At 41.7% G+C, this 144,179-nt stretch overlaps 1 protein-coding gene across 1 annotated transcript; it reads left to right on the forward strand.

The window, feature by feature from the left end:
* Nucleotides 1-6,117: 6,117 nt before the first annotated feature.
* On the forward strand, nt 6,118-58,196 carry RAB38 (RAB38, member RAS oncogene family). Its single transcript, XM_080640823.1, has 3 exons — nt 6,118-6,348; nt 28,588-28,868; nt 57,289-58,196. Exons 1-3 carry the CDS (start codon nt 6,147-6,149, stop codon nt 57,439-57,441), a joined length of 636 nt encoding a protein of 211 aa, XP_080496949.1. The 5' UTR covers nt 6,118-6,146; the 3' UTR covers nt 57,442-58,196.
* Nucleotides 58,197-144,179: the final 85,983 nt, after the last annotated feature.

Consider the following 144,179-nt stretch of genomic DNA (forward strand, 5'->3'; position numbering starts at 1 on the left):
AGCAGTGGGCAGAGAAGGGAAGGGAGAGTGAAGGGATCTCTTAGGAGGGGGAGGGGGAGGGGGGATATATATACATGCTGACGGACTCTGTAACAAGAATGCAAACATTTTGATGGTAGGGGCTCATCTCTTACACATTCTTGTACATAAATCTGAGACCCCACTCCTGAAAAAAAAATTCTGTCAGAGTGCTTTGCACATAAATGTGTCTTGATTGGTGCCCTGAATGGTCTGTCAGTAATTTTCTTAAGTTATCCTCTAAGCTAGACCTGTCCCTGTATCCCACCTGTCATGGACGAGGGGCTCATTCACAGGAGCGCCTCAGTATTATTCAGCTGTTGCCTTCTCAGGGAGCAGCAGAGGTGGGCCCCTTGGTTTATGCTCTCTGCATATGTGGGCAAGGTCACTCCCACAGAAGAAGTGCATGCTGCTTTTCCTTTGTTGCCTTTTTGCCTGAGTTGTTGAGTGAGTGTGGTATATACCCCTTTTATCTTTGAATCATAGATTTTTGTTTTCCTCTTTTATTGGATGTTTCCATACATACTTAGGACTTTGTAAAATAGAATCAGAATCAAGCCTTTTTCATTACAGCCTGAATATGTAGTAGTGTCACAGAAATAATGCTGCACTTGGATTTTACATGCTAAAGGAGTGTGGTAGAGAGGGCAAAGCATGCAGTTAGGAATTAGAATTATAGTGTTTGTTCTGTCACTTCGGGCAAATTATTTAAATTGTTTGAGCCTCATTTTCCTCCTTATAAAAATAAGGGGTACCTACTAACAGGGTGGTTATGAGGGTTAAATAAATTAACCAAGATAAAGGGCATGGCCCATTGTGGGCATCCAATACAAGGAATTTGAAACTCTGAGTTCATATAGAATCATGTTGCTTCAATGCTTTTCTCAAATGCTTGTCTTTTGACCGTTTGGTAGCTAGCTCATTTGTACTCATCCCTGAGGGTGGGTTAGGAGGAAAATGAGTCCTAACTCAGCCATGTCGATTTAATGCAAGTCTAATGTGTGCAGCTATGGCACATAATTTTAATTGGTAATAAATCTGCCAAAAAATGTTTAGGGCATAATCTAATTTTCTTGGTCCAGACTAACAGTGGGTTTAGAAACTCACCTGCATGATAATCAGTAAATATCCTATTATAGTTTCTCTTTCTGTGGGGAAAAATCCAATGTCAAAATTTTTGTGGACTGAAATGTGTTCATTTCAAGCACTTCCCATACAGAAGCTACCTTGGCCTCACTCAAAATAATATAAAAATTGTTGCCTACTTCCAGACGCCTGCTGCAGTTCTGAATTAATACTGCATGTAACTCCCATTGCAAGTTAGCACAGGCTTCAGACAAGCCTGCCAGATAAAAGGAGAACTCTTTGAAGACAACAGAGAAGTGAGCCGCAGCCTGAACTTGGCAGACCTATTTATTAAATAGGTGATTTAGGAGATTTTTCAAATGCCACTCTTAGTTGTAGATCTCATTGGAGAGGTCTGTCTGCTTTAGGAATAAACATCCTGTAGAAGCGCTGGCTTGTTCCTGTGGCTTGGTGTAATTATTAATAGAGCCCCCTTTCACTCTCAAGAGTCCCTGTTGGTCTGATAAATGCTGTGGTCATTCCTTACAGGCCCTTTTCAGAGCAAAGCCCATCTCTTTGAAGATATAGTCTTTGCCTTGATCTAAGAAAAATGACCTTAGTTTCCTACAACAGACTCTTTGGCGCCCTATCTTATAGCCATTAAAGTATATCTTCAGAGCAATAATTAAGAGCCATCTAAGTTAATGACGTTCTCCCTATGGTGCTCTTATTGGTGAAAGCAAGTGAGGTAGTCATAGGGACTCATCTGATACAGCAGCCCTAGGAAGGAAACATGAGGGTTTCATGTTTATGTTTACAAAGCAATTCCCAGTCATTAGTACGTGCAAGAATATGTGCCCACATTGGACAGTGAGGAATGAAGACGCAGAGAGATCTGACTGTTCCTTCCGGAATGCCATTCCACGCTTGAAGTCTGAGCACTTCGTGGTCTTACACACTTTTTGCAGACTCCAGTCATCTGCATGCCTCTTCTTCAGGAGAAGGTGTGCTGTGGTGTATCAATTTGGGGGCCCAAAGATTGTCAAAACATCATCAGAGATTCTCTGAGAGTTCCTGTGGTAACAGCAGTGTGGCTGCTGGGAGGAGAAGCCACATGGCAGGACCCCAGCCATTCACTAAGGAAGGAGGGAGGGCGGCTTGTCAGGGTAGAGCCAGGCATCCACCTGAAGAGTCTGAAGCAGACGGTTTCACAGGCTGGGACAGGTGGCTTCTTGGAGGGGAGGCGGTGGCGAGGGGGAGGGGGCGGGGGCGGGGGGCGGGGGCGGGGGTAGAGGGAGGAAGGAGGAAAGATGATCTACCTGTTTGCTAATGTCCTTTAGTCTCAACAGCTCCGGCCTGAATCTAGTTCAGCCTTGGGCAAACTACGGCCCCGCGGGCCGGATCCGGCTGTTCTATCCGGTTCTCTTGCTCTCCCCTCCGCTCCTTTACTTTGAATTTATATTAGTTCACACAAACACTCCATCCATGCTTTTGTTCCGGCCCTCCGGTCCAGTTTAAGAACCCATTGTGGCCCTCGAGTCAAAAAGTTTGCCCACCCCTGATAGTTTCTATTCTGACCCCAGCTGTGCGGCTTCCTAGCTGCAGCCCAATTCTGAGAGAAGGAAAGAAGGTCAAAGCAAGGCAATGGAGCACAGAAAGGTTTGCCCTCTGGGGGGAAAAACCTGCTTGGAGAGCCCTTCTCCCGGGGAAAAGGTGCACCAGCTGAGGAGAGCACAGATCCGTGGGACCAGAAGAGAACGATGGTACGATGTTCGCTTCAAAATGGTCCTTTTGCAGCCTTTCTCCCAAGTCTCCCCAGGGGGCAGGTGGAGCTCAGACAGAAAGTTTCACCTCGTGGGTAATGGTGCCATGGAGGGGGGTGATTAGAACAAGTGGGGTGTCTCTCCTTACAGAGGGTGTCTAGAAGAGCCAGAATTCTGACATCCTAGTTGAAAATACTCCCCAGAGATCTTGTGACCCAGTTCCCTCATTTTACCTGAGGACTTTCAGGTTCAGAGATCTTGAGTGACCTTTACCAAGATTTCACTGAACGGCTAACCTGGGTGCTCACCAAGCCATGGAAGTCTAAAAGATTTTAAAAGTACAAACCGAGAGTAATTTCTTCCCACTGTGAAGAATTGTCATGAGACCTAAATGCATGACTCTGGAAACAAACTGCACAGACTTCCTGCTGGCCAGGGAACTTGCTCACCAGGGGCGCCCCTGCTGCCCCTGACCGGGATCTCCTGTCCCCAGGGAAGCAGTGAGCTGAAACTTCAGGAACCATTTCTTCATTTTTGTATTCTTTTAAAAAGTTTATTGATGAGAGAGAGAGAGAGAGAGAGAGAGAGAGAGAGAGAGAGAGAGAGAGAGAGAGAGAGAGAAAGAAGAGAAGAGAAGAGAAGAGAAGAGAAGAGAAGAGAAGAGAAGAGAAGAGAAGAGAAGAGAAGAGAAGAGAAGAGAAGAGAAGAGAAGAGATGCCCTGACCGGGGATCGAACCCAAAAACTTGGCATATGGGGACAGTGCTCTAACCAACTGAGCTACCTGGCCAGTGCAATCTTGTATTCTTTTGCTAAAAGAGTCTCCTTCCCCCTAATTTTATAAACTTCAGGTCCCAGAAAACCTGAATCTTGGCCTGCCTGTCCCACATAATAAATTTAAACATCTGATGCTCCAACATTCTCCTGATCAGAAGAGATCAGGTGAGCATGAAGATGACTCAGCCGAGGCCACTGGGCCGAGGCCGCTGGGAAAACAGGCTGCAGCCTGAGAAAAAGTTGAGTCAGGCATAACATTTGAGGGCTGGCTCAATGTCTCAAACTTTCACCCCCTCCTTGTTTCTATCACCATTCCTTCCTTGCCCAGTCCAGACTTGTCTTTCAGATCTACAGAACTGGGATTTTGGATCTGGCAAGAGTCTTATTTTGTCATCATCCCTAATTTTGTAGGCTCTGAGAATGGCTAAAGCACCTCAGGTTTGTGAATTCCCCTCCCTGCAACGCAAAGCTACCATGTTGGCCAATACATCAGCAGGCAGGAAGAATACCTGGCTCACTTGTTAGATATAATCTGCCTGGTGTGTCCCTGTGTGGGTGGAAACCAAGGAGTGATGACTACCTATCTCAGTATCAATAGACACAAAACACTGCAACTCTATACACCTTCACTGAGTGTCCATTATGAACCAAGCTTCCGAGTTACCCTCTGAGAAGACAGATGATAAGATACAGTGCCTGTCCACAGTGCGTATGTCAGAGAACATGGTATAAAAAGCTTGTCCCTCATTTGATATGAATAGCTACCAACTATTCAGCACCTACCATAGGCTCCACATTGTATTATATTTTCTCTAGTCTTCTCAACAACTTGCTAAGGCAGATATTAGCCTCATTTTGTTGACATGGAAACTGAGGCTCAAAGAGGTAATGTGATTTGTGCAGGTCAGGCATCTAGGGCAGACCTCAGCTTTTGGAGGCTAAATGTCAGAGGAAGACAGAAGGCAAAGGTGTTGCAAACCTTCCATTCTTGGTTTCACACAGGCCTGGGTTGAAATCCCAGTTCTAGCACTTGCAGGGCCTTGGGAAAGCTGCTCCCTGTCTTGGCTTCTTCATCTATAGACTGAACAAAAGACTCCACTTCATAAGACAACTGGAAAGATGAAATGAGATAATGTGGGCATTGCTCATTTCCCCAGAGCGTTCAGGCACAAAGTGACTCATTTTGGTAGAGCATGCTCATCCCCTTGGTCCCGGTGCCACTTCCTCACCAACTTCAGGTTTTTACTGAACTGTCACCTTCTCAGTGAGACCTTCCCTGGCCTCCCTGTCGAAAAGGCTAACCCCATCCCAACTCTCCTTATCCCCTTCCCTACTTTATCACCAACTAATATATTAAAAATTGCACTTATTTATTTTTGTCTGTCTTGTCTGTCTCCACCCACAGAAGGTGAAGTTTTTGAGACTTGGAATCTGTATTATTTCTGTATCATCCCAAGCACAAATATAGATTGGTTAAAAGAATGAATGAAAACAAAACTAAACAAAAACCCTAAAACTTTTTGACACCAAAAGAATTTGGCTTTTTGAGTTTGACTTTTCCTCACTACCTCTTTTCCTCGGGAACATTACTTAAAAAGCCTTGGTTTCCTCATTTGTAAAATAATGGTTTCTATTTTTAAGGCTGCTGGGATGATTAAGTGACAAATGTATACAAATTGGCACATAGCAAGTGCCTGCTATTATCACTCAAAATAATCTGACCAGTTGTTTAATGAAACTCAATGAAACAGTCTATCAATGAAACTCAGATCTGAAGTGTCCAGCCTCAGTGTTTCAGCCCAATTGTACTCCGGGTTGGACTATAAACAGTTGAATAGGTGTGACATTGCTCCGTGTTCACAATCCAAGGCGGCTGTTAGGTGTGCTTCACCATTACCATCTTACTACAGAAGGAGGCTGGGGCAGCTCAAATGACTTGCCCAAGGTCACTGCCTCAAAAGCCAGGGCATGCAGGACCTGCACAAATCCTGCCTCTTGAAAGTGTATAATACACTGTCTCTTCTTCCAGGTTCTCTCTACAATGTGGGAGGGTGGCTCCAGTCTTCAGCCAGGCTTGTCACTATCATCTCCTGCCATTCACATAACTTTTTTGACACCCAGTTTTCTGGCTCGCATACATGGAAAATAAAATCCACCCCTCACAGCTTTATGGCCAGGAGCACAGGCGCGAAAAACTCTTTGGAAACTGTGCAGCGCTGTATGCATTACCCCTGCAAGAGGCATTAACACGGAACCCCCAACTTTCCAGTCCCAGAGCCGCTCCTGCATGCACTCCTAAGGCGGCACAGCGCGGAGGAGAAAGGAGAATTAACCCCTGAGTTGGTCTGGGCGTTTCTCCAGGAGGCCGGGAGTAGTTCCGCCCCCGCCCCCGCCCCCGCCCTCTCCCCCTCCCCGCCGCCTCCCCTCCCTGAGCTCGCACTGGCGCTCCACGAGTCTCTCTCCCGCCCAGGCCCCGCTGCGCTCCCGGCCAGGCAGGCTCGGCACTACACGGGCGGGCAGCCAGGATGCAGGCAGCGAACAAGGAGCACCTGTACAAGCTGCTGGTAATCGGCGACCTGGGCGTGGGCAAGACCAGCATCATTAAGCGCTACGTGCACCAGAACTTCTCCTCGCACTACCGGGCCACCATCGGCGTGGACTTCGCGCTCAAAGTGCTTCACTGGGACCCGGACACAGTGGTGCGCCTGCAGCTCTGGGACATCGCAGGTGAGAACCCGGGAAGGAGGTCCCGGGCGGGGGCGCCTCGCAGCCTGTTCCCAGCCCCCAGCAGAAGGGTGGCGGCCAAGGGGGAGAGCCAGGTGGAGATTCCGAGGGCGCTGCGCCGAAAGAGACTTTTCCTGGTGGGTTGGAAACTTGGTTGCAAAGAAAACAAAAAAGTTTTCTCGCTCTCGCTGAAACTTGCAGCGCGTTCTCTGGCGCGTGGAGCGGTTGCTGTAACTACCTCCCACACCCTTTCCTGGGAGCCTTCTGCCCTGCGCGGGCCGCTCCGGGACGCAGAGGGAGACTCTCTGGAGCTGCATTCAGTTCTTGGCCTCCAGCTCATTTTCCGGGCTTTGGGCTCCCGCAGTCGTGCTGGTGACGCGACCCTGAGTGTCCTGCCCGCCTTCCTTGCGCAGGCCAACCGAGGGGAAGGCCCTAGACGGGTTCACAGCGGGAACCCAGGGAGTTCCTGGCTAGAGGAGCTTACCAATTCCTGTCTTCAGTCTCTCACTTTATTCCATCTTTCTTCTCCTCGTTTCTCCCCTCAGTCAAGCGAGTCTGAGGTTGTCTGCTTTGAGTAAGCCAAAGACTTACAGAGTTAAAGTACTATTTCTCTCCTCTGCACCTACACTCCATCTCTATCTCTTTGTCATCTATCAAAAGGAGATTGTGTATATATTTTAGGGGCACTTTTGTCCAAGGGTTTATGACATTAACCATACGACTTCTTGATTTGGTCCTAAATTGTCATTGAGAAACCTAGAAAATGAGAAGTTTCTTTATAGTGTTTGAAATCAGAATTTGATTCCAAGAGTTTGTACCAGGAGTTAGGCACAGGGGAGTGTGAAGATGCAAAGTGTGTACTCCAAGAGTGAGTGCCTGGACTGAGGATGTTTGCAACCTGGCCCTGTACAGCCCCTCATTACCCGTCCTGGCTCTACCACTCAGTAACTTCAGACAAGTCCCTGCAGTTCAGTGCATCCCTGCTCAATGGGAAGGGGTTGGACAATGACAGACAGCTCAGGAATCTTCCTGCTCAGAAGTTTTTTTAAAAAAATTGATTAATTCATTCTTTATTGTTGAAAGTATTACAGATGCCCCCTTTTCTCCTCCATTGACCTCCTCCAGCCCGGTCCCCTGCTCCAGGCCCTTACCACCCCATATATGCATGGCCTCATCTGTGTCCATAGGGCATGCATATATGCATACAAGGTCCCTGGTTGATTACCTCCCACCCACCTACCCTCCCCCAACTTCCCTCTGATATACTGCACTCTGTTCTATGCTTCCATGTCTCTGGATCCACTCCGTTCATCAGTTTATTTTGTTACTTAGATCCCACATGTGGTGCTCAGAAGTTTTAAGGTCCTCTGGGATTCTGGGGTGAATCTCTTCAATGCCACTTCATCTCTGACGGTTTTACTTCAAACAGTCCCACTTCACCTCTGACTGTTTTATGGTCTGTGGCACCAAGAACCTCTTGAGGTGCTTGGACAGAACTAGCTGCTTCTCTTTCAGAAAACAGGTTCATTTTAGCTGGTGCATTCGACTGGAAACACTTTATCATGGCTTGGAGCAAGAACAAATGTGGAACGTTTTTGAAAAGGCCTTTCTGATTCTGGGGCCTTTAGTGCCTCTTTAATCATCAGCTGCCAGGTCTTATGATAAATTCTTATGAAACACTCTTGGCATGGAGACAGATGCGTGCATTTAGAGTCATCTTGAGCAGCTTTCATGGCACAGGGGTTATCAGAGACCGGAAGATGTCATCAGCCACTATCTGATCGGGCTTTTCATCCAGAAAATCCACTATTCGTCTGAGCACTTTGTTGTTGCATTTCAGTGTCTGAAACTCTTTTGGATGAGTTGGAAGTCTCCAGGGTTCAGGTTTAGAATTAGCTTCCTGTTTGAAAGAAACTGTAGCCATAATTACTTAGTGTAAGTAAGAATGTGACCCCAGCATGTTATAGAATGCCCATGGGTCTTAGTGTCCTCCCCTGACAGGGAAGAAAGAAGGTCACAGTGATTAAGAGCCTAAATTGCAGAGTCAAGCTCCCTCTGTCTGAATCCCTGTTTTATCCCATATGTTGTGGGTGATTTTAGGTGAGTTCTCTAACCTATTGGTCTGTTTCCTTAAATAGGCAAAATACTTTCTCCCAACAAATGAGAGGTGAGCAACTAAGGAATGCTAGCTAAAGATGATAGATAGTACCTTCTATCTAGGAGAACTACAAGGATTATTGTTACAGTAGTTGCTTTTTTATTTTTATTGATTTCAAAGAGAAAGGGAGAGGGAGAGATAGGAACATCAATGATGAGAATCATTGATCAGCTGCCTCCTGCACGCCCCCTACTGGGGATCGAGCCCACAATCCTGGGGATGTGCCCTGACCAGGAATGGAACCATGACCTCCTGATTCATAGGTTGATGTTCAACCACTGAGCCATAATGGCCGGGCATTTTTTTTAAACATGTATATGAATGCTAGGCAAGAAACACATGATATAAATGTGCTGATTAAATTATAATAATTTATGTTCCTGTATTATAGTCCATATAATCTGTTTCAAAATACCCAGCACCATGTTCAGCTTTGCCATTTTACAACATATTATCATGAGCAGTTCAACTGCCAAGCTTAGAAATGCCTCCCCAAGCCTTGGTTCTGGACTAAGGTTGTGTAGAGACTATAGTCACAGAAGCTGGGGTAGATGAGAAATCTGAGAAGCCTTGGAAAGTCACTGCTACAGATACGGTGGTGTGCATGCAGCATCTCAGTAGGCAAGCTTCTTGTCCCAAAGCTGAGGTTCTACAGGAACCTGTTCTTGGCAGCCTCCATCTCTAAGGCCCTGTAGGCTGAGTCAGAAGTTGGGCAGCAGGCAAAGCTGGTTGGGGGAAATTGGGCCATTGTGGGAAAGAATGTCTGGAGCATAGTACTAACATGTTTTAGGCTGCATAGGTAGCCCTGTGAGGGATGAATTCATGAAATACAGCCTCAGCTGCTCACCCAGACTCCAGTTAGCTAAATATACTTTATAGTACCTTCAAATCACAGCCTCACTCTTCAAACATAGCAACGCTTCTCTTCCTCCTTTGGCCTCAACTCTGGTGTGTACCTGGAAAGAACAGGTAGTGGGCCTTGCTTAGAGAGGGTTGTGGGTGTGGATGAGAGAGAGACCTGTCCTGTCCTGATGGGATGTCAAGTCAACCTGCTATAGAGGGAATCTTGGCTCAGTTACACTCTTGATATTCATTTGGTTCAATGCCAACTGGGGTCCTATTTGTCCAACACATTCCCACAGTATCTCCCTTGTGGCCACTTAGACTGGCCAGTCTGATCCTGAAAGACTCCAGGAACTACCTTTCAGGGCGTGTGAACTTGGCCTTGAAACCAATGGGATAAATCCCACAAACCCTACAGGAGACTCCCACTGATTCCACCCTAGAGGAGCGGCTGGGCCAGCTATGGGTTCAGAAGCTCTTGCTAGAGAGAAAAATTGAGTCACTGTGCCCAAGGCTACATGGATCATAAGTGGAGAGCTGGAGTTGACCCAGTTCTGTCTGTCTTGGAATCAAGCCCTGCTGTTTATGGCCATAGGCCTGTGAGTGCCTGGTGTACAGGTGGGCCACAGGGGTTATGCCCTCTTCCCCTCTGAAGGCCTTGCTTCTTTGGTTAGCTCTCCTTTTGCCTCCTATTTCTAATGGGCTTCTGGATATTATTCAGTCCCCTGTGCAGACAGTGGGAGGAAATGGAATGGAAATGTATTTATGAAGATTTGATTCTTAATTTTAGGTTTTATTCTTTTTAGAGATTTATCAGAAAAACAGTAAACAAAAAGTTCACACTTGAACTCTTTCTTTCCTCCTCTTCTCCAAATCTTAATGCTATTAGCACTTTCAAAGAGAACTGTACAATTTTCTCTAGAGCTCTTGACATGCTTTGGGACCTAGCTGTAGGGATTGGGGCAGAGGAATAGCTAACATTACTTAAGCATTTATTCTTACAGTTGTCCACACATGTTTAATTTTTAACTTCCCAGGAAAATAGCTCTTTAAATGGTCATGCTGGAATTTAAAAACTTGTCATTGAATCCAGCACGCAGGTTCCTAACTGCTTTGCTCTACTTTCCACAACTTAAAAAAGGAATACTTATACATGTTCTAAATTATAGATATTCTAAATATATAATACTTGACATTGGGTAAGCCATGGAATATGGCTGGACCTGAGTTGCCACATCTATAAAATGGCAATTGTTTGATTTTTCTGTGATATCATATTTGTACTATCTCTGGCCATCTGTATCAGTTTTAATATATTCTACTATGTTCAGGTAGTGTGTGGTCACTTATTCCAACTCCTTATTCCAAGTAACTCGTGCAAGTTACTTGGCTTCTATGTCTTGGTTTCCTGACTGTTAACTGGGGACAATAGCAAAATCTGCATCTTAGATTTGTTAAAGAAATGAAATGAATTAATTCATGTGAAGCTGTGCCTGACACAAAATAAATGCTGAATAAATGTTAGCCATTACTCTTATTGTAATTATAATTACAAACCAGTTTCACATACATTTTCCAGCTTGTTCTTCCCAGCATCCCTGAGGGTGCAGGCAGAGTAGGTGGTGTTAAATCTGTTTTGTATTAGAGAAGATTAAGAGTCAGAAAGGCAAAGGACTTGCCCAAGGTCACAAGAGCTAGCAAGTGTCCAAGAAGAACAGGAACAGCAGAAAACCCAATTGTAGATTTAACCAGTGTTGTGGAAAATGAATTAAGTGGGTAGATTATTTAGAACACAATTCTTCACTATGTAAACATTTCACCAAGGCTCAATAATCAAGGCCTTTATGTATTTAAAACAAGATCCAACTTATAAGAAAAATCTTTTCCTGCGGGGCACCTCTGTACTAACTTCCCCAGCCTAGGCCGGGTGACGAGAAGCTTTGGAGGACATTACCTGTCCACCAGGCAGAGTGAATGAGGGAGGCAGCCTGGACCTAGAGCTGGGAGCCTTGGGACACGGACTCCCCACACCGGAGGCTATGGGATTCTGTGGGTCAGAGTGGTGTGTTGTTTTAGATGTTATAACGTGCTTCCATGTGAGTTTGGGCTTGACCATCTTTTCAGTATCTATTTCAAAATACTGTGATTCTCCAAGGAGTTTTAGAAAAAGGATCTGAAATATCAATATAACCTAGAAATGTAGAAAGAGCTACAGTTGGAACCACTGTGTCAAACACACACACACACACACACACACACACACACACACACACACACACGCATATCTAATTGGGGCTGCTCTCTGCTGGGCAGTTTACTGCCTGGCTAGTTGTAGATTTTCTAATTACCGTGTAGACTAAAATGCTCTGTGCTTACAGGTGGATAATATGTACACTGAGCAAAAGGGTGAACTTTCAAAGTAGGGGGAGGGATGTGTGTGAAAGCACCGCAGGGCTTCTTGCAGGACAGTCATTAGAACACATGAGCATTAGGCACGTGGGACTTGTCCCCTCAGCTAGAACTAGTTCAGGCAGGAGAGCACATAGCAGACTGACCAAGGAAAGCTAAGTCCTTTGAGGGAAGGAGGGGATGGAGAGGAGCAACTCTTATGTGTGTGGTTGTTTTCTCCAGCAGATTTGTATATTAAATGCCTGGTTATGTGTTAAGCACTGTGCTGGGTGAGGGAAAAACAAAGTAGGATAAAGAATTGAACAAGACTTGATTCCTGGCTTCAAAAAGTTCACAGTTTTAGTGGCCATGATGGCACAAAGCAAGGCACTGTAATTGTGAGTGAAAGGTATCAATATAGGTAACTCCAAAATACTCTGGTGGCACAGAGAGGGTTCTGGCCACACCACACCCAGCCAAGTCTCTGAGATTAAACCTGAGCAGGCAGGACGAGCTCTAGCTAGTCTGATATTTCCTGTGCTTGTACCTAGCACCGGTTACTCCCTGTGACTGACTTCAGGCTGGACAGCTTGAGACAGAAGTTTATTCTCTGGCCCTGTTTAATTCTGTCTCCTTCTCTTGAGGATCTCATGCATTCTCATGACTTTAAACACTATGCTGATAGCTCCAGAACTGTGCATCTGACCTTGCCTTCTCATAAGCTCCAGACATACAGTTCTGTCTTCCTGTCGGGCATCTCGTTTTTATGATATCTCATTTATCTTGCAAGATCAATATGTCAATAGCAAGGTTGCATTAAAAAACAGGATTTGAGTTCTATTAATAAAGTAATATATGCTCAACATAGCAAAATTGGAGAGTACAAAAGGAATTGGAGAGCAACAACAAGGGAATATAAATAGACAATATCCACAATCACCCCCTCTTAAGGATAAATAATAAAGGGTGCTATTTGTAAGTCTAAACTATACATTTTTTCACACACTCTGGACTTTCTAGTTTGTGTTAACTATACTTTTTTCTCCCACTCACTAGGCTTGAAACCTCTGCCATCTTTTCTCCTTCTTCTTTGACCTGTACACACCATCAATCTCCAAATCAGATAGTGATTATGCCTCTTCCACCACTCACTGCCCTGGCCTGGGGACAGTACTAGCAATTATTTAACTGTTCTGCTATCATACCACCTGGCTCCTGCTAGTCTTCTTTTCCTCCAATTCTTTTTTTTTTTTAATTTTTATTTTATTTTTATTTTTAATTTTTTTTAAATTTAATAAATCTTTATTGTTCAGATTACTACAGTTGTTCCTCATCCCTCCCCCCCCCCCCATAGCTCCCCTCCACCCGGTTCCCACCCCACCCTCTGCCCTTACCTCCCCCACACTGTCCTCATCCATAGGTGTATGATTTTTGTCCAGTCTCTTCCCGCCCCCCCCCCACACCCCTTTCCCCTCCGAGAATTGTCAGTCCACTTCCTTTCTATGCCCCTGATTCTATTATTCACCAGTTTATTCTGTTCATCCGATTTTTTATTCACTTGATTTTTAGATTCACTTGTTGATAGATATGTATTTGTTGTTCATAATTTTTATCTTTACCTTCTTCTTCTTCCTCTTCGTAAAGAATACCTTTCAGCATTTCATATAATACTGGTTTGGTGGTGATGAACTCCTTTAGCTTTTTCTTATCTGTGACGCTCTTTATCTGACTTTCAATTCTTAATGATAGCTTTGCTGGGTAGAATAATCTTGATTGTAGGTTCTTGCTATTCATCACTTTGAATATTTCTTGCCACTCCCGTCTGGCCTGCATAGTTTCTGTTGAGAAATCAGCTGACAATCTGATGGGTTCTCCCTTGTAGGTAATTAACTGTTTTTCTCTTGCTGCTTTTAATATTCTCTCTTTGTCTTTTGCTCTTGGCATTTTAATTATGATGTGTCTTGGTGTGGTCCTCTTTGGATTCCTTTTGTTTGGGGTTCTGTGCGCTTCCTGGACTTGTAAGTCTATTTCTTTCACCAGGTGGGGAAAGTTTTCGGTCATTATTTCTTCAAATAGGTTTACAGTATTTTGCTCTCTCTCTTCTTCTGGCACCCCCATAATTCGGATGTTGGTACACTTGAGGTTGTCCCAGAAGCTCCTTACACTATCTTCAGATTTTTGGATTCTTTTTTCTTTTTGCTTTTCCGGTTGAGTATTTTTTGCTTCTTTGTATTTCAAATCTTTGATTTGATTCTTGAGGTCCTCTAGTCTGCTGTTAGGACTTTGTATAATATTTTTTATTTCAGTCAGTGTATGTTTAATTTCTAGTTGGTCCTTTTTCATATCTTTGAGGGTCTCGCCAAATTTATCGGCCTTTTCTAGGAAATTCTTGAAAAACCTTATAACCATGGTTTTGAACTCTATATCCAGTCGTTTGCTTTTCTCCATTTCTTTCATTTGTGATGTTTCTTTGTCTCTGCATTTTTGCTGCTTCCCTGAGTTGGTAGAGTAGCTTTGTGTGTTAGGTGTCCTATAGGGCCCAGTGGCTCAGCCTCCCCAGTTATCTGAGGTGGACACTCTTGGTGCACCCCTTTGTGGACTGTGTGCACAGCCTTGTTGTAGTTAAGTCTTGATTGTTGTTGGTATCACTGGGAGGAATTATCCTCCAGGCCAATTGGCTGTGAGGATCAGCTCTGTCTATGCTGGGAGAACTTCTGTGCTGGAGACACCCTTATGGGACAAGACTTGCAAAATTGCAAAAGCCTCTGTGCTCAGCTTGGATGGGGTGGAGTCTCAGGGTGGAGCAGACATCCTTGGCTTCCTGTCAGCCCTGCACTATGAGGCCCCTGAGTCTCAGTGTCCCTCAGTAATTGCTGCAAGCACATCTGAGAGAAAGCCACCCTCGAGTTTTGCCCACTGCCAGACAGTCCAGTTTCTCCCCGAATGAGTCTGGGTTCCCAGAGTCTCACCTGGAACTGGAGTTCAGCACAGTCAGGAGCTTCTGTCTCCCTCCCGCTTGAGAAAGCCAGCCATGCACTCAGCCGCCAGTCCTCTCCATGCTCACGTCTCTCTACCTCTGCCTTCTGTAGCTCCTCTGAGTCTCAGTGTGCTTTTCTCTTTCCTTCTAGTTGTAGAATTTCCACTCAGCCAGCCTTCCTGTGGTTCTGGATGATGTCCGTTTTGTCTTTTAGTTGTAGTTTTGAAATTGTTGTGCGAGGCAGCAGTTTAGGTTTACCTATGCCGCCATCTTGGTTTCTCCTTCCTCCAATTCTTATATGTACCAAGGTTAAGTGTATCTTCCCAGGACATCACTGTGGTGGCTATGCATTGCCTATAGATTATATAAATCATGATGAGAAGAATTAAAGTGGTGGGGATGAGGTGCTGGGAGGGCTGGAGACTAGAAGGAGCACAGATTCTAAGTCATGGAGCTATTGAGGGAGGAGTGTGTGGGGTGCTAGCAAGTAAGAGGTGACTGGAGTCCTTGAGGCCTGACCTCAACAAAAGGAAACCCAGTATCTGTCTCACTCTGGCCGTGTTGACAGAAACACAGTTACTCTCAGGACAGGCAAAGTGGCACTGAAATAATTTTTTGTTTTCTGTTTTACTGCATTTTATTAAAATAGTAGTTTTAAAACTTGAGGATTTGAGAGGTATACAGTCCTGCCTGAGAAAACGTTTTCATTCACTTGAAAAGCAGAGGAATTTAGAGGGGGGGATGAAATGGATAAGTCTTTGCTTTTATGGAATCTGTGTCTGATGGGGCATAAAGATATTATAAGATAATCATGGAGATGATTACTTAATCACTGTTTTTGATGAGTGCTCTGAACGGGAAGTATCAGCTGTTAAAAAGAAAGCAAAAAATGGGGCTTACCCTAGGCATGGTGTGGAAGTGAGGAGACACAGTGAGGACTGTGGGTAAGCTGGCATCGCTACAGATTACAACGTGTGAGGAGGGAGGTGGTGAGATGGAAACAGCAAATTAGGAAAGAAGGTGTATGCTAAACTAAAGGTAAAGAGAGATAACTCCTTGCATTTATCAATTTGCCATAGCAATCTTCCCAGTTTTAACGCCACAAGTATGCTGGAAACTAGGTCTTACTATTTCCAGTTTTATTGGTGAGGAAACTGGGCCAAGTGTAAGTAGAACATGATGCCTGATCTATAGTAGTTGCTCAATAAAAAGCGGTTTGGTATTAAGCAATTACTGGGGTTGACATTAGAGCAGCTGTGGGCAAACTATGGCCCGCGGGCCGGATCCGGCCTGTTCAGCTGTTCTATCCGGCCCACGGAGCCGAAAGAGCAGAGGGTTCTCTTGCTCTCCCCTCCGCTCCTTTACTTTGAATTTATATTAGTTCACACAAACACTCCATCCATGCTTTTGTTCCGGCCCTCCGGTCCAGTTTAAGAACCCATTGTGGCCCTCGAGTCAAAAAGTTTGCCCACCCCTGCATTAGAGTCATCACTTGCCTGAAAGCATTCTTTGAGGCTAGTTGTTCTGTGGTAGGCTTAGAGCCCTTTCCCCCCCTTTTCTGATGATTAGCTTTGGAGATCCTGCAAAGCTTTCCAACTACAGAGAACCCTTTTTATTTCTTTCACTCTGTTTGACTCTGAGATGAACATTCTCAGAGGAATATGGTGGCCCCAGTGCTCCTGGGGTAGAAATCAGGTTCATTATGTCAAGGGAGGATTCTCATCTACGTGGGTGTACTAAAGTAGTCTTCCTCAACTTGACAGGGTCATGTTGTGACACTAGCCTGGGGTTCCAAATTACTAAGTTCCACTAATTTTTTTCAGCTGTTTAAGAATTTGGTTAAACGATTATATGATCATACATTACTCTTTAATATAGACAATAGTGTGGTGAAGGTCTGGGAGGGGTGGATGCGGAGTGGAGGGGGTCAATGGGAAAAAACACATGAAGGGGCCATCTGTAATACTTTCAACAATAAAGATACATTAAAAAAATAAATTGCTCTTTGAAAATAACTCAGGTTTTAACTTCCCCCTTTCCTCACTCCCTTTCATTTCCAACTGTCAAATTCTGTCTTTTCTATATTGAAAAATAATTCTTGTTCCTCCTTTCAGTAGTCATGTCTTCTTCACAACCCACCTGAACTACTGTAGCAGCTTCCTAATAGCCATCCCTTTCTCAAGCTTCCCACCCATCAGTCTGTAATCCACAGAGGAAGAGAGGAGAGAGTGATAGAAACATCAATGATGAGAGAGAATCATTGATGGGCTGCTTCCTGCATGTCCCCTACTGGGGATCAAGCCCACAACCCAGGCATGTGTTCTGACCAGGAATTGAACCATGACCTCCTGGTTCATAGGTGGATGCTCAACCACTGAACCACACTAGCTGGGCTAAAGACCCATTCTTAAAAACTGTGCTTCCTCATTTGACAAAGTCTTCATGATTTGAAGTGAAATGTGATTCATTTGGAGGTAAAATGACAAAACTTGATTTTTGGAGACAGTAGGTGAAGTAATGACTTCATGAAAGATCATTTTCACAGAGTTAAAATCTTGAGGGCCCATCAAACCAAATCCTTTATTTTATAGCTGAGGAAGCTATGATTTGAAAGGGCAGGAGTCACATTAGTTTCTCAGGCTCATAGAGAGAGAGTTAATGGTAGGATGGGAACCAGTATGTAGGCTCCTGTGATTTATTAATGATGAGATTTGAATGATTAAAAACTATTTTTTAATGCCAGACGTTTTGGTGTTTTAAGTACTGGGGCACACAAATAATTGAATTTGGTAGGTACCCGCCCTATAGGAGTTCATGCAGTGAAGAAGATAGGATGATGGTATGGCATTGAGGTCACCCAGAGGCATCCACAGTCTGGCTACACAGGACATTCCTAATATAATTTCCTCCCACCCTCCATCAGGAGGCTTAACATCTGGCCATTTGAACTCCTTGCTATTCCTTATTCACACCCCATGGTATTGTCTCTGTGCCTTTGCTCCTGATCTTCTTGCTGGTTCACATGTAAGCCCCTCACTTTATTTCCATATATCTAAATCCTACCTGATGTTTAAGACAATTCTGAAAGGGCAACTCCTCTAAAGACACTTCCCTAATTTCCTCATTCCAGTGGTAACTTCCTCCTCCCCTGAGACACATGCAACTTTTTAAATTCCCTTCTAGCCCTTCTCCCTTTAGCAATCAACATATTACATTATTTTGTACTTCTCTAAATAGCTTTCTTTTTTAGCAGACCTCATTATAGAACTTAATGGATGACTGTGGAGTCAGCAAAGAAGAAAAAGAGAAAACACCATGTAGGCGGAGACCAAGCAAGGGCAGGTTTTGAAAGCGAAAGGAAAACTGTATAAGAAGAGGATAGTCCTGGCTGGGTGGCTTAGTTGGAGCATTGTCCCATACACCAAAAGGTTGCGGGTTTGATTCTCAGTCAGGGTCCATACCTGGGTTTTGGGTTCAATCCCTGGTTGTGGAGACAACTGATCAATGTTTTTGTCTCTCTTTTCCTCTTTCTCTAAAAATAAATAAATAACATATCCTCCAGTGAGGCTTAAAGAAAAAGAGAGAAGAGGATAGTCAATCATTTCAAATGTCTGAGGGAAATCAGAATGATTACTTTCTGCTCTGTCTCTTCTTTGTGCAGTCTGTGTTATCCTGATACATTATTTAACCTTTCTTCTCCATCAGTCTTGTCTAAATCTGCTCTCTCATGATGAGGGGTGAGAAACTTCGCTTTTTGTGTAGAAGCTCAGCTTCACTTTCTGAAAATGTTTACATTAGCTCCCCAGTTTAATGGTGGCAAAGGAATTATCTACAGTGTCAGGGATTCAAACAAATTTCGACCTAATGTGTAAGGTGAAATTTAGAACAAATTAATTTAAATCACTTGTTGGGAGAACTGTTCTTCCTTCCATATATAGTAATGGCATTAATAGCCACCATGTATTGAGTGTCAGGCATGGTGCTATGCATTTTTATGTATTATTTCATTTATTATGCACAAGGAACTTGTCATAGAGACAAGAGAACTGGGCTTAGACATACTAGATTAGAAAACACATAAACAAGCAAAAAAATGCATAAAACTTTAAAAAGTCACAGTAAGTGACAATGCTGGGATATAAACTGAGACTTGTCTATTTATAAATCCCATTTGCTGCCCTAGCCAGTTTGGCTCAGTGTATAGAGCGTTGGCCTGCGGACTGAAGGTCAAGGTCACGTACCTAGGTTTCAGGCTTGATCCCTGGCCCTGGTTGGGGAACGTGCAGGAGGCAACCAATCGATGTGTCTCTCTCACATCTCCCTCCCTTCCACTCTAAAAATCAATGTTGAATAGAGGTAAGATGTGCCTATGAGGGATGGTAGCCAATAGTAAGATGAAATGAGAACCATTGTTCATGGGGGAACTAAAGAAATTGCATAAAGAGCTTGGGTGGTTCTAAATTGGGGACAGATTTTTTTTTTTCAGAGTGGATCTTAAGAAGGAGCAAGTAAGGCATAGAAAGTAAATGAGTTGGATCAGAGATCTTGCTTTATTCAATTTACTCCTCTCCCTGCTGGGGTTCCTTCTCCCAAAAAAATAATCAATATTAAAAATTGTTGCTTCATTCTGTAAAGAGTACTTATATTACCAGTTCCATTCTATTGTGCAAGTCCTTCATGAGCATAGACTAAGAGCCTCTCAGAATGTGTGTGCTATGGAGACTTAAGGAGACAATGATTGAGTAATGCATTGTGGGTTCAAGGAGTCTGCAGTGGAACTGGAGACACAGGATGCAGAGGCTTACAGCACATCAGAAACAGTGCAAGACAGGGTGAGCAGGTGATCCATGGCAGAGCCGTATGTGTACAGATGAGGAAAGAGTTGAGTGTGGGGCCAAGTAATCAGGACAGGCTGCCAGAATGTAGGGTTTGGTACAACCTTGAAGAAGAGGTAGAATTTAGGTAGAGAATAAGGGAGAGTGTATGTTCCAATGGGCATAGGGGTGCCATGGAATGAGTGGGCATGAAATCAGGAAGCAGAACTTAACAGAGCCTAGCAAAGCATAGTTTTGGGCAGTATCCTGATCTTAGTCTGAGGAGTATCCTTGACCTTGTAGATCAAGGTGTGTAACCTTGAAAATTCCATAGGAATCCAGAGGGTAAAATAAAGCAACCATTTCTCTACTTGGCAAATGCTTACTTATTTTCTTTTCAAAAGCTTCTGTTCTCAATACTGGACCCAAATTCTGTTCCCATTTTGTTCCTCCACAAAATTCTACATACAGCTGGATGGATGTACTGGAACAAGGCCAAGTGTGTTAAGGAGTGTTTTGATGCACAGAAACAAACATGGGATTCTAGGTAACCCTTTATAATAGCCTTACAATAAGAAAAATTAATCCACATACATAATATACATTTCATTGAATTCGAAATACTTTTTGTTAGACTTATTTTTCTAAAGTTGATATACAAACACAAACTTAAGGCAGTGTTTTTATGGTACATAACAAGAGAAAACGAATAGCATCTCAGCACATTTTTTTTCTTTATTTGTTACTGACCAGATCAAATGAACTAATACCCAAAGATTAGTCATATGATGTAGACCCTGCATTTCTGAATGTACTGAGTTTTCAAGATGTTGCAATATCTGTTTTAGTAGAGGTCTCCCAATTTATAACTGTTGGGAAATAGTCCAAATTGCTTTAGATCTTGTGTGGGTCATATATGTTAGCAGCCCAGCCTTTGATTTTTGGCATCAGCTGGAGGCAGGAGTGTATCCCTAAAAGTGTTTAATTAAGGAAATGATAGGGTGAAAACGGGGCTTTGAAAGGTGAAAGAGGCAGAGGTGTACAGATATTAAAGTACAAGTTAAATTTCAGCCCTGACCACTCCTGGAACTTCAGCCTGGAATATACAACTGCCTATTCAACATACCTGCCAACAGACATCTCCTATTAACATGTCAGAATCCCAAAGAACTTCCTCAAAACCTTCACCTCCACAAGTCAGCGAATGACAACTCCATACTTTCAATAATTCAGGCCAACAGTCTGAGAATCATGCTTGAATTCTATTACAATCTGCATTCCATTTGTCATCTCTATTTCCAAATATATCTAGAAACAACCCATCTTTACCACCTTTACCACTACCACCTTCCATTGACCCCTAACTGCCCTTCCCTGCAGGCCTGATTGCCCCCAACTGCCCTCCCTTTCAGGCCTGGTCACCCTTAACTGCCCTCCCCTCCGAGCGGTTGGAATGGATAATCACAATGGAAGTGGATTATCATCTCCCCACTTCCAGCCTTGACCCCAGTAAATCATTCCTCAGTGCAGCGCTTGCCAACCAGTGGTCCGGGGACCATTGGTGGTCCGTGAGATCTGAAAGGTTGGCTACTGCTGCCTCAATGCAGCAGCATCCTAAACCATGTTCTTCTATTATTTCATGTTTCTCATCTACTCACAATCCTTCAGTGCCTTCCTCTTTCATCCAGAATAAAAGGCTGCATCTGCACAAAGTCCCTAACTGTTTGCACTCTGGTCCCTATAATCTGCCTCATGGCACACCAGCTGACAGTCTCCTCCCTGTTCTCCAAATACTTGCCAGAACATTTGTGTCTCTGCATCTTTGTGTTGCTGTTCCCTCGGTCTAAAACCCTCTTCTCCTAAATATCTTTATGGCTGGTTCCTTTACCTCTTTTTGGTTTTTACTCAGATGATACTTCTCAGTGAGTCATCACTATCCATGCAGCTTAACATTGCCCTCCCACCTTTCTCTTTTCCTGGTTAATTCCTCTCCATGGTACTTTTCACCAGAGAATGGAGTATAAATGTATTTTACTTAGTTTTGTGTTTATCTTTTCACTAGGATGTAAGCTTCATAAGGGCAAAGATTTTCAATTGTTTTTTCTAGTTGCTAGAACAGTGCTTGGAAAATAATAAGCATTCAAGATTTGTTGTTAAGTGAAGGAATGAGATGCGACAATCCTAACTGAAGTGATTTCAGTGGGAGTGGAAAGAAAGTGATGAATGCAAGAGACATGACACAGAATGACTCTTACAGACTTGTTAAACCTGCCAGTATCCATGGGGAGGGGTCCAGAATTACAGGTTATTTCTTCACTCAGCAGGGAGGCTGAATTGATCTCTTCCTCTATACAGAGGCAGTGTTTGTCATGGGGGCTATAGAAAGTTGGTTCTGGCTAGGGGGCAGCAAGTAATGTTGTAGGGAAAGATCACACAAGGTTCATTTCAGGATATAACCTTAGGTGACTTGGATAAATTGCGATTGATTGACATTTTTCTGTCAATGGATTGGTGGAGCCAAGAAGTGAAGAAAGAAGATGAAAGAGTTTCAGAACCATTGCCAGAGAGTCAGACAGGCTCTTAAAAATGAGAAAACCTTGCTCACCAGGATGTCGGCTGACTCTTATTCTTGTCTGTGGGGTTCTCTGAGCCTTCAAAACCAGTTGAAGCCATTATACATTGTCACCATTTGACAATTCTATCAATCGGGTAGTTTGTTTCCCCTCCCAGATCCTTGTGCAAAGTCCATATTTACTTTTGCTTTTATGTTCCTGCTTTTCATATTATTACTCCCTAGAAATAAAGACCATCTCTGTGGCACTTTTAGTTTTATTGATTGTGTCATGACCCTCAAAATCTATCCTATATAATAAAGAGGTAATATGCAAATTGACCATCACTCCAACATACAAGATGGCCACCCCCATGTGGTCAAAGATGGCCGCCCCCATGTGTACACAAGATGGCTGCCACAAGATGGCCGGCAGGGGAGGGAAGTTGTGGGTGATAAGGCTTGCAGGGGAGGGCAGTTGTGGGCGATTAGGCCTGCAGGGGAGGGCAGTTGGGGGCAACCAGGCCTTTAGAGGAGGGTAGTTAGGGGTGACCAGGCCTGCAGGGTAGGGAAGTTGGGGGCAACCAGGCCATCAGGGGAGAGCAGTTAGGGGCGACGGGGCCAGCAGGGGAGGACAGTTGGGGGGAACCAGGCAAGCAGGGGAGGGCAGTTAGGGGTGACGGGGCCAGCAGGGGAGGGCAGTTGGGGGGAGCCAGGCCTGCAAGGAAGGGCAATTAGGGATGACCAGGCCGGCAGAGGAGGGCAGTTAGGGGTGACCAGGCCGGCAGGGGAGGGAAGTTGGGGCAATCAGTCTGGCAGGGGAGCAGTTAGGCATCAATCAGGCTGGCAAGGGAGTGGTTAGGGTGTGATCAGGCAGGCAGGCAGGTGAGTGGTTGGGAGCCAGTAGTCCTGGATTGTGAGAGGGAATGTCCCAGATTGGAGAGAGTGCAGGCTGGGCTGAGGGACAGCCCCCCCCCCATGCATGAATTTCGTGCACCGGGCCTCTAGTATTCTTTATAATATAGTTAATTGATTCCAAGGAATTATTTCTTAAGATGATAATGATTATGAAAACATGACATTCTGGTCTGAAACTTGTTGCAACAGATATGCACCAACCCTGTAAGAATAATGTTAATTTTCTCCATCTATTGATTACGTACCAGAAATTCATGTGGAATATAGAGTAAATGCATTCATATGCAGCACTAATTCATGAATACATGATAAATGTTGTATGCTAGAAGAAGAAGGAATATTAATTTCTGTTAATTTCTATCTTAGTATCTTGAGCTCTTACTATATCCAAAAAGTGAAGAACTAGCCTTGGATTTACAACATTAAAACTGATCCACCTGCTATTCAGGTTTTTACAGTGTTGGAGACAGAAGCATGAATACAGAGCATGATAAATGCAAATGGTATCAGATAAAGAAAATGCTGTGGAGGTCTGAGAAAGGGGACACTGGTTCCAGCAGGCAGAACAGGAGAGTTGCAGAAATGTGTGGCATTTCAGGGCACAGTTGTACAGAGTGAGAGGAGAGAAGGGGACGGAATTTAGGCTTTGGGAACAGAGAGGCAAAACAAACAAACAAACAAACAAAAAAAACACATAAGACATCCAGGGAGTGATGCAGGATGTGAAGTAATAGTCCAGTGTGGTTTGGCCTTGGAGCACTTTGAAGGAAGTGGCAGGAGAAGAGTTTGAAAAGGTGGTTGGAGCCAGTGTCAAAAAAGGTGTCTGTTTTTTTTTTTTTTTAATATATTTTATTGATTTTTTACAGAGAGGAAGGAAGAGGGATAGAGAGTTAGAAACATCGATGAGAGAGAAACATCGATCAGCTGCCTCTTGCACACCTCCTACTGGGGATGTGCCCACAACCAAGTTACGTGCCCTTGACCGGAATCGAACCTGGGACCCTTCAGTCCGCAGGCTGACGCTCTATCCACTGAGCCAAACCGGTTTCGGCAAGGTGTCTGTTTTTGAAGCATGAGAGAGCCATTGAAGAGCTATCATAGCAGAATGCAATGATGATATTTGTATTTTGAAAGTAGATTCTGGTAGAAATAGAGTTTTAAGACTTCCCCCAGGGAGTACTTAAAAAACAGAGATTTCTGGACCACACACAAAGTCAACATAGTAAGAGGGTGGCCCAGGAATGGGTGTTCTATAAATATCTCAGATGATTTCCTTTTTGAAAAATATATTTTTATTGTTTTGAGAGAGAGAAAGAGAGAGGAAGGGAGAGCTAGTAACACTGAGAGAAACATCATATATTGCTGCCTCCTGCATGCTCCCAGTGAGCCCACAACCCGTGCCTGTGCCCCAACTGAGACTCCAACTGTGACCTCTTGGTTCCTAGGTTGATGCTCAGCCACTGAACCATACCAGCTAGGTGATGATTTCCCTTTTTTTCCAGCTTTATTGAGATATAATTGACATATAAAATTGTGTAAATTTAGGGTCTACAATGTGATGGTTTGACATACTTATATGTTGTGAAATGATTGAAATGATTACCACAGTCTACAATGTGATGGCTTGATATACTTATATGTTGTGAAATAATTACCTCCATTACCTCACATACTTACCATATTTTTTGGTATGTGTGGTGAGAGCATTTAAGATTTAACCTCTTACCAACTTTCAAGTTTATAATTAATTGTTAACTATAGTCATCTTGCTGTATCTTAGATCCCCAAAACTTATTCATCTTATAACTGGAAGTTTATACCATTTGACCAACATCTCCTTATTTCCCCACCCTCAGCACCAGAAAAACACCTTTCTAGTCTGTTTCTATGAGTTTGGTTTTTTTAGGTTCCCCATATAAGAGATCATACAGCATTTTTCTTTCTCTGTCTGACTTATTTTCCTAGCATAATGCTCTCTATTCTGGTGTGTGTGTGTGTGTGTGTGTGTGTGTGTGTGTATACCCTCCACCTTCTTTATCCATTCATCTTTTGATGGGTGTGCAGATATCTCTTCAAGGTAGTGGTTTCATTTCCTTTGGCTGTACACCCATCAGGTGATTTCTTCTGCTGCATGGCAACTGTGTGAAACCTGCTTTTGTCTTTTATTTATTTATTTATTAAAAATATTTTTATTGATTTCAGAGAGGAAGGGAGAGGGAGAGAGAGATAGAAACATCAGTAATGAGAGAGAATCGTCGACTGGCTGCCTCCTGCATGCCCCACACTGGGGATCAAGCCTTCAACCCGGGCCCGTGCCCTGACCAGGAATTGAACTCGTCAACCTCTTGACGCATGGGTTGATGCTTAACTACCGGGCCACACTTGCCGGACAAGGGTGATTTTTGAACCATGGTCTTTTTTTTTTTTTTTAGCAGTAAATTACCTAGACAGTGGTTGGCAAACCGCGGCTCGTGAGCCACATGTGGCTCTTTGGCCCCTTGAGTGTGGCTCTTCCACAAAATACCACGGCCTGGGCGAGTCTATTTTGAAGAAGTGGCGTTAGAAGAAGTTTAAGTTGAAGAAATTTGGTTCTCAAAAGAAATTTCAATAGTTGTACTATTGATATTTGGCTCTGTTGACTAATGAATTTGCCAACCACTGACCTATGATAAATTCATCGGGTCTCTACTTTGCCCATATGTAGGCACTCACTAGAAATCACATGGTTCTCATTCTTTTAATAAGAAACAGCAGAAAGGGCTGTCAGCTGACAGGATAGGCAGGATAAAATGTGTGTCAGAAATGCCCTGGTCTGAATGTGACCTCTTGCTGGAATGTCAAAAATACAAATGTTCCAAGTCTATTGGCCCAGTGACCTTGATAAACAAAGGCTTTTTCTTTTTAGAAACATACTTTTTTATTTCTTGTTTCTCATCACACACACACACACACACACACACACACACACACACTCACAAACTCAAACATAAACACATTTTCTTTTTGGAATTCCCATGAATGTGCTAAACCTATGTGTGTTGCTTTTATGCACAGTCTTGAAAATTACCTTTTGCCACATATTTGAAATGTAAAATCTTTCTTTTGGAGGGTGGCCTTCTTCTGCTATGAAAACCTCTGGACAAGTAGATTATTGAATAACCCATGACTTTGCCCTTCATCTGAATTGTTCCCTGAAAGGGATCATAAGACATCCTTCCGAAGCCTAGAGGCCTTCCGAGCCCTGAGTGATCACAGAGGGTTTTCTTCCCCCTGGATCCCTGAAAGGTCACGGCCACCCTGAATGGTATCAAAGGAAATCACTCTTTTGCATCAGAAACCAAAAAAAGAAAAAAGAAATGTAAAACTCATTTGGGGAAATGGAACGTTTACCTGTGAGTTGTGTGTCATATGAAGAGTATTATACCCCTCTCTTTCATTGACTGGATGACTGTGGAAATACCATTAAAACTGCTTCTGTGGTATAACCCCTGTAAGAAATGTTTTAGGGTAATCGTGTTTGGCTCTGACAAATGCTCTGAGCACACAGGCTTCCACACCAGCATGGGAACCATTGACCTTCATCCATTTCCACTAAGTGCTTGTGGTTTATGGATCATTTTCCCTTACAATCCGCAGTGCAAGTGCCAATATGAACATAGCAACCTACAAGAGAGTGTGGTAACTTGAGTTCAAACTCATCATCACAAAATCTGGAACTCCAAGTTCAATGTAAAGTGTTCTCAGAGGTGTGCTGACCTGTATGCTTTTAGACACATGCCAGTTTCAGCATTTTCTTCTAAGATGAGTTGGCTTATTGAATACACACCTACCTTTGTTTTAATTTATTTAACTTTGTAAGACTCTGAAAATAAATTCTCAAGACAGAATAAAAGGCCTTTGTCTGATCATATACTTCTGGGATTTTTTGGTTCAGAAAATATAAACCCAATTTTCATTAGCTGTCTTTAGCAACTACTAGTGGACAGAGTGACAACCAGTAGGCTTTTGTCCTCTTTTGTTAATCAGCTGAAATACCTGTAACTTTTTGTTATAAGCGCTGGTCTGCAACTATGATTTTACTACCCATATTATATTGTCTTTCATAATTTTTAACATGCTGGAGAAAGGGAAGGAAAACTGAAGTGCCAGCTAGTTCTAAGATACTGTGCTGGATGCTTTACACATGTTAATTCATTTCATCCTTATGACAACGTTTTGAGCTGCATATTCTTGTTGCCATTTTGCCAATGAGGAAGGCTAAACTTAGAGTGTTTAATAATCTTGCAAGTATTCATTAGAAAAGTAAGAATCAGAGCAAAATTGATTCTAGCTGATTGATCTAAAAAAGACCAGTCATCTTTTCCTCCCTTCCCTCTTTCCTTCCTTCCTTCCTTCCTTCCTTCCTTCCTTCCTTCCTTCCTTCCTTCCCTCTTTCTTCCTTCCCTCTTTCCTTCTTTCTCCCCTCCCTTCCTTCCTTCCTTCCTTCCTTCCTTCCTTCCTTCCTTCCTTCCTTCCTTCCTTCCTTCCTTTTTCTCTCTTTGTTTCAGAGGGCTTTTCTTATCCAATAGATTGTAGACTACTTACGGTAGAGATCATCTAGTTTGTGTTGCATCCTAGCATGTTGTCCAGAGACTGCCATAGACACATACATATCTGTTATCTGTTCCCTTGAGTCGGACGGGACAACTCCTGGTATGTAAACCTGGAGGAGAGCTAGTACAGACTATTAGTTGAGAACATTCAGTGCTCCTAAATAACTATGGGCTCTGGATTAAAAAGGCTTAGATTTGAATTCCGACCTCCCAAGTTCATTAATTTGTTCAATTTCAACAAATTACTTAGCCTCACCAAGTCTCAATTTTCTCATTTTAAAATGGGGGTAATAATTGTACCTTCATGATCATTTCTGTAAGTTATGTTTCTGATGGTTAGTAACCATACAGTAAATGCTAGTTATTACTATTATCCTTAATTAGAGTTCACTGTGGGTACTTTTTAAACATACTACATTATTTATTATATTTATCATTATAATGTATCATCCTGCTAAAATGTAATCTCCATGATGGCAGGGATACTTGTGTTTTAATCATTGTATCCCATGTATTGAGGACAGCATGTTAAATAGACATTCCATGATAATAGAAATGTTCTGCATTGGAGTTGTGTAATACTGTAGCCACTAGCCACTGTGGTTGTTGAACACTTAAAATTTACTAGATAGTGTGACTGAGGAACTGGGTTTTAAATTATAATTAGTTCTAATTACTTTAAACTTAAGTAGCCATATGTGGTAGTGGGATACTGTATTAGCACAGTTCTAGAATATTACATGGTTACACAGAAGTTTCAATAAATACTTGTTAAATGAATGAATCCTTTCTAGACTCAAAGATAAAAAACAAAGTGGCATGATTGCGTATTTAGCTTATTCCTTAAAGATAAACAATGAAGCACTTTACTGAGTGATCAGCTCATACCAGAGGCCTCATAAGGTTGCTATATATATATATATATATATATATATATATATATATATATATATATTTATAATTGCAATATGTTTTTGATTTCTATTTCTTTTTGGTAATAGGTCAAGAAAGATTTGGAAACATGACAAGGGTCTATTACCGAGAAGCCATGGGTGCATTCATTGTCTTCGATGTCACCAGGCCAGCTACGTTTGAAGCAGTGACCAAATGGAAAAATGATTTGGACTCCAAGTTAAGTCTCCCTAATGGCAAACCAGTTTCAGTGGTTTTATTGGCCAACAAATGTGACCAGGGCAAGGATATGCTCCTGAACAATGGCCTCAAGATGGACCAGTTCTGCAAGGAGCACGGTTTCGTAGGATGGTTTGAAACCTCAGCAAAGGTAACGTGATCTTAAATGATAAACTTATTGTAGGTAAGATTCACAAAGAAAATGGCATGTAATCATCGTTGTTATCATCATCATCATGATAATAATATGTGTTTGAAAAAAAATATTATGTGTTTGCCCGTGATTTATAGTTCCCAAACTGCTTTAAGCACTTTCTCACCTCAAGGGGTGAGAAGGGAAGGGCAGGAACTATTATCTGCAATTTAAGATGATTGTGGCTAAGGGAGCAAAGCATCTTGTATATCATCCTGTCAATAATAGTTAATAAATGTTTTCGTTTTTTTGAGTGCTTATGTGTCAGGCATGTCTTACAAGCATTTTCTCATTAGTCCTCACAGCAACCCTATTAGGTAGGTAGGTTTTTATAATAAATGAAAGAAGTGGGCCACACATTCAGTGTTTCTGCCTTATTCGTGTATTAATTAATTTACTCCATCAACATACAATGTTCTTTTGTATCAGGAATTGTGCTTTGCCCTCAAAATGAAAAGATGGCAGGGACACAGACTGTGGCATTGGGCATACTAGGAGAGTGGAGTGAGAGTAGACAACAAGTATATATGTGAAGGCCATAGTGTGGCTTGGCACTGTTCACTGTGCTAGGTGGCCGAGAGGGAGCAGGAAGTGGGGCAGGGGCAGGGATGGAAGATGAAGAATTAGGTGTAGGTGATAAGGGTGCTATACCTACCATTATACCCCACACTGCTATCTGATTTGTCAGGTACATGATTCTTTCTCTACTCCCTTTTGTTTTTGTGTATATTTTTGTATCTTACTATCAAAGAGAGAGTGAGAGAAAGAGAGAGAGAGAGAGAGAGAGAGAGAGAGAGAGAGAGAGAGAGAGAATTTTAACAGTAATTTTGAAAGTTAAAATGTGCATAAATGATATAAATAAATGTTTTGCTCTATTTTTTGGACATTTTTTGTATGCATATATGTGTGTGTGTGTTACATTATTAGGATTGCATCCCACAGTTTTACATCATGATTTTCCACTTTTATTTATTTGTGGAACAGGAATTACATACTTGTGGAGCATTGGCACTGAGCTAGTTGTTAGAGGTTCAACTGTCAATAAGACAGGCATAGTATCTGTACAGTTAACTATGGAATTCACACTTAGGTCTCGTTGTGAACATTTGTGCACATCCCTGGAGAATGGTCTGAAAATACATCTTGACGGGCATCATTCTAATAGGCTCAGGGGCAGCGTCTGGCAGACTTTACGCTGGGCACTAGGGAAAGATAGGTTCCAGGGAGGTCATCCTGGAGACAGAGTGACTTGGTCATTGCATTCCTACGGGAAGATGACAAGCCATTGAACTAAGCGAATGGCTTTAGGGATTGAAAGGAAAACCTGATTTGAAAATATCACTGAAGTGGAAACACCAGCAGGATTAAGCAGCTGCTTGGATTGGGAGATGATGGAGAAGAGGGTGTTGGGGACACTTTCTGTCCTGGTTGGGATTAGTTTTGTTTCCATTTCATGGGGAGTCTCAATTCCTACCTTCTCTCTGTGCCGTCTCTAAGCTGGCCTTACGTTAACAAGTGGTTACTTCTCAGTTCCTTCTTGGAGTCTCAGTGTACTCTTCCCCTTCCCCCCCTTTCTTCCCTGCTAAAACTCCTTGTTCCATCGATTTCTTAAGATGCTTCCTTTTATTTAAGTCACAACATCTATCATTTTCTACTTATGGGTTGTCACTGGACCTTTTTGGTTTGCTTGTTTTAAGAATTTATTGTTGTAAAGAGAGACACCTAGAGCAAACTCACAGGTGTGATAAATTTCAGAAATTTAAGAAATATTACATTTTTATAGTCTGATTCTTGGATGATAGTCTGGCTTTTTAAAAAATTCTCCTGTCTGTTAACCCCACCCTCAGTTTTACTCCCCTGCCTCAAAACTCCTTCCTTTCAATAGAGTCCCTTTCAGCCTGGAATTAGGATTTGGAGGACTCTTCTTCTCAATTGGTTACTTTATATCTGAAGGGAAAACTCAATGAATGACTTACATTTCTGTGGGGGGGCGGATTTATTTTCCACCATTTATTCATTCAACAAGTATTATTGAGCACTTGTTATGCAGCAGGCGCTAGGAACAGAGGCATTTACAAAACAGAACCCTGACTTCATGTACAGCAGTAGTAATAACAAAATATAAGTAAAATATATGGGATGTTGGATAGTGAATAATCGCTAGCAGAAAAAAAAAAAAAAGAAAGGAAGGAAGAAGCCTGTGAATTTGTGGGGAGAGTTGAAACTGCTTGTGGGACAAAGGCCCTTCTAGACGTCTTTTCACCCACCCTGACGTGCCTGCTCCACCATGGCCGTCCTGAACTCTGCTTAGGGGCATGATGTTCATTAACTTAAGGCCTGGCTGACCTTTTTCACTGATTTATATAATCCTCTAAATCCCTGCAAATGTAAACTTTGATGAGAAGCTTTGAACAGAGCGAGGGTGGAGGGAGTTTCACAAGCCTAAAGTGCACTCAACCAAGAGGGTACAAGGCCTCACTGTAAAAGGTAGAACCAATATTCAACATTTCTGTTCTCCCCAAACATAGGGCTATTGAAATCGCCCTTCTGAATATCTTACTAGTGAAAATGGCTTCCCGGTGCCAGGTTGGTCTTCAAAGTCAACCCCTGGGAGTTCAGGAATAATAAATGCTGCAACGTTGGCCTGCTGGCATGTCAGACTGTTCAAACAGTCTCTTTTAAAGCATCTGAGAAAGCCCTGCCTGCTTTCTGAGGATAGTATTAGGCCCAGATCACACTGGCAGCCGGAAGCTAAGATGGCAGCCTTTGGAGACAGCTACCGATTCATTCTTTGCTACATTGGGGATCAGGAACATTCCCCTTAGAGGCCTTTCTCTTAGAAAGTGAATCTGCTAACAATGAGCATCCTCTGGAGTGACGTCATAAACCAGTCTGATGATAAACATCTGATTTCCTTTTTTCTGTCTCTGAAACTTCTAATGCACCGAAGGCAGAAATCCTGTGGGTATCACAATCAGCGTGGCCGTCTCTGGGCTGGAATTAACAGGGAGTTAGCAGAGTTTGTCATGGAGACCAGCCCCCATCTTGCCACTGACCAGGCAAATTGACCCTCTTGGTCCTTCGTCTTGGGGAGTAACTTTTTATGAGTTTGCATGCCCCATGCTGTTACTGGAACAATCATCCTTAGCTTCTGGCTAGGAGTTAAGAGAGAAGAAATGAAAATTAAAATATATGCTGGCATCTCTGATATTTTTTTTAATGTCATCTCTTAGAATATTAAAACCAAAGGAAAGAGCAGAAATAGTCTCTCCTAAGTCACGTTTTCAACCACTTTCTTCCCCTTTATTGGTCATGTTTACTTGAATTCTACCTATGGATTCACTAGGGCTAGGTGATGTTTAATTGGGGGAATCCTATGTCCCATTTTCCTGGAATATTCTTAGTTTATGCCTGTTGTCCTAGCATAATTATTAATAAGATTCCCATTCCTGCTTTGTAATTAAAATTTACGTGATCAGCCATGGCTGGGCGGTTCAGGTGGTTGGAGCATTGTCCTATACACCAAAAGGTTGTGGGTTTGATTCCAGGTCAGGGCTCATACCTGGGTTGCAGATTCAATTCCCAGTCGGTGCATGCAGGAGGCAACCAACTGAAGTTTCTCTCTTCTCTCTCTCTCTCTCTCTCTCTCTCTCTCTCTCCCTCAATCAGTCAATAAAAACATCCTCAAGTGAGGATTTTTTAAAAATTTACATGGTCACTCTATAGATCAGGAGCTCCAATACATTACACTATCCACATCACACCTGAGTTCCACTAATGACTATGTTATGCATTCCTGTGCCCAAGCCCCGTCCTTACAATATGCTTTGGTAGATTGTCTCCTTAGAATGAGAGCTCTGGCCTGCCTTTGTTAGTGCAGTCCCAAAGTTGTGATTCCTGTCTTCTGGGCCCATCTCAGTGGTGACAGGGCTCGGCCCTCTGCTGACCCATTTACCTGCTGCATTCTTGGTGCCCATTGCTTCTTTTAGATTCACTCTTTGATCATAGGCACCTGCCTTCTAGAGTTGCTGTGAGCAAGAAATGATATATGGGGTCACTGGATCACACACACCACATGGATGTGTTATGTCTGATCATGCTCCCCCCCTCTACCCCCCCACACAGACACATATAATCAACATCCCTATGATCTGTCTGTTCCCACAGCCCATCCACTGGTCTGGGTGTCAGCATCTGTGTGTGGCTAACAGCAGTTGCACTTGGCACAAGGTCTATTTCTATATCTTAGCCTTTTCCAAGTTGCTCCTACCTGCTCTTATGGTATAAGTGTGTTTTGTATATGGTGTGTTCAGAAACAGGACACCAGGAAAACACCCGTATAGATGGAACAACAAATTCTATCTGTTCACTAGTAGGGACAGGAACCAAATTCACAGAAAGAACTTCAGTGTCCTTTCTCCTGGGCCCTCCTCATTGGCCCTCCTCCTGGCAGATTTCCTTGGCTATTTCTGTCCTACTTGAACTGACCAGTTAGGCCCACCCTCACCTCAGAATGTGCTATGATCTATGGGTGCCCTAGGAAGAAGCTTTCTTACATTAAACTCCACCCAATTTGAGTCTTCCCTGATGCTAAAAAGTGTCGATGTGCATCCTGCAGAGAGAAGGAATATGTACATCCAATACTGTTCTCTATAGGAAGTTAGTTCCCAGGGGGAAGCATAGGCGTTTCACAGTGTAGTGGAATCTTGCATGCGTTAGGCTTTCCAGCAACTATGAAACACATTTGCTGTCTTTGGGGGAACATCTAGCCATGGGAGGCTCACCTGCCCAGGAAGAACCCATAAAACTTTCTTCCTGTGCTTTCTTTGCAGCTAGGGCACGGGTACGTGGCCTAGATTCCACCAATCATACTGATTCAGAAGTGAGCAACTAGAGAAACAAGGGGCAATGCAGAATCCATGTTTTCTGGGCAGGGTGGTGGCAGATCAGGCCCCCGTCATGGATAGACAAGCAGAGTTTTCAGAGTCTTGTGCTTGACACAGTTACAGGATCACCGCTGGCCCCAGGGACAGTCGTATTCAGGTGAGTTTCTGGGAGATTCACAGATAATAGGACCTACTCATGCTCAGTGGTGGCTGCAGCCGTGTCCTCATCAGGCCTGTTCCACGTGGGGTTTGAGTTTCTGGAAGCTTCAGGTTGAGCCTGTTTCTCTACACAACCAAATAATTCTGCAAGCTCCCCAACATCCTTGAATGAACTATTTTCATCCTCACCTTCTGTATCTTACAACTGAGAAACTGGATTCGTATACATGGTCAAATACTTTTGAGGAAACCAACTTAGACACATGCTTCCCTTGCTGCAGGACTTCTTAGGACTTTGATATTCGAAATCATTCCAAATCTTCAGTGATTAACAGCGCCTCTGTTTCTTCCTGCTTGCTATGTGGTAGCTTTGTGCAAAGATTTTTATGTGCATGAGCTCATTCAATCCTTAGCAGGATCCTGTAAAGTAGGCATTATTATCATTACTATTTTAAAAGGAAAAAAAAGTTGAGATTTAGATGACGTCCCTAAAGCTATATTATGTTACTACCTATTTCTTTGATTCTTTTTTAAAAAATACGTTTTTATTGATTTTTAGAAAGAGAGGAAGGGAGAGGGATAGACAGACAGAAACATCATCAAATGGCTGCCTCCTGCACGCCCCCTACTGGGGGTCTGAGCCTGCGATTCAGGCATGTGCCCTGAACTGGAATTGAACCGGTGACCCCTTGTTTCCTGGGCCAATGCTCAACCACGGAGCCACACCGGCCAGGCTATTTCTTTGATTCTAACATATACTTTTTGCTCTTTCATATGTTAACATTTTAAAAATCAGGATATGTCCTATGTCAGTGTGGATTTTGAAAATGATGGTGTGTCATACACATAACGGCTTTTTTACGGCCTCTTCCAAAAGAGGACTTCACCATGCAGCAGTTCCTAAATGTTTTTGGCCACATAGAACACTTAGCAAAACAGTGGAACACATTTAGGGCATGCTGGCCTGGGATTTTCATGTGGAGGAAAAATTTTCTGTGTTTTATTGTGTTTAGTGAGCTTTTATTATTATTATCATTATTTTTAAATTGCTCTGCAAGCTGAAAAATGCCACAATTAAGAAGTGGCTAGTTTTCTGAAAGCTGCTTGAAGAGAAGTATCACACATCATTTCTTTTTATAGGCTTCCAGAAAATGTGCACTTAGAAACATAATGTATTTATACCAACTGGAAATGCATAGATAATTACACTTGGGTATGGGTAGATAGTTATTCTAATTAATTTTTAATGGGTTGAGGATAGAACATTATTTTTAAAAAATCTTCATTATCTTTAAGTTGGGTAGTAGATGATCTCTGATTATTCCCATTTTTCAAATGCCAAACCATGAAAAATTCTTGACAGTCGCTGATGGATTCATTGATTCGACACAATTTGTACCGAATGACTGACTGTCTAGATCAGTGCTCTGAACCATGTATATTGAGCCCCTGCTGAGTTCAGAGCATGCTATTAGGTGTCACTTCTTATTCTTAAAATGTCTTATTGTTAAAACTCCCGATGGGAAGTAGATATTCCAGGTTTTAGGTACCCATCTCCGAAGAATTTAGATGAGGTTGTATGCTGTGCTTCCACTGATTTAATTGGTCACAGCACATTTAAGCCTGCATTTTTAGCTGATCTGATGAGAGCTGGTTGAACTTAGGGTCATAAAATAAAGAGCCCAGCAAAGTTAGGAGGCAGCGTTTAAAGGAAATGTTTAATAGTCATGATCGTGTACTAGGCTGTAGTACAACCATCTGAATCATTGCTCTGGCAGATCCTTAATGCCCTACATGAAAAATGCAATAGTTTCTTGAAGTTGAGAGTAGCTTAAGTACAAGAGGCTCAAACTCAAGCTACCCATTTGCCTAGGAGTCAGTAAAAATTAATAACAACATTTAAATTTTTATCTTTAGTAAACTAGTTCTCCAGAGGTTATCTAGATCTATGTGTATAATTTATTGGATAATATGAAATCCAGCTACAACTAAGGCATTGTAGGGAAATAGAAATGGACTCTCAGAGAATATAACCATAGCTAGGTATGTAGGAGGGAAGGTGTTGCATGTCACTCTCTTCTAGCTCCCCATTATATTTATTTCTGTAAAAATCTTTTAAGGAAAAATACCTATGTGCCTGTCTCTATAAATTTCAAGGAGGAAGGATGCTCCTGAGGCTCTGTTCTACCTTGAGCTTCATCTGAGGCAGAGGTGAGCTCTGTGGAAAGTGTAGGTGATGGAAGAAGGAAAAAGCAGGTAGAGTGCTGTATCCTTTGGGAACGAAAACATTGCCTGGGTGCAGCTGGGTGCCGACCGTGACTCAAATGGTCCCTGGTCTTGACTAGTAAACCATGGCTCCTGGTCTCAGACATGGTTTACTAGTGAAGAATGATTACAACCAGGTTCTGCGTCTGGAGCCAGCCTTCCTCCTGGATGTCTGTCTCTAGCCATGACTACTTTCTCAAACTTCAGACTTCCATATTTCCTGGAACTCTACCAGGACATCACCCAGACAACTCTTCAAACCCAACATGTCTGAAACGGACCTCCCATCAGTTTTGCTGCACATCAGATCATCTGGTTTGGAGATGTCACATCCACCCAGACATCCACGCCTTGCACCCTTATCCACAGTTACTCATCCTTCACAAGCTCCTTGTTCCTGACCATAGAAATTCCCATAGTGAGGCTGTCCTCTGCCTTCCAGGCCTGTCTCTGGCTACTTTGTCCTTCCATTTATCCTCCAGTGACTCTACCCTGTTCACATCTTGGTCTTCTCCCTGCCTGGAACATGCTTCCTTCAGTTATTCACCTGCCTCTAACTCTTCCTTTATGACTGGGCTGAAGCATCATCTGTCACTGACTGTCAGGTGGGCATCCTCTCCTGTATCTTACCACATTACATTAAACGTCTTTCTTTTGGAGCCTGATCCCTGCAACATCCTCCTTGTCTTCTACGAGTAAGGTGGCTTGCACAGGGAGGGTGATCTTAGTCAGTGTTTATTGGATGGAACAGAATTGTTTGTTTCATTGCTTCTCATGGATTCTTTCAGAAGTTTTTTTTACTGTATTATTCTTTTCCCTACCCTTTGAGGGAGCATTTCCACCATAAAAGAACTGTGTAGAAGCAGAAAAATTAATTCACTGCTGTGTTTCCCAAGAGGACTCCACATTATGTAACTCCTCTCATCCAGAAATCTCTCTAGACACTTTGCACAGCAGGGAGATTTTAGTGCTGCACAGCATGCAGGGGGAAGTAGAGAAGAAAAATGAAGAAGAGGGAACAGCCACCCTTAATTCCTTGGGCCCTAGACTGGGAACTCTGAATTCTTTTCTTGGTAATGGTGTATAGCATCCTGCAGGGCTCTACCATTAGCCTGTGGATCTTATCATCTCACTTATTTTGAAATCTGAAAAAGACCCCAGAACCAGAATTTAGCAGTTTTCTCCTCATTGAAATTCTCATAATATTGTTTTACATGTATCTCTTATTTGTTTCAGCTACTGTTATTTGAGCCACACACAATGACTAGCATACTAGTATTTACCTTTTTTACTAATAATGAACTGGAGTTCCAAAGAGCCTTTTACTGACCCGTATTGGAGAAACCAGGCCTAGACTTCAGAGCTAGACCAGAGCTCTGTCCAATGACTCATTCTTGAACAGAGTTGTGTATCAGCAGCACCTGGGGAGCTTGTTAGTATTTTAGACTCCTCAGCCCTACTTGTAGAGATGTCTAGAGGGGCAGAGAATGTATGTTTTTGGAAAACAGTTTTTAGTGATTTTCATAAGCACATTGGTGAAGATGCATTGTGCTACACTTTGTTAATTTGTTCATTCATTTGTTCATTCATTCGTTCATGAACTATTCCTTGAATAACTACTGTTATTCGTTTAGCCACTTTGCTAAGCTCCAGTCTCTAGGAAGAAAACTGACATAACTGAGTAATCCTATATAATAAAAGCCTAATATGCAAATCGACCAAACAGCGGAACGACCGGTGGAACAATTGGTCACTATGATGGGTACTGACCACCAAGGGGGCAGACACTCAACGCAGGAACTTCCCCCAGCCCACAGGCCCCAGGCCAGCCAAGGCGGGTGCCAGCAGGGGCCTCCTGATCGCCCCACCAGTCGCCCCACAGATGGGCTCTGATCACCGGAGAGGCCTAGGGACCCTACCTGTGCACGAATTTCATGCACCGGGCCTCTAGTTATAGTATGAAGTTCCATTAAAAACTGCTGGCCTCTATGAGAAATGCGAGAGCACTCAAAGGAGAAGCTGTTACCTCTACCTGAGAGTATGGCAGCTTTGTAATGTTTGATCATCTCTTGACCCCTAATAACCTGAAGTTCCACAATACTCTGCTATTGTGAAACTTTGTTCATTAACTGTGCTTGGCCCTCTGTGAGCTTTTTCAGCTTATGTTCTAAGAAATATTATTCCTCTTCTCCTATTTATTTATTTATTTATTTATTTATTTTTGGTTCTTTCTTTATGGAAACCTCCTGTTTGGTGTAAACTCCTGAATTAAGTCTGTGCACCTACTATGCTCTTTCCCCTCTCATATGTTCAGCACTTTGTAATTTTTATTTCATTTTCTACATTTTTGAGTTATTTTCTAATTGTTTGTTATAATTTTTAATTCCAGCAATCATAGTTTTAATTCTGAAGAGCTTTCCTGTTCACATTATTCTTTTTCATAGCATCTGTTCTTAGTTAAGAACATAATTATTTTATAAGATGTTCTTTTTATACATCTGACGTTCATTTTTAGGAACTAGACCATCAGAAGCAGGTACTAAGCTCTGTGTGTATAGTAGGCTTTTTGGTTAGGGGCTGTGTTGCTTGTTGATTAGTAGATTTCACTTTAGGTGGGTAGTCACTGAGGACTCCCAAATGTCAGCTATTGGAAGTCTTTTTTTTCCTAAAGAAGTCTTCTCTCCTGGTAGGGGTGAAGATGCCAGTGTTCTGTGAGGGGGAAGTGGTAGTCCAGCTGCCATATTGGCAGGCTTTTAGTTGACACATTTTTCAGTCCCACAGCACCTACATAGGAAAATTTTTGGTGTCTCTTGAGTTTCAAGTTTCTTTTCTTTGGTTTACTCAGATGATAAACTAGTGTTTGCCTAGGGGTATAGATGCCTAGTGCTGGTATTCTACAAGAAGAAGGGGGGAAAGTGTGCGGCTGACATTCCCCATTCTGAACTTGAAGCAGTCCCCCTGACTTCAGCCACTCTCAGTACATTAGTCTTGGATTCTGTGGGAATTACCGAGCTCTCTTATTGTCCATATCTCCCTTTACACACCTTTAAAACATACTGTGTACATGCTGGTAAATCCACTACTATTCTCCATTGCTTTCAGATTTCAAAAAATGTGTTGAAATCTCTTGAATTCTGATGCACATTTTTCATTATTTTTATTCTTGAGATTCTATTTGAAATATTTAGTTTCTGACTCAATCTTAGTTATTATATAGTTTATTATGGCTTCTTTTAAAAGTAGAGTTATTTTATCCTCATTTTATAATATGGAATCCAAAGAATAGTGGGATATAAATAACTTACTCAAAGTCACAATGAGTAAGTGTCAGAACTAGGATTTTAAACTCAGGTCTGATTGATTCTGGATCTACCTGGTGCTTTCTATGTCAGCTTCTATTTGTATTTTATTTCATTATTATTTTTAAAATCCTCTCCCAAGGACATGTGTTTCTTTTTATTAAAGAGAGAGGAGAGAGAGAGAGAGAGAGAGAGAGAGAGAGAGAGAGAGAGAGAGAGAGAGAGAGAGAAAGAAATTGAGAGAGAAATGTTGATCTTTTGTCTCCTGTATGTGCCTCAACTGGGGATTGAACCCACAACCTAGGTATATGCCCTGACTGGGAATGAACTGGCTGACACCCTTTTAGTGTACAGAACAACGCTCTAACCAACTGAGCCACTTGGCCAGAGCTCAGCTTCTACTTTTAAAAGAAAAACAAATAGGCAAGGTTCATCTGTTATTGACCACTGTCAGAACCTTCTAGGAAGGGTTGCTTCCTTGTTTCAGGAGGGGGTTTGTTACTAAGACATGTTTGACTTCTACCTCCCCATGTTACTTCATATTTTTCAGTATTGATTTTGTTTGTCCCTGGCTTTGTGGTCTGTTACCTACTTTAATGTGTCTTGTTTGCCATCTCTGAAGCACCCTTAGATTTGTGGGTGACAGCCCTGCTCTCCCAAGGCCTTCTGTTCCATCTCTGTCTACTCTGCTGACTAGTGAGGTATTGATTCCTTGGGGGAGCCTGCAGGGATTGGGGGGAAATCAATATCTCATTAGACATGAGTGAGAAGCAGCAGCAACAACTCTTGAGCAGCTTCTTCCCTGACGTAATAAAAAATTATTGTTTATAATTTTTATTTTATTTTAGAACAAGAGAGGGAGAGAGAGAGATATCAATAAAAGAGAAACACCATTTGGCTGCCTCCTGCATGCCCCCTTTTGGGGATCAAGTCCACAACCTGGGCATGTACCCTCACCAGGAATTGAGTCAAGGACCTCTCAGTGCACAGGGATGATGCCCAACAAACTGAGCCACACTGGCCAGGGCAAGGTGCACTGGTTAAAAATGAGGTTAGCCTGACGTGTCCAAGGATATTCTGAAGTGATTAGATTGTCCTAGGAATACCTTAGAAAAAGCCAATGACAGAAAAATCAAGAGTTGTATTTCCATTTCCTTGAACTAAATGAAGCAAAGTCCTCTTTTGAGAATAATTTTGCCCATCAAAAATAGCTCCAGAGGAAAGAAGTTCTCTGATGATAATTTGTGTAACTTTTGGTCACTGAATTTTCTAGTGCAGGCACAATCAGTTGAGATCCACAGGGCAAGACTTTTAGCTTCCATGTTTTTCAGGGTTCCCAAAATAAAGAGAGATTATCAGCAGTGGGTGCCTACCATTATCCATGTAATATGTTTCTGAAACCTTGTGTTTCCCAAATGTTTTTGCTACCTCACAGTGCTTATTATGGCAGCTGTCCCCAGATGAGTCCCTTTGAAAGAGAAGAGTTCTTTTGGAAAAAGAATTACCATTTTCTCATTCATCTGGTTATAAGTTTTCGTGTTTCAGAGTTTTGTAAAGAAGGGTAGGCATGAGGAGAAAAGTCAAATTATCAAAGTCTAAAGAGGTCTAGTTTTGCCATAGTAATAGAAACCCATACATACTTAACCCCTGAATTATCATGCTATAATGTCTTCTTTCACCATTGCATAGAAACACATGACAGGTATATATGGATAGCACTTCAAAATCATTTTATGATCGAACTACACATTTTATAGTTTCATTCACCTCTATGTGACAGGCACTGGGACTATCCCAGTTGACAAAACAGATAAAATCCCTGCTTCTTGGAGCTTGTATCGCAGTGGATGAGATAGGTAATAGAAAGATAAATCCATGCAATATAATCGTTTGTCAGATGAGCTAAGTGCTAGGGAGAAAAATTAAATAAAATAAGGGAAGAAGTCTAGAACTGGTGTGGCATATATGGATGGGATGCAGGGGACAGTTCAAAAAGAGGAAAGCAATTTTAGACAAGTGACCAGGCAAGGTTCCAGGGTGAAGGTGTTTTATTTTTTAAATTAAAGCTTTGAAGGAGGGACAACATTGAGCCATATGGATTCCTGAGAAGGGAATGGTCCAGGGAGAGGATGTAGCATATGCAGAGGCACTATGGCAGGAACTGACAGCTGGGCTTTAATAGAATGATAAAGATGAGGTCAGGGAAGTGATGGGGTCATGTTGAGTCTTTAGAGCATTGTAACAACTTTAGGTTTTGCCCTGAGTGAGATGGGAAGACATTGGGTCTGATCAGAGATGTGATACAGTTGGATTTAAATAATCATGCTGGGAGTTGTGTCGAGCCTGGATTATATTGGGGAAGGTTGGAAACAGATCAGCTAAGACTCTATTGCGCTATATAAGAAAGAGGAATTGTGGGACATAGTCAAACTCTACAATGAACAATAGCAGAGAGGATTTCCTTACAGTTTGGATGAACATAATGAGAGAAAGATAGGATTTGGGGATGGCTCCACAGTTTCTGGCCTGAGTAACTGGAACAGTAGAGTTGACGTTTTCTGAAAGGAGTCAATGGAGAGGCAGCCAACACTCAGTTTTGTATACAGCAATCTTCCCCTATCCGCAGAGGATGTATTTCAAGATCCCTATTGGATACCTGAAACTAGTATACTGAACCCTATAGATACGATCTTTTTTCCTACACTACATACCTATGATAGTTTATAGTTTAATTTATAAATCAGTCATAGTAAGATATTAACAACAATAACCAGTAATAAAATAGAACAACTGTAGCAATATACTTTAATAAAAGTTATGTGAATGTGGTCCATCTCTCTCAATCATATTATACTGTGCTGACTCTTCTTGTGCTGATAGGAGATGATGCAATGCCTACCGGAGAAGCTGAAGTGAGGGGAGTGACGAAGGTATTGTGATGAGTGTTAGGCTATCATACGTTTTGCTAAAACACAAGCACTGTAATACCATGACAGTCATCTGATAATCAGGACAGCTACTAAGTGACTAATGGGTGGTCAGGACATCTACCGTGGATACGCTGAACAAGCAGATGAGTCATGTCCTGGGCTAATGGAGTGGGACAGCACGAGATTTCATCGCAATACTCAGAACAGCTTGCAAATTAAAACTTATGAATTGTTTATTTCTAGAAGTTTCCAATTGATGTTTTTGGACTGTAATTGACAGTAGGTTGTGAAAACCGTGGAAAGCGAAACCACAGATAAACAGGGGATGACTGTTACATTAAATCTAGAAAACAACTATGATCAGATGTCAAGCAGATAGTTAGTTGGTTGTGCTTCTGGAGTTCAGGAGAAAAGTCAGCTGCAGGTAAGAGGATCAAGGACTGAGTCCTGGGCACTCACACATTTAAATGAGAAAATGAGTCCACAGAGGGGGGAGGCAGTAGAGGGCACAGGTATTTTGACTTTATCCAAACTTCTGATAAAAATTAGGTTAGTTTCCATCAGAGGTTTGAGTTCTGGGCCACTTCCTTAGAAATGAATCTTCTTGTTTAGTGTAATTAAATAATTAGTAGCCCTCAGCTACCATTTGAACCAATTACATTTACCCATTTTACTTTGGAGTCAACCCATAGCCACCCTGTCCACAGGACAGTATGAGGGACTTTATTCTAAAGATAAGATGTGAAAGGTAGTGTCCTGATTGCTCAACCTGAATGTTTGTTACAAGAGCAAATAAAGTGCGTTTGCGTGTGAGCTCTGTCTTCTCTGGGTCATCTGTTAAGCTTGTGCCATATTTCTCAAGCACTAGTTTGTGCCTCTGTGATGATACTTTTGCTCTGAATAAACCCCAATACTATCGTTTTCTGCCTGTAGCATTTTCTCTTGGGTCGGATGAGTTCAGGCCACCCTTCAATCACCTCCCTTCTCCTTCTGTCTTTTGGGTGTGTTACTTTTAAACCTGATCTTACTTGAGATATTCCTGCAGTCAAACTGCATTCTCCTAGATCTCGCCCCTCTTTCTTCTTTGTTGGGTTACGCATGCTGGTAGAGTTAGAATTTCTGTATTTGAGCTTCCTGTCCTTATTTTTCTTCAGACTCGATCATATAGATTTTTTTCTATTTGTGAGAAAAACCTATATAATTTTCCATTCATCCTTATATATTTCTATTTTGCAGTTCATGAAATATTTATAGACATGCTGTTTCCTTCCTGTTGTCTGGGCTTGAGGGATAAGAAAAAGTTTTAGGACTTTGTAAACTATTCATGGTTCAGAATTAACACTCTTATATTCTTTGTTTCCCACCTTTGAATGTAAATGTTAATATAGTACATATGCCTTATGAATAACTTAGAAAACAACCAGAATTATAAATAGAAGATTAAAATTATCTGTAATCAAGTCACCAATTGATTCATTGACATTTTAGTCTGTTTCCTTTTAATTAGGAATATGTGTATATTAAAAAGAACTTCATCCTTCCCTTTTAAGTCATTTTTATAATTAAAGTGTCAACCAGTCAAAATGACTTATTAGCTGTACACCTATTGCTACATATACATGATACCAGCAGAAGGAGGCAGAAAGAAAAAGTAAAGGGTACCCATGGTAAACAAGAATAGCTGAGTTGTCTTCTAATATTTTATAATGCAAGAAAGTGGTTTTCAGGAACAGAGTTGAGATTTTTAAAGTTTACATTTGAAGCAGAAATATCCTTTACTGGTATCTGGCCAAGTTATTGTCTTTCTCAACCTATTTAATTAGGTGGACTTCTGTAAAAACAACCAGAAAATCATAACTAAGGTGAAGTCTAAAGTTCCAAGAAGCCTCTTTTATCTCTTTCTTTTTTTCCTAAAAAAAAAAAAAATTATTCAGCAACTACTTTATGCCTTTCGGAAGAGGCACTTTTTATCAGATCATTTGTGTTTCAACTCTGCTTTCCCCTTTTTGCATGTTGGATATGGGAGCCTCCACTGCTCACTTATTCTGCATGTGTAAAGGTGCCACTAGATATGTATCTTTTATAAGCCACACTTTATGAAAAATATTTTTCCATTTCTTTTAAAATCATAAATTGTTTATGTCTGTCTGAAATGTGAATACATACATTTTCACTAGTGTAGATGATTGCAAATGTCCATAAAGCAGTATAGTAAATGTAACTGAGGGATTTTTGACTTTGCAATGACCCTCCACGGCCAGTTTTGTGCTCCTATACCAGCCATTCTCTTTTAGCTCCCCCCACAGGTTGCCCATACTCTGTCTCTCAAGTCATAGTGAATGGCCAATAGTGCCCGCATAACCTAAGTGGGGCCCCTCCTGGTACCATTGTCTTCTGGACTCAGAGTTGCTTTAGTCTCCAGCGTGAACATGTGACTGAAGCCAGACTCATCAGAGTCTTTCCCCAGGATTTCTTCAACCCAGTATGGGGGCCGGAGGCCTTTTCACTTGGGTGGCGAAGCTATGAGAATGTAATTCAAGGCTGCTGCAGCTGACTCCCTCTTTATATGCAAAAAGCTGCTGGGCAGGTAGCAAAATGGAAGCTGAACTAATGGTGTTTCAGAGTCTAATTTTATTTCTTAAGTTCCTTGGAGTGGCCTGAATCATTCAGCCATTCCATCACTCCTGGGTGCTACCCTCCAGATGACCTAGGCAGTTCAGTGGGTTTCTGATTTTTGCAGCCAACAGATTATGGCTAATCACGTTGATAGAGTGCACTTGCAGTAGTAAATGATTGCCTAAATAAATGTCTTATACTTAAACTCTCAATGTGAGAAATCTTTCCCATTAAGGGAGCATTATTCTTAGGACTCCCACAAGTTTGACTGCATTAGTCAACGACTGAAGATAGTTTCGAGTTACCTTTAATCTTGTTTGGAAAAAGGCAGAGTATAAATTCTCTCCTCTCAAAGCTGATGAAAATGATGCCAGAGAGAAGACCTGATCTGTTTATAAGTGACTAAGCTGGTTTGTAGCTACATGCGGGCTAGGACACACATCTATTAATTCTCTCTCTAAAGTTGTCTAGAATTTTAAAAACTTCAGTATTATAGACTTTAACATAGAACAACTCAGTATTTTTTGTCTGGTTTTAATTGGTATTGGTCTACTTTTCTTTCCCTTTCACAGGCCAGTTTATTCATAAATTTCTTTTTTTAAAATATATTTTTATTGATTTCAGAGAGGAAGGGAGAGGGAGAGAGAGATAGAGACATCAATGATGAGAGAGAATCATCGATTGGCTGCCTCCTGGACACCCTACACTGGGGATTGAGCCCGCAACCTGGGCATGTGCCCCTGACCAGAATTGAACCTGGGATCCCTCAGTCCTCAGGCTGACGCTCTGTCCACTGAGCCAAACCAGCTAGGGCTATTCATAAATTTCTAGAACATGTACATGCCAATAGGCCCTGTGTAAGATGCTGGCAATACTCCAAGTACATAAAAGTGCCACTTCTGCTCTCAAGAAGTTTACTATGTAGTGAGAAGGAACATTTCTAAAAGTCTTTGCAATCGTGCATAACAACAGCTAGGGTAGGGATTGCTGTGGAAGCACCTGTGAGTTACGCAACCCAGACCGGCTCAGGTGGGAGATAGGGCATCGGTCAGAGAAGGTGCATCAGAGTGGATAATGTCAGGACTTTGTCATCACCAGTCAGGCGCATGTTCCCAACTTTGTTATTAGCATGATCTCACTCTATTCTGCTGAAATCATAGGAAAAGAAACACATGAACTTCGTTTTGGGCTGGCTCAGAAAAATGGGGAAAGGTAAAATTGGGTCTAGCACCACCTAGGTAAGGGCAAAAAACCGTAAGTATAATACAAAGTCACTTCATAACTGTCTCTATTCCCCACCTCACCCCCCACCCACAGACACCCCATATGTACCACCCCTCCTCCTGATCAGTAGTTGCCAAATTTTGCAAAGAGGAGCACCAGCCCAGGGAGACAGAGCATGTGATAGGAGTTCTGTTATCAGAGTTTATGAAACTCATTCTGTGCTTGGAGATGAGAGGGGAAAGGGGAACGGCTTGCTTTCCTCTAACCTGAATCTGCCTTCCTTTAATTCACATTATTGTGGTGGATCTTTACCTTCTGATCCAAGTTCTTCCATGTTGCTTTGGTTCCCCATGTGTGCTCCCACCGGAATGCTAAACCTCTTCTCCATTTAATGCAAGAATTTCAGTCACATGCCACATTCTGCAAGCATTTAGGACTCTGAGGGATCTTGTGATAATTATTTTTAACTTAACATTTCATAAAATTATTTAACCATAAGATGCCTTTTTATCCTATCTGTACAGTATATATAAAAGCCTAAGTGACCAGAACAACCAGTTGACCAGTTGCTATGACACACACTGACCACTAGGAGACAGATGCTCAACACAGGAGCTGCCCTCTGGTGGTCAGTGTGCTCCCACAGCCAACTTCCCACGGCCCCACCCCACTGGCCCTGATTGGGGGTGGGGGGTGGCAGGCCAACCTCCTGTGGTCCCTCCCCCCTGATAGGCCTCAATCGCTGGCCAGGCCTAGAGATCCCACCCATGCATGAATTCGTGCACTGGGACTCTAGTACTGTTATGAAACTTCAGAGCCCACTTTGAGATATGTTACTCTAACAAAGAAGTATGTTTGTCCCTCCAAACATTCTTTTTATTTTTTATTTTTTTATTTTTAAAATATATTTTATTGATTTTTTTACAGAGAGGAAGAGAGAGGGATAGAGAGCCAGAAACACCAATGAGAGAGAAACATGGATCAGCTGCCTCCTGCACACCCCCCACTGGGAATGTGCCCGCAACCAAGATACATGCCCTTGACCAGAATCAGACCTGGGACCCCTCAGTCCACAGGCCGACGCTCTATCCACTGAGCCAAACCAGTTAGGGCTATTTTTTTTTAATCCTCACTTGAGGATATGCTTATTCATTTTAGAGAGAGGAAGGGGGAGAGAGAGAGAAACATCGATGTGAAAGAGAAACATCTATCAGTTGCCTCCCATACACACCTTGATCAGGGATCAAACCTGCAACCTAGGTATGTGCCCTGACGGGGAATTGAATCCGCAACCTTTTTGGTGCACAGGACCAGGCTCCAACCAACTGAGCCACCTGGCCAGGGCCAAACATTCTTTTATCAGAGTTTATGAAACTCATTCTGAAACTCATATATAACTTAATAATATTAATGTAATGTTGCATTATTTCCCAAGTGTTATATTTTCTTTTCAGGGCCTATTTTATGTCGACATTGTTGCTGAGTTCTTTCACATATCTCATCTCATTTTATGCACATCCTCAACAACTTTATGAAGTTGGCATTATTTTTATCACAGATTACAGGTAAAGAAACTGAGGTTGGGAGGGAGGTTATGGTGACTTCTCTGAGGTCACACAGCTAGTAATTGGCAGAGCTAGGCTAGTTCTGAGTCCTTCTTACCTTTCCTCTTAAATAAACAAATAATAAAATTTCAAGATGACCAGAAGATTCTGAAACTGGGAAATATACCTGAATTACATCAAAGCAGAGCCTGATTGGTGTGGCTCAGTTGGTTGAGCTTTGTCCCATGCATGGAAAGGTTGCCTGTTTGATTCCTAGTCAGGGCACATAGCCAGTAGCTGGCTTGATCTCCAATAGGGGGCAGTGATCAATGGTTCTCTTTCATCATTGATGTTTCTATCTCTCCCTCTCCCTTTTTCTCTCTCTCAGATCAACAAAAAACATTTCAAAAATAAAATAAAAGTTCAAAGCAGAATAAAATGAAATCCTTGTGAATCAGTTAGATGTCAGTAGCTAAATACTTCCAAATGAAGCAGGTACTTGAATTATCAGGGGAATCACTTCATAAATTATATAATTGTCTAACCACTATGAAACTAATGTATAATGATATTGAATGTCAACTATTTATTTTTTTAGATAAAAAGAAAACCAGATGAGATATGTTCACTCTGGATGGGCAGAGGATCTACAGATAGAGATGAAGTCAGATAACCTAAGCAAAGCACCTCGAGGGAATGGCCTGTGGTTTAGTTCAGTTGGAAGCCGCTGAGTAAAGGGGGCCAGTGGAGATGAGCCAGGACAGTGGAGTTGTGGCCAGATTGTTTGGCTCTCAAGTTTGCTGGTCTGGACTGATTCTGAGCAGGCAATGTGAGCCAACAGAGTCTTTAAAAAATATTTTTATTGATTTCAGAGAGGAAGGGGGAGAGAGACACACACACACAAAAATGTCAATGATGAGAAAGAATCACTGATTGGCTGCCTCCTGCATGCCTCACACTGGGGATCGAGCCTGCAACCTGGGTATGTGCCCTGACCTTCTGGCTCAGAGGTTGATGCTCAACCACTGAGTCATGTCGGTTGGGCCAACAGAGTCTTTTGAACTGGGAATTGGGGATGGCATAAGATTGTAGCTACACTTAAATTAGAGTAGCCGGGAAACAGTCTAGAAGGAATATATAAGATGATTGTCATAGAGGGAAATGGAGGCATGTGACTGGAGAAGAGACCACACAAGACCTGACCTAGGATGAAATGCCACAGTGGTTGTGAGAAGGGAGCACATCACCATCATGACCTCTAAGCAGAGGCTGGAAAAGGCCTGAACTAATAAGACCATCACCTAATGGCTGACTCCATAGCATATTAAAGCAAGGAGTGTAAAGACTGATGAATAGTGCCTGGTCCATGGAAAATGCTCAGTGATTATTAGCCGAATTATAAATGATTTCATTTAGTTACATGGTGTGTATTTTAATATTACATGATGAGAAGTTCAAATTGATGTATCACCTCTTTCTTTGCTATTAAAAGTTTGTAGAATGAAAAAAAGGATGGTGTTAATCCATGTCTGGAAGAAGTAAATTATATAACATGTGTTAAGTGAGGTTGCTCAGGCTAAGAATGGCTTGTTATCTGACTGAGGAATTTAGGAGTTAGACATCAGGGATTTGGTAGGGAAAGGCAGACTTAGGTTTAAGGGTTGATGCCAAAGTTCTTGTAGTTAGCTAGTATATGAAATTCCAAATACAAAAAGGTGATTATAAAATGGTTTTGTTTAGTATTAGCAACACATCCATTTTTACACATAGTTTGTGTTCCTATATGCTTTCACTCAAGCAATGTTTTTCTAACAATGTTGGCAGAGTTTAATTTATGCTGTCTTGGAAAACAAGGGTTTCAAACTCTGTAATGAAGAGTTAGTTAAATTATGAACAAAAGAGTTTTATATAAAGAAAAGATAAACTCTAGTTCTGAAAAGAAATTGTTAAGCTAGAGTTGACCATTCAGTTTCGTAAAAGTTTTTAAGAGGAGCCCTAGCCTATGTGGCTCGGTTAGTTGGAGCATTGTTTTGTACAACAAAAGGTGGTGAGTTCAATTCCCAGTCAGGGCACATACCAAGGTTGCAGGTATGAGGCCCTGAGACTATAGAAAAGGGGAGAAAGAGGGTTTGAATGGACTTTTACATTAGTGCTTAAAGGACAGTGGCTGAAGTAGGACTATGGTGGCAATGGGGGAGGTATTGTCAGAGGGGCACAGTCTTCGGAGCTGATTTTATTTGTGAACTTTTATCTTCTTTCCCTATATCTCCATGATGACCATGTGACTCTGTCCTGTGTTGAAATCAGTGACCTCATGGCTCCTTCCCAGTGCATATCACACAGACTAAAATCTGGGAACTTGCAGAGAGTGGGGCATCATTAGGACCTGGTTTGAATGACTCATACTCTCTCTTCTTTGCTTCATGGAGGAACTGTAACATGGGCTTTGGGTTCAGGCAGACCTTCACATGGGCACTAACAAATTGTTGGCCATAGACCCTAAGATGTCAGCAGGAGAAGAAAAAGAGAAAATATGGAAACTTTGGGGATTGAAGTTGGAAGTCAGGTGCCACCCCTTACTGAGACCATGTGTATTTAACCTCTCTGAACCTCACTTTTTTTCTCATCTGTAAAATGAGGGCAGCACCTCCCACCTCAGCTTTGTCACAAAGATTAAATGAAATGCCACCTTCTGAGAATAATTTCTGAGACATGGGGCTCAGTTTGGAGGAGTCCCACTAGAAGTTCATAATCACATTGGGAGGAGGCAGTTACCCAAAGGAGATGGGGCGTGATATTAGAGATGAGGGGAAGTGCTAAGCAGACAAAAGTAAAGGTGTCCACTATGCTCACCCCATGTTAGACAGGAACTAAAGTAAATGAAAACCAGCAAAATGTTCGGCACTTATGTGCTCAGTAAACAAACGCTGAATCTTAGAGTAAGGACTTTAAGACCCCTGTTCTGTGCATAACTTCTTAGAATGGTGTTACTATCCAGTGGGCCATCTGCTCTAATTAAAACTTCACAGGGCTGAGGAATTTAGTGCCCTAAGCTTATAGCCTCTGGTACATAGTGTTTTGTTTGAGGTTGATGTATTTGGAAAGATTAGCAGAGGATGAATTATTTGCCAGTTTCTAAGTAGGTAGATGTGAAGGTTTTCTGCTAGGATATTTTTGCTCTCTGGCACCAGCGGTCAGAGATTAAATAATTTTCCATCAGACAGATGTTCTGAAGAGCTAATTAAAAAACTGACAATCACCCAACACCTCAGATAGTTAGATTTATATGCCTTTATCTATAGGAAGATCAGAATCAGTGCAGCTTAAAATCACTGCCTTAAGTGATATTTCCAGAAAGTTCACTATTGAACTAAAAAGGAGTGCCTTTAAAGATATTCCTAATTATACAAGTGTGTCTCAAACCTGGATGCCCATTTTAAGAAGTGGAGAACCTTTTAAAAAATACCCATGTTGGGCCCCATTCCAGATAAATTATAACAATGTCTGGGAGGAGAGCCCTGGTACCAATTATTTTTAACTCTCCCCAGTGAGTTGAATATGCAGCCAGGATTGAGACCTACTGATTTATAAATGAAATTTATTTTCATAGCTCTGTTAATCCTGGGAGACACTGTAAGGTAATGTATGGGAACTGGATAGGAAGTGGAGTTAGGCCGGGTTTGGTTGGAATGACAGATTGACCAAGACCTTGTTCTGCTCTGGGCATAATTTTTTAAAGGTTAAAGTCTCCTTTCCTTTAAAATATGGCTATTCACTCTTTAACAGGTTTTTGTGAGGGTAGGATGTGAACGTAATTTCCTAAGTCAAGTACCTACTATATGCCCAGCGTAGACACTCAATAATAATTCGTGGTTACCACCATTTGTTTTTACTAAAGTGCTTTATTAGGAATTTCAAAGCCTGTTTCCCAGGCATGCTCACTGATATAAAAGAAAAGATTCTGAGCAGAGGCACAGAGATGAGCATACATCAACCTAAAGCAGTCCGCACAATAGACCATCTTGTCATGATGTAAATATGTAAATAAATCACAGGTTCAGTTTAAGTGTACTTCTCTTGGAAGTCATAGAAAGTATGAATTTCCATTTTCACAAAAGATGTTCCCGGAGATGGTATTACTACTTTCTGAAATAAATGCAAATAAAAATTCCCAGGTAGTGTTTCCCACTTAAGTCAGCAGCTCTGTGTCTTCACAATCACCTACAAATTGTGTGCTTGTCTGTGTCTACTTGGGTGCCAAGCTGCTCAATCAATTATATCTATAAACTAGAGGCCCGGTGCACGAAATTCATGCACGGGGGTGTGTGTCCCTCAGCCCAGCCTGCACCCTCTCCAATCGGACATCCCTCTCACAATCCAGGACTGCTGGCTCCCAACTGCTCGCCTGCCTACCTTCCTGATTGCCCCTAACTGTTTCTGCCTGCCAGCCTGATCACCCCCTAACCACTCCCCTGCCAGCCTGATTGATGCCTAACTGCTCCCCTGTCAGCCCGTTTTCCCCTAACTGCCCTTCCCTGCTGGCCTGGTCACCCCTAACTGCCCTCCCCTGCCAGCCTGGTCACCCTAACTGCCCTCCCCTGCAGGCCTGGTCCCTCTCAACTGCCCTCCCCTGCTGACCCGGTCACCCCTAACTGCCCTCCCCTGCCAGCCTCATTGCCCCTAACTGCTCTCCTCTGCTGGTCTGGTCCCCGCCCAACTGCCCTTCCCTGTAGGCCTGGGTCCCCCCAAACTGCCCTCCCCTGCAGACCTGGTCACCACCAACTGCCCTTCCCTGCAGGCCCGGTTGCCCCCAACTTCCCTCCCCTGCAGGCCTGGTCACCCCCAACTTCCCTCTCCTGCAGGCCTGGTCCCCCCCAACTTCCCTCCTCTGCTGGCCTGGTCACCCCTAACTGCCCTCCCTTGAAGGCTTGATCGCCCCCAACTGCCCTCCCTTGCAGGCCTGGTCCCTCCCAACTGCCCTCCCCTGCTGGCCATCTTGTGGCAGCCATCTTGTGTCCACATGGGGGCAGCCATCTTTGACCACATGGGGGCAGCCATCTTGTGTGTTGGAGTGATGGTCAGTTTGCATATTACTCTTTTATTAGATAGGATATAAAAAGCCAATGTCCCTGACGCCCATGACAACCAAATGACCGGTCACCATGAAGTGCATTGAGCACCTCTTGGTCCCTCCCCCCACCAGCCCACGAGCGGGGCAGGGTGGGACTGGGAACTGGCGAGTGGGGTAAACGACTGACCTCTTGGTCCCTGCCCACAGGCTCCAATGGATCAGCAATGGTGAACAGAGGAATCTAGGTTGGGGGCGGGAGGACAGGGCTGGCTGTCAGGCTGTTGGGATCACGGGCTTGTCTCCGGCTGCTCGGGGGCTCAAGCCTGTGGGAAAGCAGGCACTGGAGACTTCACCTCCATGCACGTGCGCTGGGCTAGCCGCTAATGGAATGTGCTGCCCGCTCAGGGCCGCTCACGCCCAGGCAAGTAGGTCGCAGGTGCACCCCGCAGCTTCCGTAGGTGCCTCAAGCCCCAGCAGCAGCAGTGGCGGCAGCAGCGGCAGTGCCGGTGTGAGCAGCCCCAAGCGGGCAGCGTGTTCCATCAGTGGTTGGCCCGGTGCACGAGCATGGAGTTGAAGTTGCCGGCACCTGCTTTCCCGCAGGCCTGAGTACCTGAAAAAGCGGGGATGAGCTGGTGATCCCAACGGCCTGACAGCCCGGCAGCAGAGGCGGCATTCGGCCTGGGGACTGATGAATGGGCAGAAGATGACCCTGATCGCAGGAGGCTAGGCCCTAGGGACCCTACCCGCACGATTTCCTGCACTGGGCCTCTAGTTGCAATATAATTTCCCACCCAATAGGTCTGAACCTGTAGTTCTATCAGGCCAGGTTAGAGGACAGAGGAGAGTGGGGAGTTGGTTCTGTATTGCTATTACCTCTTCTAGTCTAGGCACTTGGCTGTGACTTCCATGGTGAACAGAAGGACTAGCAGTAGGAACCAGCCTTGTCCAAGGTCCTGACTGCATGCTCCTACCCTGTTTATACTGGAAACGCATCTCCTGCCCATGCTGTTCCTTTATTTGGGGAACTTCTTCTTTCTCCATATCTCCATGCTGACCATGTGATTGTCCTGTGTTGAAATCAGTGACAATGTGGCTCCTTCCCAGTGCATATCTTGGGGGAGCTGAGACAGGATCTGGCTCAGAGCCTCTGTTCTAAACACTATACACCTGGTTTTTGTAGTAAGCTTATGGTGAATGTTAGTGTTTACTCTTCTCGCTGGGCTCATAGCTGGCAATCCCACATCCTATTGTGTGTCTTGGGGCCAGCCACTTACCCCTTCCAAATCTGTCCTCAGTTGCAAAATGAAGGAATAGAACATACACATAATGGTGTTCTTTTGATGATTGAATGAGAAGAATATATAGATAACATTTACTGAATGCATCCTCTATGCCCTTGTCTAAGTATTTGTCTAAGCATTTCATATGTGCTAAGTATTAACATTATTAACTTACAATCACCTTGAAAGTAAATCTCCTAGTTCCCTTTTTACAGATGAGGAAACCGAGGCAGGGAATGGTAAAGGAATATGTCCAAATTTATACAACAAGAAAGTGGGGGAGCTGAGAGAAGAATTTGACTTCAGGCCTGTGCTCTAAACACTGTACACCATGCCTTTGTGTAGTTTGTATGTGGTAAGTGTAGTGGTATATAATGTGTTTGCTTTTCTTTGTGGCTTCCTCTTGAAATCTCTAATCTGACATAGGAACATACCATAGCAAACAGCACCATGGTACACATGAGAGGTATTTACTAAATACTTACTGATAGATGAAGGGATAAAACAGAGTGTTAAGCATCATATAGTTTTGTCTGGTAATGGATTTGTAGTGTATTGTGTTTATTGACATGTCACCAGCAGAACAACCTCAGTGACTACCTGGCCAACTTAGGATCCAAGTCTCTACAGTGCTCTGGCTCAAGATGCCATTTCCAACCTTACTCTTCTGTTTACCTAAACCTTGATAGTGTATAAGCTCAGTCAAGGACAGGAATTCTTTTATGGTGTTTTTCTTTGTATGTCTAGTACTTAGTGGGAATCTAAAGAATATTTATTGAATGAATGAATGTGGCTCAGTCACCATGAACTTCCACTTTGCTCATATGTACAGTCTGAAAGCAGGCTCTGATGGAACCAGACATGGCCCCATGTCCTAGTCCCGACACCAACTATCCTTTATTTGGTGTGTTAACCCATCAGTTTCATCTTATCTTTTACCAAAGTGACTGTCTAGGCTGCCATTAATTGGGTTTGGGTTTTAGTTGTTTTTCTCTTAATGATGATAGATTTGTATTGATTTGTCTACACCAGCATTTTACTCTCCACGTTATTAGATTTTGCCACTTTGCATATTAATGAAAGAAAACCCCATTTAACTGGCATGTTAGATGTGAGTGGGGGTTAAAAAAATATGACTGCCAAAACTAACTTATATTGTACATGAAGGAGGGCCCTTTTTAATGCTTAAAACTAGATTTTCCTGTCATAGAAACATGTGTTTGTTTTTCCTAACTTATGAAGGAGAAAGGAACTAAGGTTCATTTAGCATCTTTTGGGCCTAATGCTGGGGTAAAAACTTTTTATTTGTTATTGCACTTGATATTTGAAACAATCTTGAAAAGGAATATGGCTTAGTAAGACCCAGGCTTTGATGTCAAAAAACTTGGGTCTGAGTTCTGGCCCTCCAACCCATCCACTATGTGATCTTGGGGAAGTTTCTTAATCTCTATAACCTTCAGTTTTATTTTCTATAAACTGATGTGATGATAACTCATGGTTGGTGTTTGGGGAGGGATTTTGTTATCTCCTTCCCCAACACACAAGCAATATTCAACTGGACACTAAAGTATTGGTTTAGTAATGGCTGGGCAAGCATCCCATAACCTCCTGAACATGGGTCTTATTTAGGGAGATGTGTTGGCCCAGGAAGCCAAGGCCTGGAAGGCTAAGTCAGACTATATGCACTCCCCACTGTCCGTGCATCTGAGACATTAGAGGATCTGGTCCTGGCTTCCAATTGGTCACATAAACAAGTGACTGTACTCAAGAGCAAAGCATTGAGCTGGGTGTGCCCCTACCTTGGAGAGATTACTGTCTGGGAGCAGATCATTCAAGTGTGACCTGTGGGCATGACACCAGGAAGAGGAAGAGTGCCAGAAAGCATGCCAAGCATGGGCCTGACTTGAAGGCATGGGAACCTGCACAGCAGAGAAGAGGGCAGAAGGCAGCTATTCTCTATGGACCAACTTCCCCAGCATGAGGCAGGTAGTTGAGCTGAAGGCCCCCTCCCCACTCCCACCTGAACAATAACAGCAAAATCACTAAGAACAGAAAACAAACCCTGGGATTGTAAAAGATTATGTATGCAAAGTACCCAGCACGTTCACACTGTGAAAGCACCCATGATCACTACACACAGTGAAGGGAAGCAACTTTTTATTAGATAGATAAGTATTATCAAGACGATTGTATAGATGAGGAAAGGAGAGGCTCAGAGATATGAACACTGGTCTTGTAAAAAGACAAGAACACATCCCAAAAATGCACAAAAGCAACCAGAACTTAACCTTGTTTTAGATTTATGACCATTAGGTGTTAGTCATAAATATCATTTTGGAAGCAATCACTGCATCTTACATTTTCCATGTAATATGACTTCAGACAGTGATCTAAAAATATCGTGTGTCCCCCCAAAAATGTATATTCACACTTTGAATAATTATAAAGTCAGTTTTGATTAAAATACATATCATTTTCAAAATTGAGCTATCAGCTGTCGAAGTGTGTATACCTTTTTTGGGGGGACACCCTGTATATCAACAACTTTGACATACCAGGTACACACACAAATTAGGGATAAGTAGATATACTTCAGATTGGACAAGGTTTTATAATAAAACAATTTGACAAGGAAGTCCTTATCTGCTTACATTGAATATGAGAAAACACATCAGAGAAGTTCTACAAATTGTGATAAAAACAGCCAAATTTGACTTCACTGAAGATCAAGATTTTGTGTTTGGTATTTACTGGAAGTAAATATTTTGCAATATTATCTTATAGTGTAAGAGTATGTGAAAAATAAGAAAACTGCCCTCTAACTTTCATTCAACCTACTAAGTGAGCCTACAAAACACTATTTCTCCTGCCTGACAGACCAAAATAAACACGTTTACCTTTGTGAAGGTCTAAAAAAGCAAAGCGCTTTGAAAGAATACATGGAAGTGAAGGGAATAGAAAGAGGATGCATGGGCAGCCTATAGGAAGGGATGTTTAAATGAGTTGCCCAAAATACTGCCCTTCTGTCACATAAAGGTCTCTGCTCCGGCATCATCTAGAACACCGAGTAAGAAAAGCTGCTTTGTTTTGTTTTTTCCCTTTAGGAAAACATAAACATCGACGAAGCCTCCAGGTGCCTGGTGAAGCACATCCTCGCCAACGAGTGTGAGTTGATGGAGTCCATCGAGCCGGACATCGTGAAGCCGCACCTCACGCCACCCAGGGCGGTCAGCTGCTCCAGCTGTGCCAGATCCTAGTGGGCTCTGTGGTGGAACATGCTGCACATCACCCCATCCTCTCAGACATGGTGCCTCAGCTTTTGCCATTTTGGAAAAATGTCATGATAGGGACACACATGTGACACGCCAAAGATCTATGCCTCTATCTTTCCTATATGAGAGAAATAGCAAATGTGTTTTTAATGTCTGTGCCTTCCCCCCCTTTGCCCCCTCCACCCCCCCACCCAGCATCAGCAACTGTGTTTACAAGCATTTAGAATATTTAGTGTGTTAAAAACTTGTGTCTGGCAGCTGACCACCACTCTGCAGGATGAGATTGGGCCGTGCTATTTGCTTCTTTGCATCAGCCAAGGCCTCAGGTTTTCAAGAGAAAGGGGAGAAGGGCAGACTCGCTGGCAAGTTGAGCACTGGCTTTCGTTTTGCCGCTGGTATCATTGCCCAGACTTGAATATATTCTCTGCTGCTCTGACCGGCCTCCTAAGTTGAAATGGTCTTTTCTCCAGACATGACCTCCATTCCCAACAAACACAGGAGTTTCCTCTGATTTAGCTCTTCGGAGTCATGCACACAGGCTTCCTGTGCTGTTGCTTTTATTGTCGCTTGCCATGCCCCGAATGTGGGTTTAACTGGAAAATGTATGAAAAAGATCTGCCCCCTGTTTGTGCCCTTTTGTTAGCTTTCTCTGACTCATGCTGTGGGACTCTGTACATGTAATATATATTGTATATATTTTCACAAGTGAAAAATAAAACATGAACGGACTCTGTTTCCTTATTTCTGAGAGTGCTCTGAGTTTCTTAGTATTGTGAACTTTTTGGGGGACTGGGTATCTATGGTTCTCAAGACTCATTTCTAAAATTCTGTTTCAAATAGGAGATGGGACATGTGCATTTAAAGGAACTGCTGGGCACTATTAAAACTGACATGAGTATTCCATCTATACCTACTGTTCATATCAACATTTAGGCCAAGAAAGTAAGTAGTATATACAGATTTCTTTGGTTAAGCAGAGAAATATAGCCTCAGATAATCTGATCAAGAAAGATGCCAGACCAGTTAACACACACACACACACACACACACACACACACGCACACACACACACACACGCACACAGCTAAAATATGCATGGTGATATCTTGCTTTACTCAATGGCTGTGGTGCTGATATGCTATAGATAGCTACCACATTTTAATGGCATTATTTTCCATGGATGTTCATCATACACTCATAGGAGTTTTATCTTTCGAAACAGATGTTTTGGTGTTTCCTATCCCTATTATTGTGGCATTCACTGTTTCCATAAGCACCAACCACACAGCTTCTTATTGTGTTTGTGACCCTTTTCCTGAGGGCGTTCTCTGATCTCTGGAGCACCTGATCCCTAAGGCAGGTTGCCCCGAAGTTCCAGAGAGTTCATATCTCCAGGAGCAGCCCTCAACTTATGACAGCAAGAATTCTAGAATAAATACCCTAGGTCTTTGTCCCTCAGGAAAGACAATCCTGAAGCATGTGCTATGCAATGTCTCAGAACTTCCCAATGGTAGTAAGTCCCTGGTTCCCACAGGGGAAACCTTCTATCCTACTCATCCTTTATTAGCTTCCTTTCTTTCTGTCATCACTCCCCCACTCCTCTACTGGCGTTTTCTGGGTTCACTTCCAAAATAAACTACTTTCTCTTCAATCCTTGTTCAGGGTCTTCTGGGGGAACCCAAGCCCATCCTAAGTTAGTTGGAACAGAGTTGGCCTAGGAAGGAACTCCTCAATACCAGCTTCTTGAGATGAATCAAGCACCACCCAGGCGGTAGCAAGGACCCCCTTGCTGGTGCATAATGGCATGGGGCTGATCCCTGGCAAAATGTAGCCCCATAATTACTAAGACTCCTCCTATCAGGGATAGAATGTAGATGGAGGAATTCTATTAATCTTGTGTTTAAAAGATATGGGATTGTGGAGTTAGTTAACCTTCATAGAAATTTTTTAGGAAAAAAAAATTACAGACTTGGTCAGCCAACATTCAATTCAGGATTTGAGGTGAAAGCTTAAAAACCTCCAACCAATAATCAAAATAACCCTCCTTTTCTGTAGCTACAGGATAAACCATGCTGAAAACCCCGTCTGAGATTTCACTTTCAGAGAAGCAGAGTTGTATAGGAGGTTGAATTCACAAAACTAGTAAATCTTATCCATTAAAATCAGCATCCTTTTCAGGAAGGAGTTGGACACTGAAGTAGAGGAGATATTTGGGTACATGCTCTTACAAAGACAGCCAACAGACTCATAAGAGCACCTCCTCAGTAGGAAGTTTGATAAGTGGTGATGCTTAAACTTAAGTTCTACTCCCATCTCCCTCATTGCTTCTGGACACATAACAGGAGTCAATTCTCAGCATGACCTGAGCAGAAAGGCATGACTTATGTTGCAGGATGAAATGGATCATTCATTAGTCAAGTGAACTATAGAACCTGGCTGGTAAGAACTAGTAGGACTCTGAGAACATTCTAAGAAACTGATCTTGAGATGCTGGATAAGGGAGGACAGAATGTAAGACCAAATAATAAATAATCTTTTTCTATAAAAATACTCTTTCATGAGTTAATTTTTAACAGTCTGACAAATACACTTGGAGCTGATCCCAATGTGCTACTGGAATAGCTATTTAAAGCTTGGAAACAATGTTGGCTTAAAATAAATGGTGTAGAGATGCCAGAACTACTTCAAAGTATTGGAGAAGAGCTCCGAGGTCTCCTGAGAGGTGGACATGTTACAATGTGTTTATGTTGTGATGCCAGAAAAATTATCAGCTAATTATGTTCCCCAGGAGAGACCAAAAGATACTCCCTTTACTGAAGCAATAAGCAGCGCCCCAAAAAGAGGGACACCAACCTCAATGAGAAGCTCAGTGGTGACTGTTCTGGGTAGACCAGGTCTGACATTGTAACTATGTTGCTGTTTTTCATTTGGAATGACACCCTGCATGGTTAAGGCTGAAGATGTGGTGCTATTAAATGCTGTGTTTTTTTTTGTGTTTTTTTTAGTTTTTCTTTTTTAGTTTTGTGTCCTGGATAAGCTATCTTCATGAAGTGGAAGTAGGCATGATGCCCATCCCCCCGCCCCCCATTACCACTTTTACTAATTCACTTACGAAAGTGAGCTTCCCCTTTTTACAACTTCAGGATTTACAGAGAGGCTTAGAAAGTTCTACCAGGAGACATAGTAAGGGTTCCACTAAATCTACAGCTTCAGCTGCCACCTGGTTATTGTTGGCTCTCCATGCCCACAGGCCAGGAGTTAGAGAAGACAGTTACTCTGCAGGCAAAGGCAGTTCATCCTGATTGCCAAGAGGACCTACGGTGGCTGCTAAATAATGGAGCTGGGAGGAGTATGTCTGGAAATCATGGGACTCAGTGGGGCGCCTCTTGATGCTTCCAGGCCTGGTCGGAACCTAAAAGATAATTGCAACAATTACACCTATGAGGATAAGTAACTGAGTTACAAGGAGGACAGTTAACTTGAGACTCAAACCCTCAGGTATGGAAGACTGCATTATTGCACCAGCGATGAACCTAGACTAGAAGCAGGTTGGCCAAGGAATAGAAGTGGTAAAGGATGGAAATGATAAATATCAATTATGGTCTCAAGATTAAGTACAGCAGTGGAGACTGTAGCTTGGCTCACCAAAATACCCTTTGTAATCTCAATCTCTCTCTCTCTCCCCGGCCCCTCCCTTCTCTCCCTAGTGACTTCCTTAAAAATATTGGTGAAAGCACAGAAAGTCCAAGGTGTGCACTAGACATTAGCAGAAGAAATGTCTGTATCCTCTCAACATACGGCTAAAAGCTTTCTCTGAATACGTGGAGTGTATTTGTCTTGCATGCTGGACAGGTCAGAGTGCTATAAAGTTAACACCTTCAAGAGCAGTCGCATCTAAAACTGACATAAATCGGTAAAGTTCAGCTTCCTCGCCCCTCCAGTAGAATAATCTGAGGCTTGCTCTGTAGACTCTTTCAGATGTTCCCAGTGGGATTTCCTTCCCTGTCTCACTACTCCTCTATCCTTGCTTCCAAGGATCACCTCCCAGTGAAGAGCTTCTCATTCTTGAGTGAGCTTCAACTGCCAGTAGTACTTAAAACAGTGCATCTGAACAATAACTTTCATTCCAATGGAATCTCTAATCTACTGTGTTTCCTCCTAAATATCCACTGAAATGTAGTTCTGATATATGTATTGTGAGGTCAGAACTACTAGCGTCTTCTAACCCTCATCCACTACAAAAAAGCGTGATTTGTTCAGTCTTTAAAGTGAAATATTCATTGATTCACAGATCCCTTTACTCCCTCACTAAGTATTTGTTGAATAGTTACTATATTCTCAACACTTGGCTAGGCACTGTCATGGAGACTAAGTCATGTTCTCACGTCTTAAGGTGTTATGATCAGGAAGGAGACTCAAACATGTAAACAATTCATCAAGTACCAAGAGAGAAGTCAAATGTTCAAACCGAGATAGATCTCTTCTGAAAACACAATTTGTTTCTAGATGCAGAGACTGCAGCTCCAATCACGTTTAAGGAAATAGGATATGTTCCTGCCATTTTCTTTCTGACATCCCAACACTGCGATCTGGCCACACTAGGCTTTTTGTTCAGCTACCTCTTCCTGCTGTTTGCAATATCCTTCCCCCCTTTTTTTGGCCTGGAAATTCTATTCATTCTTCAAGGATCAGCACAATGGCACAGCCTTGCAGTCTTTACATCTCTGTAAGTAATTCAAATTACTTCCCACACTTGCACAGCTCATTTCACACACACACAAAAAAAAAATTTAAAAATTTTAAATTAAATGTGTTGGTGACAGGTTAATAAGATCATATAGTTTTTCAAGTGTATATTTCTATGATACATGTTCTGTGCATTGCATTGTGTGCCCACCACCCAAAGTCAAATCATCTTCTGTCACCATATATTTGACGCCCTTTATTCTTTGCTACGCCTCACCTCTTTCTCTCTGGTAACCATCATACTGTTATCTGTGTCTATGAGTTTTTGCTTGTTTTTCTTTTTCTTTCTTTCTTCTTTTTAATCATCACCCAAGGATAAGTTTATTTATTTTAGAGAGAAAGAAAGTGTGTGTGTGTGTGTGAGAGAGAGAGAGAGAGGAAGAGAGAGAGAGAGAAGAAAGAGATAAAAATGAGAGAGAAACATTGATTGCCTCTCATATGTGCCCCGACTGGAGATCAAACCCACAACCTAGGTATGTACCCTGACAGGGAATTGAACCCACAGTCTTTTTGGTGTACAGGATGCTCCAACCAACTGAGCCACCTGTCCGAGGCTAGAGACAGGAAGATGACTGGTTACCTCGGCTTGAGGGGATTGGGATGACTGCTAAAGGGTATGAGTTTCTTTTGAGGGGTGATGAAATGTTCTAAAATTGATTGTAGTGGTGCTTGCACAACACTGTGAGTGTACTAAAACCCATTGAATGGTATATTTTAAACGGGTGAAATGTATGGTATGTAAATAAATAATAATAAAGCTGTGACAAGGGAAAAATGGAGCTACAGGAGAAATCAGTATGGGTTTTTCCTGTTTTCCCAATGCATTATTTAGCCCTAGCATGGAATATGGTCCTGCTGCTATTCCATAGGAAGGAGTCTTAGGAGGTACTTCTTACCACTGCTGTCATCTGCCTGGTTAGTCATCATTTCCGAATTCATGACTCTCAGATAGTGGAACTAGAACAATGCCTGTGTTTAAATTCAACTTCATCTGTGCTGTTTCTGTATGAAAATGTCTTTGGATTTATGCGCTCCCCAAGCACCAGAAAAATCCCCAATATTGGGAGAGAAAAGAGCCTGAGAAATCTGGACAAAAAGGGCAGAAGCAGTGATGGGCTAAGCCTGTAACTCTCAAAGATGAGGGCAAAGGCCCCTAGGAAGTGTGCATGCCTGTGACACTACAGTGAGGAGCCTGGGATTTCCTATTTCAACAAACCAACTTATTATGTTCAATTTGATTGACTTTCAGAATCAGTATTAATATTATTGATATTAATATTATTGATATTAATACCTAGGCAGAGGCCTTAGTATATCCCTAAGTGCATTGTACCCACTGAAACTATAGCGGTAAACATCAGACTCCAAAATTCAAAATCCCAACTGAACCAGATTGTACTTCCTATTAGAACAAAATTTTCTTTCAAAAGAGTTTAAGGAGACTTTATAAAAGTGTTTTTGTTCCAAATGTGAGTTGCTATTACGTGTAATACAATATAATGTTTTCTATTTTGTCTTGAAGTTACCTTATGCCAAATGTGTAACATCAATTTGTATTCATTGAACTTTTTAATCAAATAGTTATCAAGTGACTGCTCTGAGCAGGTTGCTGTGTTTGGTGCATGAAATAGATCACATGTCAAGGTTTCTACTAAAGTGCATAGTGCTTAATATATGTTAGTTTCTTTCCTTTCTCTGTGATAGCTGTTGTCATGGAAACATGAAGAATACAAGTCATGGGTGCCTGCTCTTTAAGTTTGCTATCTCCTTGGGGAAACGGAGTGGGTTAACAAGACAGGCAAAACATTTATGGATCAAAAAAAGATGGTTGTTTCTGTTTCTACTACATAACATTCTTCATTTTTATTATTGTAATTAATGTTAATAGCTATTTTTTGCTTAGGTCCTTTATCACATCTTTTTCAAACATCATGTGATTTCATCATTGTTATCACTCGGTTCAGGGGGTTGATTTCACATTTATGGATAAGAAAACAGGATGATAGAAAATGGGTATCCAAATGCATCATGTGATTCTGGCAGGGCTTCTAAAATAAACAGTGTATCTGCCCTTCTGACCACAGTAGGCTCATCAGAGGATCCCATTCCTTCTAAAGTAATAGATCTAGCCTGGCCAGCATGGCTCAGTGATTGAGCAGCGATCTATGGGCCGGGAGGTCATGGTTCAATTCCCAGTCAGGGTATGTGCCAGATTATGGGCTTGATCCCCAATGTGGGGGGTGCAGGAGGCAGCCAATCAATGATTCCCTCTCATCATTGATGTTACTATCTTTCCATCTTTCTCTCTGAAATCAATAAAATATTTTTTAATTAAAAAAAAATAAAGTGACAGATCTGGGGTTGTTCTTGTGAGCCAATTGGACCATTCAGAGTTTTCTCCTTTGCCTTTCCCTGCCCCAATCAAAGCTTTAAGAAGGGGGGGCGGTCATAGGAAATGGCCATCATTTTCTCATCCTATGTGACATGTGACAGGTGAACATATACCAGTACACAGAGATAATGAGTCAAGTAGTGAGAGAAACGAGGGAAGGAGAAATAAAAACCCCATCTGAGTCCCTACATGCGGCTGTGTATGAATTTTGATTTAATCTTTAACTTCCCAGTTACACAAGGCAATAAATTCCTCTTTGGGCTCTTTGTTCATCTGTTCAGGGTATATTGAGTTGATTTTCCTGACTAATATGTCCACACAGTCATTAACAGTGTTGTTAGACTTGCCCCCAGTCTGTCCATATACATGGTCCTCAAGGTCCATGTTCTTGGCCATTATGTTTATTTACAACTAGAGGCCCGGTGCACGACATTCGTGCACTGGAGCAGGGGGGTCCCCTCAGCCCGGCCTGTGCCCTTTCGCAGTCTGGGAGCCCTCTGGGGATGTCCGACTAATGACTTAGGCCCGCTCCCTGTGGGCCTAAGCCGTCAGTTGGACATCCTTAGCGCTGCCGTGGAGGTGGCTGCTGCACTCACCAGCCCGGCTTGTGGCTGAGCGGCGCTCCCCCTGTGGAAGCACACTGACCACCAGGGTATGTTGAGCATCTGCCCCCTGGTGGTTAGTGTGTGTCATAGCGACCAGTCGTTCTGCTGTTTGGTCGATTTGTCCTTTTATTATATAGGATAATAGCTCCCACTTCAGTGGGAGATTTTTATAGCACTGGAGACTTCAAATATTCTACTACTAGGAAAATATGTAAAGATACAGCTGATGGAAGGACAGGTGCTTTTTGCTAATAATAACTAAACCGTCAAAATCCTAAAAATAAATAGGCAAGAGTAGCAATATCAGATGTACATATATCATTTACTCTCTACCAGGCACAGCTCTGAGTACTCTACCTGAGACAAACATGTCTGGCACATAGTAAGAACAGATGTTGGCTATTGTTATTTTCTTATTTTCCCCATGATTCCCAGGTTCATTTTACCTTCTCTGTCTGAATTCATGGGTATGATAATGCAGATTGTCCAATTTTTTTCTATATGAGCAAATAACTATAAATACAGTAATATAATTATAAATATGAATGTAAAGCATAACATTTAAATAATATAATTATGTATATTATTAAATTTCATTGTTGGTCAGCTGATAACCAGCTGTTGAAAATATTAGCAAGCTTATGTCAGTGGGAATCAAAACAATATTTTTGTGTATGAAAGAGTAGCAATATCTTTATAACATATTTCTTCTTATAAGAAGAAAATAATTAAAATTAATATAAAATGTATGCCTGATTCCACTATACAAAATAACCAGCTCTGTCTAAATAGAATTGCTCTAAACATGGTGTCTTGGGACCTAATTTCTTTCTCTTAATAATTGATAATGAACACCTTTCTAATTCCTTAAATCTTTTTATGGAGCATACATTTTAAGGATGAATAAAAATTGTGTTGTATTGCTATATATCATGTGTTGTTTTCAACCAAACAACTAATGCTGGACATTTAAATTGTTGCCAATAGTTTTCCTTTAAGGCTACAAAGATAAATTTTTTGCACATCTATGATTGATTCTTCAGAATAAATTCCCAGTAGTGAAGTTATCGAATCAGACATTATGCAAAATTTTAAAACAATCCAAAAATTACTTTCAGAAAGTTTGTACCAACTTATACTGTCATCAGTGATGTCTGATAATATCCAAAGAGCATGGCAATTTATGATCATCTCCCCTACAAATACTCATAAAAATTACAGATCTCCTGCAGAGGTCTTCCAACGTGTGTGTTTGGGGGTAAATCAATATTAAATATATGAGAATAGAAAGCTTTGTGAACACTGAAAGCATAATGCTAGATTACAGCAATGTCACTTTTAATCGGAGATCAGGCTAAATTCAGAGTTCAGTCTCTTTTCTCTCCCTCCTTTGTAGTACCCTTGGGAAAGATTAGTTTGCTCTCTATGTTGAAAAGAAGTGCTATAGCAGTAAATAAAAGATAAGTTTAAGAGAAAACAGGGTTTCTTAAGAATTATTTGTCTACTTGAAAGATGAAACCTGGACGCCTTTGCAAAACCTGGTTGTGCATAATAATTCTAAAATGAATAATTCAAGTCTTTGTGTTTTAAAGTTAGTGTTATAGTACATCTCTTTCACCAAAAGTGTTATTACAATATGACTACTAATGGAATTATCTTAGTAGTTTTAAATTCATGGCAATAGTATGTATACTGAGGTTGTTTACACCGTAACTTTGTATAAACTAGAATTCTAATAATAGGATAATACAGACATGGCATTTCCTTCCAGAAATATTGCTTTCTATTTTTAATTCAAAAGGGAACTGGATTCTTTGATATGTTAGATTGGTGGAATATAAAATATCAAGGACTATTGCACAATGGATTATAATTTAATATGCTGTTACAAAGTAATTTCTTATACTACTATTTATTGTTTTAAGGTTACACACCATCTCACCCCTCCTTTTCTTTCTTTCTTTCTTTCTTTCTTTCTTTCTTTCTTTCTCCTTCAGAAGAATATTAGGCCCCTATAAAGAGACATTTCATAAATGTTTTTCAATTTACCTTAACTGACCTTGAATCAGAGTTTATGACATCTGTCATAAATTGTACTACCCTCATTCTTGGGGATTGGGTAAGAGGATGAGGTGGATTTTTTACTTTTTACTTTATGGTGTATATGTATGTTGTTTTATTTATTGTTAAGGGAAGCCATCAGAAGTCACCCATGGTTAAACACTTTGATAAAACTGTAAGAATGTAATTCATTATTATGAAATTGCTGACTGGACTAAATGAGATAAACAATTTGAAGCATTTAGAGGAGTCCCTGGAATCTTGAACTGAGGAAATGTTAACTTTCATTATTCTGATATGAATTAAAATTTAAGTTATCACAGGCAAAAGTTCTCTATGTGTCAAAGTTCTGTTCCGCAGTGACCATATGTTTAGATTTAGAATTTAGAGAGATTAGACCTCAACTTCTGTCCTAAAAGAATGTCAAGCACTACAAGTATTGGGGGCGGCTCATCTGGCAAACCTTAACAGATGCTCCCATCAAGTTGTACATCACATCCCTAGGACTTATTTATCTATAACTGGAAGTTTGTGCCTTTTGAACACATTTCTTTAATCCCCCCACCCACGTCTGGTAACCACAAATCTGTCCTTTTCTCTGAGTTTGGTGGTTTATTTATTTACTATAGGCCAGTGCATTAAATTCATGCATGGGTAGGGTCTCTAACCCTGGCCAACGATCAGGGCCGATCTGTGGGGCCATAAGCGGGGTGATTGAGTGGTCCCCGCTGGCACCCGCCTTGGCTGGCCTGGGGCCTGTGGGCTGGCGGCAGCTCCTGCATTGAGTGTCTGCCCCCTGGTGGTCAGTGCATGTCATAGCGACCGGTTGCTCTGCCTGTTGTTCTGCTGTTCAGTAGATTTGCATATTAGGCTTTTATTATATAGGATTATTATTTTTGATTCCACATATAAGTGAAATCATATGATATTTCTCTTTCTTGATCTGACTTATTTCACTTGGCATAATATCCTCTAGGTGTATCTATGTTGTCGCAAATGATCCTTGTGTTTAGGTCTGGGTAATATTCCAGTTCTGTGTCTATCCTGGAATGGGAGAGAATGGTGCTATATTGGTAAACCTGGCTTCATTTCTTCCCTCATTCACTCAGAGACGTCCACAGTGTCGGGAGTGGAGATGTCAACACGTATAAAACACAGGTCCTACTTCCGCAGGGCTTCTGGCTAGTGGAAAAAGACATAAAACAGACCATCAAAGCTATATCTTAAGGGATCAGCTGGCCATGGAGACACAGTACAGGAGCGGCTCATTGGATTTGGCAGTTGGAGAAACCTTCCCGGGAATGGTAGCAAGGAGCCCTTGGAAAGCTAAGTATATCTTTCAATATAGACGAGGAGGGGACGGCGTCTGGCAGAGACAGAGAATGCATGGAAATGAATGACAGGTGAGGGAGGAGTTCATTGGCAGGTGCTCAGGCGCTTCCTGTGTAAGTCCGTAGTCCCCCTCATCGCAATCTCCCGTTCCAGGGTTTCAGTTACTCTCCGTTAACTGTGGTCCAAAACTATTAAGTGAAAAAAAAATCCAGAAATAAACAATTCATATATTGTTTTTCATGCTGAGTGAGGAGATAAAATCTCGCGATGTCCTGCTTTGTCCCTGCGGGACTCCTCCTCTTTCCCGTCTCCTCGCTGCACCTGCATCCGCACTAAACGCTTGGCAGCGTCTTGGTTAGCAGAGCGACTTGCTGCTAAGTAACCTTTACTTTACTAATAAAGGCCCCAAAGCGCAAGACCCTTGGTGCTGGCAATGCGGCTATGCCAAGGAGAATCAGTAAAGTGCTCTCATGAAGTGAAAAGGTGAAAAGAATCCTATGGTGAGATCTACGGCGAGAACAGATCTGCCTGTGAAATTGTGAAGAAGGAAAAAGAAGTTCGCGCTAGTTTTACTGTTGTACCTCAAACTACAGAAGTTACGGGCACAGTGTGTGATAAAGCTTATGGCAAAGGCACTGAATTTGTGGATAACAGACATGACATTGTCACGGCTCACGACCCTACAAATCGTCAGGAGGCCAGGAGTCGCCCAACCCCAGGTCCCCATGCCTAGATCATGCGCCTCATTTCATCTCATCACGGAGGCATCTTATCCCAAGAAGGGTGAGTGCAGTACAATAGGATATTTTGAGAGAGAGACCACGTTCACATAACTTTCATTACAGTATATTGTTATAATTGTTCTATTTTATTAGTAGTCAATTTCTTACTGTGCCTAATTTATAAATTAAACTTTATCATAGTTTTGTATGTATAGAAAAAACATAGTATATATAAGGTTTGGTAATATCTACATTTTTGAGCATTTACTGAGGGTCTTGGAATGCATCCTCTGTGAATAATGGGGAGCGTACTGGAATATAGGAGCTGTCAAGCTCAGGTTGTAACCATGGTAAGGATGGCTTATATTGTAAGCCGCTGGAGTCGCCATTGGTTTTAAACAGGAGAGAGACCATGAGCTCTAGGTTTGAGAAAGCTTCTGGCTGTAGTATGAAAGGTGGACTGAAGGCACTGGAGTTGGAGCAAGTTAGGATGCTGTTATAATAATCCAAGTAAGAATTGGTAAGCACCATAATCAGCAAGAGGAACAGCTGCGAGAGCATAAAGTTGCAGCAGATTCTTTTTAAATATAATTAAGTGTTTTCACTATATTTACAAACTTCTCTGATGAATGAAGTCGGTCCGTTTTAGAACATTATTTTACTCCTGAAATAAATCCCATAACCATTAGCAGACACTCTCAATTGCCACCCACCCCCTTCCCCTGGCCAATCACTAATTTCTACTTTCTACTATGGATTTGCCTATTCTGGACATTTTATATAAATTGAATCGTACAATATGTGGTCTTTTGTGACTGGCTTCTTTCACTTAGCATTCATGTACAAGTTTTTGCGGACATATGTTTTCAGTTCTCTTAGATATATACCTAGGAGTGCAATTTCTGGCTCATACAGTAACTCTATGCAGTAACTATTTGAGGTTCTGCCAAGTTCTTTTTCAAAATGACTGTATCCCACCAACAATGTATGAGGCTGCCAATTTCTCCACATGCTCACCAACACTTGTTATTGTCTCTTTTTGACAATTGCTATCCTAGTGGATGTGAAGTATTAACTCATTATGGTTTTGATTTGCATTTAACTGATTTCTCAGGGTGTTGAGTATGCTTTAATGTGTTTATTGGCCATTTGTATATCTTCCTTGAAAAAATATCTATTCAGATCATTTGCCATTGTAAATTTTGCACCTTGTCTTTTTATTATCGAGTTGTAAACTATTTCTTTATATAATTCTATTTAGCAATATCCCTTGTCAGACAATATGTTTTGTAAATCTTTTCTCCCAATATATGAGTTGTTTGTTCATTTTCCTTTTTTTTAATATATTTTATTGATTTTTTACACAGAGGAAGGAAGAAGGATAGATAGTCAGAAACATCGATGAGAGAGAAACATCGATCAGCTGCCTCTTGCACACCTCCTACTGGGGATGTGCCCGCAACCAAGTTACATGCCCTTGACTGGAATTGAACCCGGGACCTTTCAGTCCACAGGCTGACGCTCTATCCACTGAGCCAAACCGGTTTTGGCTGTTCATTTTCTTGATGGCATCTTTTGGAGCATAAAAACTTTATTTTTATGATACCTGATTTATCTATTGTTTCTGTGGTGACTTGTGTGGTTGATGTTATATCTAAGAAGGTATTGCCTAACCTGGGGTCCTGAAAATTTATTCCTATTTTTTCCCTAAGAGTTTTAAAACTTTTAGCTCTGAGTTAGTTTTTGATTATTATCTGAGAAAGGGTTCCAACTTCATTTTTTTTGCATGTGGGTATCCAGTTCAAACTAGCACCTGATTTTGACTGAGAGACTAAGCCCTCATTGACCCCTGACCGCTAGAGCTGTGTATGTAGCCAACCTCATTGCCCTCAGAAGTAACTCCCTTCTTATGGCCTAAAGCAGTGGTCGGCAAACTCATTAGTCAACAGAGCGGCAAACAGCGGCTTGCGAGCCGCAGTTTGCCGACCACTGGCCTAAAGGGATGTTGCTACTGCTGCAGGGGAATGTTGGAAGAATAGAAATGGAGATTTGAATAGAAATAGAAAAGGGGGCATGTTCAGGAGTAACATTCTCCATGCTTTCTACCTTCACCTGGTTGGAGGTGGTGCAGAATATGTTAGCCCAGGAGATACATGGATATGGGAGAAAATGAACATTGAGATGACCATATGCCACTGGGACACATCAGTGGAGCTAATGGACCAAAACCCAAGCCCCAGTGATCACCCATCCCTTCCAAGATGGAGATTTCTCTAAGTAGGAGAGGACAGTCTTGGAAATTTCCTGGATTGGATCCTTATTTAACTGAGTCCCTTTTTACTGTTCCATTTGCCTGCCCTGATTTGGCCCAATTTTTACTTATCTTGTTTGCATTATGACTTTGGAGTTGTAAAAATTCTTTATTCTGAACATCAGGGACTTTATCACTTTTATGAATTGCAAGTATGTTCTCCTAATATGTGGCTTGCATTTTCACATTATTTTTAGTGTTTTTGAAAGACCAAAATTTTTAATTTTAGTTGAGGACCAAATATTGTTTTTTCTTTTATGTCTCATGTGTTTTGTGTCCTAAGAAATGTTTGCATAATCCAAGTTTATAGAGATTTTCTTCCATGTTTACTTAGAGTTTTAGCTTCTGTTTTTAGACCTAGGATCTAATTCAAAATAATTTTTGAAAAGGGTACGAGGCAAATGTGTAGAGGAAGCAAAGCAAATATGTGACAAAAAGTCTTTGATGCAGCAAACAATTAAAATAAAACACTGTAACATATATTGCTGTAGATGATAGAAACCCTGCTGATACTGTCTGAGGAGGTGGAAGGCATTTCACTAGACTGGGCCTCCTGCTATGTCTTGGTGGGAAAGGAGCAAAATGGAATCCTTCTACCAGTGTCCCTAAGTACACAGATGTTCATAGCAGCCTTATTTGTAATTGCCAAAAACTGGAATCAACCTGAATGTCTTTTAGGCAAGTGTTTAACCAATCTGTGTGCTATAGCCATACCATGGAATACTATTCAACAAAAAGGAACATGCTATTGAAACACAGACCTTGGATGAATTTTTAAGAAATATGCTGAGTGAAAAATACAATCACAAAAGGATACATACTGTACCATTTCAATTACATAATTTTTTATAAATGACAAAATTTTAGAAATGGAGGACAGATTAGTGGTTGTCAGGGGTTAGGGATGGACATGAGGGAGGTGGATGTGGGAGAGGTAGGAGTGATTATAAAATGGCCACAAGTGGACCCTTGTGGTACTAGAGTTGTTTAGTATCCTGAGGCTGTGGAAAAACAAACCTATACCGGTGATAAAATTGTAGAGAATTTAGCACACATACACAAATAAAACTGGGGAAATCTGAATAAGATGGGTGAACTATACCAATATCAATATGCCAGTTGTGATACTACAGTTTTGCAAGCTGTCAGAAACTAAGAAAATTTTACAAGGGATTGCTATATGTTATTTCTTTTATTATTATTTTTATTGTCTAAAGTTTTACACATGTCTCCTTTTTCCCCAATTGACACCCTCCCCATACCTTCCCACCCCAGGCAAGCCCCCACCGCCCCAGTATCTGTGTCCATTGGTTATGCTAATATGCATGCATATAAGTCTTTTGGTTGCTCTCCAACCCCTCCTCCCCTACCATGTATGTTATTTCTTAAACCTGCATGTGAATCTATAATTATCTCAGTAAAAATTCCAATTAAAAATGAGACAGTTGAGCCAAGGATTTGAATAGACATTTATTTCACAAAAGATATAGACATGATATGTAAGTACATGAGAAGATAGCTAGCATCATTAGTTATTAGAAGAATGCTAATTAAAACCACACAAGTGTGTTGGAGAGAATGTGAAGCAACATATCTCTCATACATTGCTGGTTGAATTGCAAAATGGTACAGCTACTTTGGAAAACAGTTTGGTATATTTTTTTAATAAAGTTAAATGTATAGCTGTCATATGAACCAGATATCTTACCTATAGGTATTTCCTCCAAATTAATGAAAACAGGTCTAGATAATGAACTGTACATGAATGTTCACAGCCACTTTATGCATAATAGCCCCAAACAGGAAACAACCCAATTATGCATCTACTGATGAATTGATAAACATAGCATGTTTTATTTATAGGATGGCATACTACTCAGCAACGCACAAAATGAATCAACTATTGATAAATGCATTAACATGATAGATTTAAAAATCATTATGTTAAATGGGAAAAGCCAGACTACATGCTGTAATGATTCTATTTATATGACATTTTAGAAAATACAAAACTACATTGGCATGAATCAGATCAGTGATTACCAGAGGCTGGGATTCACTGTAGAGACACAGGACTTTGGGGGTTGTTGGGGGTGTTCTATCTTGATTTTGGTAGTGGTTACATAACTATATGTATATTTGCCAAAGAGTATTGAAAAGTATACTTAAAATGGGTGAAGTGTATTTTATGTAAATTATACTTCAACAAAGCCAATTTTAAAACATCTTTTGGAGAACCATGAGCAGATGCTTTTACAAGTGTATGGGGGGTTCCTGAACTATGTCTTATTAAAGCTCAGTTTGCTTTATATCTTAAAATTGGAAGAAATCTTAGGTATAGATATCGGGGTCACCCTCTTGTTTTACACAGAATGAAAAGAGGTTTAGAGGAAAATATCTGTTCCAAGGTCTCACAGCTAGTTCATAAGGAGCTTGGGCTAGAAGGCACTACCCTGCATTTTGATGTGTATTCTGAGCTTCATTTTTATGAGGGGACTGACCATGCCATATCAATCTTTTCTCTTGAACTCTCAGCTACTCTTTCCACCTGCAGTCACTCATCCTGGGCTCTTTGTATATGGCACTCAGTGCTGTGTATGTGGTTGAATTAATATTGGAGCCTGAGAGACAGAGCTGGGAGAAAGAACACTTATCGGGGAAAAGAACAGTGAATCATCATTCATGATGCATGTGGTACACTAGTGGCACAATTTAATGAAAAGAATGGAGTCTTATCAGTTCTATTTTAAAAACTTCAATTAATTTAATTTCAGATATTATAATTTCAATTCTAGAATTTTCACTTAATTGTCTTATAAACCAATTTTAGCTAATTTTTAAAATCTTTTTGTCATTTCTTATCTCTGTCCCTCACCTTAGTCATGTTAATCATAGTTAAAGTCCCCATTACCTAACTCCAACAGATAACTGGTGGATCTGTTTCTGCTGTTTAATTTTCTATTGTTTTGTAGTCAGGTGGTCTGTATGTTATGGGTCTAATTAACTTTGTAAAATTTTTTATTGTCTCTTTAAAAATATAGAGACTCCAGATGATGCCATCTTTACTCTTCCTAGGCAGTTAGAGTGGTAGCCTTACTCCAGTCATGGGCACTTGTGAGTAAAGGCTGAGTTGCAGCCCTATGAGGTTCCATTTATCCCTGGTTCTCCCTCTCCTCCCAGAGTGTTCAACTGGGAGCCTAATATACTCCCGTCTTCTCCTCCTCAGAAGTGCAGAGATCTCATCTTTACTTTCAAGACTACCAAAAAGCCCCTGCTCAGCTCTTTCCCTTTTTTGTTGTTAATCCTCACCTGAGGATATTTCTTTCCATTGCTTTTCAGAAAAAGTAGAAGGGAAGGAGGTAGGGGAAAGAGAGAGAGAGAGAGAGAGAGAGAGAGAGAGAGAGAGAGAGAGAGAGAGGGAGAGAGAGAGAGAGAAAGAGAGAGAGAGAGAGAGAGAGGGAGAGAGAGAGATGTGAGAGAGACATATCGACTGGTTGCCTCCTACATGCAACCCCATGGGGGAGGGGAGCGAACTTGCAACTCAGTACATGCCCTAACTCTAACCCTCAACCTTTCAGTGTGGGCTCTAACCACTGAGTAGCACTGGCCAGGGCCCCTGCTCAGCTCCTTAGAGGCTTTTCACCTGCCCTTTCCTTCTGCCCCATGTGGCCCAGTATTCTGCACAGGTCCCGAGGAGAAAGCTGGTAGTGTGTTTGAAGCCCCCCAAGTCACCTCCAAGTACCCTGCTAGTTTTTCTGTCCCCCACCCACAGATTTAAAGCCTGAATTGTCAGCCTCCTGTCTATGCCCCAAATCAATAAACATCCTGCAGGGTAAAGGAAGTAAAAGAGGGTCAGTCCACGAGATTGAGGCTCTCCTTTCCAGAATTTCAGTCCCTTAACTTCCAGTTGCATCAGAAACTTTCTGCTACTTTCTAACAGATATTTTCTATATTTTATTGTGTGTGAGTGTGTGTGTGTGTTTCTGTTTTCTCTTGCTAGGAACATTGCTCCTCCATTAGCTATCCATTGCACCCTGAAACGTAGTTCTAATCCAGTGAAGTGAAAAATTCAACAAGAAAAATGTCTACAATTAATAAACTTGCAGAAACCTGAGCCTGAGATTTAGGATTTAAAAGATAAATCTAGTGACTTCCTATTTTTCCATAAATCAATATTTTGTTTTTATATATATTAACAATAATATTTATCATTTTGTTGACATTTATAATATACCTGGCAGTGTTTCAGGAACTTTATATATGCAATCTCTTTTAATCCTCTCATCAGTACTATGATGGGGGCCAATTATTCCCATTTTTCAAAGAAGTTATTGAGACACAGAAAGGTCACACAGCTAGTGAGAAGGAAAGCAGAGGCTTGAGACTGAATCTTCTCTCAATCACTAAGCCAAACTACCTCACGCGTGAACCACTTTTACAATGAACTGCCTGTTGTGTGTGTCACAATTGCTCTCCCAATGACGGAGTAAACTTCCTAGGACTCATTCATGTGTTGTAATATAAAATCGCTCTTGAAGTTATAGCCCTCCGGGCTTTTGTGGTTGATTGGTCACATTGGCTAAAAGCTCTGTTTTGAAACTCAAACCTTAACACGCAAGCCTCTAAGGAGAGGTTGTTGATCACATTTTTCTGGAATGCGTCCATCAGAGATAAGCCATTCCAGGAAGATGGGCTCTGAACATTGCTGCCTGGTGGAAGGTTCTAGTTCACAGGGCCCTGTGTTTCTGTAACAGAGTACAGTGAGGGGATCCTCAGGCTCACTATACTCTTGTGGTGCGGGAGCTGCAAGTAGAGCAGAAACAGCTGTGGAACAATCAGGGCCGAGGGGCCATAGACAGCCTCTCAGACTGAACGGAGCCAAATGCTTTACCACTGGTCCAGAGCTGGTGTGTCTTGTTCAGAATGACTGTCAGATGTGGGAATAGACATATTTTGAATTAACTTATGGATAGATGCTTATACCAGGGTCCCAAACAACCCTCTACCCTCTACCCATACACACATACATGCACACATGATGGTCACATTAGACAAACTCGGGGTGATGGTGGATGAGAAATGCTGATTTTACTGAAAAGACTGAGAGATTAGGATTGTGTTAGAAGATGGATAGGAATTTGGTAGAGAATGTAAGTCAGTATAGAAGAATAGTTATTTTTATTCAGACCTGAATTCGTAACCTATGAACACCATATTGCTAAACTTCTAGGGTAGATAGATTTAAGCATAAGATACAACTAGGATCCAAGAAAGGATTTTCTGATGGGTAACTTAATCAAGGTTATGAAAGAAAGAAGACTTAGTCCTCTGAATAAGAAGAGACAGGACAACAGGGAAAGAGATAAGCATTTAATCCTATGAAAGTCTATGAAATGGCCCCATTTCATATGAGAGTAACTAGAGTCTCGAATAAATTAGGCAATTTGCCCAGATCTCAGAGCTATTGAGTGTTAGGTCCAACAATCAATTCTGGGTATATGTAAGTTGAAAGATGTTGCCTTTGTACCAAATCCCACTGCTTCTCTAGCCATGAAAACAAGTGGACATACCTTGGTGAACTGCAGTTATAGAAAAGGAAATATTATTTTTCTTTTTTCCTGTGGTTATTTTTTTTAAATAAAAAAGATTTATTTTTATCTTTGTCACAAGTTTGAATAAGATGGATCTAGGTGTGTTTACTTGATAGATTGTTCTTATTTAAAATTCAGTCAATCTGCTTAGGATTCTCAGAGGTTCCTAGAATTTGGCTTAGCGAATTTTGGAAGTTCTTAGCCATTAAATCCAAAATATTTATTTTTATGACACAGTTTCTCTCTCTTCTTATTCTGGCACTTCAATTACATGTATGTGAGCCATTGATATTGTCTTACAGCTCTGTGAGGCCTTGTCCTCTTTTTATTTGTTTATGTTTATTTCCCACTGTAACTATTAAGCTATCTTCAAGTATGATTATTGTTTCATCTGCTGTGTCCTGTCTACTGATGAACATGGTGAGGAATTATTCACCTCTGATTTTGTGTATATTACTTCTAGTAATGCCACTTCACTCCTTTTTATACATTTCATATTTCATCTAAAATCTCCCCATTGCTTCTTTAACATCATTAAAACTATGTTAAAGTTTCTGTCTTGTAGTTCCAACATATAAATGATCTCTGATTCTCATAATATAGACTATCTCTTAGACAATGGGATATTTTCTCCTTGTGTTTGTTCCGTCATTTTTTAATTGAAGTTTGCACAGTGTGTATATATGAAAGGGGAAGTATAGGCAAATTATATCTATGCCCTGCAATGGACATGTCTCCCCACTGAGATTGTAAATGAGAGGTTGAGTGATTCTAATCAGAAATTGAGCTGACTTGGGTTTTGTTGTTGCTGACATTAGTCTCAGTGCACCAAAGCCTTCCAATCCATCCACTTGTGTGTTTAGTGTAGGGTCTGGTGTATCAGAGGGCTTATTCATGACATTCCCAATCTATCTTCAGCTTTCAGGAGTCCCTGAATTTGCACAGCGCCTCAGGGTTATTTCTCCTTGCTCTGGTTCCTCTCAGCAATAGACTGCCATTGCTTGTTCCTTGTGGCAGGATCGAGGGGAGAGTTTCAAATCTCCTTGTCCAACCTCAGTTTTAGGTAACCATGTGGACCTCAAGGTGAGGATATGGATCTTTCTCAATATTCTCATTCTTTCAAAATGGCAAGCACTGTCTTTACTTGTAGTGTGTCTCAGGTGGCAAAGATTTTCCTGCTGCACCTGCAGTGGTAGGAGAGCTCTGCTTTGAATTGGTGCAGGATCCTAAACCCTAGAGAATTCCCTGCTCCTTTACCAAGGTCAGATGGCTTTAGCTCCTGCCACTCTCTGAGAAACAAGAGATCTTGCTTGCCCTTGTGCATGTGAGAGGTGTTTTGTTTTGTTTTTAATCCATCTACCACAGGAGATGGGTTTTCTTTCTGTCTCTCCTTCTGAAGTGGTATATCTATGCCTAAGCCCAAGCAGGTGTTTGTGTCTGTGTGAAAAGTTTTCTGCCCCTCTCCCAGGGGATTAAAGCTTTGACTTCTATGAGAGAAGTATCCTGGAGGGCAGGGAGATTTTTTTAAAATTCTTTATTGTTTAAAGTATTACATAAGTCTCCTTTTTCCCCCATTGACCTCTCCCTGGCCGCCCCCAAAACCCAGCACATGCCCTCACCGCACCCCCTACTCTCTGTGTCCATTGGTTATGCTCATATGCATGCATACAAGTCCTTTGGTTGATCTCTTAGCCCCTCACGCTCCCGTCCTCCCTCATAGGTTGGACAGTTTATTTGATGCTTCTATGACTCTGGTTCTGTTTTTGTTCATCAGTTTATGTTGTTCATTTTATTCCACAAATGAGTGAGATCATGTGATATTTATCTTTCTCCAACTGGCTTATTTTGCTTAGCATAATGCTCTCCAGTTCCATCCATGCTGTTGCAAATGGTAAGAGTTCTTTCTTTTTTTTACAGCAACATAGTATTCCATTGTGTAGATGTACCACAGTTTTCTAATCCACTCATCTGCTGATGGGCACTTAGGCTGTTTCCAAATCTTAGCTATCATAAATTGTACTGCTATGAACATAGGGTTGCATATATCCTTTCTGATTGGTGTTTCTGATTTCTTGGGATATATTCCTAGAAGTGGGATTACTGGGTCAAATAGAAATTCCATTTTCAATTTTCTGAGGAAACTCCATACTGTCTTCCACAGTGGCTGCACCAGTCTGCATTCCCACCAGCAGAGGGTTCCTTTTTCTCCACATCCTTGCCAGCACTTGTCGTTTGTTGATTTGTTGATGATAGCCATTCTGACAGGTGTGAGATGGAACCTCATTGTCATTTTGATTTGCATCTCTCGGATGACTTATGACTTTGAGCATGTTTTCATTTGTCTCTTGGCCTTCTGTATGTCCTCTTTCGAAAAGTGTCTATTTAGGTGCAGGGACATTTTATGCTTATCCTCCAGCTGCAGAAGTGTGCTTGCACCACCTAGCAGGGCTGTTTCCACTCTCCTGCCCTACCGACAGTCTTCCTTATGAGCATCTAGTCAAGGCCCATGAAGAAGAGCTTTTGAGTGTGTATTTGTGAACTCCTCCTGAGTCTTTTCAGCTCCCAGTTATGTTAAACTTTTATGCTAGCACACATTTGTCCTTTAAAAATCCATTACAGTTTTACCTGATGTTTTCTTAACTTTATGGCAGACACTTTTCCTTCCCTGTTCTATAAACAGTGGCATAGTTCAAGTGTTCTGCCTCTCCTTGGAGGAACTTATCACTCATTGAAATTCAATCCAGGTCTTACTGCCTTGCAATTTCAGCTATCTGATGGGCTATGAGAAAAGCTATAATTTTATAGATTGCTTGTTTTTCCTTTTCTTGCTGTTTTGGTGGGAACAACATTATCTTTCAGCTTTCACCATCGAGAGTGAAAAGCGGAATTTTCTTCCATTTTGATATTCTGATGTCTGGTAACTAGAGAGTGACCTCAGTCTTCAGGCTCTCTCTCTCTCTCTCTCTCTCTCTCTCTCTCTCTCTCTCTCTCTCTCTATTTTTTTCAGGAAAACATTACCTGTCATATAGAGGATATTCATATATCTAATTTAATTTCTGGGAAAGCTCTTAAAATAGGTCAGGCCCATGTTACTTTCTAGTGCCCTACTCAAGATAGCTCTGTGTGAACTGAGAAAATTGCCTCACTATGTTTATTTTCATTAAATTAAAATGGATTGGAGCTGGCTTTAAAGGTCCTTTGACTTCAGTTGGTCCCCCAAATTTCTTGATTTTTTCATTTCTTGATATCGATATCAATACATTGTTTAGCACAGCCTGATTGAAAAGGTTGACTTTTCATTTTAGGGAAAGTATAAGCTTGTCTATACTAATGAAAGCCTATGTAGTCATCACGCCCTCAGGCTGTGATGCCCTCACACCGTGATGCCCTCACGCCTTAACAATCCATCACCAGGAGACAGCGTGTGCAGTGGGCATGCGCAGGTGGACGGGGCTGCACGGGTGGGGACTTGACACTGTGTGTGCGGCACGGAGGCTGGTCCCGCAGCTCTGGCCTACCTCTTTGGCCTACCTCTTTGGGGCAATCCATCGAGGAGCCCTGGATGGGTGTGTGGGGCCTACCTCTTTGGAGAGATTGATTGCGGGGCTCCCGCACTGTGAGAGGGCACAGGCCAGGCTGGGAGACCCCTCTCCCCCCCCCCCCCGCCCTGAGTGCACGAATTTTGTGCACCAGGCCCCTAGTAATAATATAAAATGCTGATTTGGGTACATATCTTTATGTTAAAGCTTTACAAAAAATATTGACTTTTAATATGAAGTCTCTTTACTTGGTTTTGGTCAAATATTAGTCAAATGAAAAGGAAAACAATTATGCCTGAAACAAAATGATAGGGTGTGGAAATTCTAAATCCTTTGTTTCAATCCCAGTTTGCATCCTAGTCTTAAAATTTACTGTTTTAAAATGAGTTTTTTTAAAGTTATATAAGTCGTTGCTATATTTCTAGATCTCAAGATCAGACAACACCTTCATATATAAAAGAACAAACAGAATTTTAAAAATAGCTCCAAAAATTTTGAGTATAAATCCCAAGTAAATAGAACTCAATTAACAACACCCAGATAGTTTATGTAAATCCACCCATGTTTAAAATGTATATGTAATAAATAAGGGTATATCTGCCTAGATCTAACGTCATACCGTGTTTCCAACTTTAATCTTTGACCACATTTTAAACCTCAAATCTAAATATTGAAATATCAGTTGGCCCTTTTGTGGAGTGTTTTGGGATATTTGGGGCCCAAGTATTTAACCCAAGAATTCCTGCTTTTGATAGACAGTGGGAAGATGTTATTTGAAGTTAGACTAAAATTTTAAGTATGATTCTTCAAAAGTAAAGTAGGGAGAAAACTAACCTCTCTGAAGATTAGATGAAATATTATATGAAAAGCACTAAGCTTAATATGTTGCCATTTTAAGACTTAACATTATTTTTCTTTCTCCTTATATGTCTTTTAATATAGAGATCATCATGATCTATTAAAATGAGTATAGCTCTAGAGTTGGACAGAGGCTTGAATCCCAGCCCTGTCACTTATTAATTAGCTTGTAATATTAGGAAGCTAGTTAATGTCTCTGTGTAGACATTTCTTGGCCCAAGTCTTTTAACAGAGGAGATGTAGAAGTGAGAATGAGGGCACTGGCTGTTGACAGCAGAGCACCACCACTGCCTTGGTGGTGGCTTTCACTGGTCGAGGTATTGTGGGAGGGGTTACTAGCAGGTTGTTTGATTTGAATAAATCTGCGCTGGTAGCAGCAGGGCAAGAAGAAGCAGCCCCAGTGGGACTGGCTACCATTGCTCTGCGCATATCCTCTCCATCCATGCACAACCTATCTCACTGGATGGGTTGGTACATGAGAACCAACTGCTGGCTCTGGGAGGGTGCAGGCAAGGTGGGTGCACAGTTTTTTATAGTTTGGGTTTTCTTGTTCACAACTTTATGGTGATGTTTAATTGTTCCCTTGCTAACTGTATGTCTGAAAATTGGTAATTAGATGTAGAAGCTTGGTCAGATTCCAGTTCACTGTTTTTTTGAAAGGAATATGACATAGGCAAACCCTTGGGTGATCTCCAATAAGTATGCCTTGTGTAATCTCTTATGGCAATTCTATGAGTCTCTGGAGTCTTAGTCTCTTTCATCTTCTTCCTTGCTCAGGTTAAGTAGGGCGATTCCATTAAGCAGCAACTGTATGTTTATCACTTTTTAGGGAAAACAAGTGCTACCTTTCATAAGAAGTGTAGAGGTACTTTTGGAGAGAAGAGATTTACAAAACAAAACAAATACAATAGAGACAATCTACACTAATAAAAGAGAAATATGCAAATTGACCACACCTCCATGATGCCCACAAGCCAATCAGGAGTGAGTATGCAAATTAACCCAATAACACTGGCTGGTTAATTTGCATAAGCAGGCACGGAGCAGCTGGGGGCAGGAGAGCCGCTTGCATGCGCACCCGCACCAAGTGGCCTGTGTCCTGGGGACTGGTGTCCTCAGGACCAAGGCCGCTCAGCCTGTAGGCCCACACGTAGGCCCGGAGCAGCTGCGGTCCCAGAACACGCCCCCGGCCACTCTGGGCCTACGTGCGCAGGCACGGAGTAGCTGGGGGCAGTGTGGGAACATCCGTGGGACCCAGGCGCTCTGAGCCGGCACGTGTGCAAGTGGCCGGGGGCGGGGCGGGAATGTCCTCCACAGTGAGCGAGCAGACAGCAGACTGCAGGGGACTGCTTGCCCCTCGCTGTGGCAGCAAGGGGCAAGCAGTCCCTTGCAGTGAGCAAGCAGACAGCAGGGCCCTGACTGTGGCAGCAAGGGGCAAGCAGTCCCCTGGAGGGCCCCCACAGAGAGCAGACATCAGGGCCTGTGGTGGCATCAAGCAGGCAGGTCTGCAGAGAGCAGAGAACCATGGGGAGCAGGCCTAAGCCATCAGTAGGATATCCCCTGAAGGCTCCCAGATTGGAGAGGGTTCAGATTGGGCTGAGGGACCCCTCCTCCCCATGCAGGAATTTCGTGCACCAGGCCCCTAGTAACTTAATAATTAACTAAATAAGTAAACAGACAAAATCACAGCACTGTAAAGTTAGTATTTAACTGCCAAATCTATTTATTTCTTTATTTTTACTTTAATTTTCTTTATTTATTGAATGTGCCTCCTTTTTTCTATTATATTTAGTAATGGAAAAATATGAGGATATGTCTATCAGACAATTCCAAGGAAGTGGGAGCTTGAAATGAAAACATTATTCTAGAATAGCAAAATTTAAGAGAATGTAAAAGAGAACAAAATTTTACATATAAAATTTATACCGAGCTAATGAGTAGAAAATGTACCTCACTTTAATTTGTAAAGTTTATGATGGTGAACAGGTTTTTCTTATATTGTTTGGTTAATTTCATTTCTTTCTTTTTTTTTCCAGTTCTTTATGTTAAATTCTTTCTTGTATTCTCTGTTTTGTTTCTGTTGAATTATTCATTAATCTTTGTCTTCCATGTTTATGAAAGCTTTTTTATATATTACTAGTGTCCCAGTGCACGGATTCATGCACATTTGAAAAGAAATTAATTAGAAGGTGGCCGGCGGGGCAGGACTGGGCAAGATGGGCGGACACATGCCCTGGAGCCAACCTTCCATGGTTCCTTCCCACCGGCTGCACCTGGGGCGGCGCAGTGGCTCGAAGGGCATCTGCGGAGTGAGCCCGAGTGAGTGGGGTCTCTCTGGCAGGTGGGGTCCCTCCGCCTGGCCTGTGGGGATCAGGCTGAAACCAGCTCTCTGACATCCCCTGGGGGGTCCTGGATTGTGAGACGGCGGTTCTCTGGTGACACACCCTGGAATCGGGCTCTCTCCTCTCTGGTTCCAGGGTCCATCACCCAAGAACCACTGCTGACAAGTCATTGCAGCTCGGCAGCTCCTGCGTTGAGCGTCTGCCCCCTGTTGATCAGTGCACATCATACCTACCAGCCAGACGGTCACTTAGCCTTTTATATATATAGATAAACCTTGTGTCATTTTCTATCATGTGTTAGAAATATTTCTCAAATTTGTTTTATATCCATTTCATGGCATTTCCCCTAGTACTTTAAACACTTTGTATGGCTTCTGTTTAAAGGATAATAAAGTTCTTTCCCCCACCAAAATTATAAAAATGACCCTGTTTCTGAGTGGACTGAATCCAGGCTTCCTGCGTTGAAGACTTGCTGCCATATGAAGAGGACAGCAAAGTGAGCCTAACAGGTTTACTCGTGCTGTGACACCTCTGCATGGTGCCAGATGGGCTCCCAGAAGAGTGGATTGGCAGGTCTTCCTCATGAGCTTCGTCTTACATGAGCGGAGGTCCGACCTCACACCTGTGCTGACTCATACAGAGCAGGTCTCTAGAGCCCTAGGGCAATTTCTCATATGCATACAGAGCAGAAAAATCTCCAGAATGGGTTCTATCTACGGACAAGCTGAGATAAAATATTCTCATTTGAGTTTCTTTTCCTGTAAGCAATTACGGTTATGTAAAAAAAAAAAAAAAAAAAGTTTCTTCCCATTGCGTCCTAATTTGCTCTAGTGTAATATGTTACTAGTTAGAATCACCCTGCTTTTTGAGGCAAATACATATTGTGATTTGATTCTTAAGTGATCATTAAGTGAAGGGATGTCTTCATTTATGGTATAGAAACAGGCTAATGTCTCTAGACACTTGGGATATCTTTTCCAAATATGCATGACAAATATTCTCATTTGGTTCTCATTCTCTGCAACTCATGCCAAATTTGCTGTTCGCACTTCACTTCCAAGGCTTCTCCCAGCCACTCCCACTTGGGTCTTTTGTCACAGCATCCGTGACTGTTCCCTGTTGGTGATCCTTTTGAATGCTGGTCAGAACCAGATAGAAATGGATGCCCATCCTGGCCTTTTCTCTTCACAAGTGCCCGATCTGGGGCAGGCTACTGAATTTCTCTCAGCCTCAGTTTCCTCACTTAGAAAATCAGTGAAACTCTCAATATCACAAATTTACTGTCACTGCTGTGATTATTCCTATCCACATTATCATCAGATCATTATAGGGCATTGATAATGCTGGTCAGGTTAGTGAACAGTACAGTAAGTTATTATTCCCACACACAAGCCCCACTTTCTTTCCTTAATTCCAAAGCCTGTTTATTAAGCTCCTTAAAGATATTTCATGCACCCTTGCATTCCCTCAGTCCTTAACATATTGCCTTATGTAATTTGATATTTCAATACTTTTTCAGGAGGACAGCTTACTTAGGTTGGATAAATGGTTTCCCTTAGTCTATTATAAGGCAGTCTTTTTTAATGGAGAGACTTTTAGTTAACTCTGGAGAAATGTTTGCTGTTACAAATAGAGAGTGCTATTGGCAGCTAGTTGGTATAGGTCCAGGATGCTGCTAAATATCCTAAAATATGTAGGCCACACACACAACAAAGAGTTATCTGGTCCAGAATGTTCCCTGTTCTAGTGGAAAATATGACCTTGGAGTTAGATCCACCTTCTAGTCCTGACGTATTTGTTCACATACTTTGTGATCTTGGAGAAGTTGGTTAACTTCTATGCACCTAGCTTCTGCATGCATGAGATAATGGCATTATTTACTTTTATTTGGGAAACTAAATTAAATAATAATTGTAAAACATTTATTTCAATGTTTGATCCATAGAAGGTACTCAAACATGAACTTTCCTTGTACTCCCAAAGTTCTGTCTGGCATAAAATATTATAAAACTAGACCTAGAGAGAGCGATGAAAGCAGGTACTCTTGTCTTAATAAGACCCAGGGAATCTTTGGGTCTTAATAAGACTCAGGGATCTAGCTGGTCTCTGGAAACAAAAAAGGGACAGTCCTAATCAAAAGTGTGCTCATGGAGAGAGAAGGAAAACAAATGCTAAGGCTTTTCCTCCAAACTCCTTTGGCCTCTGCCTCCTAAACAGAGACCACTTTAAGAGAAGCTGAAGCTTGCCAAGCACAAACAGAGAAAGAGGTCGATTCCACTCATTTCCTGAGCTCAGTAAGCATCCACAAAATTGACTATTTGTGTAATTGATTTCATAGGATCACAGAGCTTACTTTTACCAAGATGGTTATAGTGAGGCTAGCATCTCCAAAGGAGACGGTGAGCATCCAGAGAATCAGGGCACAGCCCAGTGAGGGGGCACACACGTGTGCACACTGCATCCCACTGGTCCCGCTTCAAGGCCCTGGGCCCACGCTGACAGTGAGCTAGACTGGGCTCTTGGAATCCATGGGCTGTTCACAGGGGGCCGGAGCATTTAGAGTTTAGGGGCTGAGGAGCCGTCCTGGGCCCTGTGAGCACGGATCCTTCTTGTTCACTGTAACAGTCTCAGGATCAAACACAGTCCCTGGCACAGGGTAGGTACTTAATGACTGGTTACTGAAAGACCTCACAGAAATGCTGGAACAGAATGCTCCTGAGCAGGCTTGGTAACATTTGACAGTGAACCCTGAGGGGAACACTCTGCGCAGAGAGCAAGGCAGTCGCCTCCAAAACGGGGCAGGTGGTGTGTGGAGGCTTTGGAGCTGCATAACTCAGGACCATGTTAGGAACATTCCTGAAGGATAATGCCTCCTCCAAGAAGTGAGACTTTAGGCTTCCCATAAAAGGGAAAACTGCAAAATCAAGTGAATTCCATGCCTCACGTTAGCGCAGGTACCGAAGGGAACCCCAACTAGGGAGGACTAGAAATGACACGTCAGAGTGAAAAATAGCCAAACTCAATGGAAGGAAACAGCTAGTTAGGAGAGTTAATGAATTTCCCCCTTCAAAGCATGTGTTAATAACTAACATTTTTAAAATGCTTACCATATCCTATATACCGAGCTAAGCACTTCTCACACATTGTATTTTAACATCACAACAACCCTTATGATATAGAACCTATTGTTATTCCCATTCTATAGATGAGAAAATCGAGGCTCAGAGAGGTTAAGTGATTTTCCCAAGGTCACAGAATTAATAGTAAGTCGTTAAGTCAGCATGAGTCCAGTCTGGATTTGTAACCACTGTGCAATGCTGCTGATCTACTGTTCAGGGAACAGGTTCTCAAGGTCACAGGTGCTCCATGCATATCAGATTGGCTCCGAGAAACCAGTGTGTTATGCAGAGCTGTCTGAAGATTATGCTCTCTGTTTGTTCCTCTAGATACTATAAAACCTGTCTCTAGAGTGCAAATGACCAGTAGGAATGTCCCTAGGTTTCATGGTGAGGGCCTTTCTCCTGTGCGCTGTATTTACAGCAGATGCTCTTGTGGGCATTGTTAATTAAATTAAACAATGTCCTCTTTGTGAGGCCCCAGAGAAATGTTTCTTTGATTTTTAATACCAGAGATAATTGTGCTTTTCCTAATGCCTCTGGTTGACCTTCCTCTTTTCACATCAAATCATGTAAATACTCACATTTCCTCCTTTGTTTTGGCTGCCAAAAATGTATGGCCACTCACCTGGAAATGTATAGGACCTTACACTGCAGGTGTCCACTGAGGCAGAGATTTGCCAAGCAGTATTTTCCACCTGAGAGGATGCTCCAAGAAATTCCCTGGCCTCCTGCTGTTTCTACATCCGGTTCATGGGGAAAGTCCTGGCAATTGACCAGGGAATGGAGGTGAAGGGGGTGGGGCGAGTAAGAGGTTTTAAGCACTAGGCTAGGGCAGGGCTACACAGACACAGAGGACACATTTCCCTGCCCTCAAGGAGTCCATGGCTTTGTGGGAAAACATGCAGCTTTAATTTTTAAAAGTTGCATTCAAGTTCCGCTGGGAACATGAAGGAGCACCCCATATTCCGTCAAGGAAAATTAAGAATTTTACTATGAGACCTGACAATTGGACAGGATCTTAAAGCCAAAGGAAACAAAATTTATTGAACACTGTATATACTTCTTTAGGTAGGTTAGTTTATTGAGTCCTCACCACAACTTTAAAAGACAGCTATGCCTTCCCCCACTTTTTAGCTAGATGATAAAAGTGAGGCTCAGGGAATCAGACGTTTTCTTAGGGCCATATAGGTGCAATGTCTGAGGCTGAGATTTCACCTAGGTGTGTCTTCCACAAGATCTCTCCCTCATGCATTAGGGCTACCCAGGCCTGATGAGGCCTTCGAGTTGAAAATGTGTGCTCTATGTTTGGTTTGGGGAAGTAGGGCAGCAGGCACCACCCAGGAATGCAGGTGAATGTTTGTGTCCTTTGTGCGGGCAGAGGAATGGGCTGAGTGGTTTCTCAGGGTGTTTCCCAGCTTATTTTCTGGACATGCTCATCCCAGAGCACGGTGATCAATGTTCCGTTGGTGTAACTGCCTCTCAGCTGCACACTGAAGAGGTTAGATCAGCTACATGGAAGCTCAGTGAGGGAAAGAATCAGGTCACTCTTGTTCTTCCTGTACACACAGTGCCTGGCCTATAAAAGGCAGCGATATTCATTAACTATTCACGGGGTGAACACATCAATCATTAAATAAATGTATTAGGCTTACTGGTTCCCTGTCCACCAAATCAGCATCAAAATTTTAGGTAGTCATTAAATATTTTTAAAATATATTTTTATTGATTTCTGAGAGGGAGAAGGAGAAAGAGATAGACACATCAATGATGAGAGAGAATCATTGGTAGGCTGCCTTCTGCACACCCCACACTGGGGATCAAGCCCGCAACCTGGGCATGTGCCCTAACCTGGAATCGCACCATGATCTCCTGGTTCATAGGTCAACACGCAACTACTGAGTCATGCCAGCCGGGCTCATTAAATATTTTGAATGAAGAAAAAGCCTACTAGAACTGCATTTAATCTAGGAAGACTTCTTGACAAACCTAACTCCAATTCTTGCCCATCCCAAAATAAACACAAAATTTCTACCAGGCAATTACTATAGTTCGGTACATCTCCTGTCAGAGCAGTGATTGGCCATCCTGCTCAGCTGGCCATCTTCCCAGTTCCTCTGGAAGCATTCTGAAGGCAGAAGCTATGGCTCCCTTAGTCACCCTTGTATTCATGGTGCCAGGCAAGTGCCTGGCGTAAAGTAGGGTTGTTTGGTTAACTACGAAGTAGTTTTCTTTGATTATCATATTAGGTGATTTACAAGCTTTTTATAGAGAATGAACAGTCCAGACAAAAGCTAAAAAAATACTTTGCGATGCTCTTAAAAAAATTATACACACAAGCTAACCTCCCTCTCCACGCACAGAGATGAAAACGAATCACTAAAGTTCTGAGATGGCACCTTAGAAGCAGAATGAGGGCTTTCAAAAGCAAAGCAAAGCAAAACTAGCACAAATAGCTTAGTATTCAGGATTAGCTCACCTGGGAGCCTCCTCCTTTGCCCCCATTGCCCTAGTTCCTTCTTTCAGTATTTCTGGTGCCTTCTCTTCTGAGCTGCTGCCCTCTAAGGGTCAGACTTCTCACTCGGGGCGGTGGGGGCGGGGCGGGGGGAAGGGGGTGGTGTTCTGCTTTGTTCATCCTCTACTTTCCTTCATTCTCCCCAGAAAGCTGCATGGCTTTTATCTCTTATTCCTCATAATCCTTTGGCTAGGTTTTCCCAACTCACAAACTGCTTTATATTTTCATCCTAATTATCACATTTTTAAAGATAAACCATCTATGTGAATGTTTTCTTACTTTTTCACACTGTTTTACTTTTTCTATCATAAAACCTATGGGAAGTCATCATATAAATGACTGATGTTTCTCTTCCTAGTCACTAAACATTTTGAAAGTGATTTGAAAATATCTAGATCTCTTTATACCTATCTCAATTCCTAGGACATTTTAGTGGTTGCTATGTAATATATGTTAATATTATTCACAGAACTGAGTATCTGTTGCTTTATAAATATAGATATTGAAGATTAACCTAATATGGGTTATTTATAAGTGATCAAAGCTAAGAAATATACATAGTATTTACCATTCTTTTAGATTTACTATTTAAAGTAGACTATCATATCAGCAAATCCTCACAACAGACTTATGAAGTAGTGATTATCTTTAACCCATTTTATAGAAGGGGAAACTAATGCTCAGAGTGGTTTGTTCAAATGCAATGGTCAGCCTAGGTCTTTTGTCTACATATTATTTCTTACAGTGTACCACTCGGGGGACATTTAGAACCAGACAGTCCTGACTTTGGGAAAAAGCATTCTTCCTCCCCTCCCTCTCCGTGCCCCCCCCCCTCCGCCCCCCGCCCCATGTTGTTCTGGAGCATGATAGTCTGAAGGGATCTCCTGATGATTTCCTGTCATCACTTAGTTCTGTGCCTTTGCACACATCATCCCTCCTGCCTGGAAACCCTGTTCCCACCTCCACCCTGAGAAAGCTGCCTGTCTTTGTGTTCAGACACCACTCTCCGCGAAGCATACCTATCCTCCTGGATGCAGTTAGTGCCTCCTTAATGGTCTTCAGCTCCTTGCATCTCTCTCCATTACCGGATTTATCACCTGGAATGTCTAGTGAGATTTCTGTCTCCCCATGTGTGCTTTAGGCAGCTAGGCAGCAAAGAGCATGTCATATCCAGCAGTTGCTCAGTGAATCCTAGTTGAGCTGAACTATTAGTAGGTTTCTTAGCATTAAAACCATATTTGAGGAATTCCTGGGTGATATTTATTTTCGTCTTCCTTTTTTTCTAAAATTCATACTGACATTTCAGGTGACCTACCTGCTTCACCTAAAGCCAAGAAGTTGAAGTGTTATGTGTTTTATTTATATGCTATGTAAAAATTGGGGCTGATGGAATGCAGAAAACTACTCAGAGACGTAGCAACTCAAGGAGACCTTTTTTCATCCTAGCCTTGGTTCTTCAGGCCCTCATAGAACCAGGTGGAAATGGAAGGAAGGCCTTTCTAATGTGAGTGACTGCTATTCCATGTACAAGAAAAAGGACCTCCTTCAGAATACCCAGCCGTTTAGAGGTGTGGCCTGGTATGGGCCAGACACTACACATGCATTAATTCTTCCAACAATCTTGGGAGGCAGCGTGACATCTTCAGTCTCCATAATTTATGAAAGTGAGGTCAAGAGAGAGTTAAAATGACTTGCCCAAGTTCATGTGCAATGGGAGATATGAAATTTACAAGGAGTTCCAATTTCAAAGTGGGCCTGCTTTCCACTATCCCAATGGCCTTTTCTTGCTGTATGTGCAGCAATGACATAACTAAGAATGCCTTTCTCATCTCAGTCATTTATTCAGATTATTTTTCCTCTTGGCCAGTGGCTTGGCTGTGGGAAGAACATGCTTAAACCCTTTTCTCTAACAGGGCACCTGGCTGAGAACTAAAGTGGCTATTTGTCTTTGGCAAACCTTTGGGTAATGAAGGCTTTTAATAAAACTCATTTAAATTCTCTGGCCTGGTCTCATGGCCCCAACCTCCTGATCTCATTTGGTTTTAACCTTGCTTTTCTGTACCAGTGTGGGTGAAGTTCCTGCTGGTTTTGATAAATGCGCCTTTCTCACTGGACACAGCTTTCTGGTGACTTCCACTTTGTGGTTTTCCTATAGGCAGTGGTGGGAGGTATACAAAATTCACGTTAACTCCCACCCCTTTTTGTCAGCCAAAGGCCAAGCCTGGAAGAGCCCCGTGCACTGAAAGCACTCCATGCTGATTTCGCAGGTGACCTCATTTCTTTTAGGCCACTGGGGAGTTTCATCTAAAAAAAACAGCTTTGAGGAAAACTGCCCAAAGCATGGTTGTCAATGCAGCATTGAGAGTCCAGTGTCAGGAATCTTGGAGGAAAGAGGAAATTAGAGAGCCCAACAGCACCCTTCTCTTCACCTTTAAAAAAAAGAGAATATCTGTTTGATAGAATTCAAATGCAGATCTAAATAAGCTTTTGAGTAAAAGAGACATTGGTTTGAAATCCAGTTCTACCGTTACCTGTTTGGGTTAGTGGTTATGTAATTTAGAACATGCATTAAAATTTATAGTAAGTTTTCAGCCATTCTTTCTTCAACTATTTTCTTCAGCATCAAACTTTTTCTCATCACTTTCTGGGACTCTGACAACACAAATATTATAATTTTTTTTATTGTCCTAAAGGTCTCTGAGACTTTTTCTTTCAATCTCCTTTCTCACTGTTCAAAGTGTATAATTTTATGTATTCATCTTAAAGTTTTCTGACTTTTTTTCTCTTTTCTTCTCTATTCATTTCCATTTCACTAATGAGCCCAATTAGTGAAGTCTTTATTTCTGTCATTGTATTTTTTAGCACTAAGATGACCATTTGGTCCTTCCATACATCTTTCAATTCTTTGCTGAAACTTTCTATATTTTCATTTTATTTCAAAGACTTTATTTTAAAGACTTTGTCAGATAATTCCAACATCTCTGTCACCTCAGCCTTGGCATTTGTAGATTTTGTCAATGTGAGTTGAGGTTTTCTTTGTTCTTCATATGCTGCCTAATTTTGAATTGTAGAGCTACATCCTATTTAAATATTATAGAAAATTTTTATATTTTGTTTTATGTAGCTCCATTCAGTCTGCAAGTCAATCCTGCCTTCTGGATTCTAATGTCTGTTGGGTTTTCAAAGCCTTTGCTTCTGTCTTGTGTGTGCTCCACCTAGTGGCCAGCCTTGTGTGTGTTCCACCTGAGTGGTGCTGCATCTTGGTTCAGTTCTCCAACATTTTGCTACTTAGAATCAGATGTATGCGTGCACAGCTTTGGGTTTAGTTCAAGAGTTTATAAACAATTTTCAGTGGGATTATTTTCCTGAGATCCTTTCTGTCTTGATCTCTTTGGTAGTTTCTAGTTCCCTGGGACTCACTTTTTGTCCTCATGCCTCAGAGAGAGAGAGAGACAGAGAGAGATGGGGGTGGGGGAGGACTTAGACAAGGGTGCTGTATATTTAGATAAATAGAGGTTCCCTTATGTTCCCCTCAAAATTAGTGAAAGAGAAAATGTTAAGATTAAGAACTTGTAATTTTTTTTTTATTGATTTCAGAGAGGAAGGGTGAGGGAGAGAGAGATAGAAACATCAGTGATGAGAGAGAATCATTGATTGGCTGCCTCCTGCACATCCCACACTGGGGATGGAGTCCACAACCCTGACGGGAATCAAATCGTGACCTCCTGGTTCATAGGACATTCAACCACTGAGCTACGCCGGCTGGGCAAGATTAATAATTTCTGAGTCCCTGTTTTCATTTCCTCCTTTCTTCCTGTTTTTGGGAAATTACCAGAAGACAAGCCTCTCCCCTGGGTGCAGTACTAGTATCTGCTAGTTATGACCTTGTTGTAATTTGTCATATTTATAAGAAAAAAACAATACTTCACAGAAAGGGTGGACATTGGTTTTAAGCAAGATGGGCCACGCTTAGTGCTGCCCTTCCTTTAGCTATCTGCATGTCTATCTTGAACGAGAAAGGAAAACATATTCAAATGCCCTATGTGAAGTATTTTGTTTACAATTTCTGCTTGTTTGCTCCTGGGCTCAGGACTGTTTTGTTTATTGAATATGACCAGATTCGGGCAGAAGATTGGAAAAAGCAGTGCAGGGTATATTTCAGTAGTGCTTGCGCACTGAATTTGGAGAATAAGAGCTGTGTACAAAATCTGTCCACTGCTGCTTAACTTCATGGCCTCTGGACATTTTATACTGATTGCAATGAAAAACAATTTTTTTAACCTACGTCTTGTCCCAGAGGGTGGATTTCTGTATAATTCTGGAAAACCCTCAAAGTCCCTCATCTATTTCCTCCTCTCTCCTTTCCTGCCTCCATCCTGCCATTGCTCCTTTCTCCCCCTTTTCTCTTCTTTTCCAGAAACACCGACTTGGCACCTTCTTTATGCCTGTCACTTTCTTAGACATTGTAGACTATACAAAAGTGGATGACATAAAACTGATCTAGCTAGGAGCGTTGTCATCTATTAAAAAAAAAGGCATGAGCACATGAACGAGTTGAAACAATTCTGGAACAATACACATTCCAGTGTGGCAAAGACTCAGAGAAATGGTCCTTCTAGATCATTTCTGATCTCCTTAGAGTTAGTCAGTGGCTCCCAGACTTACTTTTGCTCAGGCTTCTTCCTCTCTAACAACAACAACAAAAAAGACAGAAATTCACTTATTGCTAAGAGTGCGAGGTGTGTGGTGGAAGATCTTTTATTGAAAATGCATGTGCTACTTGTGTTTCAAAGGTTGTTGCTACCCCAAACTTAGCTGTTACTTTATCAAGTTGCATTTTCTTATGTTTTCCTCTGTGGAGACATTTCTGTTCATGGCCTCTGAGCCAAGTCTGGAGACAGCTCATTGTTTAGTAAGTCTTGAGATCTGGGTCAGGCATTATCAGGGCCACAAGAGAAGACTACCTGAGTGCCCTGTTTTACTGACTCTTGCTTCATTCCCAGCAGAGTCCCAGGAGGTCTCCACTCTCTTCTCTGTCTCTCTTCTTGAGATGACGCTGTAGGCAGCCAGCATCCCTGCAGGTCTGCTAACCTAACAGCTTCCGTCTGCTTCCAGTAATTAGGGTGAGAGAGCTGACACAGATCTCCCTGGGAATCCCCAGTCTCCCCGGTACTCTCCCTGGCTTCCCCAGGCACTGTGCCTGGGAATTACTCTCCTGTTATATCATTCAGGAGGGAGTGTGTCCATGATGCCATCCTCGGGCATGACTGACTTGGGTGCTTTGAGGGAACCTGAAGGCTGATTGTGTCAGGGAGGGATAATGAGCCCGGGAAGGAAGAGAGCCCTTAGGAATTACCTGAGGATACTGCCAGGCTTCTCCCACCCTGGCTTCTCAGTATGGCCCAGGGAAGCAATTAACACTGAGCATCGGTGGTGGAGCAGGGCTGTGTGCAGACATGGCTGCTCGGTTTAGCGGTGAGCAGGTCCGGCTGGCTCCTATACGGGCTGGCTGCGTGGGAGAACGTGATGTCTGGGGAGAAGCTGCCTTCTGCTGGGAAGCCTATGACCTCGGATTCAATACACATATTGGACACAGATGGGATAAAAAGGCCTTAAAAATTTTAGAATATGGACCAGCTTTTCAATTTGTTTGCATGGGTCTAGTACATGTGTCTCTAAACCCCACTCCCTTCTTTGAGTTACGGGTTTTGGTGGATTTCCGTTTCCAGAATCTGGCTCTCCATTTTAATGAGGCAGGAAGAAGAGCTCCTGCCACGGGATGGATTGTGGCAGCTCCCAGCAGGATCAGGAGGGACTCGCTGTCAGGTGGCAAGTGGAGGCTGCTCAGCTCCCTGGAGCCTGTCAGACACACACACACACACACACACACACACACACACACGCACACACGCGCACACGCGCACACACACACACACACACACACACACGCCGCAGAAGGAAAGCAGCCGCGTTGTGAAAGTCTCGGTAGGAGAAACAATTTTTAGAAAATACATTTGAAAATACATTTAGCTTTTTTTTTCTTATCTATGTGCTGTTTGTGTTGGACTAGGAACTCCAAAACACATCATTTTCAGATTTATTCAATAACTAAAATTTTTCTCAATGTCTTGGTACAAGCTTGTACCAACAGGTAGCATTATCACTCATATGATCAACAACCAATTCATTAAATTAATCATTTATTTTTTAAAGAATCCTACTTGAGCTACTAATATTCAATGTGCCAAGCTCTAGACATTGAATTAGGAAAGGCTCATTCCTTTTGTTAATGGCACTCTGAATCCTTTGGGTATAACATGCAAGAAAACTTATCATTTTAACCCAATATAATGTGTATTGACAGAGGCATTATTCAATGAATCAGAGTATAAATGAGGCACAAGAAACCAGATGGAAGGAGGCCAGGTCATTCCAGGCACAGAGAAGAACTCGTGCAAAGGAGCAGACAAGCTCCATGAGTGCAGATGACTTGTTCATCTCACTGAGGTGTAGGGCAGGGCAGGGAGTGGGACGGGAAAGGCAAGTAAGGACAAATCTTTAAGGACTACACCATGCTAGGAAGTATGGATTGTATTCTGAAATTGGTATGTACATGAGAATATTAAAAGGAGATGTAACTGGTATGATCTACTTTACCAGCTTAGACTACAGATAAGGCTATAATGGAAGACCAAAAGCATCCATAGAGATATATTTAGGGTAAATATTGATCAATTCTATGGAGGGACTGATGTGAAGGAGGATGGAGAAGGACTCTCAGGGAGCCCCAATCATGCCTCTGTATTTATTTACTGTTTTAACAGAAGTTCTGAAACAAGTTAGCTCAGCATTGTATATGACTAGAGGCCTGGTGCACGGAAATTGTCCTCAGCCCAGCATGTGTCCTCTCGCAGTCCGGGAGCCCTTGGGGGATGTCCACCTGCCGCCCTGGGGGATCAGGCTAAACTGGCAGGCAGACATCCCTCTGGCAGCTCGGACATCCTAAGCGCCGCTGCTGCGCTGGCCAGCCATGAGCTGGCTTCTGGCTGAGTGGCTCTCCCCCTGTGGAAGCGCCCTGACCACCAGGGGGCAGCTCCTGCGTTGAGCGTCTGCCCCCTGGTGGTCAGTGCACGTAATAGTGACCAGTCATTCCCAGTCATTCTGTCATTAGGGTCAATTTGCATATTACTCTTGTATTATATAGGATAATATTGGTGATGGGTAATCATTTTACAATAAAATAACTTTTAAATAGACTAAAGGTTATATCTTTTCAACATTCAAATATACTGAAATTTCCATTTGTACAGATTGGCAAGTATTATACTAAATTGTGTCCCCTACCCCCCAAAATTTACATGTTGAAGTCCTAATCCTGAGTATCTCAGAATATGACCATATGTGGTAATATAGTCCTTAAATAGGTTAGTAGGTTAAAATGAGGTCGTTGGGATGGGCCCTAATCCAATATGACTGGCATCCTTTTAAGAAGAGGAGGTAGGACATACCAGTACATACACACAGAGGGAAGACCACATGAAGACACACAGAAGGTGGCATCTGCAAGCTAAGGAGAGGCCTCAGAGGAAACCAACTGGTATCAGACTTCTAGCCTCAGAACTATGAGAAGTTAAATCTCTGTTGCTGAAGCCATCCAGTCTACAGGACTCTGTTCACCAGTCCAAGTAAACCAATATAGCAAGGATTTTAGGGTATGTCTCCTAAGATTTTCTCAATACCCAGTAGTTACCTAGGGATCCTAGGGAGTTCCTCAGCCCAGAGAGGCCAGTCCTTCTTCCTGGCTAAAAGAAAACTGAAGAATCATGCATGGCCACAGGCAGATGCTTGCTTTTTAACTGCCTGGTTTCTTTTGCTGCCAAGGAGTACAGCTGAGACCAGTGGTATACTGTGGAGTGTTTCCTGATCAACAGAAACCAAGCCATCTTTGCTAGTCTGGATCCTACTCCCATGAGTGTCCTCTTCATCCAGAGTTTCTCAAGGTTGGACATACAAGGTCAGAGTTCTTCAGCTTACATGGAAGACTCTGTCATTGTGTTTAAAGTTTTCTTCTTGGATAAGGAAGGGTTTCCATGATCAACCACACTGCAATTTTCACCTCCATTTAGGCCTGACTGTGAGCCTAGGTGGCTGGCCAGGTTCTCCTTCCCTCTTGGAACCTTCCTTCCTGGTCCTTTCCTCTGTCAGTGGATCTTCTGTGGGACCTAATCAGTTCAGGAGTAGGATGAGATTGCACTAAACCTCAAAAAAAAATTTAAAAAAAGGCCTGATCTTAAGCCTTTCCTCTCAAGAGGTTCCTGAGTCCCTGGGCACATCTATTTGCATTTTCCCCATGCCACAGTTCTGCTTATTTAGGGTGATAGGTGCCTATTTGATTAATATTTGCCTAAGGGACCTCTTGAGTAAGTCTCTGTAGAATGAATAGATCTGATTTGCAGTACTCTGCTGCTCCACCATAAAAAATGAACTGAATTAAAAAAAATTTCCCCATTGATTTCAGAGAGGAAGGGAGAGGGAGAGAAAGATAGAAACATCAATGATAAGAGAGAATCATTGATCAGCTGCCTCCTGCATGTCCCCCAACCCCCAAACTGGGACTGAGCCCGCAACATGGGCATGTGCCTTGACCAAGCATGCAACCCAGACATGTGCTCCCAAATAAATTGATTCCTGTTTTTTTGATTCTTTATTTTTTTTCCTTAAGTTTGTCTATCCTACTTATAAAAGTAATGCCAGAGGCTCTTCCTTTTTCATCTTAACAACTACAACCCTCTCAGTTTTGAAGACAAAAATTGAAGTTCAGGGCACACCAAGGATGAAGAGCCCTGAAAAATACCCAACTTCCATTTGAGATCCCTAAATGACAAGCTTCAGGTGTAAGCACAAAACAGAAGTAGAACAATAAAAGCAATGCCTAACACATAATATTTTAATCTCTGATTTTATCAAGGTCATATGACCATACTCTGTTCACTATAAGGAATTTAAATTTTCTCAAGAGAAAAGTAATATCATCCAGAATCTCTTCAGTTTTTTCTTAAACAATGTATGACATTCTGTCAACAGCTACCAGGCATGCCCAGGAACAGAACCAAAACATCAAAGCCCAGGAAAAAAATATCGATTATAGAAACCAGTCCAGAAGGAGTGAAATATTAGAGCTACCAGAAAACACTTTTAAAATTACCATTAATATGCTCCTGAGATTACTCAAACCTATGAAAAATAATCAAATGAAAATTCTAAAATTGATAATTATAATGTTTGAAATAAAGAATGCAAGGAATAAAGTTAGCAACATGTTAGAAGTAAAAGAAGAGAGGATTATTAAATGAGAAAATAGGTCAGTAGGAAATATCCAGGTTGAAATACAGTGTTACCTTTTTATAACCATACCTATCTTCCCCATCCTCTAATTCTGGGCAACCAATAATTTGTCCTTCATATCTGTAATTTTGTCTTTTCTGTAATGTTATAGAAGTGGAATAATACAGTATGTAACCTTTTGGAATTGGCTTTTTTTCATTCCGCATATTGTCCTTGAGATTCATATGAGTTGAGTGTATCAATCATCTATTCTTTCTTATTCCTGAGTAATATTCTATGATATATTTGGCCATTTGCCCAATGACAATTATCAGTTGTTTTGTTTTTTGGCTATTGTACATAGCTGTTAGGAATATTTACTAGTATGTGTAGTTTTTTGTGGGAACATAAGTTTTAATTCTGTAGGATATATAGCCAAGGGACAATTGCTGGCTTAGTATAATAGGTACATACTTAATTGTATATGCACCTCCCTTCCTCCCTTCTGTTCTTTACCTCTGTCTGTTTCATTCTATCAATTATCTATCTATTTATCTATGTATTTTATCTATCTATTAGAGGCCCGGGGGGGGGGGGTATATGTGTCCCTCACCCCAGCCTGCACCCTCTCCAATCTGGGACATCCCTTTCACAATCCAGGACTGCTGACTCCCAACTGCTCCCTAGCCTGCCTGCCTGCCTGATTTCCCCTAACCGCTTCTGCCTGCCAGCCTGATCACTGCCTAACCACTCCCCTGCCAGCCTGATTGATGCCTAACTGGTCCCCTGCTGGCACAATTGCCCCTATTTGCCCTCCCCTGCCAACCTGGTTGCCCCAACTGACCTCCCCTGAAGGCCTGGTACCCCCAACTGCCCTCCCCCACAGGCCTGGACCCCCACCCAACTGCCTTCCCCTGCAGGCCTGGTCCCCCCCAACTGCCCTTCCCTGCAGGACCAGGCTTGGTCCCCCCCAACTGCCCTCCCCTGCAGTCCTAGTTGTCCCTAACTGCTCTTCCCTGCTGGCCTGGTCGCCCCCAACTGCCCTCCCCTGCAGGCCTGGACCCCCACCCAACTCCCCTCCCCTGCCGGCCTGGTCACCCCTAACTGCCCTCCCCTGCAGGCCTGGTTCCCCACAACTGCCCTTCCCTGCAGGACCAGGCCTGGTTACCCCCCCAATTGCCCTCCCCTGCAGGCCTGGTCACCCCTAACAGCTCTTCCCTGCTGGCCTGGTCACCCCCAACTGCCCTCCCCTGCTGGCCATCTTATGGTGGCCATCTTGTGTCCACATGGGGGCAGCCATCTTTGACCACATGGGGGCAGCCATCTTGTGTGTTGGAGTGATGGTCAATCTGCATATTACCCTTTTATTAGATAGGATATATCTATCTATCTTTTATATGAATATATATAAATTATGGAAATATCTATAAATAGAAGAAATACAATTAGTGGGGAGAGGGGCTTGAGATTATGTTCAATTACCAACAGCCAATGATTTAATTAATCATGCTTATGTAATAAAGCCTCCAAAAACTCAAAAGGACAAGGTTAGGAAAGCTTCTGGGTTGGTGAGTATTTGGAGACTCAGGAGGGTGGTGTGCTCAGAGAGGGCTTGGGAGCTCCTTACCCTTCCCTTACACCTTGCTCTACGCATCTCTTCAATCTGGCTATTTCTGAGTTATAACCTTTTAAAAAAGTAGTAGCAGGTGAATGATGACAGATTCATAATGAGCAATAAAGTAGCATAAATAATGAACCTTATCCTAATATTTTTGTGTTTTCATCATGAAGAAGAAAAAGAATCAGAGTAATTAAGAAACATATCTCTAGAGTACAAACCTATTTTTGTCACTTAGTTCTGTGAAAATATATCTTGCTCTCTAATTCTTCACCTGTAAAATGGGGAAATTAAATGTATCTCCCTCAAAGTGGTGTTTTGAGGATTATCTAAGTTCATATATGTAAATCACTTAAAATGCACCTTACACATAATCATTCAGTAAATATTAGCTATTACCATTATAAATACTGTTGTTAGAAACCCTTACCAAGGTTCCACTTTTATTGAATTATTGCTTTCACCAAGCTTAAAGACTGACTTTCTGCCCAGTTCATCCATGTAAATTCTGCATACTCTGTGTAAATTCTTACATACCCTAGAAACAAATGGCCAAAAAAAGTTAGGTGGTCCTTGTCAGTAGCTTCCATCAGAGACCAATTTTGAACAAGAGCTATGTGCTAGTTGTTGCAAAGACTCATTTACATCTTACATCTGCTTTCTCTTTTTTATTGCTTATATACTTACTAATGCTAGCCATGCACCAGGCACTGTCCTAAGAGTGAGTATACACGGGTGAATCAGAAGGCAGTCTCTGCTCCCCAAGAACTGTGTGTGTGTGAAAGAGACAGACTGTAGACATTCAGATACATTTCTATTAAATGCTGTGGTATCAGGTGTGGATAATTCCAGGATGGAAAAAGAAAAATATTGGGCTGCCATTTTGGATAGGTCACAGGAAACTCTCACAGAAGGTGACAGTGGGGAGAGACCAAATGAAGTGAAGAAGGGTATCATAAATATCTGATGAAAAATATTCTTAGCAGAGAATGCTGTAACATAAAGAAAGTGAGGCAGGAATGCATTCAGGAGTATTTAAGGAACAGGATGAGTGCTAGGGAGGGTGGTAGAATATGAGTACAGAGGAGTATGTACGGTTTAAATGTTTCTCTGTAGACCATTACAAGGACTTTACATGGAAAGCCTTTTGAATATTATTAGCAGGGAATGGCATGATTTGATTTACTTTTTATTCTACTTAAATTTTTTTTCAATTACAGTTTATATTTAATATTATTTTGTATTAGTTTCAGGTATACAGCATAGTGAGTAGGCAATTATATACTTTACAAAGTGTTCCCCCTGATATTTCCTAAATGGTATCATTTGTAGTTATCATATTATTGACTATATTTCCTATGCTGTACTTTACATCCCCATGACTGTTTTGTAAACTATCAATCTGTACCTGTCAATCCCTTCACCTTTTTCACCTAGTCCCCCAACCCACTTCTCCTCTGGCAACCATCAGTCTGTTCTCTGTATCTATGAGTATCTTTCTGTTTTGTTTGTTCATTTATATTGTTCTGTAGATTCCCCTTATAAGTGAAATCATATGGTAGTTGTCTTTCTCTGACTGGCTTATTTTACTTAGTATAATACCCTCTAGGTCTATCCATACTGTCACAAATGGTAAGATCTGTTCTTTTTTATGGTCAAGTAATAGTCAAATGTACAACAAGGTTTTACAGTTGTGAGTGTGCAAAACAGAGTTTATTTTTGTATCATTATTTATTAATTATTGTATTATCTTCCATACGAACAATTGTAAACCTACTTTTGCCCCACCCTTATATATGTACCATAGCTTTTTTTATTCACTGGTCTATTGATGGGCACTTGAGTTGCTTCCATAGCTTGGCTATTGTAAGTAACGCTGCAATGAACTCAGGGGTGCATATATTCTTGCAAATTAGTATTTTCAGATATATATACCCAGAAGCGAATTACTGAGTCATAAGGCAGTTTTGTTTTTAATTTTTAGAGGAACCTTCATACTGTTTTCCACAGTGGCTGCACCAATGTGCATTCCCACCAACAGTGCAGGAAGGTTCCCTTTTCTCCACACCCTCGCCAACACTTATTATTTGATGATAGCCATTTTGACATGTGTGAGGTAATATCTCACTGCAGAATTAATTTGTATTTCTCTGATGATGAGTGATGTTGAGCATCTTTCATATGTCTATTGGCCATATGTATGTCCTCTATGGAGGAGTGTCTCTTCAGGTCCTTTACCCATTTTTTAATTGGTTTGTTAGGTGTTTTTTTGTTTTTTGTTGTTTTTTTTTGGTGTTGAGTTGTATTAGTTCTTTATAAATTTTGGATATTAACACCCTATCAGATATATCATTGGTGACTATGTTTTCCCATTCAGTGGGCTGTCTTTTAATTGTATTGATGGTTTCCTTTGCTGTGAAAAAACATTTTAGTTTGATATAGTTCCATTTATTTATTTTTTCTTTTGTTTCCCTTGCCTGAAGAGATATATCAGGAAATATATTACTAAGAAATGTCTGAGATTTTACTGTCTATGTTTTCTTCTAGGAGTTTTGTGATTTAAAGTCTTATATTTAAGTATTTAATCCATTTTGAGTTTATTCTTATATATGGTGTAAGAATGTGGTTGGGTTTCTTTCTTTCTCTTCTTCTTCTTCTCCTTCTCCTCCCCCTCCTCCTCCTCCTCCTCCTCCTCCTCCTCCTCCTCCTCCTCCTCCTCCTCCTCCTCCTCCTCCTCCTTCTTCTTCTTCTTCTTCTTCGTCTTCTTCTTCTTCTTTGCATGTATCTGTCCAATTTTTCCAACACCATTTATTGAATAGAGTTACTTTAGCCCATTGTATTTTCTTTCCTCCTTTGTCAAATATTAATTGGCCATATAGGTGTAGGTTTATTTCTGGGCTCTCTATTCTGTTCCATTGATCTGTATGTATGTTTTTATACCAGTACTATACTGTTTTGATTATGATGGCATGATTCCTCCAACTTTACTCTTCTTTCTCAAGATTCCTTTGGCTATTTGGGGTGTTTTGGATTATTTGGTCTAGTTCTGTGAAATACAATATTGGCATTTTAATAGGAATTGCATAAAATGGATAGGTTGCTTTGGGTAGTATGGACAGCTTAACAATGTTAATTTTTCCTATCCATAAATATGGTATATGCTTTCATTTGTTAGTATGATTTACATTTTTTAAGCATTACATTAGGTGTTTGAGCTTAGGGAGAAAAGAGTGAAAACAGGGAATAGTTAGAAGTCTCTATTGCGAGGGTCCAGGTGAAAGACATTATGCCTTAGAGCAGGGTGGTGTTAGTAGAGATGGAGATGAAAGACTGGATTCTGGGTATATTTCAAAGAAAAAGCTGAGAAGATGTAATGATGGATTAGATGTGGATTTCTGTGAAAGAAAAGGAGAATAATGGAGGACTCTAAGGTGTTTGGGGAATGGTGGTACCATTTACAAGGATGAGGAAAACTGGGCATGGAGCAGTTTTGTGGGTGGTGGTATAGGTGGAAAATTAAAAATAACTCTTAGTTGCCCTAGCCAGTTTGATTCAGTGGATAGATTATTGGCCTGTGGATTGAAGGGTCTTGGGTTCAATTCCAGTCAAGGGCATGTATCTCAGTTGCAGGCTTGATCCCTGGCCCTGGTCAGAGCAGGTGTGGGAGCCAACCAAGTGATGTGCCTCTCTCACATTGATGTTTCTCTCTCTCCCCCTCCCTTCCACTCTCTCTAAAAATCAATGAAAAAATATCCTCAGGTGAGGATTAACAAAAACAAAACAAACAAAATAACTATTAGTCATCCAATATGAGGTGTCAAGAAGCAATTGGACACATGATTTTGAAAGGCAAAAGTCTAAGCTACTGATATAAATTTGGAAACATTACTGAATAGAAAGTGTTCCAATGATATAGAAATCACACAGGAGTGAGTGTAATGTAATTAGAGAAGAGGAACAAGGCACGAAATGTGAGGCACTCCATGTTTTAGAAGTGGGAAGTATGAAACCAGTCAGGTAACACACATAGAAAAGGAATAGGCAGTGAGGCAGGAGGAAAGCTGGCAAAATGTAGTGTCCCCTCCAAAATGAAGAAAGTGTTGGAAGAAGTGGAAATGATTATGACGATATTGCTGTTGAGTGAATTAATATGAAGACTGAGAATTTGTGAATATAGTTGGTGTCTGTGAGGGACAGAGACATGGCTGGAATAGGTTCAAGTGAGAAACAGAGATGAGGAAATGGAGACAATACCGACAACTCTTTTGAAGAGTTTTGCTCTAAAGCAAGCATGTCAAACTTGCGGCTGGCAGGTCGCATGCCTCATTTATGCAGCCCACTGGCTGTGATTTTGACATGCTTGCTCTAAAGGGAAACAGAAATTGGGTGATTGTGGAAGAGGGATGTGAAGTTAAAGGGAGAACTTTCTTTTAAGTTCAAGATATTTCTTTATATATATACTAGAGGCCCGGTGCACGAAATTTGTGCATGGAGGGTGTGTCCCTCAGCCCAGCCTGCACCCTTTCCGATCTGGGACCCCTTGAGGGATGTCCGACTGCCCGTTTAGGCCCGATCCTGGTAGGGCCTAAACGGGCAGTCGGACATCCTTCTCACAATCCAGGACTGCTGGCTCCCAACTGCTCACCTGCCTGTCTTCCTGATTGCCCCTAACCGCTTCTGCCTGCCAGCCTGATCACCCCCTAACCACTCCCCTGCCAGCCTGATTGATACCTAACTGCTCCTCTGCCAGCCTGTTTGCCCCTAACTGCCCTCCCCTGCAGGCCTGGTCCCCTCCAACTGCTCTCCCCTGCAGGCCTGGGTGCCCCCCCAACTGCCCTCCTCTGCCGGCTTGGTCACCCCTAACTGCCCTGCCCTGCAGGCCTGATCCCTCCCAACTGCCCTCCCCTGCTGGCCATCTTGTGTCCACATGGAGGCAGTCATCTTTGACCACATGGGGGCAGCCATCTTGTGTGTTGGAGTGATGGTCAATTTGCATATTATTCTTTTATTAGATAGGATTAGATAGGATAGAGGCCTGGTGTACAGGTGGGGACTGGCTGGTTTGACCTGAACGGTGTCCCGGATCAGGGTGGGGGTTCCCTTTGGGTGTGGGGCGGCCTGGGTGAGGGGCCTGTGGTGGTTTGCAGGCCAGCCACGTCCCCCGGCGACCCAAGGGGAGGCCCTGGTATCTGGGATTTATTTATCTTCTATAATTGAAACTTTGTAGCCTTGAGTGGAGGCCAAGGCAGGCCAGGGATGCAGAAGCTTGGCTTCCTCCATCACCGGGGGCAACTCAAGCCTCCTGCTCTCTCCAGCTCCGTGGCTGCTGCCATTTTTGTTGGGACTTATTTATCTTCTATAATTGAAATTTTGTAGCCTTGAGAGGAGGCCTGGGCCAGCCAGGGCAGGCAGAAAGCTTGGCTTCCTCCATTGCCAGGGAAACCCAAGCCTCCTGCTCTCTCCGTGGCCACAGCCATTTTGGTTGGGTTAATTTACATATTTGCTCCTGATTGGCTGATGGGCGTGGCTTGTGGGTGTAGTGGAGGTATGGTCAATTTGCATATTACTCTTTTATTAGATAGGATATATATATTTTTACACTTCATTTTTTAAAAAATTCTTGTTTAAAGAATCACATATATCTCCTTTTCTCCCCATTGACCTCTCTCTGGCCGTTCCCACCCCCCAGCACATGCCCTCACCCTCCCACTGTCTGTGTCCATTGGTTATGCTTATATGCATGCATACAAGTCCTTTGGTTGATTTCTCCCCACCCCTCTCCCCCTGTCTTGGAAGGTCTGTATGATGTTCTCTGTCTCTATTTTTGTTCATCAGTTTATGTTGTTCATTATATTCCACATATGAGTGAGATCATGTGATATTTATCTTTCTCCAACTGGCTTATTTCACTTAGCATAATGCTCTCCAGTTCCATCCATGCTGATGCAAATGGTAATAATTCCTTCTTTTTTATAGCAGCATAGTATTTCATTGTGGAGATCTACCACAGTTTTCTAATCCACTCATCTGCTGATGGGCACTTAGGCTGTTTCCAAATTTTAGCAATTGTAAATTGTGCTGCTATGAACATAGGGATGCATATATCCTTTCTGATTGGTGTTTCTGATTTCTTTGGATTTATTCCTAAAAGTGGGATAACTGGGTCAAATAGGAGTTCCATTTTTAATTTTTTGAGGAAATCCATACTGTCTTCCACAGTGGCTGCACCAGTCTGCATTCTTACCAGCAGTGCATGAGGGTTCCTTTTTCTCCACATCCTCGCCAACACTTGTCATTTGTTGATTTGTTGATGATAGCCATTCTGACAGGTGTGAGATGGTATCTCATTGTCATTTTGATTTGCATCTCTCGGATGACTAGTGACTTTGAGCATGTTTTCATGTCTCTTGGCCTTCTGTATGTCCTCTTTTGTAAAGTGTCTATTTAGGTCCTTTGCCCATTTTTTGATTGGGTTGTTTATCTTCCTTTTGTTAAGTTGTATGAGTTCCCTGTAAATTTTGGAGATTAAACCTTTATCAGTGATAACATTTGCAAATATGTTCTCCCATTGAGTGGGCTTTCTTGTTGTTTTGTTGATGGTTTCTTTTGCTGTGCAGAAACTTTTTATTTTGATGTAGTCCCATTTGTTTATTTTCTCCTTAGTTTCCATTGCCTTAGGAGCTGTTATCGGTAAAGATATTGATACAACATATGTCTGATATTTTGCTGCCTATGAATTCTTCTAAGATTTATATGGTCATCTGTGTTATGTTTAAATCCTTTATCCATTTTGAGTTTATTTTTGTGTATGGTGTAAGTTGGTGTTCTGGTTTTATTTTTTTGCATGTATCTGTCCAACTTTCCCAGCACCATTTATTGAAGAGACTCTCTTGACTCCATTGTATGCTCTTGCCTCCTTTGTCAAATGTTAATTGAACATAATGGCTTGGGTCACAGAGATATTACATTATGTTTGAATGGTAGTGGAAAAAAATCCACGAGAGAAAGAAAAAATGGTCATGCAGAAAGAAGAATGGACAATGCTAGAGAAATATCCTTAAGTGAGAAGGAGGGGATTTGATGCTAAAGTGGAGGGTTGATTTTACATAGTAAAAGGAGGGCTATTAGAGTAAATGTGTACAGACAGAGGTAAACTGGAGGACAGTATGGAGGGAAGATAGGAAAGTTCTCTTCTCAGTGCTTCCATGTTCTCAGTGAAATAAGTAACAAGGTTACTTATTACCAATAGGCTAAGAGGGATGAGATCTTGACTTAAAGGATGGTGAAGATTTGAGAAAGTGGAAATCATGTGGAATTGTAATCACCTTTCTCTCCACTGTTTAAATATATTTTTTAAATTACTGGCTAATTTAATATTTTTGATTTTTTTAAAAGTATATTATTTTTTAGTTTAAATTTTATTTTTATTGAGTTTATTGGGTAATATTGGTTAACAAAACCATACAGGTTTCAAGTGTACAACTCAATAGACCATCATCTGCACACTATTGTGTGCCCATCACCCAAAATAAAGTCTCTTTTTGTCCCTATTTATCATCCCTTTCCCTCTGGCTATCACCTTACTATTGTCTGCATCCATGTGTAATATATACATATATATTTTTTTCTGTTTTCTTCTTAAGCCTTCAATTTAGTTTTAAAATAGAAAAAAAAATTAAAGAAAAGAAACACACGTCTGGGTAGCATGTAGAGAAAATAACTGAATGCTGTTGAAAGCAGGGGTCCTGTACAAATGCAGGTTGTAGAGGAGATTGCAAAGGAGCCAGTGTGAGACCAGGGTGTTTAATAGTTAATCAATAGATTAAGAATCCTTGTATAATAAGAATTGGATATAAATGGCTTTCAGACACAGTATGGTTTTATATGCACATTTTCTTTATTGTAAATAAATACCATAAAATGACAGACCTGGTTACATGAATTTAGAGATTATATAATTTCCTTGTATATATATATATATATATATATATATATATATATATATACACACACACACACACACATACACACACACACACACACTAATATATACATTTGCCTTATTACCAACCAATTTGAGAATATAAGGAGATCAAGGAAAGGATCTCCTCTACAGAGAAATGGGAATAAGCACATAATTACAATATCATACATGAAGAAGTATTCATGGACCAAAGGATAAGAATTCTGATGCTGCCCCTCATGTCTCCTAAGCTAACTGACTTTCCCTCTCCTGTGTCTGTGTTTGTGTATTTTTATCCTCTCTCCCTGCAGTACCCATCTTTTTTTTGCCTACTGAATTGCTGCTTTTCCTTCATATTAAAAATTTAGCTTTACCTTGTGTGTGAAGTGTTTTCTGATTCTTAACAAGCCCTAGGGCTTCTTCCTCTAAGCTCCCGATTATTCCATAGTAGCATTAATCACTTCGCTTTGTAATTGTTGGTTTGCAAGTTCATTTAACCCATGATACTGTTGATTCTTCGAAGGCAGAGACTAAAATCTTTTTATTTCTGACCCATATCACTGCCTAGATTAGTGCCTGGCAAGTTATGAATGAATTTTACACATGAGGAAAAATGAGATCTAGAAGACGGTAGGAAATTAGTGGCAGTTAGTACAAGGCAGACCATGGTGGTTTTTTTGTTTTTGTTTTTTTCCTCTCAGTTTAGACCTCTCTTTATTCTTCTTTATCCAGCATCTATCTGTTTTTAGAAAAGAGACCATGGTGTGAGGGTGGAAATGGAGCTGCAGTGCACGTCCACAAGGATAAGTGCTCCCCCTTGTGGCATCTCTGGAGGTGAAAGTGGCCATGAATTCATGAAGTCCTCTTAGGAAGCAAGATTGAGCATTAGCTGGGAGTGAAAAATTGTATCCCACAACCTGTGTTCCCTCAGGAGGAAGTTAATGAGAAGACATTGTCTTTCACCATGAGCAAAAAATACTTCATATCAATTATCTCAACCATTTTTATTAGATTCCACGGGCATCTGGGTAGGTGCTTTAGGCAGATACTCTCATCTATTATCTAACGTAAGTCCTCACTACAACTCTATTGAAGCAAGTTTTCTTATTCTAATTCTGCAATGAGAAAACCAAGGTTCAGAAGTTAAAACAGGTATCTTAAGGGTGCACAGCCTGGAACACTGATCCTTGAACTCCTCTGTGTAATGTACTTTCCACCCCACTGCCCATTTGGGCAATAAAAATTTGGGTGCTACAAAACTAGTTAGCAATCCCTGTGGCCAAAATTATGTTAGCTACCAAATAGGAAAAAGAAGCTGATTCTTGGCTGACAGTTTAGGTGCAGAAATCAAAGGTCCATTTTCTTGCTGTTGACTTATATCCTAGGACTCTAGTATATTATGTGAAAAAAATGGGCTACCATGGCAGGTAGAGGGAAGATGGCTGACAAGTATATGGATTTCTTCTCTGATCCACAAGCTCACAGTTATCCAACTGTTATCCACACTGAACAAAGGTCGGAGAAGAGGGGAACAGATCTTCAGGCTGCCTCAGACAAAAGCTCCAAATTCCAGCTGGAAACATTTATCTTCTTCTCAAGGCGTTCTTTGACCAGCCAACAGCTTGGGGATGTGCAGCAGCCCATAGGAACCTTTTAGAAGGACCAGGAACCGACTTTACTGACTGAAAGAAGCAATATTAGTTTTGATTTGATGGATGTTTTCATAACCTACTCTCCTCCAACATCCAAATCACTGCAATGGCATGATGAACACATTTCCATATCCTGAAGGCAATGATCAAAATAATAGCTAACACCTGTTGGTCACTCATTAAGTGCTCAGTGCTTTACCAGCATGATCATCTCATTTAATCCTCACAGCCAATTAAATTGTATTGGCGAAGAGAAGCTCTGTTGTTTAATTGGCTTTCCCAAGGTCACAGTGAGTAGTTGGCAGAGCTGGGATGGAAAGAGAACAGTTAGACCTTCCACTACACTGCCTGAAGGACTAAATATACATAGCTGATCCTCAGTATCTGAAGGACTGAGTCTCCACCTGTAGGGCTATTTCCTTAGCTTACTCAGCACATCGGAGACCCCAGAAGAAAGAGAACAGCTTTCCCTTTCCTACTCTGTACAGCTGGTCAAATAGCTGAGAAATAGCCCATGGTCCAGCTGTTATTGGTGGGGTGCCCTCTGTATCCCCACCTGTTACTGGTGGAAGTGGAGCTTTTGGGGTACCACAGGAGTAAAAATCTTCTGAGGCCCCCATGGGAGGATGACATAGTGGGGAAAGTTTTATTGATGACGTAACATTAAGGGAGTTCCCCAAGGTCGCAACTACCTCTGGTAGGTTATGGAAGAAGTCCCATTTTGCCTTTAGCAGAGCTAGAATTAAAGCCACTGTCCAGAGTCTTCATTCCACATTAAAGCACAGTCCTGTCCAGCAACTGGCTAGCTTAGCTTATGTTCCCAGCTGCAGTACATTGCCTCTGGGGTCCACATGGCTATGGGCCATGCAGCTGCTTAAGCCACATGTCAGGCAAGTGTGGGTCATGGAGCAAGAGAGTAACAAGGGCAAAGCAAGGGAAACAGGAGAGCAAGGACTCTGTCTTGGGGCTATAACTAGGAGCTTAACCAATTAATATTTCAGGATTTTGCACTCTTGCAGTGGCTCTGCTCTCCCAGCCAATGACCTTTGTTCCCCAGGCTAGACTGCCAGGCAAGCACCTTCCCTACATCACCCAGACTTCACTGTGCATGTGCCCACTTTCCCCTTTGTTGGACCTCATCCACCAGTGATTTGCAGGGAATGGACCGAGTGTCCCCTGGGGAGTGTGAAGTTGCAACTTCCTGGTGAAGCTGCCCAGAGGACCATGCTTATAATGTCTGGTCTTCCCTTTGTTCTCTTTCTAGCTAATAATTAATATTAGCTAGCTAAATACAATGATAACATAGCCAGCCATGAGTTTCTTAAGGAAAATGATATCAATTAAAATTCTCACCAACATCTATTTAACATCTCCGGGAATTTATAACTGAGAGAATTTGTGAAGAAATCTAGGCAACTGGGTACAACCTGGTACTTTAATGTTAAGGTTGATCTATTTGCTTTGATTGTCAATTTTACTTTCAGGAATCCTGGAGGTTGTTCTTTACAACTTTCTAGAGGTTGCTATATCCTTCTGTCTCTGTGTCCATCTAAGTCCTGTAGTCCTGTACTGCCCCATGCTCGCTCCAATACCATTACCAGTGTTGGCCTTGAAGGTTGTGCCTCTTGTTGTTCTGGTTAATATCACCTGGCTCCATCACTGAGCAGCAGAAGCTCTGAATTGTCCCCTTCCACCCTCACCCCAGGAGCTCTGCAATAAAGTCCAGTAGGAAGCAAAATCTTTGGGGAAGATCCTCCCTAAACCTCAGGGTTGTCAGGGTAAAAAGCAGGTGTTGTCACAGGATAGTTAAAAAGGGTGGATTTTGGGTGACTACTTGCCACCCCCCCACAACACACACACACACACACACACACACACATGCACACAAAAACACAGAGGGTTTGCTGTTCTATTAAGAGTGTGGATGCTGCCCTAACCCGTTTGGCTCAGTGGATAGAGCGTCGGCCTGCGGACTGAAGGGTCCCAGGTTCGATTCCGGTCAAGGGCATGTACCTTGGTTGCGGGTGCATCCCCGGTAGGGGGTGTGCAGGAGGCAGCTGATCGATGTTTCTCTCTCATCGATGTTTCTAACTCTCTATCCCTCTCCCTTCCTCTCTGTGAAAATCAATAAAATATATTTAAAAAAAAAAGAGTGTGGATGCTGTGAGGATAATGGAGGAGATCTTTGAAGTCAGAACTTCAATTTCTGGTCTCCTAAATAGGAATACATAATAACATCTACCTAGTAGCGATGTTATGAATAGTAAAATGAGTAACAGACTGGACATTCCCGTTCTTGTCATTTTAGGATATATAGAATGGGGAGGTGGGCACTATGAGGCAAATGGATGGGCCCAGGCAATCTGGGTTTGTGCCCTAATTTGCAACTAACTTGTAACTAATTTAGCAAATGTGTTAAATTGTAGAAAAAAGTTTAACTTCATGTTTCTCAATTTCCTCATCTGTAATGCAGAGTAGAAACTATCCCCCACATGGAATATGGAAATAAGACATTGTATAAAGCAGCTGCCATAAGACTTGGCATACATATTTCAAACTCCTTCATTTCTCCTGCTAGGGCTCCCATTATCTTTGACGACTGGGTACCAAAGAGCATGAGGTGGGAGGAGATTGCCCCCAGATGTGCACTTGTCTTCTACCTCCCACTTAATGATAGCATGACAATAGCAACTACTGCTACAATCTCCACTTCTGATAGGACTACTTGTATTACTAGTGCTACTGCTGCTGCTATTCTGGTATAATTTATTGAGCACTGACTTTGCAGCTTCTGTAAAGGCCACTGTGCTATGCACTTTACCTGCATCATTGATTTGAATCTCAACATGTCTGCTTTCTATCAAGTTTTTATTGCATGACCTTGAAAATTAGCTATTCCATTCCAGCCCAGGGAGTTTGCAGGGAAGGATGAACGCATGAGGCCGCCATTAGGAAACCATAAGGTCCGGAGGCTCTTGGAGAATAGGACTTGGCCATGCATCTGCTCATCCGTCTCGGCCCCAGAACCTACTTTGACAGATTTCACAGCTCGCCATCCTAACTGTTCCGGGCTCTTTTCTTAGTGTTTCACTGCAGCATTTTGCAGGCAAGCATAAATCTCCAAATCTTCAGGATTTGAGTCAGGCAGAACAAAATCTCAGCATTGCTTTTCATGATGTTAGTTATTCTTAAGCTGTTCCTTTTCTTTTGTTCCAGTCATTACAAACGCCGGAAAAGAACAGAAACATAAAAGCAACCAAGAAGCCACATCCTTGGATGTTATTAGGTGAAAATAAGACAGTATCCATTTTTATTTTGTTAAACATGTGCACACTCTAAACAAAAGAGAGTGAGGGACTAAAGCAAATAAAGTAAGTTTTGCTCAGCCCTGCTTTAGACAGATAAGAAAGGGCAATTAATATTAAGGGTATTGTTTCTTTGTTCCAATTTTCTATCCTTGAAAATAATTGATATTCTCAAAGCTACCTGAGATCAGACAAGTGTTTAAGATTCCCCTCTGGATTATTATTGGTGCTTAGTGAAAGTTTATTACCTGCAGGGGTTCTGAGGTAAATGAACTCCAACGTATTAATAGACTTAAAAATGTCAGAACTAGAGAGAATGTTAGGCATTAGATTTTTCCAGGGCAACCAACTCGCTTTACAACTGAGGAAACCGAGACCCCGAGAACCTCGGGATGTGTGGGGTTTGGGAGTCCAGAGGGGATCTTCCTTGTAACATACTATTGGCCTCTCTGTGCATTTGGTCCTTTGAAATTATTTCTAAATTGTGCATATTGAATAAGAGGTTCCCTTTTGAGTTTTTAAAATATCAGATTCTTTCTGTAACATAGTAGAGAAACACTGACTTTGATCAAATTCAGCTTGCTTCTTCCAACACCCCCTGGGGCACAGAGGAAGGGTAGGAAGTAGCGTGGAGGAGTTCTACTAAATATAAACGAGGAATAAACCTCTTTCCTTGTCATAAAGGAGCTTGCAGAGCCTTATTGCTTCCTCCCTGGCTGGCTGGTTGGGGTTTGGGGTGTGTGTGCGTGCGTGTGTGTGTGTGTGTGTGTGTGTGTGTGTGTGTGTATGTGTGTGTGTGTGTGATTTCTGTGTCCGGCCTGGGTCCACATGACAAAAGGCCCAGATTACTTTGAGGGACCTACCTGTTCATTCTTCCCTCAAGTTCCCACCTGGAACCCTGAGAAATAAGCTGCCAGGCTTAAATTTTAATTTTTTTTAAACAGAAACCTTCGCAGGAAAAACAAGCCACTGTTTACCTTCCTGTTAGTTACCAACAGTCCTGGTTCTAGGCTCTTCCCTTCAGGTGTGGGGGTTGGTGACAGATGCTGAGTGTCCTTTCACTGATCTGAACAATACGGCCACTCTGTTCCTGCCCCAGGTGAGGGGTGAGAGGCTCCTGGTTGTGAACCAGCTTTATAAATCAGTAGGTCTCAGTCTAAAGGCTTCTCATCTGCCCCATTCCTCTGGGTGGACTGAATTTCCGGATTGGAAAGTGAGGCACAGAGAGGCAACATTACTAGATTTAGTTGTGGCAGGGCTAGGGTTAGGGTGGGAATCTGAGTCCAGAGCTGGTGCCGTCCCACCTCACAGGTGAAGTCCACACTGTTTGAGACACCTTAAGAAAGGGGCATGTGGAAAGGGGGTGGAGGAAAAGAGTGTGCCCTGTGGCCCTTCTGACTTGGATAAGCAGGACTGAGCATGAGTGGGAGAAAAATTTCAAAGCAAAAGCTGTTGTTCAATAGACAGTGCCTCTTAGTAGTTAAGAATAAAAGATCTGGAGTTGGACAGGCCTGTGCTTTAGTGCCAGCTGTGTCAGTTACCTGCTGTCTGACTTTGAGAAAAATTGCTGAACCACTCTGAGCCTTGGTTTTCTGACTTATAGATGAGACTATAATGCTTACAAGGTTATTTTGAAGGACTAGATGACATAATACATATAGGAGATCTAGAAAAGTGCCTACTAGGCACAAGCCAAGGTGGTAATTATTAATATCAAGACGAGCCTTGCAGGATTCTTATTCCTATTTACCCTGTTTAATTTCCTGGCAATTCTGCCATTTCAGTCATCTCTTTGAAATAATCAACAATGATTTAGTTCTTAAAAGCACATGATTTTTTATTAGATACAGCTGGCTTTGAATACAGGCTACAACATTTATTTATTACTTATTTTACTTTTAGCAAGTCAATCCACCTCTGCAAAGCTCAGTTTTTGAACCTATAAAATGGGAATAATATATACACATCTGATAACGATGGGCCTACAGTGAGGATTACATGGGATTGAATGAAACTATATATTTTAATGAAAGCAGCGGCCCTATCTTGTACAATGTAGTGTTCCTTGCACCTGGCAGTGTGCCTGCCTTGTAATTAGTGCTCAAATAAAAAATTAAAAATGTATGCAATATAAGCTCTTAATACAAAGTCTTATACATATTAAGTGGGAGCTACATCTGTCTTATCACCTGTTAAAATATATGAAGGTGAAACAGAACCACAAGTCCATGTAATACTGTCTCACAGTAGAAATCAGTCTGAAGTAGTCTATCAGCTTACCAAGATGTCACCTTAAGTGGCTCTGACAACTTTTTTCTTAATAAATACATGCCAGGGAAGTAAATTTCAGGGAAGATGAAGGTGGAAAAGGTTAATAGCTGATCCTGGAGTTTGTAGAAACCTCCAGAAAGGACCAGTAGGTCCTGATGTTTGGGAGTGTAGGCAGGTAAACAGGGCATGGAAGGGATGCCTAAGGATGGGGACCTGACACCTAAGAAGTAACTGTGAGGAAGGTGGGAAGGAGGAGGTTCTGAATACCTGGCCTTAAATCCTGCCTGGGAGCTTGGGAAAATCACATCTTTTTAGTCTCAGGTTCCCCATTTATAAAACAGGAATGCAGGTACCTCTGAGGGTTCTTGTGAGGATTAAATGAGACAGTGGGGATAAAAGTGAGTAGTAAAACACTGACCCGTAATAAGGAGTTATCCCTGAAAATGGAATTCTGATTTCTCCACTGAGGTTTGGCTCATTTATTTTTATCTTTTTTTCCTCCTGTTTTTAAGATTGAATAATTTCTACCAATCTGTTTTAACTTCCTGCCCCTCTATTTTGCAATATCAAATACCCTGTTAAGCCCAACCTATGAGTTTTTCCTTTTAGAGCTATGGTTTTTCAGCTCTACAATTTCTATTTGGTTCCATTTTTTTTAAGTGTTTATTTTTTTCTGCTGAGTGTCTGCATATGTTCTCTCATTATATAAGCCTTTACGTTCTTGAACATATTTACAAACAGCTTAAAGTTTTTTTTCTGATAATTCTAATACCTTGGCATTTTAATATCTATTTCTGTTTACCTTTTTTTTTTTGCTTGATTATGGATTGATTTTCCTGCTTCTTTGACTATCTGGTGAATTCTTATTTCATGTAGGGTATTGATGATACACTATAGAAATATTGAATTATATTGTCTGCCTAAAAGGAGTGTTGATTGTTTTTTTTCTTTTGGCACATTAAGTAATGCTGGGTTTTAGTGATCATATTAGACTTGGGTATAATCTTCATTTGGGAGCATCTGTTTTAATTTTCCTGTTAGTTCCAGAACACTCCCCTTAACATACGACGAGGTCCTCACTCCGAAGGCAGAGTATTTCTGAGGTCTCAGATGAATGAGCAAGGTGCTCACTGGGGCTTCTTCAGTGCAGCCTGGGTTGGAACTCCAGTATATTCCAGCATTGCATGACCTCTGGAGTTTTCACTAAGGACTCAGCCCTGCACCAGTTCCTTCCTTCTGGACCCACAGGGTCTCACTGTTCACCTGTGCAGCAGTCTTTGATAAGGTCTGTATTGGGAGAACCTCACAGACTTCTGTATACCCTACACTCTGCAGCTTCCTGCCCTGGGTAGCCTACCCACAAATTCCATCCATTTCAAAAAGCCTCTTCTCCAGTCTCTGATTCCTCAGCCCAGCAAGACTGCCACACTCGGCTTGGTCTCCACCTTCCGGCACACGGACAGGAGTGTGCATCCAGACTGAGAGCCTGTGCAAACCTGGCCTCCCCTGTTTCTCTTATTTCATGGATCACATCACAGAACTGCTAGGGGTCCCATTCCTGGAAGTAGCAGCTTCATGCATTTTTCTAGTATGCTAGCTGTTTCCAGTAGGAGAGCAAATCTTATACAGTGACTCTCCCATGGCCAGAAGCCAGAGAACTAACATTCTTTCTTTTTCTCTGATAATGATTGTAGTATCCTGTTATTTAATGGATGAAGTATTTTCTGGTATTAGTGATTATTTATTTTTTTGCTTATTTATTTAGCTCCCTATGTTTTCTTTCTTTCTTTGGTATCTCTTTTTTTCACATTTATTTTGACTCTGACTCATATTAGAGTTTACCTCAAATGTGTAGGTAAGAACCATTCAAAACGCTGTTTGGGAACTGCTTTGCAAGAGTGAAAGCTGTTGAATGATGTGACACATCAGAAAGTGACTGATGGGAGGAACTGGCTGCTTTATTGTGGGACCTCCAGGTGTCAGTGGATGTGGGTCTGCTTTTATAAGATGGCTAGTTACCTCAGAGAGGATTTTCTTGAATCTGTTAATGTGAAAAGAAACACGAACTTCTATCATATTGAAGCACGTGTGGAGGAGGTACAGTCACCTGTCTCTGTGGGCTAAGGAAGGAGCACTGGGGAAGGGTTTACCTTATCAATATTTTCAGTAAATTTCTTTACTTTCAGCTCGCTCCATTCCCTAGTCATCTGGGATAATACATGCTCTAGTGCTCAGATGTATCTTTCTATAGAGAAAACTTTCAGTCTTCTGTCTACTGTGGTGTTATAATGCTTCATGCATCTCCTATTCATCTTTCCAAAATTGTGTGATCAATTCAAGTGGGCTATTGCATCTTTTTAAAATATATTTTTTAAAACCCTTTATAGACATTTTAATGGGATTTCAAGATGGAGTGGCAATGAACACGTATGTTCAAACTATTATCTTCAACAAGAATATTGTTGTTTTTTAATTGAGTGAAAAGACTGTGAAGGATAGACAAGTAGGTTATAATGAAAGACTGGCCCTTTAAAACTTTTATTTAAGCTCACTCACCCAGTAGCAAAGGTGCAGTTCACACATTAGAACCTGGCTATCCCTCTGTCTCACTTCAGTGTCTCTTGCCTTTCATTCTAGCTCTATAGAACTGAAGCAGGAAGAAGCCATTAGATTCCAAACAGACAGACACGTCATGCCTGTGTTCCATAGTCATGCCGGCAAGAGTGGAAGCAGCAAGAGAGAAAAACGGAACAGCAGTGATAAGAAATTAGGTCATTTTTTATGGTTAAGATTCTTTTTTGTTTCAACTTTATTATTGAGCTATAGTTGACATATAGCATTGTGTAAGTTTAAGGTGTACAATGTGATGTCTAGTTATTTAATTAACTAATATTGGATAACATTATATACATTTCATAATTTCATATCTGTATACACTACAGTGTGCTCACCAGCACAAGTCTAGTTTCCTTCCATTACCATATATTTGACCCTTTTCTTTCATTTTGCCACCCTCCGACCCCCTACCCCTTTGGCAACCACCAATCTGTTGTCTGAATTTATTGTATCTCTGCCTTTTGTTTTTTGGAACTGAGGGTATGTTTTTTTCTTCACATTCTGAGTTGCACGTCAGTCCGGGCTCCCTCTGATTCTCAGCCATATTAGGGTTAGCCAAACACAAAACACAATTTGCTTGCAGGGCTCTCTCCTGCCTTTCCTGACTTCATCTCAACCAAATAAACCCATTTGGGAACACCCTTGAAGCAATGTTCTTCCTGCCTCATTACAGCCACATCCGTACATCCGCATCCGCAGCTGCCCTGCCGGTCCCCCTTCTCAGCCAGAGCATCTCACTGCCAATTAAGTTCACTGCAGCTCAGCTGGGAAACCTAGTCCTCTCTCCCTTATTGCTTTTCAGTAGCTCAAAATCTAGTCAGCTGAAAAAAACAAACTGAAAACCAGGCAGGCGTCATCACCGGAGTGAAAAATGATTGAAGAACTTCGTGCATTGCTGCAGACTGCCCCAGTGGCTCTAGATGTGAAATGAGCCTTTGCAGCACCCACTCGAGAACAGTTGTGACTTTTACACTTGGGTGTTGTTTCTGTTTCAAATGCCAGAGCTCCAGGGTGACATTTAGCTGCTGCTCAGGGGCTCATCCTGTCCCTTGCTATCTCACGCCAGCCTTGTTTAAATGTTTGTCACAGTATCCACGAAGCAAAGGAAAATCAAAGCCATACATGTAAGGAGCTCAGCAGTGACACCTGGAGTCAGCTGTCAGCTTTTGGCTCTCTACCTCCTCACCCATCCGTTCAGCTTCCCCTGCAAGTCTCAGGCTGATTATACATACGTGTACATGTAATGCCCCAGCTACCTAAGGCTCCTTCTCCTAGATCCCACCCCAGACCACCTGGAAAATGTCAGAGCCAGAAGAGATGTGGAAAATCATTAAGTCTGAGTCTTCCATTTTACAGGATTAAATAAGTAAGAAATGACTTTTGTAGAATAACAGAGCAAGTGTATGCTCTGGCTAAGGGAGGAATTTGGACCCCTGGTCCAGGGCTGGGACTTGGGTGAGGTGAGTGTGTTAAAATATCAGAGGGCACCAATAAATTCATCATCAAGATAACTAATGTCTTAGTGCAATATTTTTAAAAATCAAAATGAATGTGAACAATGTCATGATGAGCAAAATATCAGCATTTTAAATAAAGATGGGATCTGACAGGGCCAGGACTAATGTGAGGCAAGGCTGTGCAAGTATAGGGCTGGACCCTGTCTTATTTATATACGAGAGGCCCGATGCATGAAATTCATGCAAGAGTAGGCCTTCCTTTTCCCGGCTGCCAGCACCAGCTTCCCTCTGGCACCTGGAATCCGGACTTCCCTCGCAGCCCGGCTTTGTCTGGAAGGTTGTCCAGAAGGACATCCAGAAGGACATCTGGTCTAATTAGCATATTACAATTTTGTTATTATAGATATCCCACATCTTCTTTACCCATTCATCTGTTGACAGACACTTAGGTTGTTTCTATATCTTGGCTTTTGTGAATAATGCTGCAGTGGACATGGGAGTACAGTTATGTCATTGAGATCCTGATTTTACTTCACTTCCTTTGATACATACCCAGAAACAGGATTACTGCATTATATTCCTATTTTAAGAAATCTTAGGAATTCAGGGTATCTCATTCTATTTTTAATTTTTTAAGGAACTGCCCTACTGTTTTTCAGAGTGGCTGCACCAATTGACATCCCATCATTTTCCTTTTTCCATATTCTTGCAAAAACTTGTCTCTTGATAATAGCCATTCTGACAGGTGTGAGGTTATATCTCATTGTGGTTTTGAATTCGCATTTTCCTGATAATTAGTGATGTTCAGCATCTTTCATGAACCTGAAATGCCTTCTCTTGATCCTGCAGCACACTGCACTGGGTGCTGACAGCCTCTATTTTGCTTTCCCAAGGATGTTGTCAAATACTCACCGTGGTCTCTCCCAGGCCCACAGATTCTGGCACCAATGGCAGTGTGCATAGGGACCAGCCATGGGATGGAGATGGGGGCTATATGGGTGAAGCAGTCAGAGCACTGGGGCTCACTGGAGCCAGTTGGGGGATCCATGGGAAAGGCATCCCAGTGGCATAGTGGTCCGAGATGGGGATAGTAGGATCCACATCCCTTTTATACATTCCTAGCTCTGGCTGTGTTCTCTTAGTGACTCACTGCCCCCCTGTCACACAGCTCACGACTCTGGATAGGGCAAGACAGAAATTGATCTCTTTGGTAGCATCCCACATAGCTGGGGATGCCAGGGGCTCACTCACAAACTCTCACTTTCCTCTGCGGGAGAAATTACAGCTAAGAAGGGCTTTCTGGACTCTGAGCTGTGCTGCCTGGGGTAAGGAGTGGCATAGGTAAAGTTAAATTGTTTCTCTTACTATATTCAGTGTATCCATCAGAAATCTTTGCTACAATGGTGCTGGTCCTTCTTTGCTAGGCTCTTGAACTTCCACAAAGACCCTCTCATTGGTGGGTAATTGTTTGAGTCAGGGCTTTCCAGGGCCTCCCAGACCATGGTTGACAATGGCTACAGGCAGTTAGGGATCCACAGCCAGGACCAAGGAATGTCTGCTTATTACCTGACTAGTGGCCCAGTGCATGAAATTTGTGCATGGGGAGGGGTTTCCTCAGCCCGGCCTGCACTCTCTCCAATCTGGGACCCCTCAAAGGATGTCCTACTGCTGGTTTACAGGGATTGGGCCTAAACCGGCAGTCAGACATCCCTCTCACAATCCGGGACTGCTGGCTCCAGCCGCTCACCTGCTTGCCTGCCTGCCTGATTGCCCCTAACCACTCTGCCTGCTGGCCTGCTCACCCCCAACTGCCCCCTGCCACCGGCCTGCTTGCCCCCAAATGCCCCCCCACCAGCCTGATCACCCCCATCTGCTCCCCCTGCTGGCCTGCTCGCCCCCAACTGCCCCTCCTGCTGGCCTCCTTGCCCCCACCTCCCCTCCCCAGTGGCCTGCTCACTCCAAACTGCCCCCCCCTCCTGCTGTCCTGATCACCTCCAACTGACCCCCACTGATGGCCTGCTCACCCCTGACTGGCCCCCCTGCTGGTCTGCTTACCCCCTGCTGTCCCATCCTGGCCCTTGACCAACCCCCAGCGACCCAAGGTCCCAGCCCTTCCTTTTTTTCTTTTTCTTTTTCTTTTTTTTCAGCGCCTCTTTGAGCAGAGGCCAGGGCCAGCTGGAAGCAAGTATCTAGGATTTATTTATCTTCTATAATTGAAACTTTGTAGCCTTGAGCGGAGGCCAGGGCCTGCCAGGGTGGGTGGGAAGCTTGGCTTCCTCCATTGCTGGGGGCAACCCAAGCCTCCGGCTGGCTCCAGCTCTGTGGCTGCCACCATTTTTGTTGGGGTTTATTTATCTTGTATAATTGAAACTTTGTAGCCTTGAGGAGAGGCCAGGGCTGGCCAGGAAGCTTGGCTTCCTCCATTGCCGGGGCAACCCAAGCCTCCTGCTTGCTCCAGCTCCATGGCTGGCCACCATCTTGATTGGGTTAATTTGCATACTCGCTCCTGATTGGCTGGTGGGCGTGGCTTGGTGTAACAGAGTGATGGTTAATTTGCATGTTTCTCTTTTATTAGTGTAGATGGGTGAGCAAGACTCCCCTCAGGTCCCTTGGCATATGGTGCTAAATCCCAAAGCTCCCACAGAGGTACTTTTGTCTGTAGATGGATGCCAAATTCTTGTTGTGTGCATGGGTGGGGGCTGGGGGAGATACAGTGATAGACATCGTATTTGACCATCTTGCTGACATCACTCCTTTAAATCCCTTAATTCTGCCTTCCTTGGTCCAGCAACTTTCATTATTTCCACTGAACCCGGAGCTACTTGCTGTTTGGACTTTGCTTGTGCAGGTTTCTATGTGGACTGACACTTCCTCCTTGAATCCCAGTCCTCCTCAGATCTTGGACTCCTTCTGATTCTCTGCACATGGCTGCATATGAGCTTGGAATCTCCAGACTCCATAGTAGTGTCACCACAAAAGTAAAAATAAAATTGCCAATACTAAAAGCAGTCAGCTTTCTACTGGACTATGTTAACTAATGGGATAGGGTAAAGGAACAGAAAACTAAACTTGGAAAATAAAATGTGCGCTAGAGATGCATCTGCTATACACTAACATTCTAGTCTACTTGGGGTAAAAACATATTTCCAGCACAGATATGATAAGTTGTAGCTCTGAGGTTTATCTCTAGTCTTTTTGCTCTGTAGGTGGCATTATTTTGACTTGCCTTTTGGGTACTCCAGAATTTTAATGATGGGATAATAATAGTTAACTTATAAATTAAGGACCCTATGAAATCATTTTGCTCAAGGCTCTAGATCTTTTTGCTCATGCCTGGTGTAACTTTAGATCATTTACCTGTGTTCCCTGGAGCATTTGAAGATTCCGTTTTTAAAATAGTTAACCTATGCCCGACTTCATTGTGATTATTCCTATTTTAACAAATCTTAGGAATTCAGGGTACCTCTTGTGTATGATAGTCATCCTTCACGCACTATGCATATGTGTGTGTGTGTGTGTGTGTGTGTGTGTGTGTGTGTGTTTAGAGTGACCAACTATGCCAAAGGCTGATGATGGTCACATGAAATGAGGATATTCAATTGCAAATGAGGAATGGCAAGTAGGAAAAGGCCTTTGCACTGTTAATGTGATCTGAATCAACTTTTATTCTTCTCCTTTCTACTCAAGGACTTCTGTCAAAGTCCATAAGAAAAAGTCAAAGAGGGAGTCAAACTATCAATCTACTCTACAGATTTCCTCAAGATACAGATGAATCAGGGTCAGGTTGTGGCCTGTATAGGGACAAAGTACAAAGTACAAGACTAATGGGAGAGGAGTAGCTGACAGAAGATATTGGTTAGGACAGTGGTCGGCAAACTGCGGCTCGCGAGCCACATGCGGCTTGCGAGCCACGGTTTGCCACTCTGTTGAGTAATGAGTTTGCCGACTAATGGGTTAGGATATTACTGCAGCTACTTCAATGGAGACTAAAAAACAGAGGCTTACATAAGAGAGAAGGTTGCTTTTTCTCTCACATAAAAACACCCATCTGCCTGTATTTTCCAGGGATAGGGTGGCTCTGTTTCACATGTTCTTCCAGGGTTTCTTCAGTCACATTGCTATGCTATCTTCTTAGGCAGTTCTACTCAAAATGTGGTTCATCCAACTCTTTGTTACTGGTTTGCAATGAGATAAGGAGCTTGTACCAGTATACAAAACAACTACATAACTAAGCACACTACTTGGTTCAGCTACTTTTTTCTTAGCCAGATTTTCTCAATAAAGGAAGCAGCATTGCCCAGCTGGCCTGGCTCAGTGGTTGAGCAGAGACCTATGAACCAGGAGATCACAGTTCCATTCCCAGTCAGGGCAAATGTCATGGTTTCAGGCTCGATCCCCAGTGTGGGGTGTGCAGGAGGCAGCCGATCAATGATTTTCTCTCATCATTGATATTTCTCTCTCTCTCTCCATCTCCCTTCCTCTCTGAAATTAATAAAAACATATTTTAAAAAAATAAAGCAGCATTTTAGTTACATTATGGTGCATGTTTCTTATTTATTTGTGCACTGCAACTTTGAGTCACACTGATGGAATCCATTGTTGTCTGTGTCCTCCTCATGCGTTGTCTGGCTCATGACCACTATTTCCGTGTCCTCGTCTCTGACACAGAAATCTCTAAGGCTCTATCTTAGTCACAAAGCAACATCTAGAAGAAAGGGAAACTGGAAAATACAGTCACTAGCTGGGCACTATGTGCCCAGCCAAACCTTAAATTCTATTACTAAAAGAAAGAAAGAAAAATGGATATTGGGGAAAATTGATCAATCTACCATATCACATTTTACACCCTTACTGTTGGGGCATGGAATGGCTAAAACCAGTAAGGATTTGGGAACCAACTTTATAACATGAAAAGAAAAACTATAAGGCATAACAAGACAAAAACACTATCAGTTTTGGGGAAATTGAGGAGGTACAATAAATAGCACCTGACTGTACTCTACTGAGTTCTTAACCATTTGAAAAATAATGCAAATTAATCAAATGGGAGGCCAAAATATCAACTTTATTACTAGAGAATGTGGTTTACATTTACAGGAAATGTGTTTCTAGTAAAGAACTGGAATTAAAAGAGTTACCATCCAGGAAGAGGTCCAACTGGACTAGTAAAGGTGGTACCCACACTCCTCCCACCCACATTGGCAGGGCTTCTCATGTTATGCCCATTGAAAGACTGAGAGCAATCAATAACACATGATCTCTCTGGGTAAGATAATTCCAAAAAAGGAAAGAAAGAAACTAAGCTGAGCTTACCTGTTTTATTTTCCCAAGTTTTATAATGAAACTAGAGGCCCAGTGCACGAAATTCATGTATGGGTAGGGTCCCTAGCAGCTGCCGGCTGCCAGCCGAGGCCTCCCTTCCCTAGCTGCTGGCTGTCAGCTGGGGCCTTCCTTCATTCTGTGCCGCCCCCTGGTGGTCAGTGCATATCATAGCAAGCGATTGAACTCCTGGTTGGTCGAACTCCTGAGGAACACTATGCATATTAGGCTTTTATATATATATAGATGAATTGCCTCCTCTTCTCTAGAGAAGGTGGTCTGACAGGCACAGAGGAGGTTGGTAGCATTGCACTAACAGAGCTCCCTCCACTTGGTAGGAGAAATCGGAAGTGGAAAAGATGCATTCCTCTCTTCTCATGTTCCCAAACTTTTGTGTGTTTTTTTACATTGGATTTAGCAGTTAAGCTGATAACCAACCTGTGGTCTATCTTCCTCATGCATGCAGATCTGCCATCTGTCTGGCATGGTCTTATTTTCACTATCATGAGGATAATTTCAAATTAATAACCACTAATTCTTTGGATAATAATCCTGAAACCCAACATGAACAGTGCAGCTTTTGACCCATAAAGTTCTGAAATTGATGCAAACAACACATTAGTTTCATTTCAAGGCCATTATTTCCCACTTTAAGTTATCTAGTCATTTTGTCCAGTGTAGTCAACCATAGGTTCTTCGAAGATATTGAATAACCATATTATAATACTCTAACAACAAGATAGAAGTATCACAAATTTGTATACATGTGTTTCTCAGTACCAAGGAGAAGGTGAAGTTTACAGCCTAAATATCTTTGCAGGATAAATTCTAATGGCTTTAAAGTTCAAAGGAATTGAATTTGGAAATCAAATTATCTGGGCCTTCATCATTTATTCTCCAAGTTCATATTTGGCTTATTCAGCCAGAGGAATGACCCATGCCTGGCTAAAGCTAGGATTCACTCCTTCAGTAGCTTGAGCCCAGATGGTCTTCCACTGGAATCACTATGGGTCCTTCAGGACCTTAGATGCTGACTTTGTTCAATACCATATCTTTTATGTACCTCCCTTTTGATAAATTCAAAGAAATAATAGGACACATATGATGATCACAGCACTGGCCCACACCCAAGAAAATTTGAAAATGATCCAGTCCCAGCCCCTAGAGAAATTATCCCACACATAATTATGTACTTAATGTTGGCAAGAATTACAGCAGGGACTAGGTAGGATCTAAGTGAAGGAGAGAAAATAGAGAAAAGCATTTTTTGTTTGTTTTGTTCTAGAGACAATGATCTACTGCCTTATGACCGGTGTCTTATAAACTTACACGGGAGGTTAATCCTGACATTATTAATTTACTACATGAGGGGGTGAAAAGTGATGAGTCAAACCATCTCTCTCTTATATGTGTCACTTGAAGCATTGCTGTTCTCTTGCAAATTTAGAAAAATATATTCTTGGCCACCCCTGTTATATAGGAGGTGCCTTCCTTTTCCATCTGATGCACTGGAAAAATTTCCATTGCCATTTCCCCTTTGAGCCCCGTGTTTCTGTCTCTGTGGTACTGAAATGAGTGTGGATTATATCTAGTGATGTAGAGTCAACACATTCTTATATGCAGATATTTTTTGATGTGGTCCACTGTGACCTCGTGGTATAAAATTGCTTAGGCCTAAAAACACTTCTCCTAGAGAGGAGAGGGGATTTGTTTCAAAGAAAATGAACCAATCTTGATTCCTATTTTCTGAGACTCCATCATCTGGTTGAAGTCCCTGTAGCCTATATCTTTGCTAATTGTAGTGTCTGGAAACCTCAGTGCCTCACCCTGTGTCTTTACTGAACCTGAGACCTGAAACCTTTTTTGTGTAACTGTGTACCTTTCCTGGGCCTGAGGAACATATATTTCCTAAGAAGTTTGACCACTTTCCTGAGGTCCACAACTTGTGCCTTTGCTGAGCACTTGGCTTTGCTTAAAATAAGCAGGCCAACACTTCCTTAAGGCATAGCGTATTCATTAGCCTGAATTAAAAAAATAAGCCACTTGCCTGAGGCCAAAGCTGCCTTAAGGTGTAGTATCTCATAATGCACACAATCCTACTTGCAATTGCCTAAGACCTTAAATGGCACCTGCCCTGGTTAAACAAGTAAAAGTAAACTAAACAACTATAAAACTAGCTGTGACTCTGAAATTAAGCACCAGGACAAATACAGATGTAGTAATATACAGAGATTAAGCAGAACCACAGTTTGGAAGTCAGGCAGATATAAGTTCATGCTCCCAATTCAAACACATACTAAATGAATCATCACAGGAACTAATAGCTTTAAGCCTCAGTTTCCATATATATATATGAGGCAAAAGCCCTGGGCATAACTGAAAGCAAAGGGAGAAAAAAAATATATATACATATATATAGGTAATATATAATAGATAATAGATAATATACATATATATATATGAGGCAATTTTTAAATTACCTTATAGAGGACATATAAAGAATAAATATGATATGCATATAACACTTAAAACAGTGCCTGGCATATAATAAGTTCTGGCTTTTATCATCATAGTCATCACCATCATCACCATGGTCATCACCATTATCACTGTAGTCATCAGCATCATTACCAGCATCACAATGGTCATCACCATCATCACTGTGGTCATCACCATCATCATTACCATAGTCATCACCATCATCACCATGGCCATCACCATCATCACCATGGTCATCACCATCATCATTACCATAGTCATAACCATCATCACCATGGTCATCACCATCATCACCGTCATCTCCATGGTCTTCACCATCATCACCATGGTCATCACTGTCATCTCCATGGTCTTCACCGTCATCACCATGGTCATCACCATGTTATCACTATCATCACCATCATCACCGTGGTCATCTCCACCATCACCATTACCTTAGTGATCACCATCATCACTGTGGTCATCACCAGCATCACCGTCATTATCACCAGCATCATTATCTAGCTCTTTCTCCCTTTGCTTTCAGTCATGCCCATGGTTTCTGCCTTTTGAATTTAAATACCTTAGTACAGTGGTTGGCAAACTGCGGCTCGCGAGCCACAGTTTGCTGCTCTGTTGACTAATGAGTTTGCCGACCACTGCCCTAGTATCCTAAATAGAGTTAACTTTTTCTGATTACCATCTCTGTTTGAGAAATGGGCTGTCAGTGCTACTCAAACCATGGGCCCTAGACTGGCAATTACAACATCATATGTGAGCTAGGTAAAATTAAAAATTCTTAGTCTGGGCTAAGACCTCCTTGATTCAAATGTCTGCGAAAGGAATCTGCATTGTAATAAGCTATTCAGGAGGTTCTAATCCTGCTAAACGTCGAGGACCACTTTTCTAAGTCAATTATACAGTTTGATGAAAAAGCCCTGAAAATGGAGATAAGATTTGGGTTTAAATCCTGGGTCTGCCACTTACTAGCTATATGAACTTGGGCAGATTTTCTTTGATAATGTATACAGAGTTTGTTTTATTATTCAGGTTATAGATTATAAACTACATCACTGAAGAGGCCCTGAAGCTACAGTGGTTTGTATAAGAGAACCATGTATTTCTCCCTGTATAATAGCCCAGAAATTGGAGACTGGTCCAGAGTGAGTTGGTGCCTCCTTTCAACCAGGTCATCTAAGGACTCAGGATCCTTCTGTCTTGATTTTCTGCCCCCTCCTGCAATGTTGTTTTGTCTGTATGGTTGATGGGCTCAGTGACACTGTGTCAGGCTTCTTGCCTGATGGGAGAGGATGAAAGTAGAGGATCAGCAGTTTTCTTCCAAAGAAATGATGAAAAAGTTGTATATATTATTACTGCTCATATTCCCTTGATGAGAACCTGGACATTTGGCCACACTAGTGGAAAGCTTGGGAATGTGTCTATGAACTGGGTGACCAGGTACCTGGACAATTCAGAAGCAATGGGTGTTCTGATTCTAACTATATGCTCCTGGAAATGTGCAGCAGAACACCCATCACATAATGACCCCTCCACAAATACTCCTGTTAAATGAGATAGCATGGTGTTGATGAGTCATACATGAGCATGAATGCAAGTTCTGCTGCCGACATAGTATGTGATCTTAGGAAGAGTATTTTTGCTTTGAGATTCAATTTCCAGATTTTCTAAAATAGGAATTATATAACCGTACCTCACTGTCATGTTTTTAGGCTACTTCCAGTCCTAGGTCAGAATGCCTTTTGATTCTTTTAATCACAATGAGACAGGAGATATTCAAAATTAGTTAGAATATTTCACATGTCATTAATTCCTCATCAAATACAACTTCATGCAACTTGCTGTAATTGTTGTACAGCTTTTGGCCCTCAGCCTGAGTAAAAGAATCTTAATTCTAGGGCCCATTTGATGGTTGGTGGGGCATCTTGCCAACATTCTAAAGCACAGCTCTCAGTGCCAAAGGAGGAGTTTATTATAAACTCCAAGGCAGAAATCATGGGCCAGTGGTGAAATATAATTACAATTCCCTATTGTCTTATAAACAAACAAGTTCTTGTCTAATCAATTTATAGAAATAAAAATATAAAAGCAAACAAACAGGTTTTCTAAAAAGGGGACAGCAAACAGGATTTGCATATGCCATTTATTCTGGTGGAGCAGAAATGCAGCCTTGTTTTACAAACTACACCCTATGGAAGAAGAATAATCTTTTTTTTTTAAATTTTTTTTATTGATTTCAGAGAGGAAGGGATAGGGGGAGAGAGAGATAGAAACATCAATGATGAGAGAGAATCATTGATTGGCTACCTTCTGCATGTCCCCCACTGGGGATCAAGCCTGCAACCCGGGCATGTGCCCTTGACCAGAACCTGGGAGCCTTCATTCCACAGGCTGATGCTTTATCCACTGAGCTAAACCAGCCAGGGTGAATAATAATCTTTATCAAAGTTAGTTCTGTCTGTCTTGACATCAGAAATCCTTTTGGTACCTATTTTTTTCTGCCAGCAGTTTTCCATCTTTTGGAAAAACAATGATTCTCTATTCTCCTAGTTAATAAGGTGAAAGACATTTCTACTTTCTGCTCTCCACTTACTTCCTTCACAAAGCATAGTGGAGGCTGGGAGTAAGAAAATATAGTATTCTGGGCAGGGCACTATATTGCTATGATTTGCTCCTTGGAATTCATTTTCTCTGATTACTAAGGAAAGTCTCTAGTAGTTGGAAGAGAGGCACGAGGGTTAAAGAGGCAGGTGGAGACTTTCTTAGCTTGAGTAATTCCCAAAGTGGAGTCTGAGACAAAGGCTTGCATGCAGGTACTTTATTTGGGAAGTTATTCCAGGGAAGAGGAATGCAGGTCAGGGAGAGAGAAACAGAAAGAGGGGAAAGCTAATACAAAGATGTGTTTTTGAGCTGTCTAATGCTGCAGACAAATGAAGCTCAGTGATTTAGGAACTTCCATGGAAACTTATGACATGAATCTTATAACTGTGTGCCTAAGGAATAAAAAGGGGAAGAAATTACATGATCAGTTCCCGGAACTCCTGGTCAAGGTTGGGCCCGTAGGGGTTCATTCTCCTGCCTTTGGTTTCCAAACATCTGACACTTTGGCACCTGAGAGACCATATGGCAGAGACTGAGAGGCCCACAGAGCAGGTGGTCCACTGCAGGGAACTGTCCCTGTAGCTGGGGCTAGTGCAGAGGGGCCGGAAGGACTTGATGTGGTGCACCAGGGATCTTTCATACCGCGGCCTAAAGAACATGTCCTTTTCTCTGTCACAATTTTTTTATTCTAATCTGCTCTGGGTAATCCTATATAATAAAAGGCTAATTTGCAAATTGACTGAACAATGGAATGACTGGTTGCTATGACATGCACTGACCACCAGGGGACAGATGCTCAACACAGGAGCTGCCCCCTGATGGTCAGTGCGCTCCCTCAGGGGGAGAGCTGCTCAGCCAGAAGCCGGCTCACAGCTGGCGAGTGCAGCAGCAGTGGTGGGAGCCTCTCCCGCCTCTGCAGCAGTCAGACATCCCCTGAGGGCTCCTGGACTGCAAGAGGGAGCAGGCCGGGCTGAGGGACTCCCCCCACCCCCATGTACGAATTTCATTCACCGAGCCTCTAGTTTTATAATAATAACAGCTACCATGTATCTGCTTGTTTGCCAGACATTGTTCTAGGCCCTTTCAAACATGTTCTCATTTTGTTTGTTGTAACAGTCCTTTGTGATAACTATGTATTATTTACATTTTACTTATGAAGAAACCTGTTGAGAAAAGTTAAATATTTGCTCAAGTTCATAAGACATGTACAAGCAAGCATTTTTTTATCCTTTCATTAATTCATAAATTTTATGTCCCCCACAAGATATTAGAAGCTTTTAAACAGCATTGACCCAGCATTCACTAGATTAACAGACATATAACACTGAAGCAAGGGTTTTTCAAAATGATAATTCTTCTTTTTACATGTGTTGCAGTTTAGCATTTTTCATTCTGTTCTGTTTGTGTGTGTCTCTGTGTGTCTCTGTGTGTGTGTCTCTGTGTGTGTCTCTCTGTGTGTGTCTCTATGTGTGTGTGTCTCTGTGTGCCCATGCTGCTTGCTGCCTATTTATTGACTTCAGGTGGGTGAGGTATAGCTTTGATTTTCTCTTCTGCAAACATACGATAATGCGTTCCACCTCAGATGAGACTTGTGAGGCTTCAACGATTTAATGTATGTTGCACTGTAGCTGCTCAGTACATGTTAACTACACATTTCCTCGGCCACTGCAATACCCCGAATTCATTTCTTCCTGCTACAAAGGGTGAAGTCTCTACTTTCCAAAACATCTCTTTTCCTCATATGGCCCAGCCTTCTCCAGCAGCCACTCATTTTTATGGCCAGTGGCCACTCTCTGAAACCTAGCGATGGCTCCGAGTGCTCAGGGTAAACTCAGGGAGGGTTTCAGTTAAAGGCACAGAAACTTCTCCCAAGGCCTCTGCTTCTTAAGAATGCACTTATACTGTCTTTTCCCCAACACAATGGCTTGAGATGTGAATAGGTTTGAGATTGTTTTCTAGCAATCTCTGACTGCCCAGCACATAAATGCCTTAAAGACCAGTTAGCCACCTTCATCCAGAGACCCAGGCTGAAAGAAGAGCCTGTATAGTCCTCTCACCGGGTGGGAGATAGAGGAAGGGGATCCAGACTATTTAACAACCAGCAGTGCTGCCTGTCTACCACTACACACAAGGCACCACATTTCAGATCAGAGTCACCAGGTGTTCCTGTGCCTCTCAGCTTGCGTGACCATATACACCAGTCTAACCACTCCCACATGTTCCAATTGGGTCAGCATTCCCCAATACACTAATGAGGTCCCACTGCTGTGTCTGCTGATATCATGTCCTCTTCCCGAAACATCTTTCCTCTGTATTTACCTGTCGAAATGCTACAGATTTATATGAGAATGTGAATAGGTAATTGAAAAACAAGGAAATACAGGTGGTTAATAAAACTGTTCAACACACACACATACACACACACCTTTTCTTGTTTACCATGGTCATCCCCAGACAATGTTAGTTCCACAAGGAGAGAGACTTTATCTGTCTTGTTCGCTGTATCTCCAGTCCCTAGAACACTTTAAAACAGTGCTACATTTATTTATTTATTTATTTATTTATTTATTTATTTATTTATTTATTTTTATTTTTATTTTTTAAAAATATATTTTTATTGATTTCAGAGACGAAGGAAGAGGGAGAGAGAGATAGAAACATCCATGATGAAAAAGAATCATGGATCAGCTGCCTCCTAAAAGTCCCCCACTGGGGATCAAGCCCACAACCCGGGCATGTACCCCTGACCAGAATCGAACCTGGGACCTTTCAGTTCGCAGGCTGACGCTCTATCCACTGAGCCAAACCAGCTAGGGCCACAGTGTTACTTTTAGCATCAAAGAAATTAGAATTTCCTGCTGGCTGCATTGATGCCCGCTCCCAATGGGTCACATGACTTCCCAGTTGAAGAATTTGAGAGGTACTAAAGAGGCCTCCTGTAGGCTATAGGAAAGGTTAGGTAGGCAAAGGAGTAAAAGACATGTAACCACACTGGAAACATGAAAGTAAGACTTTAGTCACCAGATGGGCAGTTACCCTCTTACCTATGCTTACTTGGCACTGCCCTCTGACCTCTATGAAACACAACTTCAGTGGGAACTGTAGAAGAGACCTCACAGCCTGCATGATGGTACTTTGACTGACTTTTCATCAGTGTGCTGAAACCCATTATCCAAATGGGAATTGGGCTTCAATATAGATGCACAGACAGGCTGCACACAGTTTTCAAAGATGATGTTATTGCACTGTGCAAGTTTGGAACTCTTCTCTGGGATCTGCCTCAAACCTAGAGTCAGTATCTTCTTTTCTGTGTGTATTTAATTTTTTGACCAAAAGAACACCCATTCAAAACCATATTTAATGAATGTAATTGAGCCTAATTACTCTCTCTCTCTTTTTAAAATCCTCACCTGAGGATATGTTTTTATTGACTTTTAGAGAGAAGAAGGGAAAGAGAGAGAGAGAGAGAGAGAGAGAGAGAGAGAGACATTGATTGGTTGCCTTCCACAACCCAGCTATGTGCCCTGACTGGAAACTGAATCTGCAACCTTTTTTTTTTTTTTTTTTTTTTTTTTTTTTGCATGGGATGATGCTCCAACCAACTGAGCCACCTGGCCAGGGCTGAATCTAATTACTCTTGATGTAAAAAGAGGAAAAGACTGGATGTTTTGTCAAGTGTATAAAATAAGAGAGCTAAAATTCACTTTCTAAGATATTAGATGTGTTTACAGAAGTCCTCTTAGCTAACCTCAAAGAACCCCATAAGGAAGACATTACTTTCTCTATTTTACAGATGTAAAAGCTAAGCCTCAGAGAGTTGGGTAACTTGCTGAAGGCCCCACAGATAAGTGGCATTTTTATTGCATCTCATTGTCTTTTCATTGTACCTGAGTGTTTAAAGATGAGTCCTCCAGAGAGAAGCTATAATAGTTCTGATAAAGGACAGCCAGGTCACCTCTCCAAGTGAGGGGGATGTCCGTATTAAAGCCAAAAGGAGAACACACCTGGATCCTTGGATATCTTGCTAGTATATGAGGGGTTTTTAAACATAACCAGAATAAATGAGAAGCTATGGTAGCAGTTAATTCATGTTCCCATCATTATTATTATTATTACTAGAGGCCCAGTGCATGAAATTCGTGCTTGGGGGGTGTATCCCTCAGCCCAGCTTGCACCCTCTCCAATCTGGGACCCCTCAAGGGATGTCTGACTGCCCGTTTAGGCCCGATCCTACTTGGATCGGGCCTAAACGGGCAGTCGGACATCCCTCTCACAATCCAGGACTGCTGACTCCCAACTGCTTGCCTGCCTGCCTTCCTGATTGCCCCTAACCATTTCTGCCTGCCAGCCTGATCACCCCCTAACCACTACCCTGCCAGCCTGATTGATGCCGAACTGCTCCCCTGCCAGCCTGTTTGTCCCTAACTACCCTCCCCTGCCAGCCGGGTCACTCCTAACTGCCCTCCCCAGCAGGCTTGATCGCCCCCAACTGCCCTCTCTTGCAGGCCTTGTCCCTCCCAACTGCCCTCCCCTTCTGGCCATCTTGTGGTGGCCATCTTGTGGCCACATGGGGGCAGCCATCTTGTGTGTTGTAGTGATGGTCAATTTGCATATTATTCTTTTATTAGATAGGATAGAGGCCTGGTGCATGGGTGGGGGCTGGCTGGTTTGCCCTGAAGGGTGTACCAGATCAGGTGGGTTCCCTTGGGGCATGGGGCAGCCTGGGTGAGGGGCCTATGGTGGTTTTCAGGCCGGCCACGCCCCCTGGCGACCCAAGTGGAGGCCCTGGTATCTGGGATTTATTTATTTTCTATAATTGAAACTTTTTAGCCTTGAGCGTAGGCCAGGGCAGGCCAGGGCGGGCTGAAAGCTTGGCTTCCTCCATCGCTGGGGAAACCCAAGCCTCCTGCTCTCTCCAGCTCCATGGCTGCTGCCATTTTTGTTGGGATTTATTTGTTTTCTATACTTGAAACTTTGTAGTCTTGAGTGGAGTCCATGGCTGGCCAGGGTGTGCGGGAAGCTTTGCTGGGGAAACCCAAGCCTCCTGCTCTCTCTGTGGCCGCAACCATCTTGATTGGGTTAATTTGCATACTTGATCCTGATTGGCTGGTGGGCATGGCTTGTGGGTGTAGCAGAGGTATGGTCAATTTGCATATTACTCTTTTATTAGATAGTATTTTTACTTTTAAATCCTCACCCAAGGAGTGAAAACATTTTTCCCATTGATTTTTAGAGAGAGTAGAAAGGGGGTACAGGAGGGGGTGGAGAGAAAGAGAGAGAGAGAGAGAGAAACATTGATGTGTTAGAGACACATCAATTGGTTGCCTCCTTCTCGCACCCTGATCAAGGCTGGGTATTGAGCCTGCAATTGAGGTATGTGCCCTTGACCAGGAATTGAACCTATGACCCTTCAATCCATGGGCCAATGCTCTAACTACTGAGAAAACTGGCCAGGACCATTATTCTTTTTAAAAAATGTTTTTATTGATTTTTAGAGGGAGAGGAATAGAGAAGGAGAGAGAGAAACATTGATGGGCTGCCTCCTGCATGCCCTGCACTGAGGACCAAGCCTGTAACTCAGGCATATGCCCTAGCTGGGAATTGAACCAGTGACCTTTTGGTGTGACCATCAACCAACTGAGCCACATGAGCCAAGGCTCATTTCCATTATTCTTTGTGTAACTGGACAAATAACTATTGGTATTGCTTTCATCAAATTAAATAATATCTTTGAATGGAAAAGAAAGTGTTTTACTGTCAAGATCATATAAATAAAAATATTTTATTGTATCCTTCTATATAAATAACTATCTTATTTTTAATAGAAATACATGAATGATCTATTATTTGAAAGTCACTTTCTCTCTATCACCACTAAATAAGCTCAAAGCATATTCTAAAGACAGGATAGCACATTACCAGCTTGCCCTGGGTGCCCACCAGACTTAGTCCAGCTCTGACTTGTGTCCCATCCAGTTCCTCACCTCTCTGCATTTGTCCACTCTATCCCTTCAGCTGGGAATTACTTCCCCTTTTTAACTGACTCCTTTTATTTTTCTAGTTCAGATTAGGTGTTGGCAACGTGCCCTGACAGTCCCATGTATCCAAATTGGAATAAGTGTCCTTTCTCTGGGCTCCCAAATAACCTAATAGCACAATCTCTCAATTTCATTTGCATACATTTGTTGAACAAATAATAAGTGAGTGAGTGAATATTTGGTTGTATAAATCTTCTTGCATTTAGTACCAGAGCTACCCTATATCTCTTAGGAGACCTAGCCTTTTCCCTTTATTTCAATATGCAAAATAAATCGTACTTCATAATGCCACAATTCTCTTCTTAGCAAAACAACAGTATACACATGCAGTCATTTCATTAAACGAGAATTAATGTCAGAGGCACAAATCTCCTAACCTAGATTTAGAGATTCTAAATGCTCCAAGAGCTCATCCTCTGGAGGTCTCTAAACTGTGGTTATGAGCAATTAGAACGGGGTTTATCTGTGGCATATAATACCTAGGAATAGTCTGCATTCCTGTGCATTCTAATTGGTGATTTTTTTCTCTGAAATGTCCCCTTTAATTGACTCTGGCAGTGGCAAAGACAGATCCCATTAAGCATTCATTATTGGAATTAAAAAACAACTAGCAACAGTGGTGTCAAAAAAGCAAGGTAAATTATAGTTGATGGGATTTTACAAAGCTGATCAATGTCCTCAACCCAGAGTGGGTCCAATATGAATACATAAAAGCATCCCAAATGGTTATATCATAGTATTCTTGTCACAGATTGCAGCAGTGCACAAACACAGTGGCATGTCACTCAGCTGGACCATCGACACTTAATAGATTGCACTTGACCATGTCGCAATGTTCAGGAAAGAAAAATTTCAAAACCCTGGTTTGGGGAACAAGTTATGGCTTAGTCACTATCAGCTCTATCACCTTAGTCAAAGCAGAATATGAATATTTTTTAAATTCTTTATTGTTTAAAGTATTGCATATTAGAATATGAGTTTATACATAGAAAAATAAGTATATTTTGCCTACTTGAGTTTGTGGATTGAGATTCGTATACTCTCCATAACCCTATAGAACTTCCTTCTCTCCCTTAAACATATTTCTCCTCAAAATGCCTGTGCCTGTAATGTAGGATACATTCAGTTGCCTCTGTTGGAGATGTCTGCCTCATCCTCCATTCTCTCCACTTTAAAAACATCTGCTCATTCTTCAGGACTAAATTTAGTGACTTATCTCCCAAATACCCCAGGCATGGTGAGTCCTCTTGCATTGTACAAACTCCCAATACAGCACTTGTGTCCATTACTTTTATTATTTATGTGTCTATTTCACTAGACTGAGAGCTTGTGAAGGGATTAGATTTTGCCTTCTGTTCTTGTTTCTCAGAGCTTAGCACAAAGCCTTGGACATTGAGAACCTCAGTGCATGTTTGCTGAATAAATGAATAGGATGGTGGTGACCTCAGATGATACCAAAGGAGGATTATCTAATAATCAAGGATGGGCAGGAAGATGTTTAGAGTGCAAATAATCTTGCTTTTTACAGGAAGCATAACCTGGCCATGCATAATCAGCCCATTAATCCAGCTGTAACATCAGCAATTATTATGGGTTATTAGTTAGAACCTGTGCCTCACCCACATCTCCATTTGTTTCTATAATGTTGGACTTATTTTCATCTCCATGGTAGTGGATTCCTGTTTTGTTCTGTGGTTTTAATATCTGCTTAATCCATTAGAGTGCATTCAGTTGCAAGCCACAGAGGTTGACTCTAATTTTTTAAGTACCAGAGGATTTATTCAAAGCATGTTGGGGGCTTACCTGCTAAGTGGCTGAAGGACTAGATGAAGCAACCCAATAAGAATCAGAGCAGCTTGATAGAATTCAGAAACAAGAAGATCATATTTTAAAATTTAAGTGCTGTTGGTATACAAGTTTATATTGGTTATATTAGTTTCAGGTATACAACATAATGATTCGACCTTTTTATACCTTTATGCAATGTGATCACCCCACTAAGTCTAGTAGTCATCTGCCACTGTGTAAACTTATCACAATATTGACTATATTCTTCTTCCCCTTTTCACTCATCTCCCCACCTTTCTCATTCTCATAACCACCCCATTGGTCTCTGTTCTATGAGTCTATTTTTGTTTTTAGATTCCATATATAAGTGAAAACGTATGATATTTGTCTTTCTCTGCCTGATTCATTTAACTTAGCATAATATCCTCTACATCAAGCATGTCAAACTCAAAGGCTAACATGGGCCAAATAAATAAGGTTTAAGTTTATGTGGGCCACACAAAAAAACAAAAGCTTCAATTTTCATAGAAACATAAGTATATTTCAAAAAGTATAGTATATTAAAAGAAAAAAGAACAAGAGCAATGATAAAATTAATGTTTTCTTCCTGACACTTGGCATCTCTTCTCTGCTACTATCTTTCCTATTTTGGGGGAAATCTTGTTTGCAGTGATTAATTTCAAAACTGACCCAAGGTGAATATCAGTAATTCTGGATCTGACAGGAGACTTATTTCCTTTCATAATTGTAAATAACTGCTCACACCGTTATATTGGCTGGGTCGCAAAAATATTCGTTGTGGGCCACGAGTTTGACATGCTCGCTCTAGACTTGATCCATCCAAGATTTCATTCTTTTTTGTTGCTGTGTAATATTCCATTGTATGTATTCACCACCTCTTCTTTACCCATTTATCTATTGATGCACACTTAGGTTGCTCCCACACCTTGGCTATTATCAATAATGCTGCAATGAATATAGGGATGCATATATTGTTTTGAATTAGTGTTTTCGTTTTCTTTGACTAGATACCCAGAAGTGTATGGTATGGCATATTTATTTTTAGTTTTTAGAGGAATCTTCATACTGATTTTATTTCTCCAAAGCAAGCATGTCAAACTCACAGCTGTGGGCTACATGCGGCCCACAACTAATATTTTTGCAGCCCAGCCAATATAATGGTATGAGCAGTTGTTTACAATTATGAAAGGAAATAAGTCTCCTGTCAGATCCAGAATTACTGACATTCACATTGGGTCAGTTTTGAAAGTAATCACTGCAAACAAGATTTCCCCCAAAGTAGGAAAGATAGTAGCAGAGAAGAGATGCCAAGTGTCAGGAAGAAAACATTAATTTTATCATTGCTCTTGTTCTTTTCTTTATATACTATACTTTTCTATGAATATTGAAGCTTTTGTTTTTTTGCAGCCCACATAAACTTAAACATTGTTTATTTGTCCTATGTTAGCCTGTGAGTTTGACATGCTTGATTCACAGAAGACATACGGCTAGCCAACAGACATATGAAAAGATGCTCAACATTACTAAGCATCAGGGAAATGCAAATCAGAACTACAGTGAGATACCACCTTATACCTGTCAGAGCGGCTATTATCAAAAAGTCAACAAATAGCATGTGTTGGCAAGTTTGTGGAAAAAAGGGAACCCTTGTGTTTTTTGGTGGGACAGCAAACTGGCACAGCTTCTAAGGAAGATCATTTTTGGTAAAGAACAGTGTGGCCAACATGCTGCTTTTGCCTGTACTTACTCAAGATTTAATGTGTTGGGCAGGAGTGTCTGATTTGTTCATTGTGGACCATTGCCTTCACTTGAGCTCCCAGGGGAAAGATAGTATCTAGGTATGTACTTTCCTTAGTTTGAATTAGAACCTCTCCTCCTCCCCCTGAAATGGGAAAGATATTGGATACTGACAGGTGTCACTACCCCTGATTCAGCCCCTGATTGGTAATGCCCCATTCTCCTGATTTCTTAGATCTTGGCTGCTGTAAAAAAAGATTTGGCTTTTCTCATTCTGTTGACTTGGGGACTTTTTTTGTCTTAGGTGATAATTCCCCTTCCTTGTTTCCTAGAACCCCACTGTGGTACCTGTCCCCGGATTTCCTGTCTTTAAAAAATAGGAGAAAGACACAGCCAGTTCAGCAGGTCTTGGTCCTTTCTTTTGTGAGAGAAAGTATTAGAGCTCAATGGATAGAAAATTGAGTCTGAGAATAGCTGCATCAGAACCATCTGAGGACATACCTGATCCAGATTCATGGGCCTCTCTCTAAATCAGAATTTGTGAGTGGGTCTAGGGTGGGTCTTTGTACTTTCATCAGTCTTCAGATTATCTGGCTTTCAGCTGGTTTTGAAATCCACACCTGTAGACATTCCCCAATGTTCCTTCCAGTCTAAACATTCTGTTACGAAAGATAGCGCAGTTGAGAATTTCAGGTACCAACACCACAGAAAAGTTTGTTTTGAGCCAGTAGATCTTTCATTGCCACTCGAGTCTTAACATTTATATTTCCACTTGGGAGTGACTCTTGATGTTGAAAATGGCTGAGCTAACATTTTCAGTTCTTATAAGTGTATTTCTAGTATCACATGATCTCACTCATCTAGGGGAAATAGTGAACAACATAAACTGATGAACAAAAACAGACCCAGAGACAGGGAAGTATCGATCTGTCAAACCTCAGAAGGAAGGTAGGGGAGGGTGGAGCTAAGAGGGAGAGATCAACCAAAGGACTTGTATGCATGCATATAAGCCTAACCAGTGGTCACGGACAACAGGGGGGTGGGGGCATGTGTGGGGAGGGGTTTGGGATGGGAATGGGGGGGATGAGGACAAATATGTGATACCTTAATCAATAAAGAAATTAAAAAAAAACAAATACATTAGACTAGAAGAGTATGTATTATTATTATTATTAAACATTATTGAGTAATTTATTTAAAGTTAAAAAAAAAAGAAAAAGGCTGAGTTAAGGTGACTCAAGGGCAGGCAAAATAAGCATAAACTTTAGATTTACATAGTGAGTTGCAAATCCTTAACACCTTCTGTTTACATTAAACGCCTCCACTCTTACAGCCCTGAGAAGTCCTCAGGGTGGAGGTTATTGCCTGGGTTTACAATTAAGAATACTGAGGCTCAAAATGGTCAAGTCTTTGCCAAGCAGTTTGTTGGGTAAAACAGTCACATCAGTTAGAAACTAGTCAGAAATACAGCATTTCAGGCCCCACCCAGACCTATTGGAAAAAAATCTGAAATTTAGGAAGATCCCTGGGTAATTCTCTTTAAAGTTTGAGAAGCACTCAGCTTTATGGCTTTCCCCAAGCTCTAACATCAGGTACCGCTTATGGGAGTAACATTATCAGGAAATGAAGAGATCATTTGTATAGGCAAATATCATGGCAGCCAGCAACTTAACAAAATTAGGTGGTGCACCATTTTTAAGGAAGCTACACACCATAAAGCAGGGAGTCAGGCCTGTCAGCAGCCTTGCCATCAGACATCCAGGCAAGGAGCAACTGAGAGACAGAGGCAAGATAAGCATTCCCTTTGGGGGTGATTCTGAGAGCAGGGCTTCTTTCCGATGACAGGTAAGGGGAACTGCGCATCTCTGAGTCTGACCTTGAGCTTTATTCCCTCCGTGAAATAGAAGGGAAGAAGAACAGGCCAAAATTGGGAGCATATCACCCAAACAATGATTAATCATGTTCTTTAGTTGCCCTTAATAATCCTCAATTATTTAAAAAAAACATTTAAAATCTGTCCTGTTTTTCTCATACCTTTTCTTATTAGCTTTACCCTATAAGCAATAATTGGAGTCAGAAGTGTCCAGTCCTCTGTTTACTGATTCATCTACATTTGCTAAGCACTTATTAGATGTTTAGTGCTTGGGAAATAAAGATTAAGGATATAGATTTGTGCTTTATGATGCAACGGGGGAAGAAAATCAAGTAGAAGGATGATTTCAAAAAAATGGGACCATCTTAATTTTATTTCACCTCATGTGGGTATGTGCCTACTTATTTTTCAAAGAACTCAAACTTTACATTTCCTGGTGGGAGAGGAAAGTAAATGGTCTAGTTAGCTCCAGCCAGACAAAACTGTGATTAATTTAAGTCTCACTCCCACCTATGAACCAGTCACTGTAGCCAGGGATGAGAAACTCTGGGCCAGTGTGAGCCATTTGTCCATTTCTATGATTGGAGAGGGGACACAGAAGTTATCAGCAAGAAACATGGGAAAGAGTATAAGAAGGGGCTATTTCTAACAAGTAATTAATTGGTGTCAAATACATCTCCACATCCATACTTTGGAGTCTTCTAAGGGCTCCAGGTACAATCATGACAGCTAATTTAAAGACATGAGATTTTTAAGCTGGGTTTGGCTGGGAACTGAGTGACCACAAGCATACTTAATCACAGTGCTAGGTTATTTACAAGGGATAATATTTAGTATCTGGCAGGTACTAAAAATTAACTCATAGGGTAAAATAAAATGCAATTAAAAAATAATGAGTTGCTTCCACCTCTGGAAACATGCAGTAGACATACTTTATCTTATTAGTCTCACTAAGTACAACTAAACACCCTGTAAAGTATACATGACATGAACATAGATATACTCTGAAGGTAACAAGACTACAGGCCATTCAGGGACCTGAGGACACGGGAAGATACACAATGGGGAGTTTCTGGGGGTATTTTGCCTTTTATATACCTGACAAGGAAGTGAATAAGACAGCAATTGGAGATACACAGGGAAAAAAAATTAAATAAACCTTGACCTACGTCTCACACTTTCTATAAAATTAACTCAAAATGGATTATGACCATAAATGTAAAATATAAAACTTTTAGAATGAAAACATAGGGAAAAACTTGAGGGTCTAGAACTAGGCAAATATTTTTTAGACTTGACACCAAAAGCATAATTTATAAAAGGAAGAACTGATAAATTGGGGTTTACCAAAATTTAAAAAATTTACTCTGCAAATGACACTATTAAGGAGATGAAAAGACAAATTGAAGAGAAGGAAAATATATTTGCAACTCATGTATTCCACAAAGGACTAGTATGGAGATTGTATAAAGAACTCTTAAAGAACAACAGCCAATAAAACAAAAAGTAAACAACCCTATTAGAACATGAGCAAAAGACGTGAAGAAACATTTCACTGAATAAGACATACAGATGACCAATAAGCACATGACAAGATGTTCAGCATCATTAGCCATGAAAGAAATGCAAATTAAAACCATTCTGAGTGACAAAAGTCAATCCTGAATGGCTCCAAACTGTTTGAATCTATTTATATATGACATTTCTTCAATGAAGAAATTAGAGAAATGAGGAATAGGTTAGTGGCTGTCAGGAGGATAGAGAAAGTCAGGGTGGGAGGAAAGGTATGTATGGGACAACATTAGGGATACTTGTGGTGATAGAAATGTTCTTCATCTTTGTCTATCTCCATGTTAATATCCTGATTATGATATTGTGCTATATCAATCTGTATTGGTTCTCAAAGACATAAAAGCATCGAACAGACCGTCCAAACGATGAAAGAAGGTAGGGGGTGAGGGTGAAGAGATCAACCAAAGGACTTGTATGCATGCATATGAGCGTAACCAATGGACACAGACAGTAGTGGGGTGTGAAAGCATGTGCTGGGAGCTGGGAGCGGCCGGGGAGAGGTCAATGGGGAAAAAGGAGACTCCTGTAATACTTTTAACAATAAAGAATTTAAATAAAAAGTATAAAAAGAAAAAATGAAGTTTAAACCTTCAGTTATGAAATAAATGTCACAGGGATGTAATGTACAGCATAGGTAATATAGTCAATAATATCGTGATAACTTTGGTTACTGGATTTATGTGGTGATCACTTAATAAGTGATATAAATTTTGAATCACACCTAAAACTAATATAATATTGTATGTCAACTATACCTTTTAAAAAATACAAATAATGCTTAGTTTTTGCTAGCTAATAGTACTATGACAGATAAGATCAGGATAGATAAGAAACCAATAATCGCAATGCCACAAAAAAGTCTAAGGGTATATACATGGAAATAAAGGTGATAGGACAACTGTGTCCAGGGAGTCTGGGAAGACTTCCTAGATATATAGAATA

This window comes from Plecotus auritus (assembly GCF_963455305.1).
Source record: "Plecotus auritus genome assembly, chromosome: 9".
In the NCBI taxonomy this organism is placed as follows: domain Eukaryota; kingdom Metazoa; phylum Chordata; class Mammalia; order Chiroptera; family Vespertilionidae; genus Plecotus; species Plecotus auritus.

Excerpts from the sequence above, each read along its gene's own strand:
- RAB38 (XM_080640823.1), top strand. The coding sequence starts at position 6,147 with ATGCAGGCAGCGAACAAGGAGCACCTGTACAAGCTGCTGGTAATCGGC. Across the intron at positions 6,349-28,587 it reads GCAGCTCTGGGACATCGCAG|GTCAAGAAAGATTTGGAAAC; the intron begins GTGAGAACCCGG and ends TTTTGGTAATAG. Across the intron at positions 28,869-57,288 it reads GGTTTGAAACCTCAGCAAAG|GAAAACATAAACATCGACGA; the intron begins GTAACGTGATCT and ends TTTTCCCTTTAG.